The sequence below is a fragment of the Equus caballus genome, chromosome 10 (assembly GCF_041296265.1).
Source record: "Equus caballus isolate H_3958 breed thoroughbred chromosome 10, TB-T2T, whole genome shotgun sequence".
In the NCBI taxonomy this organism is placed as follows: domain Eukaryota; kingdom Metazoa; phylum Chordata; class Mammalia; order Perissodactyla; family Equidae; genus Equus; species Equus caballus.
In genome coordinates this window covers 14524936-14665371 of record NC_091693.1, presented here as the reverse complement: position 1 = coordinate 14665371, position 140436 = coordinate 14524936, and the positions used below count along the sequence as shown (strand labels likewise).

The 140436-nt window shown below is 48.1% G+C and overlaps 5 protein-coding genes and 5 long non-coding RNA genes across 13 annotated transcripts; 4 read left to right on the top strand and 6 right to left on the bottom strand.

Annotated features, from left to right (window-relative positions):
- Positions 1-19530: 19530 nt before the first annotated feature.
- TEX101 (testis expressed 101) lies at positions 19531-22810 on the bottom strand. Of its 3 annotated transcripts, none has more exons than XM_001499723.7 (6): positions 22677-22810; positions 21935-22043; positions 21669-21812; positions 21355-21537; positions 20083-20211; positions 19531-19922 (listed from the first exon to the last, which is right to left on the bottom strand). In XM_001499723.7, the coding sequence occupies exons 2-6, from the start codon at positions 21996-21998 to the stop codon at positions 19693-19695; spliced, it is 750 nt and encodes a 249-aa protein (XP_001499773.3). In that variant the 5' UTR covers positions 21999-22043; positions 22677-22810; the 3' UTR covers positions 19531-19692. The 3 variants fall into 3 exon arrangements, with proteins under 3 accessions (XP_001499773.3, XP_023505571.1, XP_070079084.1); XM_023649803.2 differs by having other exon boundaries at positions 22445-22744; XM_070222983.1 differs by having other exon boundaries at positions 21935-22045; positions 22597-22732.
- Positions 22811-43595: 20785 nt separating this feature from the next.
- On the bottom strand, positions 43596-50286 carry LOC102149794 (CD177 antigen). Its single transcript, XM_023649798.2, has 9 exons — positions 50201-50286; positions 49982-50125; positions 49526-49711; positions 49139-49258; positions 48821-48937; positions 45531-45671; positions 44653-44838; positions 44380-44514; positions 43596-44120 (listed from the first exon to the last, which is right to left on the bottom strand). Exons 1-9 carry the CDS (start codon positions 50250-50252, stop codon positions 43795-43797), a joined length of 1407 nt encoding a protein of 468 aa, XP_023505566.2. The 5' UTR covers positions 50253-50286; the 3' UTR covers positions 43596-43794.
- A 13688-nt stretch (positions 50287-63974) lies between these two features.
- On the bottom strand, positions 63975-67006 carry LOC138915932 (uncharacterized). The gene is made up of 2 exons (XR_011422435.1): positions 65448-67006; positions 63975-64600 (listed from the first exon to the last, which is right to left on the bottom strand). It is a non-coding gene; the product is annotated as an uncharacterized lncRNA (long non-coding RNA).
- An 8751-nt stretch (positions 67007-75757) lies between these two features.
- LOC138915929 (CD177 antigen-like) lies at positions 75758-83850 on the top strand. The gene is made up of 9 exons (XM_070224609.1): positions 75758-75846; positions 75920-76063; positions 76334-76519; positions 76788-76907; positions 77107-77223; positions 81431-81592; positions 82286-82471; positions 82609-82743; positions 82999-83850. Exons 1-9 carry the CDS (start codon positions 75795-75797, stop codon positions 83148-83150), a joined length of 1254 nt encoding a protein of 417 aa, XP_070080710.1. The 5' UTR covers positions 75758-75794; the 3' UTR covers positions 83151-83850.
- Positions 79402-85157, bottom strand: LOC138915933 (uncharacterized). 2 transcript variants are annotated; one of them, XR_011422436.1, is made up of 6 exons: positions 85009-85157; positions 82279-83114; positions 81770-81931; positions 81462-81576; positions 80230-81248; positions 79402-79577 (listed from the first exon to the last, which is right to left on the bottom strand). It is a non-coding gene; the product is annotated as an uncharacterized lncRNA (long non-coding RNA). The 2 variants fall into 2 exon arrangements; XR_011422437.1 differs by lacking the exon at positions 79402-79577 and having other exon boundaries at positions 81048-81248; positions 81462-81601.
- Positions 85158-101249: 16092 nt separating this feature from the next.
- LOC138915930 (CD177 antigen-like) lies at positions 101250-109326 on the top strand. Its single transcript, XM_070224610.1, has 9 exons — positions 101250-101326; positions 101400-101543; positions 101814-101999; positions 102267-102386; positions 102586-102702; positions 106924-107085; positions 107779-107964; positions 108098-108232; positions 108488-109326. The coding sequence occupies exons 1-9, from the start codon at positions 101275-101277 to the stop codon at positions 108637-108639; spliced, it is 1254 nt and encodes a 417-aa protein (XP_070080711.1). The 5' UTR covers positions 101250-101274; the 3' UTR covers positions 108640-109326.
- LOC138915934 (uncharacterized) lies at positions 103632-106244 on the top strand. The gene is made up of 2 exons (XR_011422438.1): positions 103632-103713; positions 106071-106244. It is a non-coding gene; the product is annotated as an uncharacterized lncRNA (long non-coding RNA).
- On the bottom strand, positions 108455-110670 carry LOC138915931 (uncharacterized). The gene is made up of 2 exons (XR_011422434.1): positions 110494-110670; positions 108455-108603 (listed from the first exon to the last, which is right to left on the bottom strand). It is a non-coding gene; the product is annotated as an uncharacterized lncRNA (long non-coding RNA).
- Positions 110671-126490: 15820 nt separating this feature from the next.
- LOC138915713 (CD177 antigen-like) lies at positions 126491-134844 on the top strand. The gene is made up of 9 exons (XM_070222982.1): positions 126491-126811; positions 126885-127028; positions 127299-127484; positions 127752-127871; positions 128071-128187; positions 132413-132574; positions 133268-133453; positions 133587-133721; positions 133977-134844. Exons 1-9 carry the CDS (start codon positions 126760-126762, stop codon positions 134126-134128), a joined length of 1254 nt encoding a protein of 417 aa, XP_070079083.1. The 5' UTR covers positions 126491-126759; the 3' UTR covers positions 134129-134844.
- Positions 133944-136159, bottom strand: LOC138915714 (uncharacterized). Its single transcript, XR_011421866.1, has 2 exons — positions 135983-136159; positions 133944-134092 (listed from the first exon to the last, which is right to left on the bottom strand). It is a non-coding gene; the product is annotated as an uncharacterized lncRNA (long non-coding RNA).
- Positions 136160-140436: the final 4277 nt, after the last annotated feature.

Here is a 140436-nt window from a genome sequence, read left to right as displayed (position 1 = left end):
ACTCATGGTGAGCTTGTGTTCACAGAACACCTATTGTGTATGGAGTCCACACAACAGCTTGAAGTTTCCAATATACATATGGCACTGTAAGGAAGGGATTATTATGCACATTTTGCAAGTGAGAAAATTGAAGCTCACAGCAAGGGTTTAGCATTTCATAATGAGTAAAGGAGATCCCCAGGCCTTTCTTCTCTCCTCTGGAAAACGGGCTGTGTGTCCAGTGTGTCTTGAGCTTTGAGCTAGAATGGAGAACCTGTTTGTGGGAGATTAATATGGTCAGGTGTGGCACGTGGCAGGGAAACTTCCACTCTGAAAGTATTCACTAGGCTAGGTGGGTTCAACAGCCGGTCTGCCCCAACTCACCCTGTGCCCTTAAGGAGTTCTCTGAGCCTGTTTCCTCCTCCTTTAAATGGTGACTTGCATGGCTGCCTCATCAGGTTGCTTTGAGGCTCCAACAGGAAGCTGGTTGAGCTTTGTGCCTGATGCTGAGTCTGTGGTCAGGAAATGAGATGGATGCTGTTGAACACCCATGAGAGAAAATGGTCTTTTTCTTCTCCCTTCACCCTCTTGCCTGGTAATGGAATACTGAAACTGAAAAAGATTTTACAAACATTTTTGCCTCATTTTTAATGTATTTTAACAATTGAGGCTCAGGGACATTAAATTGCTAGCCAATGTCCTGTGCATGCTACCTGAGAGATAAAATTGAGCTTCATGCTATAAAGCTTAAGAATGCACAAGCACTCTCCTGGTGAGGTTGATTCTCATCAGGCTGATGCTGTTTGGTGTAAGGGGTAACAGGGTATAGAAAATGGCAGTGACTTTGTTGATGTTGTCTGTCCAGGGAAGGCAATCTGCCATGGCACCACATTTGGGAATCTTTCTGATTTGGGCTGTTGCCTGTGTATTCTACAACTGGATCATTTCAATCGAGATGAGGGAGGGGAGATGGGCTGGAATTGGTGTGGAAGAACCTGCACCAGAAATGGATTGACGTGTAATGGAATGATTATAATAGTGGCACCATATATATCTGCCAATTCTTGGTATGCCTCAAGGACCAGACACTATTAAGGGCTTTACATTTTAAAAAATTTTCAAACAAACCTTTGAAATGTAAACCTAGTCAGTCTTACTCAAAAGCCCACAGTGTTATTGGCTAACAACCCTCATGACAGCTGTCTCATTCCTAAATAACCATTCCAATGTCCCAGATCTGGGCAGCCTATACACAGGGTTAGTCATATTGTTCAAAGGAAGAGTTTTTGATGTAAAGAGGGTTTAATGTTTGGACGAACAGAAGAGGTGTAATCTCAGGGAATGTCTTACAATTGTTGTGGTGTAGAGTCTCAGCTTTGTTATTGAATTCATGTGTGTCAGTATGATAGCAACGAGAAAGTATATGATTCTTACTCATCTTTTATGCTTAGCCCTCTAGTACACACTAGAGTGTTTCTATTCAGAAGAAGCAGGGATGTCAAAATGTGAAAAAACATTACAGTTTTGCTAACTGTAGTCTCTATTGTACAGTAGATCTCTAGAACTTACACTTAAAAATGTGTTGTGGGAAGATTTCGTGTCAAGTGTTCTTGCTACAATAAAAAATTATAAAATTATAGTCAGAAAAAAAAGAAAGCTAAAGATCCAGAGAAGGTCCTACTATTGAATGTATTCAGGTTGCCTTAATTTTGTTCTCACTCTTCCTCCATCCAATTACTCTACTCCTGAATTTCTTCCAGTTTGGCAGCTCCTTGAGACCTGCCCTTTTGCTGAAGTGAACCCAGGAAACTGATGTTGGAAAATAATGAAAACAAAACAGCAATATAAAATAAAACAAACTAATGTGTGTGGGGTGGTAACTTTGATTGGGTCTTCTGAGGTATTTTACATGCAAGAGCTAACTTCGCCCTCTCAGTAACGGGAGGAGGCAGATGCAGACATACCCCAGGCTGTATGTGAACAAAGGGCCCTCCATAGAGGTGATTACTCATCAAGGCCAAGCAGCCTGTAGATAGTGGGACTGGAATCTGAACTCAGGTCAGGGCTTCAGAGCAGGTGCCATATGCTGAGATAGACAGGGCCTCATTCCAACAAACAGTGTTCTAATAACGGAGCCTGTCCAAGAGGCATAAGGCAGGATTTGGTGGGGAAATAGTATTCAAATATAAACATGCACGTGAGTTGTAGAGAGTTGATACTTGTGTCCAGTAAATCCAGTGATGAGGCTAGGAGAATTCATCCAGGTCAAAGATGCCTCAGCCCAGGTCCACATAACCACAAAGCCCTCTGGCTTCTAGTAGTTTTCATCTTCGATCCATTCAAATGCCTAAGTCAGTGCACACCGAAACTATCTTAGATATACCATGATGTGGCTCAGATAGAAATCAAGCTTCCATATGATGTGAGGCAGAATATTAATGACAAGAACAAGAAATTGCTTGTGTTCACAGAGATAAAATCTCTTTAGACTTTTGTTGTTGAATGTGGGAAAACAGAAACTACAATTCTAGATGTGACAGGATAACAGGTGATAAAAATTATGATGCAAAATCAGGCTACTTTGTTGTCTGGCAAGCTCGTCCATTGCCTGGCGCTCCAACATCCATGAGAAATGACACTGGGTAAATAACATGTCACTGGAAGAACCTTCCTAGTCCCTGAGGGCAGAGACCACATCACAATTACCTTAAAAATTCCTGATCCTTAGTAAAGGGCTCTGTACATGGCAGGCCCTTGGTGGTGATGAGCTAGCTGGAACAGAAACTTTGCCAGAGTTACTGCAGAGATAATGATACCCTGAAGAGCTGATGAAGAGAAAGTCTTTGCTTTTTACAAGATAATAAATGTATTTTCCATTCACCCATGTAGGCAGTGGTATTTGGATTGCACTGATGATGATTTCCTATACTATTGGTGCCCTCTAACTGAAAATTATTTGGAGAGATGCAAGGATTGTACTGAGGAAGTTGTATATGCTGCTTTTCCTCATGTGAAGAGCATGTGGCTTCCAAGTTGAAGGGAGAACTTCCATAACTGCTCCCTAGATGGAAGTCTCAGGAGTTACCTTGTCTTGCTCCACTTGTTCCATTCATGTCCCTTTCTCTTGATAAGATAAAAAAAAAGTTTCCACCAAGAACATTCTTACCCATTCCTCCTACTTTTCAGACTACACCCAACGTGTCTTTCCCTTTCTCTATCATGGCCAAACATATGACAGTAGTACAACAGCTGGGAGTGTCCTTGGGATGTCTTTGTGCTCAGTCACTGCTAAGTATGACCCTGATGGAGCTGGGAAATATTTCCAGTAATAAAAGGCTAAGCGGCTGGGGAGGATGAAAAAAGAGAGGAGTGAGCAAAAAAGAAGTAGAGCTGGATAAAGAGATGAAGTAAGGTGACACAGAGAGGAGTGAGAAGGCAAGAGGAGACAGGTGGAGGGATGGGGTAAGGTAGAAAGGATGCAGGAGAAAGAGTGAGGAGTAGATATTTGTAGAGGAGAGAGAGAGAGGGAAAAGACAAGAATAGTTGGAAAGAGAGTAAGAAACAAAAGGCAAAACGCGGAAGATGCAAAGTCAGAAAGGAGGAAGAAAGAGAGTTTTCAGGGTTAACAACGCAACGATGAGTATCTGGGGAGGATTAGTGGCAAGAGAAGGTAGTGGGAAAGAAGGTGAGAGGGGAAAGAGAAAGCGCATTACAGTCTTTTAAGCAAGTGTGTAAGAGCAGGAGTAGAGATGGGGAAGAGCAGAGAGAGAGGAGAAAGAGGAAAAGAGAAATAGACCTTCACACTCCTATGACTGACAGGAAAAATAAACAGAACTCATTAACATTGACACCAACACCATGTTAAACTACTGTACAGTGAATCTACCCGTGGCCATGGAAGCAATCAAGTCTTTGAAACCTAAATGAAGAAAATCAAGCAATCTCAAGCATGAAGGTGATGACCTGTGTGACAGAGGTGAAATCCTTTCCCTGAAACTCCACCATGTTCCCAATGTGCATGGGTTCAATTGATAAACCACTTTCTCTGCAGGAGTTGTCTTGTTTTCCCTTCGTGAAAGGACCCCTCTTTCCAATGGGAGGGTCTTAGTGTGCCCAGTTTGATCACACAGGATCTTTATGTCCTGCCCCCTCCCCCTCCAGACCCTGATGGAACATCAAGACACATCAGAATTGCCTTTTCCGTGGACTTGATTGAATGGCAGTGTAATGTTGAGGTCACTGGGGTGAGGGTGGGAGGAAGATCCCAGAGGGTATGGAGGACTGGTCCCTATCATAAATGATTTGTCTTTCATAAGCATTTGACTTAAGTTAAGTCTTATTTCTTCCTGGAGATATTCTTCGACTCCCCAATATAAGGAGTCCTGATTATGTCCTTCTAGTTCATCCACTCTCTACTTTCAATTAAACTATCCATCTTCCCTGGGGGACTGGAATCTTTGGGAGGACAAGATGAACTGTGTCCTTTGCCCTGGCACCAAGTACTAAGTGCAGAACCTGGCACCTCCTTAGCCCTCAGACGTTTTTCAAAAGACCTACTACCCTTTTATTTAAAAAAAAAAAAAATCCAGATATTCTAGAAAAATAATATTTCAGTAAATAGCTGGGCTTGAATGAGTCAAAGTTAAATTCACATATGCCAGAAATTAAAAAGGACCTCGAAGGGTTGGCCAGGTGGCATAGTGGTTAAGTTCACGAACTCTGCTTTGGCTGCCCTAGGTTCATTGGCTTGGATCCTAGGTGTGGACCTACACACTGCTTATCAAGCCATGCTGTGGTAGCATCCAACACAGAAGAACTAGAGGGACTTACAACTAGGCTATACAGCTATGTACTGGGGTTTTGAGGAGGAAAAAAAAGAAAAAGATTGGCAACAGATGTTAGCTCAGGGCCAATTAAAAGCATAGCTTAAAAAAAAAAAGAAGACAAATTATAAATTCTTTTTTTTTTTTTCTTAAAAAAAAGACCTTGAAGGTAAAGCCTGAGCTTTCTTCTGGTGCATGAGCAGCCCAGAGAGATATGGAAAAGTGACTGTAGGACGTGGGGACGACTTTTTAGTCACAGTTCAAGGAGATCATCATTCGTGGCCTCTATGATGTTGGAGTTAGTAATTGAGATTAGAACTTAAAACCAGGTCAGTGTAAGGGCTGACCACTTAAGGAGACGGAAAGTCTTCTCTTGTGGTCCCGGAGAACTGGAAACAAATTTCTATTTTTGTCCCTCTGAATGGGTTATAGAGAGACCTTTATTCAAGAAAATGTACTAAATACCACTCAGAACATCAAGAGTCTGTGGGACTTTATGGTCCCCACTCAGCCTACCACCCAATCACAGTTCTGTGTGATGAAAGTAACGTTATGAGCAACACTATGAGATCAGGGAAAAGATAGACAGCACTGCTAGAATGACTGTCTTTCCAGGGTGACTGGGTGTATGCCCAAGGAGAGAAAATGGACATCACTGAAATAGTCCAGCCAAGTCACTAAACAAACAAACAACAAGCTCTGGGTAGTTAGTAATCATTGTTCAGAGATGGGTCAATATGTTATATGAAATGTCTAGGTTTCAATAAAGAAAATTGAGACATTCAATGATATAAGAAAGTATGACATACACAAAGTTGTAGGGTACAAAATAATTTTAAAAATCAATTGTATTTGGATACACAGGCAATGAATAATCCAAAAACAAAAAGAAGAAAACTATTTCATTAACAATAACACCCAAAATAATAAAATAGGAATAAACTTAACCAAACAAGCACAACAGTTATACTCATAAAAATGAGAAAATATTATTGAAAGAAGTTAAGGAAAGCCTGAATAATGGAAAGATTCCCTGTTTATGGATTGGAAAACTTAATATTGTCAAGATGGCAATACTCCTAAATTGATCTCCAGATGCAATTCAATCCTTATGAAAACTCCAGCTGTCTTCTGTGCAGAAAGCGACAAGCTGATCCTAAAATTTGTATGGAAATTCAAGGGACCCAGAATAACCTAAACAGTCTTGAAATGAAAGAACTAAATTGGAGGACGCACACTTCCCAACTTCAAAGCTTAGTGCAAAGCCACAGTAATCAAGACAGTGTGGTTCCGACGTTTGGATAGACCATAGAATCGAACTGAGAGACCAGAAAAAAATCTTCATACTTATGGTCAAATGATTTTTGACAAGTGTGCCAGTACTATTCAATGGGCAAGAGAAGAGACTTTCAATAGATGGTGCTGGGACAGCTGGCTATCTACATGCAAAATAATGAACTTAAAGCCCTGTGTTAATTTCCTAGGACTGGTATAACAAAGTACCACAAACAAATGGCTCAAAACAGCAGAGGTTCAGGGGGCCCGCCCCATGGCCAAGTGGTTAAGTTTATGCGCTCAGCTTCGGCAGCCCAGGGTTTCACCAGTTCGGATCCTTAGTGCGGACATGGTACCACTCGTCAGGCCATGCTGAGGTGGCGTCCCACAGCCACAGCTAAAAAGACCCACAACTAAAAAATATACAACTGTGTACTGGGGGGAATTTGGGGAGAAAAAGCAGGAAAAAAACCCCAGCAGAAGTTCATTCTCTCACATATTTGGAGGCTAGAAGTTTGAAATTAAGGTTTTAGCAGACCCATGCTCTCGCTGAGACTCTGGATAGAACCTTGCTTGCCTTTTCCTAGCTTCTAGTGGTGGCTGTTGATCCTTGGTGTTCCTAGATTTGCAGCTGTATCAGCGCAATCTTTGCCTCTGTCATCACAGGTGCTCTCCCCGTGTGTCCCTTTTTTTCTTGGAAGCACACCAGTCATATTGGATGAGGGCACACCCAACTGACTTCATACTAACTTGGTTACATCTGCAAAGAACCCATTTCCAGATTAGGTCTTTGTATTAAATAATATAAACATGTCTTGTTAATTATAGCCATTCTGACCAGAGTGAGGTGACAGCTCATTATAGTTTTGATTTGCATTTCCCTGATGGCTAATGATGTTGAGCATCTTTTCATATGCCTGTTGGCCATCCATATATCTTCTTTGGAGAAATCTCTGTTCAGATCTTTTGCCCATTTTCTAATCGGATTGTTGGTTTTTTGTTGTTGAGCTGTGTGAGTTCGTTGTATATTTTGGATATTAACCCCTTTTCTGATAAATGGTTTGCAAATATCTTCTCCCAATTGTTAGGTTGTCTTTTCATTTTGTTGATGGTTTCCTTTGCTGTGCAGAAGCTTTTTAGTTTGATGTAGTCCCATTTGCTCATTTTTTCTTTTGTTTCCCTTGCCCGGTCAGACATGGGACTTGAAAATATGCTCCTCAGACAGATGTCAAAGAGCGTACTGCCTATGTTTTCTTCTAGAAGTTTCATGGTTTTGGGTCTTAAATTCAAGTCTTTAATCCATTTTGAGTTGATTTTTGTGCATGGTGTAAGGGAATGGTCTACTTTCATTCTTTTGCATGTGGCTGTTCAGTTTTCCCAACACCATTTATCGAAGAGACTCTCCTTTCTCCATCGTATGCGCTTGGTTCCCTTGTCGAACATTAGCTGTCCATAAACGTGTGGGTTTACTTCTGGGCTCTCAATTCTGTTCCATTGATCTGTTTTTGTGCCAGTACCATGCTGTTTCGGTTACTATGGCTTCATAGTATATTTTGAAATCAGGGAGTGTGATACCTCCAGCTTTGTTCTTTTTTCTCAGGAATCCTTCGGCTATTCAGGGTCTTTTGATGTTCCATATAAATTTTAGGATTCTTTGTTCTATTTCTGTGAAAAATGTTGTTGGAACTTTGATAGGGATTGCGTTGAATCTATAGATTGCTTTAGGAAGTATGGACATTTTAACAATATTAATTCTTCCAATCCAAGAGCATGGAATATCTTTCCATTTCTTTGTGTCTTCTTGGATTTCTTTCAACAACGTTTTATAGTTTTCGGTGTACACTTCTTTCACCTCTTTGGTTAAGTTTATTCCTGGGTATTTTATTCTTTTTGTTGCAATTGTAAATTGGATTGTATTCTTAATTTCTCTTTCTGTGACTCCATTGTTAGTGTATAGAAAGGCAACCGATTTTTGCACATTGATTTTGCATCCCTTGACATGACTGTATTCCTTTATTGTTTCTAAAAGTTTTTTAGTGGAATCTTTAGGGTTTTCTAGATATAAAATCATGTCATGTGCAAAGAGTGACAGTTTCACTTCTTCTTTTCCAATGTGGATCCATTTTATTTCTTTTTCTTGCCTGATTGCTCTGGCTAGGACTTCCAATACTATGTTAAATAAGAGTGGTGACAGTGGGCATCCTTGTCTGGTTCCTGTTCTGAGAGGGATAGCTTTCAGTTTTTCTCCGTTGAGAATGATATTTGCTGTGGGTTTGTCATATATGGCCTTTATTATGTTGAGGTATTTTCCTTCTATACCCATTTTATTTAGAGTTTTTATCATAATTGATGCTATATCTTGTCAAATGCTTTCTCTGCATCTATTGAGATGATCATGTGATTTTTATTCTTCATTTTGTTAATGTGGTGTATCACGTTGATAGATTTGTGGATGTTGAACCATCCCTGCATCCCTGGAATGAAACCCACTTGATCATGATGTATGATCTTTTTAATGTATTGTTATATTCAATTTGCTGGTATTTTGTTGAGGATTTTTGCATCGATGTTCATCAGTGATATTGGCCTGTAATTTTCTTTTTTTGTGTTGTCCTTGTCTGACTTTGGAATCAGGATAATGTTGGCTACATAGAAGGAGTTAGGAAGCCTCCCCTCCTCTTCAATTTTTTGGAAGAGTTTGAGAAGGATAGATATTAAGTCTTCTTTGAATGTTTGGTAGAATTCACCAAGGAAGCCATCTGGTCCTGGACTTTATTTTTTGGGAGGTTTTTGATTGCTGTTTCGATCTCCTTACGGGTGATTGGTCTATTCAAATTTTCTATTTCTGCTTGGTCCAGTTTTGCAAGGTTGTATGTTTCTAAGAATTTATCCATTTCTTCTAGATTATCCAATTTGTTGGCATATAGCTTTTCACAGTATTCTTTTATTATCTTTTGTATTTCTGAGGTGTCTGTTGTAGTCTCTCCTCTTTCATTTCTGATTTTATTTTTTTGAGCCTTCTCTCTTTTTTGCTTGGTGAGTCTAGCTAAGGGTTTGTCAATTTTGTTTATCTTTTCAAAGAACCAGCTCTTGGTTTCATTAATTTTTTCTATTGTTTTTTTTTAGTCTCTATTTCATTTATTTCTGCTCTGATTTTTATTATTTCCTTCCTTCTGCTGATTTGGGGCTTTGTTTGTTGTTCTTTTTCCAGTACCTTTAGATGCAATTTTAGATTGTCTATTTGGGATTTTTCTTCTTTGTTGAGGTAGGCCTGAAATGCTATAAACTTCCCTCTTAGAACCGCTTTTGCTGTATCCCACAGATTTTGGCATGTCGTGTTTTCATTTTCATTTGTCTCCAGGAATTTTTTGATTTCTTCTTTGATTTCTTCATTGACCCAATCGTTGTTCAGTAGCATTTTGTTTAATCTCCACATTTTTGTGGCTTTTCTGGTTTTCTTCCTGTAGTTGATTTCCACTTTCATACCTTTGTGGTCAGAAAAGATGCATGGTATTATTTTGATCTTCTTAAATTTATTGAGACTTGTTTTGTGGCCTATTATGTGATCAATCCTGGAGAATGTTCCATGGGCATTTGAAAAAAATGTGTATTCTGTGGTTTTTTGACGGAATGTTCTGTATATATCTGTTAAGTCCATCTGGTCTAATGTGTCCTTTAAGGCCAGTGTTTCCTATTGATCTTCTGTTTGGATGATCTATCCATTGGTGTAAGTGGAGTGTTAAAGTCCCCTACTATGATTGTGTTACTGTCTATTTCTCCTTTTATGTCTGTTAATAATTCCTTTATATATTTAGGTGCTCCTATGTTGGGTGCCTAGATATTTACAAGTGTTATGTTTTCTTGTTGGATTGTTCCCTTTATCATTATGTAGTGCCCGTCTTTGTCTCTTGTTACAGTTTTGGTTTTAAAGTCTATTTTGTCTGATATAAGTATTGCTACCCCTGCTTTCTTTTCTTTGCCATTTGCATGGAATATCTTTTTCCATCCTTTCACTTTCAGTTTGTGAGTGTCTGTAGGTCTGAAGTGTGTCTCTTGTATGCAGCATATACATGGGTCTTGTTTTTTTATCCAGTTGGCCACCCTATGGCATTTGATTGGAGCATTTAGTCCATTGACATTTAAAGTAGCTATTGATAAGTATGTTTTTATTGCCATTTTGTCACTTTTTTTTCTGGGTGTTTAAGTAGTTCTTCTCTGTTCCTTTCTTTTTCTCTTGCTCTCTTCCCTTGTAGTTTGATGGCTATCTTTAGTAATATGTTTGATTTCTTTTATCTTACTTTTTTTCTTGCTTGTTATAGGTTTCTGATTTGTGATTATCATGAGGATCCTATCGAGTATACTATGCATATAACAGTCTATATTGAGTTGATAGACTCTTCAGCTTCACCTCTTTCTAAAGCTCTACTTTTTCACTCCCCTCCTTCTACATTATATGTTTTTCAAATCATATATAGTCTCTTGTTTAGTGTGTGTCTATCCATTACCCTCTTATCATTGAAATAGGTGATTTTAGTACATTTGTCTTTTAACCTTCATATTATCTTCACAGGTAGTTGATCTGCTACCTTACAAGTGATTTTATTGCCTGTTTGTTGTTGTTGTTGTTGTTTTGCTTTTTTGATAATTTTTTTAATCTCTATTTGTGGTCATTGTTTTCCCACTTACATAAGTCCCTCAGCATTTCTTGCAGAACTGATTTCTTGGTGGTAAACCCCTTTAATTTTTGCTTGTCTGGGAAGCTCTTTACCTTTCCTTCCATTATGAATGACAACCTTGATGGATAGAGTATTCTTGACTGTTGGTTTTTTCCTTTTAGCACTAAATATGTCATGCCATTCTCTTCTCGCCTGTAGGGTCTCAGCTGAGAAGTCCACTGATAGCCTGATGGGCTTCCCTTTATATGTCACTTGTGGCCTTTCTCTTGCTTCTTTTAGGATTCTCTCTTTGTCTTTAATTTTGGACATTTTGATTATAATATGTCTTGGTGTGGGCCTTTTGGGGCTTATCTTGTTTGGAGCTCTCTGTGCTTCCTGAACTTGGATGTCTTCCTCAGGTTAGGAAAATTTTCATCTATTATATCTACAAATACATCTGCCCCTTTGTCTCTCTCTTCTTCTTCTGGGACACCTATAATCCGAATGTTAACATGCTTGATATTGTCCCAGAGTTCCCTTAGACTGTTCTCATTCTGTCTACTTCGTTTTTCTCTTTTCTGTTCTGCTAGGGTGATTTCCTCTAGTCTTTCGTCTAGCACACTGATCCATTCTTCTGCTCCCTCTACTCCGCTATTGAGTCCCTCTAGTGAATTTCTCATTTTGAGTGTTGTATTGTTCATTTCTGATTTTTTTTAATGTCTTCCAGTTCTTTGCTGATGTGCTCACTGTGTTCATCCATTCTTCTCTGCATATCTGTGAGCATCCTCATGATATTTTGTTTGAACTCTTTGTCCAGCAGGTTGCTAGTTTCTGTTTCAGTTAGTCCTTTTTCTGGGGTTTTGAACTCTTCCCTTGTTTGAAAAGTATTCCTTTGCCTCCTCATTATGCCTCTTTCTCTGTGCTTATTTCTATGTATTAGGTGAATCAGCTATGTCTCCTGATCTTGGAGAAGTGGCCTTATGTATGAGATGCCTTATGAGGCCCAGCAGTGTGCTTCCCTCTTGTCACCAGTCCATAAGAAGCAGGAGTGACCTCTTTGTGGGCCACTTGTGTCCTTCTGCTGTGGCAGGGTTACTCCCACTGCAGGTACCCAGGGAGTCTAATCTTTCCTTCCCTGGCCAGCTGTTTGTAAATTCGGTTTGGGGAGCTTCAGCACTATTGGCTACAAAGTCTATCAGCATACTCCTATTGCAGTTTTCCTCTTAATTGGGTTGGTACCTAGTGTAGCTGGTTGCTAGGCTCAGGGGCATACAGTTGTGATAGGCCTCAGGCCTACAAGGCTGTTGTCAGTTCTCTTAGGAGTGCAGCTGAGTGGGGCTGGCCCTAAGCAGGGAGCACTCGATTGTTCCAGGCTTTGGAATGTGGGGCTGATCCTTTTTATGGTTATTTGTGAAGCACAGGTCTTCTGCTGCTGATAAGCCTCACCCCCCTCATGACCATAAACACCATCACCACAGTCCTGGTCCATGCACACTTCTCAACCACCTGGAGTGTACCCCGATGCCACACTGCAGAGGCCCCCACCTCTCCACAAATGCCCCCCACAGTTCACCTGGTCCTCACACAGGCCCTGCCCCACAGACGCAGACACCATTGCCTGCCTGTAGAGGATCAAGGCATCCAGTCAATGCGGGCTGAAAAGTAGCCTGAGGGCTTGCTGTTAGGTGGTGCGGGTCTCTAGGGCGGGTTGCCTGCCCTGGCTGAACTGGATTAAATCTGTTCTCTAGTGGGTGTGGCAGACCCCTGGGCTAACAGGCTAAGAGATGAACCTCAATGGCTCCCACTGGGGTCCATGTCAACACACCTGGACCAGCTCAGAACAACGGTCCCCACCAATGTGTCAGTCTCTGGAGAGGTCCCTCCTCTCACTAAGATGCCCCCAGAGCCCACCAGGTGAGTCTCGTTTCACCAAAGGACTGTCAGCCTTCTCTCTGGTGATTTTAGGTTGCTGCAATGAGTGAGTTTGTGTGTGGGCCCTTTAAGACCTGGGTCTTTTTGGCTTTCACCAATAGCTTTTCTGGGGGTATCCTTGCTGCAGTTAATAGCCAGCAAAGCCAGACAGTAAGACCTCTGTCTCAATTGGGCTGCGTCTGAAGGATGCTTATAGCAGTATCGGCCCCCGCTCAGGACCTCACTCCTCCAGGGAGGGCTGCGTACCTTAGGGTGGCTCCCACCTGGCCAGCTGAGAAGATCCACTGCTCCCAAAGGTGGCTTTTTTCCTCTCCAGCCAGAATTACTGCCTCTTCTGCCTTCGTCAGGACTGTCCCTTGTTGTGGGGGTTCTTTTTATCCAGTTTTCGGTTTTCAATCTGGGGCAATTGTTCCAAAAACTGTTGTAACCTGGTGTGTTCATGGGAGGAGACAAGGTCAATGTCTGCTCACACCACCATCTTGATGAGATCTTGTGATCCTTTTTAGTTATTTCCTACCCCAAACCCCATTCTAGATAAGCACACATCTGCTTTCTGTCACTTTAGATTTAACTTTCATTCTCTAAAGTTTATATAAATGCAATCATACAGTACAGACTCTTTGTTTTTGTGCAGAGTCTTTCATTCAGGATAATTATTTTGAGATTCATTGTGTTGCTGTAGGTATCAATAGTTCATTCCTTTTTTTTTTTTTTACTGATTAGTATTCCATTATAAAGACATATCATAATTTATTTATTCTTTCACTGTTGATGGGCATTTGAGTTGTTTCCAGCTTTTGGCTATTATAAATAAAGCTGTTATGAACATTTGTATAAAAATCTTTGTATGGGGGTTGGCCCCGTAGCCAAATGGTTGAGTTTGTGCATTCCACTGTGGTGGCGAAGGGTCTCACTGGTTCAGATCCTGGGTGCGGACATGGCACTGCTCATCAGCTCATGCTGAGGCGGGGTCCCACAAGCCACAACTAGAAAGACCCACAACTAAAATATGCAACTATGTATGGGGGGAGCTTTGGGGAGAAAAAGGAAAAATAAAATCTTTAAAAAACAATCTTTGTATGGACATATGTTTTTGTTTCTTTTTGAAAGGAATGGTTGAATCCTATGGTAAGTGTACGTTTAATTTTTTAAAAACTTCCTAAGATTGAGAACAAAGCAAAGTGTCCACTCTTATTAATTTTATTCATTGTACTAGAAGTTCTAGCCAGTGCAATAAGAAAAAAAAGAAATAAAAGACCTAAAAATTGGAAAGAAAAAAACCTGAACCTATTTGCAGATGACGTGATTGTCTACTTAGAAAACCCCATGAAGATCCAGCCCTGATGGCCTAGTGGTTAAAGTTCAGTGCCCTCCACTTTGGTGGCCTGGGTTCAGTTCTTGGGCATGGAACCACACCACACATTTATCAGTAGCCATGCTGTGGCAGGAGCTCACATAGAACTAGAAAGACAGAATATACGACTATGTACTGGGGCTTTGGGGAGGAAAAAAATGGAAAAAAAAAAGAGGAAGATTGGCAACAGATGTTACCTCAGGACGAATCTTTCCCAGCAAAATAAATAAATAAACAAACATCATTTAAATAGAAAAAAAGAAAATCCCACGAAATCTACAAAAGAACTCCAAAACTAATAAAGGAGTTCATCAGAGTGGCAGGATATAAGGCCAACACACAAAAATCAATTGCATTTATTCTGTATAGTAGCAATGAAAAATTGAAAAAATTAAATTTACAAGAACCATTTACAATAGCTTCCAAAAAGTGAAATAAGTATGAACTTAATGATATATGTTGTGGGATCTATATCCTGAAAACCACAAAAGTAGAATTCTCATATATTACTGGTGGGGAAAAAAAAGCACTGTGGAAAAGAGTTTCTCAATTTCTTGTGAAGTTGCACACACTCTTGCCATGTGATCCAGCAATCTTAGTCCTAAGTATTTACTCTAGAGAAATAACACTTTATGTTTGTATAGAAACATGTGCACAAATGTTCAAAGCAGTTTAATTCATAACTGCCCCAAACTAGAAACAACCCAAACATCCTCAATGGGTTAATGGATAAACAAATTGTGGTACATCTATACAGTAGAACAATATTTATCAATAAAAATGAATAAACTGTTGATATAAACAACAATATAGATGAATCTCAAAGGCATTATGCTAAATGAAAGTAGCTGGTCTCGAAATGTTCCATACTGTATGATTTCATTTCTATGACATTTTTGAAAAGGCAAATCTATAGTGATAGAGAACAGATCAGTGGTTGTCAAGGGAGGATGTGACTACAAAGGAGTAGAAAGAGAGCTTTTGGGGAGAAAAAACCTGGTATTCTGATTGTAGCATTGTTTACTAGACAAGTGATATTTTGCTCTCAGAGAAATTTCTTATTTTTTTTTTTAACATAGTGCTGGTTTAATGATGTGTTGCACATCCAAAAAATGTGTCTGTCACATTTTTCTTATCTGTTCCCCTAGTAATGATATTTAAGTTGCCTCAAACTCCCCACCAGAAACACACTGTGGGATTACACAAATTGTATTTCTAAAGTTCTGAGCATAGAGCCAGAAACAGATTAATTTCCCAATAAACGATAATTATTTTTATTAACATTAAATTATAATAAAAGGACCTAAACAATTAGTTTCCTAGCCCATGATCAAAGCTGACTCCCACTCTGATCTCACTGCCCCAAATCAGGATGTGCCCCCATGGCCACTATAACACCATTGAGGAAACAGAGGAATCTTCAAATTCTTACCTTTTTGCAATGCCCATTCTTCTTAAACTTCTGCCTCTCTTCTTCTTCTCTACCCTCTAGAACTTAGTGCCTTTTTTCTCCATATTAGCATCAAGTGTAAGGTAATTGGTTGCAGTTGGTGGTGGTTAGTTTAGTTGTTGGAGAGAGGTATGTGTGTGTAGGGGAAGTTTGGTTCACTTCAATAAGCAGTTCTGGAAGACCCCAAACATCAAGTTTCCAGTCATATCTTATGGGTGCTGTTAAGTTGTAAAGCTGTTGGAAACAAGGCCTGTCCCTGAGGCGCTGCTAACTTGTTGGAGGAGACAATACTTTGTGTAGGACACAGTAAAATATTGAAGCGAGGCAGGCAGATGTGCTGGGGCTATACTGAGGGAGATCAGTGAGTGCTGGAGAAGTCAGGAAAGGTCTGCTGGAGTTGGCAGTGAGGTGTCTAATGGGGCCCTCATGGGTGGCTAGGTGGGAAGGGGACATGGAAATTCAGGGAGAGAAAAACATGAACACAGCCCTGGAGGGAGCAATGAGTATCATTTGTGGCAACAGAGGCCAAGTTGAGATTGATGAAGGAGCAGATGTTTGGCAGGATTCTATTTTGCTATTACTGTTGTCTCCCTGCTCCCCAATTCTTTATCCTACTTCTCTTGCTCCTTATCCTCCCCACCCCGCAATTCAGTCAATAGGGCTATTACTACAGAAATGCAAAGAGCCAGAGTGAGTGATGTCAGCATCATGGCGGAATGACCTGTTTCCTTAGTCTCTCCTCACCTAAGTTACAACCAAACAGACATTCATTAACCAACAGAGGATTCCCTACAAAGCACAATAGGATGTCTGAGACATCCACACAGCCATACATTTGAGGGAGGGGTACTGGATCCCAGGGAAGCAGTGGAAGGAGGTGAGCAGGAATCCCCTCCCCCACCCCACAGCAGCAATCCAGGTGGCAGGTCCTCATGCAACAGCTGGTGTGCAACTGTAAGAGGGGGCAGGAGAACAGGCAGACCTGTACATGAATGCTTTCACTTTCAGAGTGGCAGCCCAGCCCGCAGGAACACTCTACATTGAGTGGTGTGGCTCAGCCAGTGTGTAGGTGCCCTCACAAAGAGCCACAGCTGAGGCAAACCACCCATGAGTGCAAAGTGGGCCCATGTGTGCATGAAAGAAAGCAGCACCCCACTTTATCTAGTAGACCAGCTCAGCTGGTCCCCAGCCAAGGCAGCGGTTCTGCACCAGAGCACCTGCAGGTGCGTGTGTGACCCACCAAGCAGCTGTGCCCAGTGGGCAAATTGCAGACGAGCCCTGTCAGCACAACTTCCCCGCAGATGTGGCAGGTTCAGAAAAAACAGCTCTTGCCCGCCCCCCAGTGGTGGCAAGTAGAATCTGCGACCTGATGCTACCCATTATGTGCTAGCAAAGGATTACACTTCATCAAACACTAGGAAGAACTACATTAACACTCCAGAGCATAAGGAAAATGAGAAGTCTCCAGAAATCAACCCTGAACTCACAGAAATTTACAATCTAAATGACAGAGAATTAAAAATAGTTGTCATAAAGAAAAGCAACGAGTTGCAAGAAAACTCAGAAAAACAGTTTAATGAAGCCAGGAATAAAATTAATGAGGAGAAGGAATTCTTCACAAAAAAGATTGGAACTCTAGAAAAAAACCCAAACAGGAATTCTAGAGATTAAGAACACAATTAATGAGATAAAAAAAAATCTAGAAACCTTAAAAAACAGAGCTGATTTATGGACAGAATTAGTCATTTAGAAGACAGAAATATAGAAATGCCTCAGGAGGAGGAGAGAGAACTAAGACTTAAAAAAAATGAAGAAATTCTCGAGAAATATCTAACTCAATTAGGAAATGCAACATAAGGATTATAGGTATTCAAGAGGGAAAAGACAGGGAGAAAGGAGCCAGAGAGCTTGTTCAAAGAAATAATAGTTGAGAACTTCCAAAACGTGAGGAGGTATCTGGACTTACAAGTACATGAAGCCAATAGAACTCCTAACTACATTAACACAAAAAGACCCTCTCCAAGGCATATAATAGTAAAACTGGCAAAAGTCAATGGCAAAGAAAAATATTAAGGGTAGAGAGGCAGAAGAAAATAATCTACAAAGGAACCCCTATCAGGCTTTCAGTGGATTTCTCAGCAGAAACCTTACAGGCTAGGAGAGAGTGGAATGATATACTCTATCTAGCAAAACTATCCTTCAGATATGATGGAGAACTAAAAGCTTTCCCAGATAAACAAAAGCTGAGGGAGTTCATCACCACTAGACCTCCCTTACAAGAAATGATCAAGGATGCCCTCATACCTGAATCAAAATGGCAAAGGTTTACAAATGCTTGAGCAAGGAAATAGACAAAATCAGAAAATTGCAGCTGTCAGAACAGGTTAGTAAACACTTAATTCTAACAGAGAAGATAAAGGGAAGGAAAGCATGAAAAACAATTATAAACATTTTATTTTAATTAAAAGCCCACAACACAAAACAGAATAACTTGTGACAACAAGAACTTCGATGGGGGAGAAGAACGGGATGGGACCTGCTTAGGCTAATAGAGATAAGAGGTTATTGGAAAATGGACTATCTCATCTACGAGATCTTTTATACAAAACTCATGGTAATCACTAAACAAAAAATCAGAGCAGAAACACAAATCATAAATAAAGAGAAAACTGAGAAAACCATCACAGAAAACCACCAAACTGAAATGGCAGTCAGAAATACAAGGGAAGAGAAACAAGGGAAATAGAGAACAACCAGAAAACAAGAGAGAAAATGGAAGTATTAAGCCCTCATATGTCAATAATCAGTCCAAATGTAAATGGATTGAATTCTCCAATCAAAAGAGACAAACTTATATGCCCCCTTATTAAAATTTGTTTGTGCTCCCTCTCCCTCTTTGGAGAGATTCAGGAAACTGACATGAGGGGGAAATGTATGACTAGGGACAAAGATAAAGTATTAGCTGGGGGGAGTGGTTAGCTCAAAGAGTTGGTTAGAACTAGAGAACTTTCCAGAAAGAACTTGACTGGAATATACCATGGCCAAGCTCCTCCATCCTGTCCTTTGTGGGAGGGGTCAATAGTTTGCAATAAGTCTCTCTGCCCACCCCCTGTGCAGTTTACCATATGTCAATTAAGCCCAATAAAACTGTTCTTAAAAAAAAAACCAAAAAACAAAAACTGTTCTTAAAAAATGAAAAAAAAATCTGTTCCCCCTTACCTTCTCTACTTTTACTTTGTTCTATACAACTTCTAGTTCATTGGAGTCTTTTACAATAAGATATATTTTGTGTGTCCTTGAGAAATAAGTAAACAAATAAGCAGAATCTAACCAAAACTTCCACCCAGGGGCTGGCCCAGTGGCATAGTTGTTACATTTGGTGTGCTCTGCTTTGTTGGTGCAGGTTTGGATCCCAGGCGTGGACCTACACCACTCATCAGCCATGCTGTGGTGGCAACCTATATACAAAATAGAGGAAGATTGGCCACAGATGTTAGCTCAGGGCGAATCTTCCTCATCAAAAACAAAAAACAAAAAGCTTTCCCCCAATAGTCCCAAGCCGCCATTCATCACAGCCTACTGAGCCCCAACTACCCTCCCGAGTCCTCTCTGCCCACTGAAGAAGTGTGAAGTAGGAAGCAGAGAAGGGAAGGAATGATGCAAAGTTGGCAAGAGACATACAGGACACAGGAAGATGGAGACCATTATAATGGAAGAATTGGGAGTCTGATTTTTCTCATTCTGCCATACCTCCCAGGGAAATATTATAACCGCAAAACCGTTGACTTTGTCCATAAGATTGGGCTGGGAGTGCTCTGGAGGAATCTAATGCTAGTCTCTCACCCAGCTAGCAAGAGAAGTTAGCCTATTAGAGTGAAAGGAAAACCAGACTTTAGGTCAAACTATCAAATTTCTGGTCTTGGCTCTGTTCATAGCTATGTAAATGTGAGAAACTTGCTAAAGTGTTCCAGATCTCCAATTTCCTTTCTGCAAAATGCGTGGGTTGGAGAAGACGAATTTTAAGGGCCCTTTCAGCACTAAAATTCCACTTCCAGTCTTAGGTCATACACAAATCACAGCAGAAACTTTATTAGAAATGTCAAATAAATCCACAGGAACACTCTGTTCTTCAAATCTGCACCCGCTCCTCAACTTGTTGATGACCAGCAGTCAGAAGGTTCCCAGTAAAAAGAGATCCTTTGACTCTGGACCAGAAGTGCCTCCTCAGGAACAATGGACAACTGATTGCAGTAACAGCAGCAGCAACAGCTCTAACCTCCAAACCGAAAAGAGAAGCCAGGTGGCCCCATTTTCAGCTTTTCGGGGCTGAATGAGAGACGGGTACTGACATACTTCCTTCACCCACATGGGTCCTACTGTAAAGACCCCAGCCATCAGCCTGCAACCAATCACGGATGTACAGCCTTTGACCTCCAAAGGTGAGTTGATGCCTCCTATGGAACAAGAAAGGATGGGGAGACACACAGATGCTTTAGGAAATCACAGAGGAATCTAGTCCTCCCTCCTTCCTGGAACCCTGAGTGTCAAAACCTCTTGGGATCCACTCAGACGTTTGGTTTTCAAGCCTCTGAAACCATCAACTGTTCAGTTTACCTCCAATGATCTGAAGTTTTCCTTGATAACATCGAGTCGTATCATTAGGACAGGGAAGAGAAGGAGCATTCAAACAGGTCCCCAAAGCCACACAGGTTGGGCAGTGGAGGTTTGCCGTCACCCTGGGAACTGGAGGGGGAAAGAGAGGGACATTTAAGGATATGTCCTGCCTCTGGAGTTGTCTCTCCTTGCTTCCTTCTCTTTCACAAGTATTTCCGGCTGACACCACTCTAAGCAAGGCCTATTACTGCAACCCCCTACCCTTCTCCAGTTGACTCTTCCCTGCTGTCAGAACCCCATTCAATATGACTCCCAAACTCTGTGCTTAGGTGTGGAGATACAGAGATGAAAAGGACACAATTTCTGTCATCTAGGATCATTGTCTAGAAGGAGAAAGACATGCAAGGAATTAAGTACAACTCAGTAGGCACTGTGTCCAAGATATAATGGAAAAGGCATGGAGGAGTACGTAACTACCTAAAAGAATTTGGTAACTACACAATATCGGGGCCTTGAAAGGGTGTAGGTTTGACCTCAGACTCCTGAGTCTGAGGGAGACAGGCCTAAAAGACCCCTAAAAGAATTTGCTATTCACACAGCGGATACCTGAGTTGAGATGGAGGATGAATAGAGGTTATTCACTGTGTGAAAATAGGGGTTGGATAGGGATAGCAAAGGAAACAGCAAGGACAATTGCCTGGAGATGTGAGCCAGCTTGGTGGATTCGAGGAATTGTGAGAAACTGCAGTACTGATATTCAGCTGGTAGGCACCGGTAGGGCTGGACTAGTTTTACAGCCAGCATCCATTCTGATTGGCCTGTCCCGTATCCATTGTTAAGTATTTTGAATACTTGCCCCCAGCTGGAACCCAATAAATGAGAGAGGGAAGAGAAGGAAACGAGTTGCAAAAATAGGGCCAGACTACTATAGGTCTTGAGGCCAAATGGAGGGAAGTGGGCTGTGGTTGTGCAGCAATGGGGAAGCAATAATAGTTACACCACACCCTGCTCAGAATCCTCCACTGACATGTTACTGTTTAGTAAACAGAAAACCCAATTTACACCCCACCTCTCAGTGATATCCCTCTGCTCTGAGCAGTGTTCAGACCCCAAGGTAACAATATAGAAAAAGAAAGACAAGCAGAAGTTCTGAGGTCCTTTTGTGTATGGCCCACTTGGGCCCAAGCCAAGAAAGAACACAAAGAAGGAAGACCTACTCTTCAGGGGTTTCTAGAGTTTCTCTTAGCACCCATCTCTCCCCTCCCAAGGTACCTTCGTTACGTTCTGGCTTCCATATCTGAAGTAAGTCCTCCATATCGTTGCAAAAGGACTCCTCACAGTAGTTACTGTAGGAGACTGTGACTATGCCGGGCGGTGGAGAGTGCTGGATAAACGTCATTGCCGGTGACCCTTCTGTGGTGCAGCCCTTAGAGGCCAAAACTGCTGTCTTGTTCCCTGTTATGAGACAAGAGGGAAAGAAAGTGGACGGCAGGCCTAATGCTTGGCCTGGGGCAGGGGGAATCTCATTTACATGGACACAATCACCCTTCCTCCCACCCAACCCAACTGCCCCTTTCTCTTTTTACCTGCTTTAATCAACAGCACAGATTCCTGGCAAAATGACCCATTGTCACAAGCCTCAACTTTCCCAGTGGTCCAGTTAAATGCATGTCTTGGATCATCTTCTATACTTATGTATACACCCTGGTGACAATACAAATTTTGTGCCACTGGGGAGACAATGAGAGAAGGATGAGCATTTGCCCTTCTCGGTGGGGCCCAAATCACTCTTTTTTCACCAGAAATCCATCCTCTTGACCCAGCTGCTCTTCCCCCCATCTCCCATACATACAGCTCAAGGGGGAGGCTCCCAGGAGAAAGAGCAACAGCCAACCCTGGAGAGGACGGGTTCCCATGGCTTCTTCTAGAGAGGCTTGGAAGAGCCGATCAGGATCTGTGATCTGAGGGAGAGGAAGAAACCTTTCAAACACACAGAATGAAATTAAATCTTCTTTCTGACAGGTACTGACTTCAGGGCAGAGTTTACTGTATATGAGACCATGACCTCTATAGTCAGTCCGTCCCTATCTAGCTTGTGAGTTTGAGCAAGTTAACGGGTTTACTGTGCCTCCGTTTCGACAGCTGTAACTCTCGGACCCAGCCACCTATTCACTTAAGACCCAGGAGTTCAACAATGTAATACCCTCCAACCTAGGGCCCCAAGAGTCTGGCCCAAAGGCCCGTCTCCCTCAGACTCGGGAGTCTGAGGTCAAACCTACACCCTTTCAAGGTCCCGGTATCTCAGCCCCCAGCCCCCAGCTCCATCAGAATCCGGAGTTCTGAGATCCCAGTCCCGGCCGACCTAGGGACCAGGAGTTCAGGTTCAGTCACCGTTTCCCACAGGACATGATTCTGGGACCCCAGCCCTCGACCCCGACAGATCCAGGAGGCCAGGCCCCCAGCCCTCGCCCCGCCTCAGACCCAAGAGTCCTGGCCCCCAGCCTTCTCTTTCCTCAGAACGCAGGAATCTGAGTCCCCAACCCCCTTTTTCTCTTCAACGGACAAAAATTCTCCAGGCTTCCAGAAGATCTCACAAGAATCTCACGGTGCTGAAGGCTCGACGTCGAACACCCCTCTCCACAACCTGGCTTGTCTTACGAGCTCCTCATAGCACGGAAGGCGGGACCAACCTCACTTATGGGTCACTCGAAGCCCCATTGGTCGACGCGGAAATGTCTGATGAGCTCATTGGATGAGCCTGGAGGAACGCCACGCCCCATTGGCCCAGGAAAAGCCTGTTCCTGGTAGTCTTGAAAGATGCGCATGCGCAGAATGGTGAGCAGCGAGCAGCGAGCTTGGGGAAGGAGAGCTGGGTTTTGAAGCGTTAGGCGTGCAGTGGCGGGCAGGGTCGCACATCCCGAAATGGATTTGCTTACCCTTCTCCCTCGGGTTATGGAGTCTCTGCTTGTCCAGCCACACTAGGAGGGCAACCCCTTGGCCGTAATCCCTGAACTTCCCTCCCTATCCAAATGGCCTCTCATGTTCCCAGCTGGGCCCCTGCCCCAGCACCCACCCAGTGGCTATAGCCGCTGGGAGTCGACTTGGCCTCCTCACTGTTCACTTGCTCTGGTTCCCGCTCAGCCCAGGCATCATCTTCTGATCGAATCATGGCCCCAGCCCCCTCCATGGTCTTCTGGAAGGCTGAATAGAGGAATGCCGACTTCAGTGTTATTTCCGGCGCTCCGAAAGTATAGATTTTTAGTACTCCGATTGAGTAGTAACTGTGTGTTGACACAGGTTGCCGTCATCTCTAACGCACTTGTCCGGGTCAGCGCCACAAGTAAGATGTGTCATTTAGATTACTTGTGCCTGGCTGGAAATTCTATTTCATGTATATATACGCATATACATATATATGCAAGCTTTTCAGATGCAACATGAAGTAAAGATGCCCTTTATGTGCTTTCAGACTTGGTACTGTTTCTGTGAGTTTTATGGTATAAACGAATATTTATTTTTAATAGCGAAAATACCACAATAGGAATGGTGTGGGTAAAGCCTTTAATTTTACGTAAAAATATATTAAGAACTTTCAAGTGGTAAAAAAAAAAAAAAACTATGGACAGTTAATACAAATATTAAGAGAAAGCAACTTAACTAGCTTAGAAAGAATAAGTCCTTCTAGAACCCCCAAAAAATGTTTTAAGAAATTTAATAATCAAGACAAAAGAGCTATAATTAGATTTTATTGTGGCCCTAATTATTTGATGGTCTAACATTCAAAACGCTAAGAATAAGCTTTGATTCATGGAAAGGATGGGAAATAATTAGGTATCAGATGCCCTTAGGTCCTGGGGCTACAGGACAGGATGAGTTGGGGTCATCAGGAGACAGGAAAGGATGAAACATCTCAGAAAAGGGCGATGGCCAATCCCAGCCTTGCACCAGCGACCAGGCCAGCGGCAGTGCCCACAGACTTCAGGGGAGGGGGTCTCTCTGTTTTGATGGTAGTGAGCATTGGTGATTCCATCATCACTGTCTGGCTGGCATATTCTGGAAGCTTTGGCAGTTCTTAGAATAACTGAAGGGACTGTCTTGACTGGTGCCATTTAACAAGGAGCAGACTTGTGGGCCGGACAGTCTTCAGTGCTCATGTCATTTTGATCTCACTTCCAGGAGCAAAGTTACAGGAAAGACAGCAAGAAATTCACCACTAATACTGGGTCTCTGATGCCCCTGGTCCTCTCATCAGTCAGGAACCTATGGATCCCTGTCCCTAGTTACCTCCTGCCTCAGGCTGGGGAGTCCAGGCCCTCAACTCCTCCTCCCTCAGAGCCAGGAGTCCAGGCCCTCAACTCCTCCTCCCTCAGGCCCAGGAGGTCAGGCCTTCATGATCTTCCTCCCCTAGTACCCAGGAGTCCAGGCCCCCAGCCTACTATCATCAGGACCCAGAAATCTAAGTCACTATCCCAAGTTCTTTCTTTCTTTTTTTTTGGTGAGGAAGATTGGCCCTGAGCTAACATCTGTTGCCAGTCTTCCTCCTTTTTTTTTTCTCCCCAAAGCCCCGGTACATAGCTGTGTGTCCTAGTTTTAGGTCATTCTAGTTCTTCTATGTGGGATGCCACCATAGCATGGCCCAATGAGTAATGTGTAGTCCTCGCCCAGGATCCAAACCGGCTAACTGTGGCAGCTGAAGCAGAGTGCATGAGCTTAACCACTTGACCACGGGGCTGCCTCCAACTCTTGGCATCTAGATGTAACATGAAATAAGGATACCCTTTGTGTACTTTCAGAATTGGTGCTGTTTCTGGGAGTTAAGCATAAATGAGTATTTTTTAATAGCAAAAATGCCACAATAAGAATGGTGTTGGTAAAAGCTCTTAATTTTGTGTAAAAATATATTAAGAACTTTCAATTGGGGACAGTTAATATTAATAATATGATTAATAATATAATATGATTATTAATATTATTATCAATATACGCATTAGGGACAAATATTGAGATAGTCCTGGTCCTGAAGACCCTGTCCCTTAGGACCCAGGAGTCTAAGCCGCCCTCTCTTCTTTTCAGGACTCAGGCATGAAAAGGACTCAAGACTCATCTCCTTCCATCTGTAACAGTATGCAGTTTTCTGGGGCACTGTATAACTACAGGCATGGGGCAGGGTCCTGGACCCTGGCCGCAATTGCCAGTGTAGGGCCAATGGGTTAGAGGAAACTGGAGGGCAGAGAAGGTGGTTGGGAGCTGCACAGCCACCTGCTTTGAGCACCAGAAACTTGTCTCTGGTCCCTCATCCCTCCCCATGTCTCTGCCTAGCACTTGCTTTTCCTCTTCAGTTCTGCAGCTGGCTTCTAGGACCTGTACTGAAGGTCATCTTTATTTTATTTTATTATTTTTATTGAGGTAATGTTGGTTTTAACATTATATAAATTTCAGGTTACATCACTGTATTTCAGTTTCTGGGTAGATTATATCATGTTCACCACCCAAAGACTAATTGCCATCCATCACCATACACATGTGCCTAGTCACCCCTTTCTCCCACCTGCCTCCCCCCTCCTCTCTGGTAACCATCAATCTAATCTCTGTATCTATGTGTTTGTGTGTTGTTGTTGTTGTTTTTGTCTTCTATTTATGAGTGAGATCATATGTTATTTGATTTTTTCCCTCTGACTTATTTCACTCAGCATAGTGTCTCAAGGTCCATCCATGTTGTCACAAATGGCAAGACTGCATCTTTTTTTAGGACTGAGTAGTATTCTGTTGTGTATATATACCACATCTTCTTTATCCATTTGTCCCTTAATGGGCACTTAGGTTGTTTCCAAGTCTTGGCTATTGTGAATAATGCCACGGTCAACATAGGGGTGCATATATATTGACGCATTCATGTTTTCATGTTCTTCAGATAAATACCAAACTGTGGAATAGCTGGATCGTGTGGTAGTTCTATTCTTAATTTTTCTAGGATACTCCATACTGCTTTCCATAGTGGCTGCACCAGTTTGCATTCCTACCAGCAGTGTATGAGAGTTCCCTTTTCTGCACACCCTCTCTAACACTTGTTATTTCTTGTCTTGTTAATTATAGCCATTCTGATGGGAGTGAGGTGATATCTCATTGTAGCTTTGATTTACATTTTCTTAATAATTAGTGATGCTGAACATGTTTTCATGTGCCTGTTGGTCATTTGTGTATCTTCTTTGGAGAAATGTCTGTTCAGATCTTTTGCCCACTTCTCAATTGGGTTGTTAGCTTGTTTTGTTGTTGAGATGAATGAGTTCTTTATATATTTAACCCCTTATCAGATATATGGTTTGAAAATATCTTCTCCCAACTGTTAGGTTGTCTTTTCATTTTGTTGATGGTTTCCTTTGCAGTGCAGAAGCTTTTTAGTTTGATGCAGTCCCATTTGTTTATTTTTTCTTTTGTGTCCCTTGCCTGAGTAGACATGGTATTTGAAAATACGCTGCTAAGACTGATGTTGAAGAGTGTACTGCCTATGTTTTCTTCTAGAAGTTTTATGGTTCCAGGTCTTACATTCAAGTCTTTAATCCATTTTGAGTTAATTTTTGTGTATGGTGTAATATAATGGTCTATTTTCATTCTTTTGCATGTGACTGTTCAGTTTTCTCCACATCATTTATTGAAGAGACTTTCCTTTCTTTATTGTATGTTTTTGGCCCCCTTGTTGAAAACTAGCTGTCCATAGATGTGTGGGTTTATTTCTGGGCTCTTGATTATCTTCCATTGATGTGTGTGTCTGTTTTTGTGCCAGTACCATGCTGTTTTGATTACTATGCCTTTGTAATATATTTTGAAATTGGGGAGTGTGATACCTCCAGCTTTGTTCTGTTTTCTAGGATTCCTTTTCTTTTCCACTTAAATAAGTTCCTTTAGCATTCTTGTAATGCTGGTTTCTTCGTGATAATCTCCTTTAGTTTTTGCTCGTATAGAAAACTCTTTCTCTCTCCTTCCATTCTGAATGATAAGCTTGCCAGGTAGAGTATTCCTGGCTGTAGGTTTTTTCCTTTTAGCACTTTAAATATATTATGCCACTCCCTTCTAGCCTGTAAAGTTTCTGCTGAGAAGTCAGCTGATAGCCTTATGGGGTTTCCTTTGTACTTAACTTGTTGCCTTTCTCTTGCAGCTTTTAGGATTCTCTCTTTATCTTTAATTCTTGACATTTTAATTATAATGTGTCTTGGTGTGGGCCTCTTTGGGTTTATCTTGTTTGGTACTCTCTGTGATTCCTGTACCTGGATGTCTGTTTCCTTCCTCAGGTTAGGAAAGTTTTCAGCTATTATTCCTTGAAATAGATTCTCTGCCCTTTGTCTCTCTCTTCTCCTTCTGGGACATCTATAATACAGATATTAGCGTGCTTGATGTTGTCCCAGAGGTTCCTTAGACTGTCCTTGTTCTTTTTAATTCTTTTTTCTTTTGTCTGTTCAGCTTGGGTGATTTTGTCTAGTCTTTCATCCAGCTCACTGATCCGTTCTTCTGAATCATCTACTCTGCTATTGAGTCCCTCTAGTGAATTTTTCATTTCCAGTATTATATTCTTCATCTCTGATAGGTTCTTTTTTATATTTTCCTCTTCTTTGCTGAAATTCTCACTGGGTTCACCCATTCCTCTCCCAAGATCTGTGAGCATCCTTATGACTAGATAGATTGTTTATCTCTGCTTCATTTAGTTCTTTTTCTGAGGATTTGTCCTTTTCCCTTATTTGGGGCATATTCCTTTGTCTCTTCATGTTACCTATTTCTCTGTGCTTATATCTATGTATTAGGGAGATCAGCTATGTCTCTTGATCTTGTAGAGATGGCTTTATATAAGAGATGCCTTATGAGGCCCAGCAGTGTGCTTCCCTCTGCTCGTTAGTTCCAAATGTTCCATGAGTGTACTTTATGTGGGCTATATGTATCCTTTTGTTTTGGCAGCATTGCTCTTGCTGAAGGTGCATGGGGAAGGTAGGCTGTGACCCTGGCTGGCTGGTTGTAATTCTCAACTGTGTAGCTGCTTTTGTCCCTTTGGTCATTTTATTGGGCATGGGGAGCCCCAGCACAGTTGGCTGCAAGGTCTAATAGCATGTTCTGGCTGCAGTTTTTCTGTTAAGTGAGTAGGATCCCAGCATGACTGGTTGCTAGGCTCAGGAGCATACAATTGTTGTAGGCTTCTGGCCTGCAAGGCTGTTGTCAGCTCTCTCAGGAGTGCAGCTGAGTGGAGTTGGCCCCAGGCGTGGCAACACACAATAGTCTCAGACATTGGAATGTGGGGTCAATCGCCTATGAGGCTGTTTCAGAAGCACAGGTCGTCTGCAGCTGACAAGCCCCACTACCTGCAGGCCCACACATCTCATCAACACAGTCCTGCCCTATGCACACACCTCAACCCACTGAAGAGGACCCACTCACTCCACGGCAGAGGTCCCACACACTCCGCCTATGGGGGCCCACAAGTTGCCCAAGGGCTTGCTCTTGGGTGGGGCCAGTCATTAGGGTGGGCTGTCTGCCCTGGCTGAGCTGGATTATTGCAGTGCTCTAGTGGCTGGGGCAGACCCCTGTGCTAACAGGCCAGGAGAATAACTCCAATGGAGTTCTGAACTAGCCCACAATAATGGCTGCTGCCAATGTCTCAGTCCCTGGGGAGGTGGTCCCAGTCTGGGGAGGTCTCACCTCTTGCAAGGTGCACCCAGAGCCTATCAAGTGAGTCTGTTTTCACCAAAGGACTGTGCACATTTCTTTCTGGTGATTTTAGGTTGCTTTCTGAAATGGGTGAATTTGTGCATGGGCCCTATAAAAGCCAGCTTTTCCTTTCCCTTATTTTCAATAGCTTTTCTGGCGATATTCCCCATTGTAGCTAATCGCCAGCAAAGCCAGATATTATGATACTCATCACAGTTGTGCTGAGTACGAAAGCTGCTTATTGTGGCAAAACCCTCCTGTTCAGATCTTGTGCTCCGCCAGGGAAGGCTTTGTACCTTTAGATTGCTCCTGGCCATGAAGCACAGAGGCTAGAATGTGGCTTTTTCCTCTCCAGAAAGGTATTTCTGCCTCTTCCACCTCAGTCAGCACTATCCCTTGTTGTGGGAGTTCTTTTTGTCCAGTTTCCATTTCTCTCTCAGGGGTAATTGTTCAAAGAGTAGTTGTGTCTGTGACAGGAGGTGAGTCAGAGTCTGCGTATGATGCCATCTTCCCAGCAATCACAAGGTCATCTTAAGTTGACTCTTGGCCTGTGTATTTGTTTGCTAGGGCTGCATTAACTGAGTACCACGGACTGGAAGGCTTAAACAACAGAAATGTATTGTCTCACAGTTCTGGAGGCTGGAAGCCCAAAATCAAGGTGTCAGCAGGGTTGGTTCCTCCTGAGGGTTCTTAGGGAAGAATCTGTCCCAGGTCTTTCTCCTTGGCTTGTAGATGGCTATCTTCTCTTGTGTCTTCATGTCATTTTCCCTCTATTCAAGTCCAAATTTTTGCTTTGTGTAAGGACATCAGACATATTGGATTAGAGCCTACCCTAATTACCTCATTTTAACCTGACTGTCTCTGTAAAGACCCTATGTCCAAATAAGGTCACTCTCTGTGGTAATGGGGGTTAGGACTTCAATGTATGAATTTGGGATGGGGGAGGGGACACAATTCCACTCCTAACAGACTGGTACAGAGATTTGTGTTCAGACTAAGTAGTGAGTATGGAATAGTGAATAGTGCTCCAGAGGCATCCCAGGACCATTTTGTAATTTCCTCTGTCTTAGTATCATTCCTGATGCAGCCTTTGCTTCTCATGGAGGCTGCCTTGATGGCTGGTGAGTGAGGATGTAAAGATGCAAGATGGAGGGGGTATCCCAAGAGTGAGTCAGGGGCCTGGAGGCTCACTGAGCAATTCCACAGGGGCAAGAGGAGTGAGTTGAATTCAGGGTCCCCTGTTCACACAAGGTATATACAGGGCATCCCAGTGAGTGTGTGGAGGGATCACCCCTTTCCACCCTAGCATACTCACCTGACTCTATTATGAGAAGACTAATGGAAGAGACCACCTGGGCACATAGGTCTGATTATTAGGGGACACTGTGGGATTTCGCTTGCCTTCAAGTTTGCCCCATCTTTGACGTATTTGAATGATTAAACATCAAAGGATCGGGGAGAAAGTACCCCCATTATCATCCCATGTCTGTCCCTTCAGGTTCCCAGCTTGAGAAAGTGATCAAGTTTTTAAGTCACACTCTGAGCGACCTGGCCACAGAGTCCCTCAATCTCAGATGTAGAAGGAACCTAAGCACCCCTCCTCTATCCTTCACCCCATTTCTGCTTATACATTTGTACAGATCTCCTCTCACCACCACCCCTTCTTGGAGAAGTGGCTCTGCCTTTTTTGGTGTAAGAGAAATCCATGGATCTTCCTTAGCCTGAGCTAATCTCTTTTCCTTTCTGAGCCTCAGTTTCCTCATCTGGAAAATGAGAATGTCTGAAGCAATGGTTGGCAAATTATTTATGAAATTACAGGGAGCATTTGTAAAACAAAAAAACCCAGAAATAATCTAATGGCTAACATAGTGAGGACACCTTTTTTAAAACACTTATGACACCATCATTTTTCACCTGGATTATTGCAATACACCCTGCCCTTGCCCCACTTCAATCCATTCCCCAACTGGTATCAGAGTGCTCTGTTAAACATAAGCCAGATTGCGTCCCTCTTTTGTTTAAAACTTTCTGATTGATTCCCATTTTACCCCAAGCAAGATTATAAGTCCTTAAAATGGCCTATAAGGTCCTCCATATCTGGTTTCCCCTACTTCTCTGTCCTCATGTCCTGCTCTGCTCTTGTTTGCTCATTCTGCTTCAGCCACACTAGCCTCCATGCTGTTCCCTGAATACATAGCAGACACACACACCTACCTCAGGGCCTTTGCATCTGCCTCCCTTACCGTGGAACCATCCTTTCCCCTATCCCACTTCATCACTTCATTCAAGTCCTTGTTCTGCCATCACTCTTTGCTGACTCTGTTATGTAGAAGAGCAGAACCTAAGTCGATCTCTGGCACCTTGCCCTGCTCAAATTTCTTCTTAGAACTTATCATGGCCTGATGTAGTATTTGTATGTTCAATGACTAAGTTTCCCTGACAAAAATGTAAACTCCAAGGCCGGGAATTTTTTGTTGTTCTGTTTGTTCCCTGGTGTATCCCCAGCATTTACCACAAAGCCTGGCAGTAGAAGGGGATCATTAAATAAGTATAGATCACATTAGTGAACAAGGCTCAATGAGGTGGTGACAATCAAAAGCTGGGACTAGAACACATCTTTCTGTTTGAGACACTAGGCTTTTAACTGCTGTGCTCTCTTGACTGTGCCAGCCCACCACTCTCACTGGGACCACCACCCAATTGCTTAGGGGGCTGTCAAGACTATTCACATTCCAGCCCTTCTGTTCTTCTTCAGCCTGAGCTCCTGCCATGGCTCATCTTGGGTAATCTTTCTCTTGCCCCCAGCCCTCTCCCACCCCCATGCCTTCATAGGCGCTGTTCTGCCACCCAAGAATGCCCTTCTCTCATCCACTTATTCCCTGAAATCTTATATCTAGCTTATGATGCCTGGTCTTGCTGATGCTCAAGAAATATTTGCTAAAGTGCTGATGTCCAAAGTCTCTTGTCTGTGCTTTTGTGTTAGGAATTTTTGCTTTGTTTTATAGTGGCTGTGTGTGTGCATGCATGTTTGTGTGTGCACATCTGTATGTGTGCGTGTCTATGTCTCTGTGTGCATATGTGTGTCTGTGGTGCATGTCTGTATGTATGTGCCTATCTGTGTCTATGTGTATGCTGTGTGTGCATGCATGGCTGTATGTGTAGACTGTGTCTGGGTGTATTTATGTGTCTGTTTGGTTCCTTCCAGCTAGGTCTGATCCATCTCTGTGTACCCAGTACATGATTACAGTGTAGGCATCCAGTAAATGCTTGCTGTTATATAAAACTCCTATGACCATTCATATACAAGCCCTTGTTTGAACATATATTTTTATTTTCATGGGTACATGTGAAACTGCTGGGGCATAGGGTAGGTGCATATTAGGTTTTATAAGGAACTTCCAGGCCTCCTTCCAAAGTGGTTGCACCATTTTACATTCTCATCGACAATGTATGAGAATTCCAGTTTCTCCACATCCTTGATAACCCTTGGTTTTGTCAGACTTTTAAATTTAACCATTCTAGTGGGTGTGTAATTGCATCTTATCATGCTTTTCATTTGCATTTCTCTGATAACTAAAAATGTTGAGCATCTTCTTATGTTGTCATCTTATTATTGCATTATAATAGTTCTTTGTGTTTTCTATATATCTACTGCGAATATTTTCTCTTAGTCTGTGACTCGTGTTTTTACCATTAAGAAAATGACATCTTTTGAAGAGCAGTTTTTCATTTTGAGAAAGTCCAGTTTATCAATTTTTTCTTTTATAATTCATGTTTTTTGTATTCAATATAAAAATCTTCATCTACCCTAAGGTCACAAAGATTTCCACTATGTTTTCTTCTAGAAGATTTATCATTCTACATTTGCGTTTAGGTTTATGATCCATTTTGAGGTCATTTTTGTGAATGGTGTGAGGTAAGGATTGAGGTCCATTCTCCCCTTAAATCCACTGGTTCCAGGACCCCTGTAGCAAAGATTGTCCTTTCCCATTAAATTAATTTAATTTCACACCTTGAATTGAAAATCAATTGACCATATGCATATGTATCTATTTCTGCACTCTATTCTGTTGTATTTGCCCTATATGTCTAGATGATACCCACGCTGTTTGATTGCTGTATTTTTATAGTAGACTTAAAATCAGATAGTATAAGTCCTCCAACTTCCTTATGCTTTTGTAAAATTGCCTTAGCTATTGTAGGTCTATTCTATATCATAAGTTTTAGAATCAACTTGTCCACTTCTACACAAGGAATGCTATACTTTTGATTGGGATTGAGATTTTATTTTGATTGATTGGGATTGCATTGAATCTGTACATCAATAAGGGAGAATTGATATCTTCACAATATTGAGTCTTCTAATCCATGAACGTGGTATATCTCTCCATTTATCTAACATTTCTTTAATTTCTGTTAGCTAGACTTACTAGCTTTCAGTGTACACATTTTCTACATATTTTGTCAAATTTATTATTTGGTATTTTATGCTTATAGGTACTATTGCAAATGGTAATTTTTAATGTTTCACTTTCCAGTTCATTGCTAATGTATAGAAATATTTAAAAATACATAATATAGAATAATATAAATATTTAAGTTTTGTTAGCATGGATATAAAGTAGACTTTATTCCGTGGCTGGTTTAGCCCTATTCCTAAGATGAAACTTTTCTGGGGTCTCTACTGAAGGTCCTATGTGTTCAACAAGATCCCTCTGCCTGGCTTATGGGAATTTGAATGTTCTCTTTCTGTGTGGGCTTTGGACATTTTTCCACATATAGCTCCCTGGAAGGTTTTTTTAAGTTTGTTTTTACAGAGTTCACAATTCACAAGCTTAAAGGGCTTTTTTTTTTTTTTTTTTTTTTTTTTTTTTGCCTATTCTACAGTACATTGCCTATAACTGCTCACTTAATCCTGGTCAAGGAAATGTGGCATTTTTATTTGTGTGCTTTAAATTTGTTTTTGGCTCTTTGAAGATGGCCCCAACCCACTTCTAAATAAAGTAATAGAAAAGCAGGCATTCAAAGTTAGTGTGGGTTTAAAATTTTATTTGTTGATGTGAATAAAGTAACAGTAAATCTTCCTTTAGTTTCAGTTTTTAGAGCCACCAAAAACTTAGTGAAAAGCCAGCCCTGATGGCCTAGTGGTTAAAGTTTGGTACACTTCACTTCCCAGGTTCCCACAGCCCAGGTTCAGTTCCTGGGCATGGAACCACACCACTCGTCTGTCAGTAGCAGTGCTGTGGTGGCAGCTCACATAGAAGAACCAGAAGGAGTTACAACTATACACAACTATGCACTGGGGCTCTGGGACGGGAATGGAAGGAAAAGGAGGAAGATTGGCAATAGATGTTAGCTTAGGGTGAACCTCCTTCTTAAAAAAAAATTAAAAAGGAAATAATTTGACACCAAAGGCTGTTGTGGGTGATTTTTCATAAGAAGCAACAAATACTTAAAAAAAAAAAACTCAGTGGAGATTCTTAAGAATTCACTATTAATAGTGAAAATGACAAACAGATGGAAAGGGAGTCAATGAATTCATTCACCTTTGTCTTCAGGTAATTCAGATCCCAAAGTGGTCAGAGGTTCTTTGACTGAATGAGAGGTTCTCAAGTCCCTGAAACTAAAGAAGCAAAGAAAATTCTACAGAGTGCCAGGCCTCTGTGTTGGGAGACAGCTGCAGAAAATAAAGCCACCTCCTCAACTAAAACATTTTATGTTGGTATATGGTGTAGATTGTTTAATGGCTACAGATTCCTCCCATCCCTATTCGCATATCCCTTTGCAATGTGTCTTTGCTGCTCTTCCCACCCAAAGTTGTAGTCCGTTTCTCCATCCCTTAAGGCTAGGTGTGGCCATGTGACTTACTTTGGCCAATGGTATCTTAGCAAACATGAAGCACTTGCACACTGGGGTTTCCCATATTTTACTGCCTGGAGGCCGTCACCTGAAGAAACCTAGGCTAAGCTTGAGCATGAGAAATCTTGTAAACAGAGAGGCCCAGCTCACAACCGGCACCACCTGTCAGACATGTGAGTGATCCATCTTAGACCATCCAGCCTCAATCAAATTATCAGACAAATGTAGCCACATGAGCATTTCCAGGTGCAACCAGCAGAAGAACCACACGTTGAGCCCAGTTCTATTTGGTGACCCATAGAATCGTGAACAGATAAAATAGCTTGTGTTTTAAGTGACTGGGATGGTTTGTTATGCATCAGTAGATAATTGATATAATGTAGTGTTGGAAAACCCAAATGACCATTTGTGGCTGGACCTGGGGAAAGTAGTGTTGAAGAAAAATCTTAGACATGACACGTGACCACTGAGTATTTTTATTTCTTTTTTTAAAAGATTGCCACCTGAGCTAACAACTGTTGCCAATCTTCCTTTTTTCCCTTCTTCTTCTCCCCAAAGCCCCCCAGTACATAGTTGTATATTCTAGTTGTGAGTGTCTCTGGTTGTGCTGTGTGGGACACTGCCTCAGCATGGCCTGATGAGCTGTGCCATGACCACGCCCAGGATCCGAACCAGCAAAACCCTGGGCCGCAAAGCAGAGTGCACGAACTTCACCACCCAGCCACAGGGCCGGCCTCCAGTGAGTGTTTTTCTTGTTAGCAAAAGAGAACTCTCTGACAGGTTGGCTAGAGCTCAACTAAAATGCTTTAACAGGAAGTACAACTATGAGCTTATATTCAATTTAAGCATAAGTTTGGGGTTGAAAAGTTACTGATTGGTTCTTGGCTGGGTTCATATATAAATCTGAGTATCCTTATTAATCTTTCTCATTGGAAGGTTTGTAAGAGTTAAAAAAAAGTCAGATGAAATATATGGCTCTGGTCACCCAAGTTTTGTAGTTGTCTCATCTGAGTGGTCACAGGCCAGTACAGAGCATAGAAAGAATTTTGTCTATTGTTTCTGATTTTTTGTCAGCTTTCAGTGGCCTGCGCCCGTTGCTTTCTCTTTTACCACCTTTCTTCTACCAGGAGAATCTAGCCTTCTTATGTCTTTGGAACTGTGGGTGGCTGCCCCTTGACCATGTTGGGTGGCTTCTCAAGCCATAATAGGGAGACCCACAGAGCCGATGGTCTCAGTGCTCACACACCACACACTTTGGCTATTGGAGTGCACATTTTTCTGGCAGTGACCACACTTGGTCCTTTACCCACCCACCCAGAGGTGAGGGTACCCTGATGGGTTCAGAGACAGAAGGGAGGCCAAGAATCAGTTTCAAAAGAATTGAGAGCTCAGAGGATCCTCAAGTGCTCTCAGGGCAGGGTATAGTCATGCCAACATGTGTACACTCACTGGCTCTCTCAAGGGGTGTGGGTAGTAGCGTGCTGGATCTGACTCCGACTGGTCCACGAGAGCCAATGTTTAAATTTTCAGGAATTTCACAAGCCAGTTGCTAAACCCACAGCCATTATTAAAAATTAAATTATAGGGGCCGGCCCAGTAGCACAGCAATTAAGCATGCACATTCTGCTGTGGCAGCCCGGGGTTCGCCGGTTTGGATCCTGGGTGTGGACATGGCACTGCTTGGCATGCTATGCTGTGGTAGGCATCACACATATAAAGTAGAGGAAGATGGGCATGGATGTTAGCTCAGGACCAGTCTTCCTCAGCCAAAAGAGGAGGATTGGCTGCAGTTAGCTCAGGGCTATTCTTCCTCAAAAAAAAAAAAAAAAATTATATGAACTTACAGCTAAATTGTATTAAAACGGGGCCTGCCTGGTGGCATAGCGGTTAAGTTCACACACTCCACCTCAGTGGCCTGGGGTTCAGTGGTTCAGATCCCGGGTGTGGACCTACTCACTGCTTATCAAAGCCATGCTGTGGCGGGCGTCCCACATGTGAAGTAGAGGAAGATGGGCACGGATGTTAGCTCAGGGCTAATCTTCCTCAAAAAACTAAATATATAAATTATATTATAAAATCTTTAAAAAAAAAAAAAGGGCTGGCCCCGTGACCGGGTGGTTAAGTTCGCGCGCTCTGCTGCAGGCGGCCCAGTGTTTCGTTGGTTCGAATCCTGGGCGCGGACATGGCACTGCTCATCAAACCACGCTGAGGCAGTGTCCCACATGCCGCAACTAGAAGGACCCACGATGAAGAATACACAACTATGTACCGGGGGGATTTGGGGAGAAAAAGGAAAAACTAAAGTCTTAAAAAATAAATAAATAAATAAATAAATAAATAAATAAATTATATTAAAACAAAGGTAACAAATACTCAAAAATCGTTCCTTCCTAATTATCTTCATACATTTTACTATTACCTGTGCTCTTGAGCTTATTAACATCTATCGTATCTGTATGGTCTCAATATTATATGATGGTTGCTCTTGGGCATTTCTTCCCAACTCCGTGTTCAGTGACATCATGGTAGCTTGAAATGAACCATGGTAAAAGTATTTACACCATGGAAATTGGCAAATGCTAAACAAATCAGAGCTTTTTTTTCTCCCCTTGGGGAACCATTTGTTAAATGTTTTACCAGCACACCATTAGTGTGTGTGGCACTCAGATGTGGATTTATGTAGAAAGGAGCCTTCTCCTCATTTCAGTATTGAACCTTTTTATACTGGTTATATAACTATGAAGTGCATGGCACCCGCCCTGGACACAGAGCCTTTGTGCAGTGCGCAACCTGACCTAGGTTCACAGTGGTCCTGACTCTCTGTTATGTATTGTCGCAACAAACTATATATTTAAAATACAGGATTACTCTCAACTCCTGCACCATCCTTTGTGCTGACTCTGGATCCAATGTTACATTTGTAAGCAGCAGTTCCTTTAATAAATTCTACTCAGATTACCCAATTTGTGTAGACTATTCATTTCCTGCTGGGACCCTGATCAATTCAATAATTAGGATCAGGAGTGACACCCAGAAACAGACCAATAAAATTGTATTCTGGGGTTAGGTTTCCACCACATAGGAGAAGCACAGACATAACCACCTTGATGGAGGAAGATGGGGCACAGGTGAGACAAGTCCTATGATAATTTCACAATTGCTCAGATTAACACTGGTGGTAGCAGTGAAAGAAATGCAAGGAGAAACTAGGTTTGGGGAGTTGAAGTGGCTGTGGCACTTTGTTACTACGGCAACCACAGTGACTATGTTGATTGCAGAGTCAGTTGGTTTCTTTGGATGATTAGAGTGCTAACCTGGAGAATAGGAGCAATTGAAAGATGAGAATGTCCAAATGGGAAAGTGATGGACAACCAGAAAGCTTCCTTGGCAGAGTATCCTTTGTCACCTGTAGTCCCAGGGCAGATATAGCTGAGGACCAAGCCCAAGCCTGAGAGAAAGGGTTGCAGAGTTTCACCTCCAGGTAAGCGTTCAACCCTGCCAGGTTGTGCTAAGGTGAAGGCACTGGTGGAGAATGCAATGTGACCCTCAGACATGGGATGGAGACCTGGAACAGACCAAATCCACCACACGTGGCTGCCAATGAAGAGCCCCCTATCTCCCATCTGAGGGAACCAGCCTTCCCCTGCATAAAAGCATGCCAGTCATGCTCCTGTGGCAGTTACCTCGCAAAAGAATGCTTGTTCTCCTCCTGACCCCCAACAAGAATGAGGTTCTACCACAGCCCAGATGAGCACAGGGCCTGGTCTGGGAAGAGCACGCCACACCCTGAGAGTGTTACAGGACCTCACCAACATGCACCGGCAGGAGCCCCAGAGCATAGGTGTGAATAGATTCTGTGCCAGTGATGCATTTATTGCCTCTCAGCTCCACATCCTCTCGCCATCGCCCTGCTGGATCTTGCAGGCATCTTTCATCATCTTCCTGGTGTGACTTCAGGCTTTGCCAGTAGAGGGCGCCAGAGGGACATGGCAGGAGGAAGGGCTTCTCTCCAGGCCCAGTTAGTGGTAGAGGTTGCTGGCTGTGTCTGCTATTCCCTTCTTCTTTAGAATTCCCTTCACCTTTCAGTAACAGATCCCTGTTAACTCTAATCCCCTGTTACTAGTTAACTATTCTTAATATTGAACATTCCTGTTAAAATTACCATGTGGCTTCTGACTCCTGCCTGGACCCTGACTGATAGAGATTCTAAGGGTGTGAGACCAAATAGGACCAAGAAGAAGGCTTGATGGGACTGATTCTTTCACATGGGATATAGGCTTTAAGCTGTTGGCTCAAGCATCTGGGAACATCATTACTAGTCTGCTAGGGTAGTGAGTTAACATCTGAAGTCTGTGCTAGAATTTCTCTGGCACGTTGGAGAGAAATAGAGTCCCAAGTTTGGGAACGCGCAAAAGGTGGAATGAGTCTGTCATGTGCAGCCTCCTCAGTCACCTCCTTACCATATCCCCTGGGAAGTCATTAAGAAATACAGGGAGGAGGGGACACATCAAGAGTTCTCTGGTGGCTCATCCCTGAGACAGAAGATGCTGATGGAAGATGCTGGAAAAAGAGGATCCCGGAGTGGCCAAGTGGTGACACTGAGCATGCAGAGACAAAGTGGCCCCAATCACTAAAACAAACCGCGGAGCAAAAAACCATCAAATTTTGACAGGCAGAGATGTGTGGTAAAGCTCAATGACCAGAGGGGCCCTAAAAGTGAAATCAATGGGAAGCCTACTAAGGTGCTGCTTGATAGCAGTGGAGATTTCTAGTTCTGATGGGAAGAAATATGACTTGAGTCACCATGGCGGGTATTGTTGACGTCTTTTCCAGTTCCCAGACTGAGCTGGTTCACAGTCCTGGAACCCCATGAATGAGAGGGGAGGGTGGGTCTGTTTGAGAAGGACCTGCAGCACAACCACACGTGTAGACAGTAAATCTTCCCCTACACTGGAGGGACCAGGCACCATGCACCTGGGGAGCTGGGCTCTGGTTAAGGGGAAATGCTCAGGCCTTGTAGAGATTATGTGGATGGTGACGCATGCTACTCCTCACCGTGAACCAGGTCAGGGCATAGATGGACTTTTGGCTCAAGTCTCTTTCCCAGTAGACCACATCCTCATCTTGTTATTTATATCATCCCAGAATGTGTAATAGGAATAGGTAAGTGGAAAAGCCCCCACGTAGGTTCCCTGACCCATGGTGTGAGGGCTATTATGGGAGGAAAGGCCAATTGATGCTTCTGATACTATCACTGCCAAGACAGTAAATTAGGACCAGTAATGCCCCCCTGGGGGAATTTCTGAGATAAGTGCTAACAAAGCTTGAGAGATGTGGGAGTTGAGATGGCTACCACATCTCCATTTACCTTGCCTGTTCAGTCACTGGAAAAGGCAGAAGGGATTGGAGAATGACAACAGGTTATGGCAAATGTAAGTGGCCATGACAAATTCAGCTGCCATTCCGGGTGTGGTTTCTTATAGACTCTGGATATGCAGTTACAGATCTAACAATTCATTTTTCCGTATTTATTCGCAGAGATCATCAGAAGCATTTACATTCATATTGGGAAGAAGAGTACCTCTTCACTTCTGGCCTCATGTTTTGGTCAGCTCTTCTGCTTTCTTCTACAATATAGTCCAGAGGGACCTTGAGCATCTGATTTTCTGCAGAACATCATGCTTGTTCGCTTCGTTGATGAATTTATGTTATTTAATCAGACACAGTGATCAAGAAATAGCAAGCATCCTTGATGATTCAGGGATACGACACATGTATGCCAGAGGGTGGGAGATAAACTGTGCAACATCCGGCCCTCCATCACACTGGTGTAAATCCTAGGGGCCTGTGGGTCTGGGGCTTGTTCCAATATTCCTTCTAAACTGATAGACAATTTGCTACACCTTGTATGGCTGCCTTAATCCAAAGAGATAGGTCCCTTAGACTTTGGGGGAGAAAATGTAGCACATTTGATACACTACTCCTACTCATTTGTGAGGGAACCCCTAAGTTGCCAGTTTTGAGTGGATCCTAGATCAAGAAAGGGCTCTGATGAAAGCTCATGCTGGAAACCCAGATGCCATGAACCTTGGACCATATGACCCAACAGACCTGATGTCATGGAAAGTTTCTGTGACATAAAGAGATCACAGGATAATCACAGTGCATAACCTCAGGGTTTTGGAGCAAAGGTATATCTCCTTCTACAAATAACTACCCTTCATTTGGAAAGCATTCCTGGCTTATTACTGGGTCCCAGTGGAGTCTCAATACTTGATGACTGGACACCAAGGGCATTGTGACCTGAACTGCACATGATGTATTGGGTGCTGTCCCAGCTACCAAACCATGACATTGGGCATGCACAGGAGCATGCAGCATCTGTTAAAAAGGTGTGTATGGGATCAGGCTCAAGCAGGAATGAAGAGCACAGGTGAAAGCCCCAGCAGGTGGCCCAGACGACCATGTCACCTGCTCCTCCTGCCCCTGCCTCCACTCACACTGTGGATTCGTGGGAATTCTCTGATCTGTTTACAGAGGAGGGAAAGTTCAGACTGGGCTTATGGGTGGATCTGCATGGTGAGCTGGCTCCGAACGGAAGTGGATGGCTGCTGCATTAGCACTCCGTAAATATGGCCCTAAGGTGTGATGTAGGGAAATCCTTCAGGTGGCAAAATTCCATGGGTCCACCTTGTGGGAGAAAGGGACGTACTTAGGTCAACTTCTGCATGGATCCATAGTGAGCCACCTGATCAAGGACTTGGAAAGAATAAAAGCATAAAATTAAGACAGGGAGGATATGTGGATGGTCCTCCGGGGATGGGCACAGAATGTGGAGAAGTTCACAACCCACATGAATGTGCATGAGACCCATGCACTGAGGAGGAAGCTCTTGGTATGTAGTGGACAGTGTCAATCAGCTGCTTTCCCCATCAGTGCTTGCTCACTGGGCCCATGCGCAAAATGGCCATGTGGGCAGGGGTGGAGGCTGTGCATGGTTACAACAAATGGGCTCACTCACCCGAAGGCTGACCTGGCTATGACTGTACTCAGTGTTCAGACAACAAAGGTAGAGGCCAACGCTAAGACCGTTAGGGCATCATTCTTTGCCAGGGCTACACAAGATATGCCCCATCATGGAGGGGACTGAGGTTTATCCCCACAGAGACAGACACAAACTGTGGTCTCTGATTTGCCCTCCTTGTACTCAATGCTTCTGTCAATACTGCCATTTGAGAACTTACAAAATGTGTTTTCTATTGCTATGGTACCCCATGAAGTATTGTTTCCAATGAGGGGATACATTTTAAGGCAAAGGAAGTGAGGCAATCAACTCAAAACCAAGAGCTTGCTCCACTACACAGAGACAGTTGGCCTTTCAGGATGTGGAATGGCCCATGATGGCTTAAGAGGGCACCAGGTGAGATACAGTACCCTGTCACCCAACAGGAAATGCTGTATTTCTTAAACCAGTGGCCAGGCTATCATGTCACTTCCCCCATAGCCAGAATGTAGGAGCCCATGAAACAAGGGGGGATAAGGGAGTGCCCCCTCCCTCTAGTACACCAACAGCCCACTTAAAGGACTTTTGCTTCTGCTCCCTGTGACTTTGGAGTTGGTGTGGGTGAGGAATCCCATCATAGTTCCAATCAATTGGAAGTCATGACTGCCCCCTGGCCATTTTGTGCTCCTCATGCTGCTCAAACAACAGGCAGCGAAGAGGGTCGCTGCGCTGATTGCCAGAGGGGACCTGACTACCAGAGGGAGGTTGGGCTGCTGGGTCAAGGAGGACTCTGGCAGCCAAGTGATATGTTCGTGCGTACATCTTCCTATTTCATTGGCAAGTGGCCCTGTTTAGTGGAAGACTGCAGAAACTCAATAAAGACAAGCCCATCAAACACTCTCTTCCCATCAGAATGAAGATTTGCATCACACAAGAGTTGTTTAAACTAGGTGTTGGCAGGTGGTAAGGACTGTGGAACGGGTGGTAGAGTAAGGCAGCTGATTACCACCAGGTCCACACCCAGGATGCTCGCAGCTTTGTTTTACAGGATTTTATTCTCCATCCTCCTCTCACTATGGTATTTGAAGAACTGTTCAGCTAACACTGTGGGAGTATGATTCATTGTCCTTAGCAAACCACGTTACAATGATTAGGTAACAGATGGGAATTGTGTGCCTTCAATATTGAGGACTCTGATTTTCATTTGGACAAAGGAAAAGGGTGGATACTGGGGAGGAAAAGGGTGGGCTGTGCTGGACACTTTCTGTTTCCTTCTCCAGATTCACTCTCTCCTCTTCTCCCCCCTGCCCTGCACTGTGGGTGGCAGAGCTATGAGAACTGCATCAATGGGCTCTCCTGGCTTCCTCCTGCGTTCAGTCAATGGGGAGCCCCAACAGGAGACCAGAGGGAGGACACTGAGTCAGGTTGGGGTATTAACTCCCTAGCTCCCCTCCTGTAGTGTCACTGTGGGCTGGACGGATTATTCAGCCTGAGATCAGAGCTCCTGTCAGGCAGGTCTCTCTAAACCTCTCCCATCCCTCCCTCCAGACTCTAGCAATGGTAATAACCTCTTCTCAGCCTTTCAGGCCTGGATGATAACAGACCCAAGGATATCAGCCTCAGGAAACTGTGCAAACCCACTTGTTTCTCTACTTCAAGCAAACCCTTATGTCAAGATATTCACGTGGGGTGAGCCCTCTGTTTGTGCTGGGTCCCTGAATGCTAAGTAGAAGCCCCATTGGGTGAAGTCCATCTTCACCTCCCAAGTCATGGTGATGTCCAAATAGCTTTGTTGGCCGCACCCTAAAGTCTCTGCTGCCACCCAAGCTGGAATGGAGACATGTACCAGACCAGTGAAGGATGGACCTGAGATGGGGAATCTCCCACAGATTCCTCTCCTCCCCTGTGCCAGATTTCTGGGTGTCCTGCCCTCCCCTCCCCTCACATAGAGAAACCCCAGCACTGGGGGAAAGGACGATGTCTTTATTATCAGACACATGTGGCCACTGCTTGAATGTCAACTCTCCCACAGGGCAAGTCCAGCTGCTCCCAGGCCCTTCCATATGTGTCATCAGGCCACAAAGTGTGTGTGGATGATAATTCATGGAGAGGATGGGAAAATAATCCAGTGTTGGGTTATGAGGTCAGAGGGAGGGTTGGGTTTAGGGGGTTAGGAGGGGCAAAGAATCAAGGGGAAATGGGGTCAGCAGGGAGGGCACCCCACACCAAAGGGCTAAGGATAGCCCCAGTGCCACCAAAGCCGTGTAGGAGGAAGGGGCAGCTCCAGCTTGGGGGGGAAACTGATGCTCCTTCTCATTCTGTTTCTCATTCTCATTATGTTTCTCATTCTCCTTCTCTTTCTCAGTCTCATTCTTATACCAAGAGGTCTCAAACACGGAGAAGACCCCAATATTGCGGACATGGTTCAACAGATATCCGGAAGGTTGGGCCATGCAACCCTGAAGCTTGAATGAGGAGGACAGCTCACCTAGAGAATGAAGATTAAGTCAGAGAACTCAAAGCACAGCCCACTGAAATTCCTAAGACCCAGGAATCCCAGATGCGCCCTCTCCCTGGTCAGACCAGGAGATCAGCCTCTTAGTTCCCTCCTCCCCTAGACCTGGACATCGGGGTCCCCAGTCCCCTCCACCCCCAAACCCGTGAGTCAGGAACTCAGGCCACCTCCAACCTCAGGACCAGTGAATCCAGATCCTAATCCCGTCATCCTTGAGACCATCAGCACTCACCTCCCCTGAGATCAATGGAACCACGGTAACAACCAATGGTGCCCTTGGGGCAGGTAACATTTTCTGAGTTTTGTGAGCAGGATCCAAACAACTCAACACAGGCAGGACACTGCAGGTCTCCTGGGACAGGGGGAGCTGGAGAGCAAAGAGAAGGTTGGGGTGCACAGCTCTGCTCCTCCCTGAAGCCACCTTCTTTGAGCCGCGGAGCCTCTTGTCACTGGGGCCCCATCTATGCGTGTCCCTGGTCCCACCCAGCATGCTGGGATCCCACACCTGGACGGGGGATGGCATCCAACAGGGCACTGCTGTTGTTGGCCCCGTTGCACCCGCTGGAGGAGCAGAACCGGGCGTAGGAGGCGACGAGCATTCCGGGGGGCCCCGAGTGGACGGTGACAGTCGGGGATTCATGTGTCCTGATCTGGGTGCAGCCCTTGCTCCCCACTATGAGTGATCTGTGTCCTGAGGGGTGAGACAGTGAGAGCCGGGCTGAGGGAGGGAGGCTCCGAGGGAGGCAGGAGCTCAGCAGGCAGAGGGTGAGTGCAGGTTCCCTGAGCAAAAACAAGAGCACAGGTCATCTGGAATGTGGGGAAGACGGTGGAGGGCCCAGAGGCTGGGTCCTCCTCCAGCGCTGCCAGCTCTCAGTTCTTGTGCCAACGTCACCTTCGCAGCAGAACCTCCCCTGAGCACCCATTTTCACGTTGCAATCTTCCCCTCAGTTTCGCTCTCTCCTTTCCTTGCAGGATTTCTCTCCACAGCTCTTATCTCCACACCCATATCTTGCTCTTTGTTGTTGTTTTTTTTTCTGTTTCACCCGCCTTAAAGCTGCACAAAGGCAGGTGCAGTGGGATCTAGGGTGCCTGGCACACAGCAGATGCTCAATAAATCTTGAATGAAGCCATTGGGTCCCCCTGTGCCAGCTCTGCTCTCAGCCCTTGGCACGGACTATCAAGCTAGGCTCACGACCACCCAGCAAGGTAGGTATTATTATTGCCCCCAGTTTTCAGAAAGGGAAAGCAAGGCACAGAAAGAAGAAGAGTTGGGTTTAGAGTTCCAGGTGTAAGGGGAACCGGGCAGGAAAGCAGGGACAGAATCCAGGGCAGGGAGGCCCGGGACCCAGCGCAGGGGCCGTACCTCTTGTGCAGCCCACGCACCTACGTCTACCAGCAGAAGCGTCTCCTGACACATATCTCCAGCATCGCACGTCTGGTACCCCCTCGAGGTCCATTTGATGGGTGTCTGAGTTGAGTTTGGCCTTATCTCCACTATGGCTCCCCGTTGACAGGTCAGAAGAGCTAGAGAGAAGGAATTACCAGGGTCTGGGAAGGCTAGGGAAACAGCCATGTCTGTCCCTCCAGGTCTCAGGCTTGGAGGTGATCACATTCTTGAGTCGCACTCTAGATGACCTGGCCATAGAGTCCTTCAATCTCAGATTTAGAAGGAACCCTGGGAGTCTGAGTCCTACCTCCTTTCCTACCTTGTTTTTGCTCAAACACCTGCAGGGACCTCTCCCAAGCCTCTGGAAAAAGGCTGCTCCTCCCTTGGGAGTGAGAGAGATGGAGGGCTCCTCCTCAGCCTGAGCCAATCTCTACTTCCCTCTCAGGATCTCAAGGTCCTCATCCAGGTAATGAGGAGGGCAGAGTGACACCATACGTTTCTTTTCACTGTTGAACCACATGTTCTAAACAAAAAGATTCAAAGGCCTGGTGTGCACTGAGCATTTACTACGAGCCTGGCTGTCCTGACTGCTTTCCGTGGATTAGCCCCCTGACACCAGCCGAGGAGTTTACGATCTGGATCACCTTACTTCTCCACGGAAATCCCCAAAGCAGGTGGTGTTATCATCATCATCCCATTTCAAGATGGGAAACAGAGGCAGAGGAGTTGTTAAGTAGCTTGCTCGAGGGCCCACCACCAGTCAGGGGCCGAACTGGGCTCAGAACTCAGGCATTCTGTCTCCTGGGCTGAGTGATGGGGAAGAGAGGGATCAATGACCGTCCTTGGCTAGCTTGGCCCCTGTGGCCATCAGGAGTCTAGTGTGAAAACCACGAGCCCAGATCTTCTCTCAAGGCCATCACATGGTCAGCCGAGATGCATTCCCTGGGGCAGAAACTCGTGGGCTGATGACGCAGCATCCATAAACATAGGTAACATTCATGACAGTCCTACAAAGGGGGACCGCTCATTCCCCACATCACAGATGACAAAATCATGGCTCCTGCTGCCCTCCTTCTAGCCTGGCCCCTGCTCTCCCCACCCTCATCTTTCCCCACCATGGTCCGTGGCGGCTCCTTTCAGCAGTTGCTCAAGTCATTCCTGACACTCCCCTTTCTCTGACACCCTGTGTTGCGCCCATCAGGAAATCCTGTTGGCTTAAGCTACAAGATACCCCCAGAACCTGACCACGTCTCACCACCTCTACTGCTTCCAAGAGGCCCCTGGCTCTCACCTGCTTCCTCCTGGGTCTTCCTGGCAGTCCCTTCCCTGACTCCCACCTCCCCCTCACTCTATCCTCCACTCAGCAGCCAGATAGATCCCCATAAAGATAAGACGACTCATGTCATTCCACTGCTCAGCGCCTCCATAGGTCCCCATCCCACTCAGAAAAGAATTCTAAGTCCTTAAATCGGCCCCAAAGGCTCTAAGTGATCTGGCCTCCCCCTCCCTCTCTGTCTCCGTATCCTCCTCTTATCTCCCTTGATCACGCTGCTGGAGCCACACTGGCCCCTAGGCTCCACCTTGAACACACAGCAGGCATATGACCACCTCAGGGCCTTTCCATACACTCCCTTGCTCCCGACTGTCTGGAATTGTCTCCTCCTTCCTGAATTGCTTGAAAGAGGCTCAAAGAGGTGGTGATCCTCAACAGCTGGTTCAGTGGCAAAGCCCTGTTGACGAAAATAATCCATAACCAATCTATAAATGAAAATTTGGGTGAGTTTATTCTGAGCTAAAATCTGAGGACCGTGGCCCAGGGCTTTTCTTCCCAAAGGAACAAAGGGCACCGAAGAAGTGAGGTGTACAGAGTGGTTATATACCCCCATACAGGACTTTTCACATATGATTGAAATGTCCCTCCCACAATAGTCACAAGATTGCCCTGTCGCACAGGGCTTGATGGACACAGCAGGTAGTGGGTCTGCTATCTCGGAGGGCGCAGCAGGAAGCAAGTCTTGTCCTGAGCCGGGTGGTCACAGGTGAGTGCAGCAATCAGTTCCTAGCCTAAGAAAAGATGCTTAATCCTTAAGGAAATGCCAACGTTGGGAGGGGGAGGGAAGTTGCACCTTTATCTCAAGGGCCTTTGTTCTTGTCATAGGGAATATCTAAAGCAGATACACAATGCATGCTCAATAGCCACGGTCAGGCCATTTTGGAGGTCAGGCCGAATTAGGTTTACACCAAATGGCTTCCTCATATACTCCAATATATCTTATTGCTTGCCATTTTTATTTGTCAGCCCAGATGGGGAGCCAACATCTCTCTGATTCAGACATTAAGGTCTTCACTGCTGTGCTCTCCTGATTGTGCCACCCCGCGCTTTCCCTGGGACCACCGCCCAGTTGCTTAGGGGAGGTCAAGGCCCTTCACTTTCCAACCCTTTCGTTCTTCCTCAGCTTGGGGTCCTGCTGTGGCCCATCTTGGGCAGCCTGTGCTCTTGGCCCAGCCCTCTGCCACCCCCATGCCTTCTCAGGGGCTGTTCTGGCTCCGGGAATGCCCTTCTCTCCTCCACATATTCCCTGACCTCTTGTCATACCCAGCTTCTGATGCCTGGTCTTGCTGATGGTCAGGAAATACTTGCTAAACTGCTGAACTGAACACAACCAGGGAAGCCAAACACGTTCCAAGATCTGGCTCCAATGTCAAAAGCTAACCAAACATGGATTGTGATAGGAATATTCATTTGTGGCATAAAAGCTGTGTTTCATGTGGCATGTGTGTGGTGTGTGTAGTGTACATGTATGGTATGTGTGCAGAGGTGTAGTATTTGTGTGGGGTGTATGGAGTTTGTGATATGTGTATGGCATGTTTGTATGGTGTATGTAGTGTTTGTGTGTGGTACATGATGTGTGGTATGTGTGTGTACTGATACGGTGTGTGTGTGATGTATGTGGTATGTGTTTGTTGTGAGGGTGTGGCATGGTGTGTGTTCTGTGTGTCTGTGTTTTGTTTGCGTGTGATGTGTGGTGTATGGTGTGTATGGCGGGTGGACTTAGTGGTGTATGAGGTTTGTGGAGTGTGTGGTACACAGCTGGACACCTCTTACTGGCACCCTCACTGAAGTGCCTACCAGGAGAATGCCTCCCTGAGTGAGCAATAAACTCCTAAATTACTCGCGGGCGCTGGCTTTGGTGGGATGTGTTCGGGTGTCCCACTTTCACAAGGGTCACCGTGCCCCAAGGCTGCAGTGCAGGGCACGGCCTCGTCTCCCGCACGAGGGACTCACCTTCAGGGTTGCAGTTCTCGTGCACAGTCAGGGCCCCAATTTTTTGAGTGTTATTAAGCAGGTTGCAGCCTGCTTGAGACGCGCACCCCTGCAATCTCAGATTGGTGGCGATGTCCACTGTGGAAAGGAAGAGAGAGGGAGAGAGGGAGATGCTCCCAGTGGGACCATGCAACCTTCAGGGGAGGCGCAGCTCCACGAAGCCAGGCCCACCCTCCTCCAGGTCCCAGCCCTCAGCTACCCTCCCTCCCAGAGACCCAGATCCCGGCCCTCAGACCTCCCTGTTCCGTGTCCCCCAGGGACCCCGATGTCCCACCTCACCTCCCCTGATCACGAGGACCCCGTTGTAGCAATGTGTGTCCCCAGAAGGGCAGGTCAGCTCTGTTGCAGACAGACAGCCTTCTGCGGACAAGCAGACTGGGCACCGCACGGACCCCGGGACTGGGAGGTGAGAGACGGAGAGAGAGGAAGAGAGGGCTCTCCCTTCAGATCAGGGGTTTTCTCTCCACCGCGCTTTTGCTTGCCCCAGAAATCAACCTCCCCAGTCTCCCCCAAAACGTGCCCTCCTCGGGCTCCTGTCATGCAGGCCTGGGGTGCAGGGAATTAGGTACTGTCCCTCTGTGCTAACCTCACCCCCTCAGCCCTGCCCCTTCCCTCCTCCCCGCACTCACTTTTCCCTCCTCCTCCTCCCCCTCCTCCCTCAGGCACCTGTTGGGGATAATGAGTCCCAGACAGGGGGCGTGATGGAGACATTGTTGCATAAGTCCCTATTGCGGCACACGTGGGTGTAGGAGACGATGGAGAGGCTGGGGCCTGTCCTGTGCTGGGTGACACGGGCCTTGTGATCTGCCTCCGGGGTGCAGCCCTTGTTGAGCACCAGTTTCACTTGGGGTCCTGGACCAAGAGAGGGAGGGAGGCTGTGGTGGGGTCAGGACTCTGGGTCTTAGAGAGATGGTCTATATCGTGGCCTGGGGTGGGAGACTGGACAGATGGTGACTGGGCACCCAAGACTTTGCCCCAGCTGGGGAGGGGACAGCTCCTGGTACGACGGGAGGGGTCCTCTGAGTTCCCATACAGAATGCAGGGAGGGCTGGGTGCAGGGAGGGATGTCTCTACACAGGAGAGGGTGGGAGCCAGGCTTGGGGCCTACGGGGCTTTTCTCACCGTTCTTAATGAGCAGCAGCGTGTCTTGGCAACCCCAGCCATCCTCACAGACTTGCTGGTCCTTCACATCCCAGAGGTACGGCATATCTGCTGCGTTGTTCACATCCTCAACTGTCGTGAACTGACAGGTCAGGGCCTGCACTCCTGAAATGGGAAGAGCAAATCCATCTCAGCCCATCCTCCAGGGAAGTCCCCCCCAAGGTTGGGATCCTCACTCACGGGGCAGCATGAGGGTGATGCCCTGGAGGGCCAGCAGCAGGGCAGGGCTCATGATCAGGGCAGCTGGACTCTCTCGCTCCTGCTCTTTCTCTCAGGAAACCGAGACCTTTTATATCTCACCCCATCCCAGGCAGTTCAGGAAAGGGGTGGGGAGGGGAGGGCCTTGCGAACGAGTTAGGAAGCTTCCCCTCCTTTTCAATTTTTTGGAAGAGTTTGAGAAGGATAGGTACTAAGTCTTCTTTGAATGTTTGGTAGAATTCACCAGGGAAGCCGTCTGGTCCTGGACTTTTATTTTGGTGGAGGTTTTTGCTTACTATTTCCATCTGCTTACTGGTGATTGGTCTATTCAAAGTCTCTATTTCTTCTTGATTCAGTTTTGGAAGATTGTATGATTCTAAGAATTTATCCATTTCTTCTGCATTATCCAATTTGTTAGCATATAGCTTTTCACAGTATTCTCTTATAATTTTTGTATTTCTGAATGTCCGTTGTAATTTCTCCTCTTTCATTTCTGATTTTATTTCTTGAAGCCTTCTCTCTTTTTTCTGTGGTGTGTCTAGCTAAAGGTTTGTCATGCTTGTTTATCTTTTCAAAGTAACAGCTCTTCTTGGTTTCGTTGATTTTTTCTTTTTTCTTTTTTTTAGTTTCTATTTCACTTGTTCTTGCTCTGATTTTTATTATTTCCTTCCTTCTACTGATTTGGAGCTTTGTTTGTTCTTCTTTTTTCAATTCTTTTAGGTGCACTGCTAGATTGTTTTTGAGATTTTTCTTGTTTGTTGAGGTAGGCCTAAATTGCTATAAACTTCCCTCTTAGAACTGCTTTTGCTGTATCTCATACATTTTGGCATGTTGTGTTTTCATTTTTGTTTGTCTCCAGGTATTTCCTGATTTCTCGTTTGATTTCTTCATTGACCCAATCATTCTTCAGTAGCATTTTGTTTAATCTCCACCTTTGTGGCTTTTCTGATTTTCTTCCTGTAGTTGATTTCTAGTTTCATACCTTTGTGGTCTGAAAAGATGCCTGGTATTTCAATCGTCTGAAATTTGTTGAGACTTGTTTTGTGTCCTAATATGTGATCAATCCTGGAGAATGTTTCATGAACATTTGAAAAGAATGTGTATTATGCAGTTTTTGAATGGAATATTCTGTATGTATCTACTAAGTCGATTTGGTCTAATGTGTCCCTTAAGGCCAATGTTTCCTTATTGATCTTCTGTTTGGATGATCTATCCATTGGTGTAAGTGGAGTGCTAAAGTCCCCTACTATTATTGTGTCACCTTCTATTTCTCCTTTTATGTCTGTTAATAATTGCTTTACATATTTAGATGCTACTATGTTGGGTACATAGATATTTATAAGTCTTATGTTGTCTTGTGGGATTGTTCCCTTTCTCATTATGTAGTGACTTTCCTTGTGGCAGGCATCTTGAACTGAATTGAGTGCTTGGGGTTTTAAGGAACTCAGCTGAGATTTTTTTTCCTGGAACCCAACTCAGTAAATAAGTGACCTACAGTCAGAGGAATGTAACACAATGGAGGGAGAGGGAGGGACAATAAATATCGAAATGGGAGAAAGCTGTGATGCCTCCCACATCCACCCTTTGCTGTCAGTCAGACATCTTTGAGGAAGTGTCACTCCTTAAACTGTGAGTCCTGCAGAGCAGCCCTTTTCTAATCCACTCCCTGCCCAAATGATACATACATAGGTGAGTCAGGTCCCCTATAAGCTGAACACTTTACTCCCTTCTCTGCTCCCTCCACCCACATAGCTCAGTGCTGGGTGCTCTGGTTTGGTCCCAGGCCCAGGCCTCTAGTTGGTCTGAGAAAACAAGGCCAGGAGGGGCAGGCTGAGAAGGAAGTCAGATGCCAACAGGCATGGAAAGAGACAGATGGGGCTGACATTTTTCCAAGGCCACAAACTCTGGGTGTGTCTTATGACTGTGTCTGTGTTTGGAATCTCATCCTCTTTGTGCCCATTGCAGGGAATCTCCCTCCTACTGCTTCTTTCTCATTACACTTTCTTTCCCTAGTGCACCCCTTTTATGGCCAGAGAATGGCTGTGCAAATAGCTGACAATACAGTGAACATCATTCTGAAAGGTGGATTTTGTTCAGGAGACCTCAGAAATCTTAGGGTGTCCTCTGCCCAGATTAAATTATTAACACTTATTTGAGTGAGAGATGAGGTATAATTATGGAGTTGTGTGATGTTAGGTAAATTATTTAACTTCTCTGACTCAGTTTTTTTAATCTGTAAAAACAGGTATGATATCACTTATGGGATTTTTTGGTGAAGACTAGCTAAATATAAAGCCCCTAGGATTCTGCCTGGTACATAGTGAGCAGTGAGTAAGTGTGAGCTACTAGAATTCTGGGACTAGGCAAAGGTGCCACCCTGGTCATCTAGAGTAGGGAGGCATTTTCTAGCTGGTGTCCTGGCAGGCCAGCCGGAGTTGAAGATGATAGGGGAGGCTTAACTTCCAGGAGTTGAAGGATTGGGTAGCAGTAACTTAGGAACAACATTCTGGAAAATGTCTTAATCCAAGGCAGAAATATTCAGAGAATATGTGGCTTCTGTCACGGTTATTGTCCCTGGGGGTCTGGAAATGTTTCTAGAGTTAAATGGTTTTGCTGAAAGCCAAGCCTAGAAATAAGCTTCAGGGGATGTCTTGCAAATAGCATTCATCTTGCTAAAGGAATTTGATGTTGTGGCCTGGGCATTGTTTTTGTCTTTGTACTGTCTTTATTTATAAGATGTAAAGAGAAAGACTGAAGAAGGATGAAATGAGGAAATGAACGTATAATATAGCAGGGCAGAATTAGGACTGGCATATCTAAGTTACAAGGAAGTATATGTAAGTTTTAAGTGACCATAAAAGGACTTCTTTAAAAAAACAAAACAAAACAGAACTCTCCTTATAAATGTCCATTGAAGCAGAATCACAGAGATGGGTAATATGGCCTCTTTGCTAAATAGTTAGACTGAGGTTAGACTAAGCCACTGAAGAGAAGGGAGATGAAGGAGAAAATGGGCCAGGGTGAGAGAAAATGGGATGGCAAAAGGAAAGGATTGAAAGGAATGTTTACTGAGGGCTCAACACATACCAGGCACTGTGTTTACTGCCTTATGTATCTTAACTTACTCTTTTACTGTCATTTCCTAAGGCAGTTAAGAGTTAATCTATGTTACAGATGAGAAAAAAGAAGCTGAGGGAGGTGAAGGGACTGGTCCAGGGACATCCAGGCACTTAATGGCAGAGCTAGGGTGTTTCACTTCAGAGCTTGTGCTCTTGTCTCTGTCTCAGAAGAAAAGTGAAAGAGGAGGAAGGCAAAGCAAATTTTTGTTGTGGGTACAGTTTAGAAAAGGTAGTTGTGGCAGGCAGAATAATGGCCTCCTCATAACATCCACATCCTGATCCCTGGAACCTGTGAATGTTACTTGATATGGCAGCAGGGACTTTGCAGATGGGATGATGTTAAGGATCTTGAGATGGTAAGAGTATCCCGGATGATCCCAGGGAGCCCAATGTAATCACAAGGGCCCTTATAAGTGAAAGAGGGAGGCAGGAGAGTCAGGGTCAGAATGATGCTGCATGAGAAAGACTCCACCAGCCCTCGCGGGCTTTGAAGATGGGAGGGGAAGGGGAGATATGAACTAAGGAGTGCGGGTAGCCTCTAGAAACTGGATCAGGTAAGGAAGCAATTTGCTCCTTGGACCTCCAGAAGGCATACCATTAGGCTGACACCTTGATTTTAGCCCAGTGAGGCCAATTTTGGACATCTGACCTCCAGAACTGTGAAAACTGGAGAAAAAAAAAAGTATGTAGTTTTTTCATTCCAGGAGGTTACAGTCTGCTACCCCAGAAAAGAGACTGGAAGAAATATGCTGAACGTGAAACAACGATAGGTCTAGATTATAGGTGGAAAATGGAATATGTGTGATATTTTCTTTTTCGTACTTTATCTTAAATTTCAAAAATGGAAAATTAAATATTACCTCATGATGTTATAAATACAGGTATGTCCAATGTACTGAGCACAGAGAGGGAACCATTCACTTGCCTTTGGGAGCCCCTTCAAGAGCTCTGGGAGAGCATGCCATTTGAGTTTGCTAAGGGCAAGGGCAGGCGAAGGAAGAGTGTTACAGATAGAGGAACAGCTTGTGCAAGGGCAGGAAGGGAGAAATGATAGACTTTGTCTTGAGGGGAGGCATGAGACTTTGTCTTTAAATCTAAGAGGTCCATCGCTTCAGTGGATCAAACCCAAAGGAATGCATCTCTAGGCATCAAGGAATATGGTCAGAGACCTTTTATGGGGGGAACCAAGACATTCTGGCAGCTCAGAAACATATCAAGTAGCTTTGGACTTGGTAGCTGAGGAGAATGTGCTTGCTGTGAAATATTTGTTGTCTAAGTCTCTGGCTTTTCTGCTTTCCCCTCCTCTTTTTTCTTGCAGTGGGCAGGGCCTCAGTCCCCAAATAGGTCCCCTGTATTTTGCAGGAGGGTTTGTTTCCTTTGTTGAGGGGTGGATGTGTAGCTTGGAGGTTTTTGTTTTTCCTTTCACCAGCAATTAGGGAAAGGATAGTGTGGCTCCTTTCTCTACTAATCATCTCATAATGGAACCATCTAAATCTCATCTTGATTCCTCCACCCTCTAGGGACCCAGACCTTTTCCTGGTCCTCCTTGATCCTGGGGGACTCAGAGGCCGTGCAGAACACTATGCGAGGAAAAAAAGCCCAATAACAACAAAAAACAAAAACCAGGGGTGAGTAGAAACTGTTGTAATTGCCTCTATTTTCTTAAAGTGTGTGTTACTTTTCTCCCTTCCCCCTGGTGATATCGGCTCAACACAAGGTTGACATAAGGGAAGCCATATTGTAGAGAAGAAACCATATTGTCACTTTGAATGATTAACTAACCCAGACATACTCAGTAGACTTTACAGCCCCTCCCAACTGCTATAAAATGATAATTTTGTTCATTAGGAATGTGATGATTCCCCAAGCAGAAAGTCTATGCTGATAGTCGTCAATGACAACTGAAAGATCAGCATGTAGGATGCTGCTCCAGTCTCTGATGCATATCCAGTGGAACAGAAGACTATGGGGAACTAAGACTAGATGTCTGTCCCATTCTGGAGATCAGATGTAGACCCCACTGGGATTAGGTCTATTTTTCAGGGACTGTTAAAATTTGGGTTGTCTATACTTCTTATCCTTCTGGTCTGATACTTGATTATAAAATGGGCCTTTAGATGTTGTTCTGAAACTGTTGAGCAAGGTACAAAATTCTAATAATACAAAATGTCAACGTGACACTGGGAACAAGAGAATATTTCCAAATGAGTACTAAACAGTTTCATTCCTCTAACCCAGATCTACGCCCTGGTTCAGCAGGAAGGAGCTAGATCAGTTGTAGCCCTGAGTCCTCCAAGAATGAGGAATGACCAAGGAATAGAAGGGACTGAAACAGGCAAACAGGTAGCCATTGATGATTAAGTAGCTAGGAACTCAAGAATTTTTCCTTTTTGCAATTACTGATTATACCTTTTAGCGGTTTAACCTGCCCATCGTTAACTGTGCTGTTTAGGCAATATGCCATCTGACTCCCACTAGGTTCCTAGAGATAACATCTCCCCGGAGCCTGGGTCACCATGATAATGGGTGTTTGAGCTCTTCTTCAGGAATTAGAACCCTTTGTCCACTCCAGGCAGGTTGAGCCACCAACTCATCAACTGGGCCCATGCAGATGTCCAATAGGTGACCTTTTGACATCGAGAAGCTAAAAGCTCCACCCTCAGATCATGCTAATGCTGCCATTTTGTGAGCATGCATCCTATGAAGAGGCATGAAGTCTGACTACACTTGTGCAGATCGTCAATTACCCCCACTCCCCTCGCCTCCAATCACCTATCTGCCTCCACATTTCAGACGACCTTGCCTACCTTTCCTATAAATATCCCTGAACCCCTATTTTCAGGAAAGCAGATTTGAGACTCATGTTCTTGCTTCCTCACATGGCTGCCTTGTGATTAAAACCCTCTCTCTGTTGCAATCTCATTGTTTCAGTGTTTGGTTTTCTGGGCGACAGGCAAAAACAACCCTGGTGCGGTAACACTGGTATTGTAGGGCCGAGTCCTGATCTCTGGGCAAAAAATTGCTATGGTTTGGTTCCATCCACCAAGACAATGGGCCCATATTTTTCTATAGTCAAAGGCCCTTGTGTTTGGCCCCAGGAGTTTCACCTTGAACTTGTGCCAATGCTCAAGACTTCCTGTTCTGTTCCTTCCAAGTCATCTTGGAATCTTCAAGCTTGTGGATGGAGTCGGGGGTCCTGAGTTGTGAGGAGGGAAAGGGGAAAGTTGTGGGAATCCAAGACAGTTGTGCTTGGGAGAGTCTTCTAGGCCTGTCAGTAGAAGAAACAGGATTGTGGAACAGGACACCTGGGTCCTAGTGCTGGTGACTAAACATTGACCTTGAAGAGTAGATTTGCTTCTCTAGGGCTTAGTTTTGCCTGCTGCACAATGAGGAGATTTGACTAGATGAACTCAAACCCTACAACTTGAATGCCCTGGCCATGCATTGCCTTTCCTCTTCCTCATTCAAATTTGTATCATCCCTTCATGGCCCAAGGATCCGGCATCAGATACGACAAGTTGGGCTAATGTTTGTATGAGTGGGGACCAACTGCCAGGTATCATGTACCCAGTTGACTGACCTTTAGGCTAGAGTGGAATGGGTGGATATTTTCGGCCTGGTATTATTTCGGGTTCTCTTTGGTAGCAGGAGGGGTGGGGTCCTACCAAACTGTGAAAGTCTTGACGGCCAGCCTGAGTCTGGACTCTTGTGAGTGGGGATCTACCAGAGGCTTTAAGTGAGAAGTGACCTGGTCAGATCTGAGTTTTGGGACATGCACCCTGACAGCTGATTTGTTGGGAGAACTGTGGCTGTGGAGAGTCCACATGAGAGTCTGAGATCTGAACTTGGAGGTCAGAGGGCATAGAGAGCAGGGGACAGAAGAGTCACTTGAAGAACTGGCAGGCCTTGGTGAGTGACCAGAGAGAAGGGGGTGGTGAGGAGGAGGCTTGAAGATCATTCAGAGCTGCGTTTAGTTTGGGCTTTTGGGTGGATCAGACGTCATTAGCCCTGAGATAAGGATGAGGGATTGGTTGGCTAGGGACTGAGATGCTAAACTCAGCTTGGGATAGGTTTAGATATGATGCCTGTGGACTCTCCAGGTGGAAATAGTGTGTGGGCATTGGGGAGAAGCTCTAGAAGGAGGCTGGGGCTGGTGCGAGTGAGTGGTGGAGGCCGAGATGGAGAAGAGGAGTGAGCCCAGAGTCTGTGCCTGTAGGGTACTGCTCGGCCTGGTCCCATCACAAGCCACAGGGCTGAGTTCTACTCTTCTGCAACATTTTCTCTGTTGATCAGAGTGACTTTTCAGGGTTTTGGCCCAGACAGATATTCTTAGCCTGGGGGTCACTTATTAATTGCCTAAAGGAAAGGAAGGGCTTTTGGAGAAAGTAATAGAGAAAAGCAGGCAATCAAAACACGTCCTATAAAACACTTTAACACTCATTGTAAAACATAGAAACACAATGTAAATTTAAAGTTTTGTTGAAAACACCATGTCCACAGGGCGGAAAGGGAGAGGGTGAGTCGAAGAGGGCAACAGGGAAGAAGTAACTTAGAAGCATTAAGCTAATAGCAAGGCTCCTAGGTCTAGAAATCTCCTTGGCAGGCTCCCTGTAGCTTAAAAGTTACTTGCCCTGTCAATTTCTTGGAAGAAATGAGTTTTATATGTACACATTGCAATGTAAAATACTAACAACCAAAAGGCATGGTGTGCTTACTAATTATCGTACAACTGACAACTAGTGCAACTAAGTGTGTACTAATAGAACAAGTTATAGCCAACAAATACTGTGTGCTTACTGCATGCCAGGCAGTGTGCTAAACACTTTAAATAACTAGATTACCTCATTTGATCCTCACAACAGCACACGTGGTGGGTGCTTTTATTACCCCTATGTTACAGATGAGGGGGCAAGTTGTAGTCATTTGCCCAGGGCCTTGCAGCTCGTGTGTTAGAGCCAGAATTTGCAGCCAGGCTGCCTGGGGGACTCCATAGCAGGTGCTCTTAACCTCTCAGCAGTCCAGTGGGGAAGTGATAAGGTAAGACTTCTCGTAGCGTGGTTCTCAGACCATCTGTATCAGAATTATCTGGGATGTTTGTCAAAAATTGAGATCTAGGAGCCAGCCTGGTTGAGTAGTGGTTAAGTTTGCGTGCTCCACTTTGGCAGCCCAGGACTCACCAGTTCGGATCCTGGGTGTGGACCTACACATGGTTCATCAAACCATGCTGTGGCAGCATCCCACATACAAAATAGAGGAAGATTAGCACAGAAGTTAGCTCAGGGACAATCTGCCTTGCAAAAAAGAAAAAAAAAAAAAAAGAAAAGAAAATTGAGATCTACAGGTCTCACCTTGGACCAACCCAAAGCAGAATTTCTCAAACACTAGTATTTGAGACTTACTGAGTTGGGGCTGGGTGTCTGGGTTCTGGAAGGCAATGGAATCTTGTCTTCTCTAGTCACCTGCAGTTTGGGTATTATCCTTCTGTGAAGTTGGCAATGTAGTCTATGCTGCTTTCTTTGGACTATTGGAGGGGTGCATTCCGTTCTGAGAGTGGGCAAAATCATGCTGACGTTAATGCTGGAGGAGGCATTTTGACACAGTGTCTTGTATTCACATTTTCCTTTCACCTTTCATTTGCTTCTCTCCCCTCTATACCCTCTCCCTGACCACTGCCCCTCACTTCTCGGCCTGTGCCCTGAGTATCTTACCACCTGGGAGGGACAGAGACAGGGGAGGGCAGGGGAACATGGCGCTCAGTGGGGGACGCACCCTGGGAGAGGAGCGGTTGATCTGTGGTTCCTCTCAAGCCCAGCCAGGCTCTCACGTGGAGGGGGAGCTTTCCATGAAGTTTAGCTGCATCATGCTGAGAGTGTGATGGGGAGAGTGGAGTTGCAGCCTGGGGTACGAAGTGGAAATCCTGTCACCCACAGTGGTGGTCTGCACATGTCCACGTCTTTTCTGAAATGAAGGGTTAATCTCCCTAAGAGCTCGGAGCCAGGTGATGCCGATAAACAGGAGGAAATGTGAATCTTTCTTTCATCCACTGGCAAGTTTGCAGGGCTGATCCTCTTACACTCTCTGCCTTGAGTGAGCACAACAGTGAGTTTTATACAGCTCACTTTTTGGGCTTTTCACACACCATGGCCTTGGGGAGGTCCAGAGGTGTGGGGAGGGCCCTGGGCTGGGAGTGAGGAGAGCTGGTTCTGTGTCAGCTAAGCTACCAGTTTCCTTCGTTACCTTGGGAAAGTCACTCACTCACTCTACGCTTGAGTTTTCTCATCTGAAAATTGTTGGATTTGGGTGAGACAATCGTGCGTGTTCCTTCTTGCTCTCAAGTTCTGCTTCTGTGATTAGCAGCAGGGAGGCGGGAGCAGGTGTGGCAGAGCCCTGGATGCTTCTCTTTATTTCTGTCTCATGTGCCTGCCTTCCCCCAAATGAGCAGGTAGTGAGTTCCGTTTGTGTCTCCTCTTGCACAGCTTTGTGTTTCAGAGGCCTGAAGATGCCCACTGTGGGTGTGGTGAGGAGAGTCTCTGGAGCCTGGGGCCCCCTGGGCCCTGGGGAAGGACGGCCTGCTTGGTAGGTTTCCTGCCATCGCACAGACTTCTCATGTTTTAGTTTGATGGGACTTCCCTCCCTGTTCTCCCCCCTCCTCCACAACCTACCCCTGAGCATCACATTCAGTTTCTGGAGTGGATTATGAGTGTTTGATAACTTTCCTGGCTGTTTCCTGCCTGTGGGTCCCTGAAACAAACAGCAGGAAACTCTCATAGACTTCGGGGTCTCTACTTCATGTTTTCCTCTTTCCCCATAGAGCCTGAGAGAACACACAGGGCTCCAGTTCCAGAGAGACACATGTACATGCTCTAGCTCCCAGCATTCCCATATAGTGAAGGGTGGGGTGGGGTTATATTCTTAATTGTCTTGGAGTCAGCATAACACATATGTGAACCTGTGCGGTGTCCTAATGTCCTGTATGTTGTTGCCACTTAAGAGTTTAGAGTGGGTGCTATGTATGTGTTGAGTGTATTACCTGTGCCTGGGTGTGTGCATGTGGGTCAGAGCGTGCGGTCAATTGCAGTTGATGCTGAGAGGAAGTAATTCAGGGGCTGGGGTTGCTCTCTTTATGTTTCTTCTTTTGCACAATGCGCTAGTAACAACTTGTGTTGTCAGAGGGCTGATTGAAAAGATGTTAGAAATTCCCTTAATCCAGTCTGAAATTCACCTTGTTTTATTCTTGGGTGTGTAATATGTGAGGGTGTGAGCAGGTGGAGGATGAAACACCAGACCTTCCTGAACAGTCTGAGGTCAGTTCTCAGAAATTAGCTGTTGACTGTTTGGCCATCACCACCTTGGGATTTGTGAGTAGGACCCAGAGGATGTGAGAGCTTCTGTGGCAGAGATATTCTCCTGTTCTGAGAAGATTAGAGACACATTGACAAGCTGGAAACAGGTCAAATTTGTGGCTTGTTTCTATCCAATATTTAGGCATTCTGACCTTTAAAAGCAATTTAATTTCACTGATATTGTCATCTAGGTACCAAGTGCCAGGTGGTGAGTTTTCAAAGATAAATGAAATTCAATCCTTATCCTCAGGAGCTAATAGTTGGTCTTTTCTTGAACAAGATTTTCTGGGCCTAATTCCCTCCATGGCCAACTCTGTCTCACTGGCAGTCTTCGGGACTCTCAGAACCACACAGGTGAGGTGAGATGCTGGAGTGGCTGATGGAAGAGAGTAGGGCAGGGGTCCAGCCCTTGCACTTTCTGACTCTCCTTTTCAGGTGCACAGTGACCATGGGAAGTAGGAAACTGGGCTCCTTAAGGAATGCTGTGGTAAGTAGTGTGGTGAGGATGGCAGCTCTGATGGTCCCTCAGCTCATCTCTCAGCTCCTCAGGCTACGAGAGCATGCCCTCCAGCACTCCCAGAGATGGAGATTGAGTATATTTCCTTGAGGGACTGGAAACAGGATTTGTTAGCTACTCTTAACAACATTAGCAGTGAGAGAGCAGGGCAATTCGAGGCCTTGTGGAATTGTCTCTGGGGAACTGCAGTTACTTCAGTCCATTCAGAGGAGGAGATTGGGCAGTAGCTAAGGGTGGGACAGAGAAACAGATGTTCAAAAATGCTCTGTGCAAGTTTTTTCTAGGGCTCCCATACTCAGCTCGTATCTCCTCCCCAATATGGCATCCCCTCCACCATGCCTAAGTCAACTGGGGTGTGACTCCCCCTCTCTCTTGAAAACCCATTCTGCTAAGACTTTGTGATGCCCTTTTGTGCCTACTTTCCCCCTTCAATATTGCCTTTGATATTCCTTTTAGCTCCAATGTCACTTCAGTAAAATGCCTTGGGGGAGGGGAAGGGATATTTTTCCAGAACCCCATTCTTAGGGTTGACTCTGGGCCCTGCACATTTCTACTTCTCCAGGATAACCCTGGGAACTTACTTCTAACCTGGGTTCTATTGTAGCTCTTTACCAGCCCAGCTGCACCCTAAGTACAGCTTAGGGAGAGAGACAAACAGAGACAGAGAGAGGCTTCAAGCATTGGGATGTGTCAGGTGTCCATGTGCCTTTGCAGTCAAGTAGAGCAGACCTGGATTGAGATCCTCACTTTGTCTTTTATTAACTGTGTGATCTTGGCAAGTGATGTAAGCTCTCTAAGACTCAGTTCCTCCATCTGTAAAATGGAGATGATGTCCACATCATAGTTAGAATAATAGCAACATGTATTGAGCACTTTACACTTATTATTTCACTCAATCCTCATACATTTCTAGGAATTAGGCACTATTGCAGTTGTCATGTTTCAGATGAGGAAACTGAGGCACAGAGAAGTTATTTAGCAGGCCCAAGTTAATGTAATTTGTAAGTGGTGGAGCTGGGATTCTGAACTTGGACAGTCTGACCTCAGAGCCTGTGCCCTTAACTACTGCACTAGACTGTGTAGTTCACAGAATGTTAACAGGAATTAATTGAGATAAACATTTGAAGCACCAGCTATAGTGCTTGGCACACAGTAGGCACTGAGTAAATGGTAGCTGTTACCACCAGAGCTGAGAAGCCTGCTTCCATGTGGGCATGAGGAAGATGTGGCCCTGGGTCAGGATGAGGCAGAGAGATGGGTCCTCTTGCTGACATGGGGGTTTGCACAGAGTCAGGGCTTCTTCCACCCTCACTCTGTAGGACAGGGCTTGTTGGCAAAGTCTTGTCCCTGCCATCCCAAAGTTGCCTGACAGGCCCTGAAAGGAAAACACAGGAGCTGAAACTGGGTGGCCATAGGGAGGGGCTCCCTCCCAGCCAGCTAATTGTTCAAGAATCCTTTTTTGACTCTGCTTCAGAGGAATCTGGCTGTTCATTTCCTGATGTCTTGCCCATTTGGTCAGGGCTCCCTGATAATCTACCTGTGGAACAGAGTGGGGCTGCTGCTTAAATTGGCACAGGGTAAAGGGTTAATGCCAGGAAGCTAAGGAGACCTTGCAAGGGCCCAGGGAAATCCAGATGTGGGCTTCAGAGGAGGGAGTATCAGGCTGGCTCTGTTTTCCTGTCATGTATACCTTGGCTCTCCACCGGGCCCTGGGAACGGCTCGGTCAGCAGTCAGCAGTTCCGGCACACCTGCGCCACGCCAGGCGCTGGCTGGGCTAGAGGCAGCGTGGCTCATGGCTGAAGGCTTTTGGAGGCTGAGGGACCTGGATTCCCAGGATGGCTCAGCCACTGTTTAGTTGTGTGACCTTGGATATTTATTCATCTTCTCTGAGCCTCAGTTTTCTCATCTGTGAGAAAATTGTGAGGATCAAGTGCAATAACACACATGAAGCCCCTAGAGCAGCAACTTACATGCTGTAGGTGCTCAGTAAATGTTGTGAGCCACGGTGGGTGCAGTGGGGGATGTGGAGAAATAGAAAATACAGTCCCTAATCTTTAAGGAGCTTATAGTCTGGGTAGGGGGAGAAGCAGTAAGACAGGTAAACATAGATCACAGCATCAGGACCGCATGCTCTATAACACAGGTCAGCAGGTGTAATGGGCAGTGAGAGCTTTGGGAGTTCAGAGGTCGGAGAGCTGCCCTGTGGGCTAAGCTGGTCACAGAAGGCTTCCTGAACAGGTGCCCCTTGAGAATGTGCAACGGTTGGAGAGGAAGTTGGAGGGGCATTCAGAAAAGCGTCTGAGATGAGGCCAAGCAGCATAAGTTCAGGGGATGGAGAAGAAAACTGTTGGACTGGAACCAGGGGTTTGTGGGGCAGACTAGAGGGAGATGAGGTTCAATAGGTAGGTTGGGGCTGTTGTGAGGGCTTTGAATGCCACCCTAAGGATTTTGGGGTTTATCTGAAGATTTTTGAGGAGGGAAATGGCATTAATATTATGACCTTGATTCAGTCACTTATTCTTTTAACCTCTCTGGATCTTAGATCCCTCATCTTTAAAGTAAGGAGTTTGGACCATAAAGGAGTTTCTGTAGCTAAGGAGTCTGTGATTCTGTGATAGAGGAGATTATTTTGATGAGAAAGTGCAGAATTGGTTGGAAGGGAGAAATAGAGGCAGAGGGAGTATTTAGGTAGCCAGTGCAATGTCAGGCATTGTTACCGAACCTGAAGTGAGTTCGCTCACCCGTTGCACAGCAAGCCAATCTCTGACACCAGGGGTGGTGGAAGAAAGTAGGAACTTTATTTTTGCACAGCGCTGAGCAAGGAGAGAAGGCAGCTAACGCTGAAATCCCAAACTCCCCGAAAAAGCTAAAAGGAAGGGTTTTTATTTAGGGCTTTAGGTAGGAGAGGGGGAGCATATGGCCTTGCTGGTCGGAGCTTTCCCACCAGCCTGTCTCTGGCCTTGAGACACTTGCAGACAGGAGGGAGTTCATGACCTTGCTGGTCAGAAGCTTTCCCACCAGTCTGTATCTCTTTGTGGGGAGGAGATGGTCCAGGTGCTTGTCCTTGACAGTGTCTGTCTCCATGGAGGATAGTGGATTCTGGAGCCAGGAAGCCAGAGAGTAAGCAGGGAATGAGTGTTTTGCTTTTAACCCCATATATGCTGGGTTTAATGTGGGGAAACTGATATCAGGGTCGATATCAACTCCCCCCTATTTTATGTCTGTCCCTCAATCTTGAGGGATTTGGGGTGGCGACCGATCTAGCTACTTCCTGCTGAAATGGGGCGTAGGTTGTTTCATCTCATTGAACCAGTCTTTTAATAAGGCGGTGATGCTGGTGGGCTCCTGAAGTTAGGCCTGTATCATGTAAGTAAGTAACCAGGTATTTAATAAGAAGTTTTTCTGGAGAAACAAAAAGAGAAAAACACAGTTAATGATTGGAGCAAATTATAAACCAGTTTCTGAGCCCACGGGGCAGCCAATCAAGATTCCTAGAAGTCAGGGTCGAAGCATCTTTTGCAGTTTGAAATGTCTCTGATGGTGTCATCTGGCACTCAGGTAGCTTTCTGAGTGGCTTACACAGCAGTAGACATGAATCTCTCTTAAGTTTATATTGGGTCTTCCAGCTTCAGTTTGTAAGGCTTTAGGAAAAAGGTAAGATTTAGTTTTCAATGACTCTAAATGAAAATAATTGGGGGAAAAAAAAACCCCTGAAAATGCTAGTTTGTAAGTTTTTAGCCAGATATTTCAGGAGACGAAGAATTCAAGATCCAGTCCAGTTAACAGGAGTAAAATAAAAATTTCAAAGACAATTGAAAAAAATTAAAATCTAATATCTATAAGCATGTATTACAGTTTCTATTCAAACATAATCTTCCTCCCTAAAATCACCCTCAATTTCACTAGACATAGCCAAATTAAAACTAACTGGTTTGCAAAATAAGTCTAGTTTTAATAAATTTGGCATAATTATTTACATAAGTACAGCAAGAATAGTAATTGATCATCTAGGCTCTTTTAAATCTGCTTTGCTGGAACCTTATAAGGAATCTCAGGTTGACCTTTAAAGGCCTCTCAAGGAAAGCCAAGCAAAGGACCCATTATCAGATTCTGCCTGCAGTACCTACGGATTTCCGTGAATCCCTCTCTTCGTGAGGTTCCCCAAAATATTGAGGTTCCTTGTACCTGCCAGAGGGAGCGACATTCTTTGCTCAACCTTACCAGGTTACAGAACCCATAAATACAGTACCAGGCCAATATTTCCAAGTGGCTTTATTCCAGAATGTCAACCTTCATTCCTCAAAAGCTGTCTTGTCATATCCAAGGCTGTATGTTTTTTTTAAATATGATATTCCAGTCAAAGTCTTGGTAATATAACCAGTGTTTCCAACTGTGTCCTGTTAAAAGAAGAACAGATTCTTATTGCACTTATGCAAACAGCTATATTGCCATAAGAATAAGAATACTTACTTATCAGAAGTTTTTGCGTTTTGGGGGGCTCAAATAGGGAGGAAAAGACAAATGTTTCAATTTTGTTTATAAATTGCTGCAAGTCATTGTTCTTTAAGAGAATAGAGAAAAAGGTTTTCTTAACTCTGAAAAAAAGCAAAACATTAAAAACAGTAATATCTCAGTTAAAAAGTCATAAAAATTATAATCATCTCTATCAGTTTATTCTGTCCTGTGTAATTGGCTCTTGATTTTAATCTTCTGTCAGCAGTTTGTGAGGTCATCAGTTTCTCTGTTGGAGTTCTGTAATTTTTACCCAGTTTAGTTTTACAATCTGAACATTTATTAGAAACCTGTATTCTAGAGTGCCAGAGTCCTTTCCATGAATTTCTCTGAAGATGAAACATCTTTGCAAAAACATCAAAGTAAAATAGCCACTGTTCATAAACAACAAAACATTTAAAAATGGTAATTGACCATCAAAAAGGGCATTTGACCATCTCTGTGATATACAACATTTTGAGATAATAACCAGGATTATAGCTGACAATCAGAACAGATCAGATAATTTTTAAAATATTTATATCAGTAACATTTATATAATATCATTTAAGAAAGTTTATCATTACTTATCTGACAATGCTTCTCATGTAATTTAACATACAAAATAAGCCTTATTAGTTTAGCTTTCTTTTCTTATAGGAAGAGAGCAAATTTCTCCGAGAAGTCCCAGGGGCCCTCTGAAAATCCCCAGAGAAACCTTCTCTCCTCTTCCAGGTCAAAAGAAAGCTTTTATTCAATACTTGAATATTTGTGTCAGGGGGGAAGGAAGCTTGTCAAAAATATTAAAAGCTTTAAAACATTTGTTCAGATAGGAAACAGAGTTCACTTGTAAAACCATGTTCAGGTATCTATTCAAAGTGACAACAGAAAGAGTCAAGGGGAAACAGTGTTAAAATAGTCAAAAAAAGCCTTTTTATAATCTTTTTATAAAAAGCAGATTAAAAATTTAGGAAAATTATCCTTTTAAGAAAGAGGAAACCAAGTTTTAATTTTGTACCAGTTTATTTTTGACATATAAGTTTATGTACTTAATTGGATTTACTTTAATCCTGGACAACTTGACCATATATAAATCTCTTTAGGGTTTTACTTTTACAAAGCTTTGGTTACTTCTTTTATGTTCAGAATTTGTTCCAGCATTTTAGGACAAATTTATTTTTCTCAACTCAAGAAACAAAAATATTTCCATTTTTTATATCTTTTTATTAAAAAACATATATTTTATTTTCTTTGTATACAGACCTTTTAGAAATATATGTTTTCTCAGCATACATAAAACATGTTTATTAATAAACCTAAGCACTTTTTAGTCTCTTTGATATAAGAAACCAAAGGCAGACAAATATATGCTTAGTAGTTAACCTTTAATATTTTATCTTATGTGGAAATGACCTAGATACCCAATAAACTGTTATTATTTAACTTAACTTAGTAAAGTTATAAAATTTAAGTTTCCCAAAAGATTTTGGAAGCTGTTTTTTAAGTATTCAGATTATAAAACATAATTATTGTACTTAAAACTCTTACCCAGTTTTAACAATTACTCTTAAAAACTTCATGTGACATTACCCCAGTTAACTATTGTCCTCAGTTGTTTTAAGTACATATATCATAATATAATTATTATACATATAATTATACATATAATTATTGTTAAAAAGTTTTTCCAAAAACTTTTATTTTTTATATTTATTTAGTTTACCTGTTCTTAATAATTATATTTAGATTGTCTACAAAAACTCCATGAGACATTAAACAAAATTAGCTATTATACTGAGTTATGAGTTTTGCTGATAAATTTTGTAACAGAGATGACATGAGCTCATTTGACCAGTAAACCCAGGCTGTATGTCTGCATTGTAGCCAATGCTCATAACTTTGAGGACATGTTCATTTTAAATGAAGCCAGCAAACTTAAACAGGCTTTTATTCATCAAAGGTCATTTTATATCATGTTAAATAACTTTGTCTCTTAGAAGTTTTTGCATATTCATTAAAGACTGCATTCCATTATGAGAGATTTTGAATCCTCTTCTGAAACAGGTTTTCATAATGATCGTTACAATTCCCAATTATCTCAAAAGTTTGCTTATTTTTACTTGTTCAATTTTAGATCAGAAATTTTGGGGGAGTTGAAGCGAAGCTCAGCTTGCTGGGAAGCTCAGCAAGAGAGTAGACAACAGCAGCAGATTTGGGTTGGCTGGCTGCTGGCATGTTTAATTATTTAATTATTTTCTTAAAGAGGCAGTAAAGTATTTCTAATTTTATTTAGAAGCCTCAAAAGATTAAAACAGGCTCCCCATTGTTGCAGCTGGCTTTTCCAATTGCATACATTAGTTTGGGTTAACTGTAATTGGCCCGTTTAAGTGTATCAGTTTTTACAAAACTTTATCTTAGTTTTACTAACCCTTATACTTTTAATTATAACTTACATTAGAATTCTATTAACAAGTTTTGGTATTACAATATTGTTCAGCAGAAGCATTCCCAGTTAGACATAACATTTATTCCCAAAGAAAACATCCAGGCAAAGATGACATAACCTCTTCATATAATATTAGCTTAAACACCTTAATCTTTATAGTCTTATTAATCTTAGTAGCCTAACTGTTGCCCCAAACAATTGTTGGTCAGGTTTTTCACTCTGATTTTTGCCTCCTGACCTTTTACATTTTTCAAGCTGGGGTAAATAGAACAGATTTGTCTGATGTCCTTTAATGTTGGGGAGCCAATAGAGGGGTCCCTTTAGCCCATCCAACCTTAGGCAGTGTTTCATTAAAACCTTTGTTTTAACTTCATTTATATCTGTTCCATTCATCCCATTGGGATGAGTCCTGTGACTCTTCCCTTTCTGATTTCTCTTTGTTAACATTTTCTTTAGCATCTGTAAGACTATGAGAAGCTGAGACCCCAAGTTTGATTAAGTTCTTAAGACTAGTCATTATAGTTTCCTCTTAATTTGGTCTTTTCATAGTACCAATAAAACAGTTGTTGATCATAAGAGCTATCTAAAAAGTTTCCCAACTTGAGGATCCATCTTTTGGCCATTTTTTTCTCTCCAGAGTCTAAAGAATATTGTGGCCACGTGGTGTTACAAAAGAAAATCATCCCTCTTTAGACATTGCCTTATAGCTATAGGTCGACCATCATCCAAAGTTTTTCCCAAGGGGCTCTTAGGTGGAATAAATGCAGCATCTCCCATGTTAACACTTTTAAAAGGACAGACAAACAGACAACAACAACAAACACCAAACACGCGTGCATTCCCAAAAACCCTCGGCCACAAACGGAAGCCAAAACAAAGACCAAAACCAAAAACCAAAGTGCTTCCAGCCCCACCTTAGTCCGTGTCCTACACTCGGGGGCGCCCAACAAATGAGGATCCGCCATCCAGATCTTCCCAAGTGAGCAAGGACAAGGGACCTCGGTTGTGCACACCCGGGGGACTCACCAAAACCTGGCCGGGGCGTTGCGGCAACTTCAAAACAAATGGAGCCCAGAGGGCTGCCAAGGTACTCATTATTTCCAGCCGGTCCTGTTGGAAAAGGTTAACACAAAGACAAAGACAAAAACTACCAGCTACTTACAAGAGACGTCTTCCTAAGTCCTAAACCTGGTTTCTTCCACCAACAAAGCAAAAGCGCCGTGGGCCAACGACGTCTGGCTAGCAGCCAGCTGCTTGGGGCTGTCCCTGAGACAAGGGGCTCAGGCAGCTGCAGGACAGCTTCCAAGAGAGGCCTTTAGCCAGAGGCCAGTGTGCCACAGGCGAGACGTCCACCTGGGACATTGTCCCATCTGGGTTGCCAAATTTTTACCGAACCTGAAGTGAGTTCGCTCACCCGTTGCGCAGCAAGCCAATCTCTGACACCGGGGGTGGTGGAAGAAAGTAGGAACTTTATTTTTGCACAGCGCTGAGCAAGGAGAGAGGGCAGCTAACGCTGAAATCCAAAACTCCCGGAAAAGCTAAAAGGAAGGGTTTTTATTTGGGGCTTTAGGTAGGGGAGGGGGAGCATATGGCCTTGCTGGTCGGAGCTTTCCCACCAGCCTGTCTTTGGCCTTGAGACACTTGCAGACAGGAGGGAGTTCATGACCTTGCTGGTCAGCAGCTTTCCCACCAGCCCGTATCTCTTTGCGAGAGGAGATAGTCCAGGTGCTTGTCCTTGATGGTGTCTGTCTCCATGAAGAATAGTGGATTCTGGAGCCAGGAAGCCAGAGAGCAAGCAGGGAATGGGTGTTTTGCTTTTAACCCCATATATGCTGGGTTTCATGTGGGGAAACTGATATCAGGGTCAGTATCAAGCTAACATCTGCTGCCAATCCTCCTCTTTATGCTGAGGAAGATTGGCCCTGAGCTGACATCTGTGCCCACATTCCTCTACTTAATATGTGGGACTCCTGCTACAGCATGGCTTGACAAGCAGTGCATGGGTCTGCATCCGGGATCCAAACCGGCCAACCCTGGGCCGCCAAAGTGGAATGTACAAACTTAACTGCTGCACCACCAGGCCGGCCCCACTCCCTTCCCATTCCTCCTTCCCCTCCCCAACTCCATTTTCACGGGACTCATATCAAGGACCCAGAAACCCTCATTCTTATTCTAAGGTCTCTCTCTGATCCCCACTACTCCCTTTTCTCTCACTTCTACCCCTGGCCGCCATATTTACCATGTGTTGCTAAAAACACCATAGATATTGGTAAAAGCTTAACTGGTGTACCTTTCAAAGTTTCATCATGAAAACAGAAACCCCTCTAGGTATTTCTATCAGAAAGGTCTTTAACATAGGGAATTAGGTGCTTTTAAAACAATTGAAAGGTTGGAGAAATGGAGGTTAGGGAGTTGTCACTGACGTCTGATTTCAAGGTCACACTGCCACAGCCCCCACCCAGAAGTAAAGAAACACCTGCCTCTTCCCATAAAGTGTGTGTCTGCCACACATCAGCCAATCCAATAGCAGAAATAGTAGCTTCCATCTCCCTTCCACCTTCTGAATCTCACACAAGTGTGTCTCAGAATTTAAATTAGATGTGGAAAGCCATTTGTTTGGAGGTAAAAAAAAAAATGGTAGTATTTGGCCTTTCGGTTCTTCTGATATGGGGGGGAATATAGATGCCAAGTGCCAACTGACAACGTATTGCATGACTGGGTCCAAATCCCAGCTCTCCCATTTGCAGCTTGTGTGACTCTGGGCAAGTGACCCCACCTCACAAAGCCTCAGTTTCCTCATGTGATTTCATAGAAAGATGTTTGGTCTTTGTCTTTGTTCCTGGCACAGGGCTCCTAAAACCCTTAGAATTTTCTGATTGATAAGGGTGATAGGAGTGTCTTTTGTTCTAATGAGGTAAGTGTTGATGGGCTTACCATGGGGGCTGGTCACCAGAAAGACCAAGTCTTGATTGGATCCTTGGAACTTTCAGCCCCACCTCTCAGCCTCTGGGGAAGGGAGAGTGGCTAGAGATTGAATTAATCACCAATGGCCAGTGATTTAGCCAATCAAGCCTAGGTAACGAGACTTCTAGAGAAACCCCTAACTGACAGGGTTCACAGAGCTTCCATGTTGGGAAACACATCAAGGTGCTGGGAGGGTGGCATGCCTGGGGGGAGGGGGCACCATGGAAGCTCCATGCCCCTTCTCCTGTACTGTGCCCCATGCCTCTCTTCCATTTGGCTCTTCCTGAGTTGTGTCCTCACAGTAAACCAGTCTTAGTAAGTAAAACCCTTTCCTGAGTTCTGTGAGTCATTCGAGAGAATGATAAAACCTGAGGGGGACTGTGGGAACCCCCTAATTTGTAGTCAGCCAGGCAGACATGTGGGTGGCCTGGGCGCCCCATTTGTAACTGGCATTTGAAGTATGAAACTGAAGGAGCAGTCTTGCAGGACTGAGCCTTCAACCTGGAGGTCTGCATCGACTCCAGGTAGCTAGTGTCAGAACTGAATTAAATTGTCAGACACCCAGTTGGAGAATTGGTTGCTGATGGAAGAAAAAACCCTTTCATCTCATGTGAAACATGACCAGGCAGGTGTGATGCTAGAAGTGATTATGATAATGTGCGTGATCTGCACATAGCAGGTGCTCAGGGAGTTTCAGAAGACTTTGTTTCCACTCTCCTCTCTCCTAAGACCTCTCACACCTTGACAGGTACCCTTCACCCCGTCTCCTTCTCTCTGTTCTCAGAGAGATAGGTCTTAGGCAGTGATTCTCATCCCAGGAGCAGCGGAGGGACCAGCCTGTAGATCTATACATATCACCCATGCAATTTTACGTTTACCTCAATTTAGTTCCACAAGCACACACAGCATGAATACTCGATGGAGATCCTGATGTGATTTACCAAAAAAATGGGTTTATCAGGGTCCCGGAGTCATGGTAATTTTGTGTGTCTCTGTATTTTCTTAGTCAGTAAGAGATATTGTGTATGGGGTATCCATGAAACACTCTGATTGTCCATGCCTTGTTCATTTGTTGATTCCCAAAAAGTGTAATGGGTACCAGGTGCTGTCCTGGGCCTAGAGGCACAGCCATGAACCAGAGAGACAAAACGGACTTGACTGCTGACATCCAACTATGACTTCACAGCTGATATCCAAAAGGCATTTCAAGATGCCCTCAGATTCTTGATCCCAAGCCAAATTTCTGATCTCAGTTTGCTGCCCCAGACTCTTTGCCCATCTCGGGAGGGGCCACCTTGGAGTTTTCCCAGCTCCACTCTTGTTCTCACACCCCACAACCAACCCTTCAGCAAATCCTCTGGACTCCACTTTCAGAACAGATCCAGAGACTGATTCCTTCCCACATGGTCGGGCCACTGCCACCTCTCACTTGGATTACTGCAGTCACCTCCTCACCGGGCTCCCTGCGCTCAACCCAGCAACCACAGGCATCCTGACAGAACATGCATCACTCACGTCCCTCCTCTGCTCTGAACCCTCAGTGGCTGCCCAGCTCACTCAGAATAAAGCCACAGTCCTGGCCACAAGGACGGGAGGCCCTCACCATCCAGCCCCTCTCTCTCTGACTTCATCTGCTCTCATCTCTCCCTCTCTCTGCTCCAGCTGGGCCTCCTCCTTGCTGCTCAGATGCCCACAGAGACGCAGAGCTAGTTCCTTTACTTCCTTGATGGCTTTGCTTAAATGTTGCCTCTTCAGTGAGGATTTCCCTGAACACCATCTTTTAAAGAAAAAGGAGGAAAAAAGGCCACTCCAAGCATGCCTTATTTCATTCTAACATATCATTGTTGTTGTTGTTTGCTTTATTGTGTGACTACCCCCTAGCACATCAGGTCTACGAGGACTCGGAGTCTTGCATGTGGCTCCAAGGTCACCTTGGACTCAACATAGATGGAGGAAGGAGAAGGCACTCCTGCTTCTCAACCACTCAGGCTCAGAAGTGACACCAGTCATTTCTGCCTGCATTTCATTGGTGGGAATTAGTCATCTGGTCCAACAAGAGGCAAGGGGGTGCTGGGAAATGTAGTCCCTGGTTGGGCAGTTTCCACCCACTTTCCAGGTGTGAGCTAGTCACATGGTTCACCTAGAGGCAAGGGTTGCTGGGAAATGTAGTCGCTGGCTGGGCAGTCTCCCCTTGTAACATCTCTACACCCTGAAGGGAGCATGGATCTTTGGTGGGCAGTCATCTCTGCCACATTGTGTGACCTTGGGCAAGTTACTTAACTCCTCTGGGGCTCAGTTTCTTTACCGAAAATATAGGACTATGAATAGGACCTCCCTCATAGTTGTGGTCATGATTTAGTGAGTTGAAACATACACAGTGCTTAGACTAGGGCTTGGAACAGAGTGGGGGCTCATCATATTCATGATTTTTATTGTTTGTTGAGAATCGACTTTGGGTTATATCCCTCAATCCTTACCACGACCACAGGGTGCACATATCCATCACACCTACTTTACAGAGGAGGACGATGAAGGTTGGAGAGGGGACGTCAGTGACCCAAGGCTACACAATCAGGAAGCAGCAGAATCAGCCTGGTAGCAGACAGTGTGTCACACCGGGGACTATCAGACTTGTTGCTAAACAGTCCCACCCCTAGCCTCTGCATTTCCCTCTTGTAAGATGCAGGGCCCCCAGCAAGGTTGCCTTAATATCCTGACTTAGTCTTGCATTGCTGGCCCTGCCAGCCTTTCCAATCTCATCTCCTATCACTCTCCATCTCCCCCACCACGACCCAGCCACCTGCTATCTCTCTAATCCTCACATAAGCCACGCACGGTCCCACCTCAGGGCCTTTGCACCTGCTCTTCCCTCTGCCTGGAATGCTCTTTCTGCGTGTCTTTCCATGGGTGGCTCTTTCTTCTCATTCTGCTCTTGCCTCAAATGTCACCTCCTCAGGGAGGCCCTCCCTGAGCCCAGCTCAGTCACTTCTTTTCGCATTACCTAGTTTCCCCTCTCTGCAGAGAAGCCAGAACCATCTAACATTTTACTGTGTTCATGTATTTGTTAGGGTCTGTCTCCCTCACTAAGCTGCAAGCTCAACACAAGGATTAGCCTCATTCTTTTTGCTCTTCCTATATCCCCAGTAACTGGAACTGTGCCTGGCATGAAGTCCAGCCTCGGAAAAGTAAGACTAACACAAGACATTTAACTGACAACCTATGACCCTATGTACCTCTTTGCCCACGCTTCTTTCCCTACTTCCTCCAGGGACACTGTTTGAGGGCACACACAACTCCAAAGGGCACCACTCCGGACGGCATCAATGTGCCCTGTTGGGAAAGGACGGTGTTTGTACAGTGCACAACCTATACAAACGTAGTGATGCTTCTGTTGCCATATTTCCCTCTCCATTCATTCGTTCAGTAAATATTTATTAAGTACATACGGTCTACCACAGTAGTGGTGTAGATGCAGTGGGAGATGAGAGAAACATGTTTCCGCCTAGGTGGCAAAGTTTAAACTTGCAAACACAAATAAAACAGAACACGTCAAAGTGTCAAAACTAAATATGCAACTGGGAAGCACAAAGTCATTGCTCTTACTTCTCTATATTTTTCTCATCCTCTCCTTTCTCCCTTTCCTCTCTCCTTATCAGATACCCACATTGAGGCTCTGCAGTCACCGACAGATACTCCTCATTCTTTCCTGTCTCTCTCCTACCCAGTGTGCTAGAGCTGGTTGGCACAGGCTCGCAAAAGCCAATTGTTAAATATTTAGGAATGTTGGGAGCTGGTTGTCAAACCGTTGGTAGCTTAAAATCAGATGTGTTAGAAGCGATTACACCACAGAAATGGGCCAACAGTGTAAGGCAGGGTATGTTGAGGCTGTTTTTCTGACCAGCTGGTTTTCCAGCACACCACTGCTCCCATCTGTTTCTGGCAAAGAAACTTGGCTTTGTCAAAGAATACCTAATTCCTTCATAGATATTCAGTCTCCACCACCAGCCCCGCCCCCTGGCATACTTCAGCTCCCTCCCGGGTGGCGAGAAGTGGAAAATCTATGGGCCATGTTGTGCTGGAGGAGAGAGAACAGAAGAAGAAGAAAAGCATGAGGAAAGCTTATGAAAAAGGGAATAGAAAGGAAAGCAATGTAGGAAGGAAAGAGAAAGAAAAGAGAAGTAGGAATCCATGGGGGCAGAGGTTAGGATAGAGAAAACGTGGGGACCCACCAATACCCACCACACAATGTCCTCACAGGCAGTTGGGCCATTTCCCCACCTGGGACCTGAAGTTGGCCAGGTTGCCATGAAAGATGAAGAAACTGCAACCCAAACTACCCTGAAACACGGTCGGGGTGGGGACACAGATAGCTGGGCTCAGGAGGGAAGAGCTGGATCAGTGGTCCTGGGGGCCAGGATGCCTCAGATTCTAACTGTTGAGGGGGTTGGGGGCCTGTATCCTGGGTGTGAGGGAGGAGGGGGCTGGAGGCCTGGACTCCTGGATCTGAGGGAGGAGGGAGGACCCAGATTTCTCAGCCTTTAAGCCATTGCGATTCAGAGGGTGGGCCCAGGCCTCCTTAAGCAAGAGCCTCCCCTCCCCACCCCTTTCCTGAACTGCCTGGGATGGGGTGAGATATAAAAGGTCTCGGTTTCCTGAGAGAAGGAGCAGGAACGAGAGAGTCCAGCTGCCCTGATCATGAACCCTGCCCTGCTGCTGGCCCTCCTGGGCATGGCCCTCATGCTGCCCCGTGAGTGAGGACCCCAACCTGGGGGGACTTCCCTGGAGGATGGGCTGAGATGGATTTACTCTTCCCATTTCAGGAGTGCAGGCCCTGACCTGTCAGTTAGGGACAGGTGAGGCTGTGGTGAATCATTCGGACATGCCCCTCCAGTGGACGGTGACGAATCAGCAAGTCTGTGAGGATGGCTGGGGTTGCCAAGACACGCTGCTGCTCACTGAGAATGGTGAGAAAAGCCCCGTAGGCCCCAAGCCTGGCTCCCACCCTCTCCTGTGTAGAGACATCCCTCCCCGCACCCAGCCCTCCCTGCATTCCCTATGGGAACTCAGAGGACCCCTCCCCTCCTAATAGGAGCTGTCCCCTCCCCAGCAGGGGCAAAGTCTTGGGTGCCCAGTCACCATCTGTCCAGTCTCCCACCCCTGGCCACGATATAGACCGTCTCTCTAAGACCCGGAGTCCTGACCCCACCACAGCCTCCCTCCCTCTCTTGGTCCAGGACCCCAAGTGAACCTGGTGCTCAGCAAGGGCTGCACCCCAGAGGCAGATCACGAGCCCCGTGTCACCCAGCACAGGGCAGGCCCCGGCCTCTCCATCGTCTCCTACACCCACGTGTGCCGCAACGAGGACTTATGCAACAATGTCCCCAACACCCTCCCTCTCTGGGACTCGTTGCCCCCAACAGGTGCCTGAGGGAGGAGGGGGAGGATGAGGAGGGAAAAGTGAGTGTGGGGAGGAGGGGAGCGACAGGGCTGAGGGGGGTGAGGTTAGCACAGAGGGACAGTCCCTAATTCCCTGCACCCCAGGCCTGCATGACAGGAGCCCGAGGAGGGCACGTTTTGGGGGAGACTGGGGAGGTTGATTTCTGGGGCAAGCAAAAGCGCGGTGGAGAGAAAACCCCTGATCTGAAGGCAGAACGCTCTCTTCCTCTCTCTCCGGCTCTCACCTCCCAGTCCCGGGGTCCGTGCGGTGCCCAGTCTGCTTGTCCACAGAAGGCTGTGCATCTGCAACAGAGCTGACCTGCCCTGCTGGGGACACACATTGCTACAACGGGATCCTCCTGATCAGCGGAGGTGAGGCGGGACATCGGGGTCCCTGGGGGCACTGAAGGGGAGGTCTGAGGGCCGGGATCTGGGTCTCTGGGAGGGAGAGTAGCTGAGGGCTGGGACCTGGAGGAGGGTGGGCCTGGCTTCGTGGAGCTGCGCCTCCCCTGAAGGTTGCGTGGTCCCACTGGGAGCATCTCCCTCTCTCCCTCTCTCCTCCTTTCCACAGGGGGCATCTTCACCAGTCTGAGAGTGCAGGGGTGCACGTCTCAAGCAGGCTGCAACCTGCTTAATAACATTGAAAAAATTGGGGCCCTGACTGTGCGTGAGTACTGCATCCATGAAGGTGAGTCCCTCGTGCGGGAGACGAGGCCGTGCCCTGCACTGCAGTCTTGGGGCACGGTGACACTAGTGAAAGTGGGACACCCGAACACATCTCACCAAAGCCAGCACCCGCGAGTAACTTAGGAGTTTGCTCCTCACTCAGGGTGTGCAAAGGGAGGCATTCTCCTGGTAGGCACTTCGATGGGGGTGCCACTAAGAGGTGTCCGGTTGCAGGGGAGAGAGAGGGCACATGGTCCAGGCGACAGATATTCAGGGCTGGAACCCACCGCTGGATGTTTTAATTGATGATCAGGTTTGGGCCGACTAAGTTAGGGTGGCCTGTCCAGGTGGGAGGGGAACCCCAGAGCAGAGTGGAAGGTCAGAGGGGTGGAGAGGGTGGCTGCTGTGCATTCCACTTTCTCCATCAAGTGCGGGAGGGCAGGAGCGCCCACTGGTTTTCATGCTGGGAGTGACTCACTGCTTCCAATTCCATTCTCCACACCCCTGGCCTAGGGTAACCCTGGGTCTCCCACTTCTCCTCGATCACCTCACCCCACTCACACCCACCCCACCCATGGTCCTGGAGCACCCCAGCAGCCCTGCTGCCTAGGGAAGAAGACCAGAGAACACTGAGGGTGCTCCCAGTGTGACAGGGCAAGCAAGAGCCAAATGGGGACACTGGGGGGGGTCCCAACGTCCTCACGGAAACCACTCAAGGGGCAGACTGAAAGTGGCCTGGAGTGTCTCCATGGGAATGGCCGCTGCATGCAGGGAGGGGTCAAGGGACTTCAGAGAGGGAAGAAGTGCCGTCCCGGTCTGAGCCTCAGTTTCCTTGTCTGCCCATGGCACTCTGACCCTACAACTTTAAGAAAAGAGCTGAGTGAGTTCAGCAAACTTTCCTCTTTGTGCTTCGATGCCTCTGGCTGGACTGGGGGCCTGAGGACAGGGCCTGGACGTCACTGACCGGAGAGTTCCAGACGTGGACAGCACAAGAGCTAGCTCAGGATGGGTGCCCGGGATTTATTTGCAAGTGAGTTCATGCAGGATTCAAGGTCTCCCATGCAGATCCCCGAGGACTCAGACCCCATCCCTGCTCAGGACTAGGAAGGGAGACGTCACGGAGCAGATGGTCACAGGGCTGTGTGGGAGGGGGTCTGGGGAGCTCAGAGGAGGGAAAATACTTATCTCCTGGGGGTGGGTATCAAGGAGGCCTGCACAGAGGAGGTGATCTGTGAGCTGTGTTTTAAAGATGAGCTCTAACTTATTTGAAGAAGAGGAAAAGGACAGGAGCAGGCAGAGGGAAGAGCATGTGCTAAGGCCTGGAGGTGGGCTGAGCCTTCTGCTTTCAGGAAGTCATCCTTGGCTCTGCCTGAGATGGCTCATCAAGAGGACGGGTTACAGCCGGGCCTCGGGTGATTACAAGTTTTCCAGGTAGACGAGGTGGGTGTGGGAGATGAAGGGAGAGCCATTCCAAGCAGAAGGAAGAGCTCAGGCAAGGCCAGGGAGCCAGGAAATGACCTGGCGTATCTTGAGAATTGATATTGGCGGGGGACCAGAGAGGTGGGTGGGGCCTCGTGATGTCCCCACAAGGCCAGGCTGAGGAGTTGGCTTTTCTCCTGAGGGCAGGGGAGCCACGGAAGGGGGCTGAGCAGGGAGGGGCAGAGTCTGAGTCTCTCCTTCTGATTAATGCTGGTTTAGTTTTCCGGCCCTCATCGCTGGGACCAGCTGACATTCGTAATCCAGAAGGTGTTTCAGAAACAGTTCAGACAGAACGCACGCTACACACACACACACACACACCACACAATACACACACACACCATGCCACATACACACCACACATCCCATACCACACACACATCTCCTTACACCTCACATGTACCACACACACCACAAACCTTATACACTATACAGACCACCCACCACACACGCAATACACCACACGTCACACACAAAGAAAACACACATAGAACACACACCATGCCACTCCCTCACGACAAACACATACCACATACATCACACGCACAGTGTCACTACACACACACAACCCCCAAACATCATGTACCATACACACACACTACACTCACCATACAAACATGCCATACACATATAACACACTGCAGACAACCCCTACACACCACACACATACTACACCCCCATACACATACCTTACACGTACACTACACACACCACACACATGTCACATGAAACACAGCTTTTATGCCACGAATGAATGTTCCTATCACAATCCATGCTTGGTTAGCTTTCGACGTTGGAGCCAGATCTCTTGGAGGATGTGTTTGGCTTCCCTGGTTCTGTTCAGTTCAGCAGTTTAGCAAGCATTTCCTGACCATCGGCAAGACCAGGCATCAGAAACTGGGTACGACAAGAGGTCAGGGAATATATGGAGCAGAGAAGGGCATGCCTGGAGCCAAAACAGCCCCTGCGAAGGCATGTGGGTGGCAGAGGGCTGGGGCAAGAGCACAGGCTGCCCAAGATGGGCCAAAGCAGGACCCCAAGCTGAGGAAGAACAAAAGGCTTGGAACACGAAGGGCCTTCACCTCCCCTAAGCAACTGGGCGGTGCTCCCAGGGAGAAGGGTGGGGCGGCCCAGTCAGGAGAGCACAGCAGTTAAAGAGCTTAATGTCTGAATCAGAGAGATGTTGGCTCCCTGTCTGGGCTCTGCCACTGAACCAGCTATTGAGGGTCAACACCTCTTTGAGCCTTTTTCAAGCAATTCAGGAAGGAGGAGACAATTCCAGAGAGCCAGGAGCAAGGGAGTATATGCAAAGGCCCTGGGGTGGCCAAATGCCTGCTGTGTGTTCAAGGAGGAGCCTAGAGGCCAGTGTGGCTCCAACAATGTGATCAAGGCAGAGCAGAGCAGGACAGAGAGACAGAGAGAGGGGGGGAGGCCAGATCACCTAGAGCCTTTGGGGTCAATTTAAGGACTTGGAATTCGATTCTGACTCGGATGGGATTCAGACCACCTATGGAGGGTCTGAGCAGAGGAGAGACAGGAATCAACTTACCTTAATGGGGATCCTTCTGGTTGTTGTGTGGAGAATAGAGTGAGGGATATGTGGGAGTGGGGGAGGGGACCCCCATGGACACCCAGGAGGAAGCAGGTGAGAGCCAGGGGCGTCTTGGAAGCTGTAGAGGTGGCAAGACCTGGTCAGGTTCTGGGGGTATCTTGCAGCTTAAGACAACAGGATTTCCTGATGGGCGCAACACAGGGTGTCAGAGGGAGGGGATTGTCAGGAATGACTTGAGCAACTGCTGGAAGGAACCGCCGTTGACCAAGGTGGGGCAGATGGGGGTGGGGAGAGCAGAGCAAGGCTGGGAGGAAGGCAGCAGAAGCCGCGATTTTGTCATCTGTGATGAAATGAGTGGTCCTCCTTCATGGGGCTGTCCTGAAGATTACCTATGTTTATGGATGCTGCGTCATCAGCCCAGGAGTTTCTGCCTCAAGGGACAACTCACTGTGATGGCCTTGAGAGAAGATCTGGGCTCAGGGTTTTCACACTAGACTCCTGAGGGCCACAGGATCCGAGGTAGCCAAGCACGGTCATTGATTCCTGTCTTCCCCATCGCTCACCCCAAGGGGCCAGAACGCCTGAGTTCTGAGTCCCCTGACTGGTGGTGGGCCCTCGAGCAAGCTACTGAACAACTCCTCTGCCTCTGTTTCCCATCTTGAAATGGGGTGATGATGATAACACCACCTACTTTGGGGGTTGCTGTGGGGAAATAAAATGATCAAAACACATATCTTCGTCAGCTAGTGTCAGGGGGCTAATCCAGGGAGCAATCAGGACAGCCAGGCTCGTAGTAAATGCTCAGTGCACGGCAGGCCTTTGCATCTTTTTGTTTAGAACATGTGGCTTCTCAGTGAAAAGAAATACATGGTGTCACACTATGCTCCTCATTATCCGGACGAGGACCTTGAGGCCGAGAGAGGACAGTGGAAATTGGCTCAGGCTGAGGGGGAGCCCTCCATCTCCCTCACTCCCAAGGGAGGAGTTGCCTTTCTCCAGGAGCTTGGGAGAGGTCCCTGCAGGTGTTTGAGCAAAAACAAGACAAAGAAAGGAGGTAGGGCTCAGACTTCCAAGGTCCCTTCAAAATCTGATATTGAAGGACTCTGGCCAGGTCACCTGGAGTGTGACTCAGGAATGTGATCACCTCCAAGCCTGGGACCTGGAGGGACAGACACGGCTGTTTCCCTGGCTTTCCCAGACCCTGCTTCATCCAACCAAGATGTCCTGACCTGTCAACGGGGAGTCATGGTGAAGTTGCAGACAAACTCGGCTCAGACACCCGTCGAATGGACCGCGAGTGGGTCCCAGACGTGTGAGGCTGGAGAGATGTGTCAGGAGACGCTTCTGCTGGTAGACGTAGGTGCGTGGGCTGTGCAAGAGGTATGGCCCCTGCGTTGGGGCCCAGGCTTCCCCACCCTGGATTCTGTCCCTGCTTTCCTGCCCAGGTCCCTTCACACCTGGAGCTCTAAACCCAACTCTTCTTCTTTCTGTGCCTTGTTTTCCCCTTCTGAAAACTGGGAGCAATAATACTACCTACCTTGCTGGGTGGTCGTGTGGATAGACTCGATAGTCGCTGCAAAGGGCTGAGAGTAGAGCTGGCACAGGGGGACCCATAGGCTTCATTCAAGGTTTATGGAGCATCTGCTGTGTGCCAGGCACCCTAGATCCCACTGCACCTGCCTTTGTGCAGCTTTATGAGCTGTGGGAAACAGAAACATGGCCAAAACAGAGAGCAAGATATGGTGTGGAGATAAGAGGTGTGGCGCGAAATCCCCCAGAGAAAGGAGAGAGAGAGAGTGAGGGGAAGGTTGCACGGTGATAATGGGTACTCAGGGCAGCCTCTGCTGCGAAGGTGACGTTGGCACAAGAACTGAGAGCTGGCAGCGCTGGAGGAGGACCCAGCCTCTGGCCCCCCCACTGTCTTCCCCACATTCCAGGTGACCCGTGCTTTTGTTTGTGCTCAGGGAACCTGCACCCACCCTCTGTCTCCTGAGCTCCTGCCTCCCTCGGAGCTTCCCTCCCTCAGCCCGGCTCTCACTGTCTCACCCCTCAGGACACAGATCACTCATAGTGGGGAGCAAGGGCTGCAGCAAGATCGGGACACATGAATCCCCGACTGTCACCGTCCACTCGGGGCCCCCCGGAATGCTCGTCGCCTCCTACGCCCGGTTCTGCTCCTCCAGCGGGTGCAACAGGGCCGACAGCAGCAGTGTCCTGTTGGACGCCATCCCCCGTCCAGGTGTGGGATCCCAGCATGCTGGGTGGGACCAGGGACACTTAGAGATGGGGCCCAGAGACAAGGGGCTCCGGGTCACAAAGAAGGTGGCTGCAGGGAGGAGCAGAGCTGTGCACCCCAACCTTCTCTCTGCTCCCCAGCTCCCCCTGTCCCCGGAGACCTGCAGTGTCCTGCCTGTGTTGAGTTGTTTGGATCCTGCTCAGAGAACTCTGATATTGTTACCTGCCCCAAGGGCACCATTCGTTGTTACCGTGGTTCCATAAATCTCAGGGGAGGTGAGTACTGATGGTCTCAAGGATGAAGGGATCAGGTTCTGGATTCACTGGTCCTGAGGTTGGAGGTGGCCTGAGTTCCTGACTCATGGGTTTGGGGGTGGGAGGTTGAGGATCCCGATGTCCGGTCTAAGGGAGGAGGGACGAAGGGGCTGATCTCCTGCTCTGACCAGGGAGAGGGTGCATCGGGGATTCCTGGGTCTTAGGAATTTCAGCGGGCTGTGCTTTGAGTTCTCTGATTTAATCTTCATCCTCTAGGTGGGCTGTCCTCCTCATTGGACCTGCAGGGCTGCATGGCCCAACCTTCCAGATATCTGTTGAACCATAGCCACAATATTGGGGTCTTCTTCGTGATCGAAAACCTCTCCACACGGCTACAAGACAAAAAAGACAGTTTTATTACTGAATGAGCATTAAACCAGAATGTGACGTGCACCACAGGCAATCCGCTAGGGAACCGCAAAGACAGAAGGACAGCTCACCCCTTATCTACCCAGGCAGATACTGCCCCTCACACACGTGTTCTCAAGGTAAACAATACGAGTCCTCATGTAGGAGGACTTGATGGGGCCATTGGTCACACTGAGTTCATTCTAAATTCATCTGGTAATTGGGGCCACCATCTGTGTTAGTTAACTGACTTTATCCAAACGAAGAATAACCTGCTCATCCCTTTACGACTGGAGGTCATTTTGCCCCAGGAGTGAGGTGTCCACCTCAGTTAGGCTCCTGCCCTCCCCAGAAGCTGGGAGACAGGGTGCTGTCTTCCCTGCTGATTGCATTTCAAAGAGATGGCTTTCCTGTACTTGAGAAAGACATCCCTGGGTTGTAAGGCTGGCGAGGGGCTTATTTACATTTTTTAAAGATTTCCATACATCTCAAAGGGACAGAGAAAGAATTTATAATTATACATTTTCTGAAGAAAGTGGGCTGTCTTTCCCTTTTTGCTCCACGGAAAAGATAAATTTTTTTGCTTTTTCAATTTGTATTGACCCTTACAGGGGTTCTTGCAAGAGAAAAGTGGTGCATTGCGTCAAATGCTGTAAATCTAGCCTGAGGGACGCCTGGCAGGTTTAGCAATAAAAGTCTGCAAATACAAAAAGAAATCTCAATTCCAGTGCTTTTTTCTTCTGGAGTAGCCAACAGTTGGTATTTTTGCAATGGATCAGTCGCTTGCAATGGATTTTAGACTCTTGTAACCTGGTTTCGCCAATACAATTGGGCAAAAACCTTCCTTGCTGTAAGAGGAACTCAGACTTGACCAACCCTCACACTGGCTCTGAAGAAGCAAATCCTGTGCTGATAAATGCGGATACATTTTAATACCAAATAGGGGCAACCGGAAAAGACAGGTCATGTGGGAAAGAGCCATAAATCATAAAAAGGACGAACCATGGAAACCACAAAAAATTATACTAGAAATTAACCCTAGCCTCCTCCCTCCAAAATATTCCACTTGGAAACGCTAAAATATTCTTCTAAATAACTCCTAGGTGATTATATTTAGATATTAACATTGATGTTTCCAACCGAGCACATTTTGTATGGAACATCTTATAAGCTCCAGTAAGAGAACCACAGTGCAGAACTCCAGGTTTTGGAGAAAATCCATCGTTCTTTCTGCACGTAGCACTCCAACATTTGGAAAGCTCTCCAGGCTTGTCACTGGGCCCCAGTGGAATCTGATGCCTGGTGCACTGGGCTGAATATTTGTGTTCCCCCAGAATTTGTATGTTGACACCCTAACCCCAGTGTGGAGGTTTTTGGAGCTGGGAACTTTGGGAGGTAATTAGGTCCTGAGGGTGGAGCCATGAGAATGGGGTTAGTGCCCAGTCTTAGCCAGAGTTCTCCAGAGAAACAGAACCAACAGGATATGTAGAGGTGCGTGGAAAGATTTATTATGAGGAATTGGTTCATGCAATTATGGAGGCTAAGAGGTGCCAGGATCTGCTGTCAGGGAAGCTGGTGGTGGAGTGCCAGTCCAAAGCTCAGGCCTGAAACCAGGGGAGCCAATCGTGAGACTCTCAGTCCGTGTTTGAAGGCCGGAGAACAAGAGGGTCGGTGTCCAAGGGCAGGAGAACATGGAAGTCCCAGCCCAAGCAGAGAGCAAATTCCTCCTTCCTCCACCTTTTTGCTCTGTTCAGGCCCTCTATGGATTGGAAGCAGCCCATTCCCACGGGTGAGGGCCGTCTTTACTCAGTCCACTGAGTCAAATGCCATTCTCTTCCGGAAACGCCCTCCCAGAAACACTCAGAAGTAGCGTCTTACCAGCTGTCTGGGCATCCCTTAGCATAAAGTTGAATGTAAAATTAGCCATCCCAGCATCCTTACAGGTAGAAGCCAGAGCTAGTTAGCTCTCTTTCAGCCATGTGAAGCTACAGTGAGACGTCTGCCATATGCAGCCCCGAGGAGGGCCCTCACTGCAAGCTAAAGACACCTGGCTGCAAACACAAAGGGCATTGTGACCTAAACTGCACATCACCTACTGGGTGTAGTCAAGCTTCCAAACAACAACGGTGGGCATGCACAGCAGCATCTGTCGTCTACTAAAAAGCTGTGTGTGGGATCAGGCTCAAGCAGGCATGCAGGGCACAGGTGAAAGCCCCAGTAGGTGGCTCCGACGCCCACGGCAGCTGTTCTTCCTGCCTCTTTCTCCACCCAAACTCTGGGCTCATGGGAATTCCCTGTGATCTGTTTACAGAGGAGAGAAAGCACAGATCAGATTTGGAATGGGTCTGCAACTGTCCCCAAGGCCCACCTGGCTGTTGACTGTTCTCAGTGCCCAAAGCAACAGAGGTAAAGACCAACACTAATCTGTTGTGGCATCATGCTATGGCAGGGCTACAAAGGACACGCTCCATCATGGAGGGCACTGAGCTTTCTCCTCACAGGGGTAGACACAAACTGTGGTCTCTGATTTGGCCTCCTGGTACTCAATGCTTCTGTCAACTCTGCCATTCAGGAACTTTGAAAATGTCTTTTCTTTGGCTGTGATATGCTACGAAGTACTGTTGCCTATGGGGTCATACATTTTAAAGCAAAGGAAGGGAGGCAATGAGCTCACACCCGTGGAGCTCACTGATCTTCCCAGGTGCCCCACTACACAGAGAAGTCACTGAGTGAGTTCAGCAGTCTTTCCTCTTTGAGCTTGGATGCCTCTGGCTGGACTGGGAGCCTGAGGACAGGGCCTGGATGTCACTGACCCGAGGTTTCCAGACGTGGACAGCACAAGAGCTAGCTCAGGATGGGTGCCCGGGATTTATTTGCTGAAGTGAGTTCATACAGGATTCCAAGGTCTCCTGTGGAGACCCCAGAGGACTCAGACCCTGTTCCTGCCCAAAGGGCCTCCAGGACTAAGAGGGGAGACATCACAGAGCAGGTGGTCACAGCAGATGGTCACAGGGATGAGGGATCTGGGGAGCTCAGAGGAGGGAAAATACTTATCTCCTGGGGGTTGGTATCAAGGAGGCCTGCACAGAGGAGGTGACCTGTGAGCTGTGTTTTAAAGATGAGCTGTAGTTTATTTGTAGAAGAGGAAAAGGTCAGGAGCAGGCAGAGGGAACAGCATGTGCAAAGGTCTGGAGGTGGGCTGAGCCTGCTGTTTTCAGGAAGGCATCCTTGGCTCTGCCTGAGATGGCTCATCAAGAGGACGGGATATAGCCGGGCCTCGGGTGATTACAAGTTTTCCGGGTGGACGTGGTGGGTGTGGGCAATGAAGGGAAAACCATTTCAAGCAGAAGGAAGAGCTCGGGCAAGGCCAAGGAGCCAAGAAATGAACTGTCGTATCTTGGGAATGGATATTGGTGGGGGACCAGAGAGGTGGGTGGGGGCCTGGTGATGTCCCCACAAGGCCAGGCTGAGGAGTTGGCCTTTCTCCTGAGGGCAGGGGAGCCACGGAAGGGGGCTGAGCAGGGAGGGGCAGAGTCTGAGTCTCTCCTTCTGATTAATGCTGGTTTAGTTGTCCAACACTCATTGCTGGGACCAGCTGACATTCGTAATCCAGAAGGTGTTTCAGAAACAGTTCAGACAGAACGCACGCTACACACACACACACACAACACACAATACACACACACACCATGCCACATACACACCACACATCCCATACCACACACACATCTCCTTACACCTCACATGTACCACACACACCACAAACCTTACACACTATACAGACCGCCCACCTCACACGCAATACACCACATACCACATACAAACAAAACACAGACACACAGAACACACAGCATGCCACTCCCTCACAACAAACACATACCACATACATCACACACACAGTATCACTACACACACACATACCCCACACATCCCTAACACTCCATACGCACACACTACCCACTCCATACAAACATGACATATGCATATCACAAACCCCATACACACCACACAAATACTACACCTCTGCACACATACCGTACATGTACACTACACACACCACACACATGTCACATGAAACACAGCTTTTATGCCACAAATGAATATTCCTATCACAATCCATGTTTGGTTAGCTTTCGACATTGGAACCAGATCTTGGAGGATGTGTTTGGCTTCCCTGGATCTGCTCAGCTCAGCAGTTTAGCAAGTATTTCCTGACCATCGGCAAGACCAGGCATCAGAAGCTGGGTACGACAAGAGGTCAGGGAATATGTGGAGGAGAGAAGGGCACTCCTGGAGCCAGAGCAGCCCCTGAGAAGGCATAGGGTTGCAGAGGGCTGGGACAAGTGCACAGGCTGCCCAAGATGGGCCACAGCAGGACCCCAAGCTGAGGAAGAATGAAAGGGCTGGAACATGAAGCTCCTTGACCACCCCTAAACAATTGGGCAGTGGTCCCAGGGAGAAGAGTGGGGCAGCACAGTCAGGAAAGCACAACAGTTAAGAGCTTAAAGTCTGAATTAGAGGGACGTGGGCTCCCATCTGAGCTCTGCCGCTGAACCAGCTGTTGAGGATCACCACCTCTTTGAGCCTCTTTCAAGCAATTCAGGAGGGAGGAGACAATTCCAGAGAGTCAGGAGCAAGGGAGTGTATGCAAAGGCCCTGGGTGGGCATATGCCTGCTGTGTGTTCAAGGAGGAGCCTAGAGGCCAACGTGGCTCCAACAATGTGATCAACGGAGAACAGAGCAGGACAGAGAGACAGAGAGGGAGGGGGAGGCCAGATCACCTAGAGCCCTTGGGGCCAATTTAAGGACTTAGAATTCGATTCTAGTGGGATGGGGACCTATTGGAGGCTTCTGAGAAGAGAAGTGACATGAATCAACTTACCTTTATGGGGATCCTTCTGGCTGTTGGGTGGAGAATGGAGTGAGGGGGAGGTAGGAGTGGAGGAGGGGACCCCCATGGAGACCCAGGAGGAAGCAGGTGAGAGCCAGGGGCGTCATGGAAGTAGCAGAGGTGGCGAGACCTGGTCAGGTTCAGGGGGTATCTTGCAGTTTAAGACAACAGGATTTCCTGATGGGTCCAACACAGGGTGTCAGAGAGAGGGGATGGTCAGGAATGACCTGAAAACTGTTGAAGGAGCTGCCATTGAGCAAGGTGGGGAAGATGGGGATGGGGAGAGCAGAGTAAGGCTGGGAGGAGGGTAGCAGGAGCCGTAATTCTGTCGTCTGTGATGTGAGGAAATGAGCGGTCCCCCTTCGTAGGGCTGTCCTGAATGTTACCTATGTTTATGGATGCTGAGTTTCTGCCTCAGTGGATGCATCTCAGCAGACCATGTGATGGCCTTGAGAGAAGATCTGGGCTTGTGGTTTTCACGCAGACTCCTGAGGGCCACAGGGTCTGAGGTAGGCAAGGACGGTCATTGATCTCTCTCTTCCCCATCACTCACCCCAAGGGGCCAGAACACCTGAGATCTGAGCCCAGTTCGGACCCTGACTGGTGGTGGGACATCGAGCAAGCTACTTAACAACTCCTCTGCCTCTGTTTCCTGTCTTGAAATGGGGTGGTGATGATAACACGACCTCCTTTGGGGGTTGCTGTGGGGAAATAAAGTGATCGAGGCACAAAAGCTCCTTGAGAGGTGTCAAGGGGCTAATCCAGGGAGCAATCAGGACAGCCAGGCTCGTAGTAAATGCTCAGTGCACGGCAGGCCTTTGCATCTTTTTGTTTAGAACATGTGGTTCCTCAGGGAAAAGAAATACATGGTGTCACGCTACCCTCCTCATTACCTGGATGAGGGCCTTGAGGCCCAGCGAGGACAGTGGAAATTGGCTCAGGCTGAGAAGGAGCCCTCCATCTCTCTCACTCCCAAGGGAGGAGTTGCCTTCCTCCAGGAGATTGGGAGAGGTCCCTGCAGATGTTTGAGCAAAAACAAGACAAAGAAAGGAGGTAGGGCTCAGACTTCCAAGATCCCTTCTAAATCTGACATTGAAGGACTCTACGGCCAGGTCATCTAGAGTGCGACTCAAGAACGTGATCACCTCCAAGCCTGGGACCTGGAGGGACAGACACCGCTGTTTCCCCGGCTTTTCCAGACCCTGGTGATTGCTTCTCTCCAGCTAATCTGATCTGTCAACAGGGAGTCATGGTGAGGATGCAGCCAAACTCGGCTCAGACACCCGTCGAATGGATCGCAGGTGGATACAGGAAGTGCGATGCTGGAGAGAACTGTCAGGAGACGCTTCTGCTGGTAGACGTATGTGTGTGGGCTGCAAAAGAAGTACGGCCCCTGCGCTGGGTCCCAGGCTTCCCCACCCTGGATTCTGTCCCTGCTTTCCTGCCCAGGTCCCTTCACACCTGGAACTCTAAAGCCAGCTCTTCTTCTTTCTGTGCCTTGTTTTCCCCGTCTGGAAATTGTGGGCAATAATACTACATACCTTGCTGGGTGGTCGTGTGGATAGACTCGATAGTCCATGCAAAGGGCTGAGAGCAGAGCTGGCACAGGGGGACCCAAGGGCTTCATTTGAGGTTTATGGAGCATCTGCTGTGTGCCAGGCACCCTAGATCCCACTGCACCTGTCTTTGTGCAGCTTTATAAGCCAGGGGGAAACAGAAACATGGCCAAAAACAGAGAGCAAGATATGGTGTGCAGATAAGAGCTATGGAGCTAAATCCCACAGGGAAAGGAGAGAGGGAGAGTGAGGGGAAGGTTGCAAGGTGATAATGGGTATTCAGGGGAGGCTCTGGTGAGAATTGACGTTGGCACAAGAACTGAGAGCTGGCAGCGCTAGGGGAGGGCCAAGCCTCTGGCCCCCCCCACCGTCTTCCCCACATTCCAGGGGACCTGTGCTCTTGTTTGTGCTCAGGGAACCTTCACTCACCCTCTGTCTGCTGAGCTCCTGCCTCCCTCGGAGCCTCCCTCCCGCAGCCCGGCTCTCACTGTCTCACCCCTCAGGACACAGATCACTCATAGTGGGGAGCAAGGGCTGCAGCAAGATCGGGACACATGAATCCCCGACTGTCACCGTCCACTCGGGGCCCCCCGGAATGCTCGTCGCCTCCTCTGCCCGGTTCTGCTCCTCCAGCGGGTGCAACAGGGTCGACAGCAGCAGTGTCCTGTTGGATGCCATCCTCCATCCAGGTGTGGGATCCCAACGGGCTGCGTGGGACCAGGGACACGCATAGATGGGGCCCCAGTGACAAGAGGTTCCGCGGCTCAAAGAAGGTGGCTGCAGGGAGGAGCAGAGCTGTGCACCCCAACCTTCTCTCTGCTCTCAATTGCCCCCTGTCCCAGGAGACCTGCAGTGTCCTGCCTATGTGAGTTGTTTGGATCCTGCTCACAAAACTCTGAAACTGTTACCTGCCCTAAGGGCTCCATTCGTTGTTACCGTGGTTCCCTTGATCTCAGGGGAGGTGAGTGCTGATGGTCTCAAGGATGAAGGGGTTAGGGGCCTGGAGGCCCTGACTTACAGGTTTGGGGGTGGAGGGGGCTGGGGACCCAGATGTCTAGGTCTAGGGGAGGAGCGAGGAAGAGGCTGAGCTCCTGGTCTGAGTGGGGAGAGGGTGTGTCTGGGATTCCTGGGTCTTCGGAATTTCATTGGGCTGTGCTTTGAGTTCTCTGACTTAATCTTCATTCTCTAGGTGGGCTGTCCTCTTCACTGGACCTTCAGGGCTGCATGGCCAACCTTTCCAGATATTTGTGGCACCACGCACCCTATATTGGGGTCTTTACCGTGATGGAGAACTCTAGCAATGGGAATTGGCCTCTCTCCCAAGCTGGAGCTGCCCCTACCTCCTACATGGTTTTGGTCGTGGTGCTAGAGCTACCCTTAGCCCTTTGGTATGGCGTGCTCTCCCTGATGACCCCATTTCCCCTTGATTCTTAGCCCCTCCTAACCCCCTAAACCCAACCCTCCCTCTAATCTCATAACCGAGCACTGAATTATTTTCCCATCCTCTCCATGAATTATCATCCACACATACTTATGGCCTGATGACATTATAGGGAAGGGCCTGGGAACAGCTGAACTTGCCCTATGGGAGAGTTGACATTCAAGCAGTGGCCACACGTGCCTGATAATAAAGGTATCGTCCTTTCCCCCAGTGTTTGGGTTTCCCTATGTGAGGGGAGGGCAAGACACCCTGAAATCTGGCACAGGGGAGGAGAGGAATCTGTGAGAGATTCCCCATCTCAGGTCCGTCCTTCACTGGTCTGGTGCATCTCCATTCCAGCTTGGGTGTGTGTCTTAAACAAGTGGCCAGGCTATCATGTCGCTTCCCCCCACAGCCAGAATGCAGGGGCCATGAAACAAGGGGGTGATAAGGGAATGCCCCCTCACTCTAGTACACCTAAGTGCCCACTGAAAGGACTTTTGCTTCTGCTCCCTGTGACTTTGGAGTTGATGTGGGTGAGGAATCCCATCATAGTTCCAATCAATTGGAAGTCATGACTGCCCCCTGGCCATTTTGTGCTCCTCATGCTGCTCAAACAACAGGCAGCAAAGAAGGCCACTGAGCTGATTGCCAGAGGGGACCTGACTACCAGAGGGAGGTTGGGCTGCTGGGTCAAGGAGGACTCTGGCAGCCAAGTGATATGTTCGTGCGTACATCTTCCTATTTCCATTGGCAAGTGGCCCTGTTCAGAGGAAGACTGTAGAAACTCAATAAAGACAAGCCCATCAAACACTCTCTTCCCATCAGAATGAAGATTTGCATCACACAACAATTGTTTAAACTAGGTGTTGGCAGGTGGTAAGGACTGTGGAACGGGTGGTAGAATAAGGCAGCTCTGATTACCACCAGCTCCACAGCCAGGACCCTCGCAGCTTTGTTTTATAGGATTTCCTCCTCCATCCTCCTCTCACTGTGGTATATGAAGAACTGGTCGTCTAACACTCTGGGGGTCTGACTCATTGTCCATAGCACATTACAGTGATTAGGTAACAGACGGGAATTCTGTGTCTTCTGGATAGAGGACTCTGATTTTCATCTGGACAAAGGAAAAGGGTGGATTCTGAGGGAGAAAAGGGTGGACTGTGCTGAACACTTTCTGCTTCCTTGTCCAGATTCAGTCTCTCCCCTTCTCCCTGTGGCTCTGCACTGTGGGTGGCAGAGCTAGGAGAACTATGTCAATGGAATCTCCTGGCTTCCAGCTGGGTCCAGTCAAAGGAGACCAAAGAGAGGACATTGAGTGAGGTTGGGGTGTTAATTCCCCAGCTCCCTCCTTACAGGGTCACTGTGGGGCTGGGCAGATTATTCAGCCTGAGTTCAGTTCCTCTCTGACAGCCCTCTCCAGATAGTGTTCTCTCTCTGTCTCTGTCTCTGTCTCTCTTCTGTGATGCAATGTCCCCATGTTCCAGCAGGATGGTAACAAAAACCCAGTGCTATCGGCACCAGAGAACTGCTCTAACCCTTGTGTTTCCTCAACAGGCTCATACTTTTGTCAATTATCTCGTTTTCAATCGCTTCTCAAGTTACTCAGGTGGGATGAGTCTGCTTTTGTGCTGGGTCCTGACTGCTAAGTAGAAGCCTCTTTGGTGGAAGTCCACCTTCACCTCCAAGGTCATGGTGATGCCCACCCTGAAGGCTCTGCTACCATCCATTGCTCCATCCAATGGAGACATGCACTAGATCAGTGAAGGATGCGCCTGCAATGGGGAATCTCTCTCTGGTTTCCTTTCCTCCTGATGCCAGATCTCTAGGTTCCTGCCCTCCCATCACATAGAGAAATCCTCTCATTGCAGAAAAAGATAGTGTCATTATCATCGGACGTATGTGACCACTGCCTGAAAGTTTCTTCTTCTAAAGGGTGAGTTCAGCTGCTCTTGAATCTTCTCATGTAGTGTTATGAAGTGATAAACTGTGTGTGAGATTTGGAAGGGATGGGAAATACTTAGGATCAAAGGCCATTAGGTCACATGCTCATAAAGAAGGTTGGACTTGGGGATATTAATGGGAGGTTGGGAATTAGAGGTCATGCTATCAGTAGGCCAAAGGCCAGGGCAGCCATGTGGGAAAGTTCCAGTTGCTCTTCCTCGACATCTGATGTTGTCAGTTCCTTTGTTTTTAGCCATCTTAGTTTGCTTTCCTCACACTTTTGTTTAAAGTCTTTCCATTCTCCTGGGGGCCGAGACATTTGAATCACAAAAGCCAAGAGCGGACACCCTTTTCTCTGTTAATACCATATATCCCTTCTCTGAGAGAATAAGCGTTCTAGGGGATGAGCTCTGGGTCCCTGATGACATCATCACTGTGGGAATGGAGATCTAGCTTTCTGAGGGGAGGGGACTGTTACGGGATGAATTGTGCCCCCCAAAATTTGTATGTTGAAGCTCTTCCCCCGAGTGAGAGCCTCAGAATGTAACTGTATTTGTGGGCCTTTACAGAGGCGATTGGGTTAAAATGAAGCCTTTCGGATGGTCCCTAATCCAGTCTGACTGGTGTCCTTATAAGAAGAGGAGATCTGAACACACAGAGAGACACCAGGGATTTGTGGGCACAGAGGAAAAACCACGTGAGGACACAGGGAGAAGGCAGCCACCTGCAAGCCAAAGAGAGAGGCCTCGAGAGAAACCAAACGCACTGACCCCTTGATCGTGGACTTCCATCCTCCAGAACTGTGGGAGAATAAACATCTTATGGTTTAAGCTGCCCGGCTTCTGGTACTGTTACTGCAGCTCCAGCATGCTAACACAGGGACCATGGGTGTTGAGATGCCAGTGGGGACAGATGACACCAAGCACCAAATTCCACTCCTGCCCCCACCCCAACACTATTACACAGCCCCTGAGTGACAAGACAGGACTTCAAACTCAGGTCTGCTGGCCTGGTGAGAGGCACTCTATACACACTATTTCTAAACCTCATCACTTGACTTCCCTGCAAGGCAAGAATTGTCACCATTTTTAAATATGGACACTGAGACTTATAAAGGTGAAGTCATTTCCTGAAGGATAGGAGATAATATGTAGTGGCCCTTGGGCCAGCTCTGCAGCCTCAAGATCGCAGACTTGAGAATCAACCTAGGGGTCCTTTCTTCCTCAGCACCTGGGGAAGGCTCTTCTTTAACTTAACTTTCATTTTCAAGATGAAGATTAGCCCTGAGCTAACATCTGCCACCAATCCTCCTCTTTTTGTGAGGATATTGGCCCTAAGCTAACACCCGTACCCATCTTCCTCTATTTTATATGTGGGATGCCTGCCACAGCGTGGCTTCCACACCAGGGATCTGAACCAGTGGAGCCCGGGCTACGGGGGCAGATCATGTGCACTTAACTGCTGCACTACCAGCTGGCCCTCTTCTTTAATTTTAGAAGACCTCCCAGACAGGTAGTCCCAGTGGGTTCTAAAACAGAACTTTTATGAGGAGGAATGCAATATGATTAGGGGACCACTCTTCCAGGGCTGTGCCTTTTCTGTCCAGAGCTCTAGGCAGAAGAATCTCCAGATAGACCCCCACCTCTCTATCCCTACCTTCCCCCTTTTTTTTGAGGAGGATTAGCCCTGAGCTAACATCTGCTGCCAATCCTCCTCTTTATGCTGAGGAAGATTGGCCCTGAGCTGACATCTGTGCTCACATTCCTATACTTAATATGTGGGACTCCTGCTACAGCATGGCTTGACAAGCGGTGCATGGGTCTGCATCCGGGATCCAAACCGGCCAACCCTGGGCCGCCAAAGTGGAATGTACAAACTTAACTGCTGCACCACCAGGCTGGCCCCACTCCCTTCCCATTCCTCCTTCCCCTCCCCAACTCCATTTTCACGGGACTCATATCAAGGACCCAGGAACCCTCATTCTTATTCTAAGGTCTCTCTCTGATCCCCACTACTCCCTTTTCTCTCACTTCTACCCCTGGCCGCCATATTTACCATGTGTTGCTAAAAACACCATAGATATTGGTAAAAGCTTAACTGGTGTACCTTTCAAAGTTTCATCATGAAAACAGAAACCCCTCTAGGTATTTCTATCAGAAAGGTCTTTAACATAGGGAATTAGGTGCTTTTAAAACAATTGAAAGGCTGGAGAAATGGAGGTTAGGGAGTTGTCACTGACGTCTGATTTCAAGGTCACACTGCCACAGCCCCCACCCAGAAGTAAAGAAACACCTGCGTCTTCCCATAAAGCTTGTGTCTGCCACACATCAGCCAATCCAATAGCAGAAATAGTGGCTTCTGTCTCCCTTCCACATTCTGAATCTCACACAAATGTGTCTCAGAATTTAAATTAGATGTGGAAACTCATTTGTTAGGAGGTGAAAAAAAGGTAGTATTGGCCTTTCGGTTCTTCTGATATGGGGGGAATATAGATGCCAAGTGCCAACTGACAACATATTGCATGACTGGGTCCAAATCCCAGCTCTCCCATTTGCAGCTTGTGTGACTCCGGGCAAGTGACCCCACCTCACGAAGCCTCAGTTTCCTGATGTGATTTCATAGAAAGATATTTGGTCTTTGTCCTTCTTCCTGGCTCAGAGCTTCTAAAACCCTTGGAATTTTCTGACTGGTAAGGGTGATAGGAGTGTCTTTTGTTCTAATGAGGTAAGTGTTGATGGGCCTACAATGGGGGCTGGTCACCAGAAAGACCAAGTCTTGATTGGATCCTGGGAACTTTCAGCCCCACCTCTCAGCCTCTGGGGAAGGGAGAGTGGCTACAGATTGAATTAATCACCAATGGCCAGTGATTTAGCCAATCAAGCCTAGGTAACGAGACTTCTAGAGAAACCCCTAACTGACAGGGTTCACAGAGCTTCCATGTTGGGAAACACATCAAGGTGCTGGGAGGGTGGCATGCCTGGGGGGAGGGGGCGCCATGGAAGCTCCATGCCCCTTCTCCTGTACTGTGCCCCATGCCTCTCTTCCATTTGGCTCTTCCTGAGTTGTGTCCTCACAATAAACCAGTCATAGTAAGTAAAACCCTTTCCTGAGTTCTGTGAGTCATTCGAGAGAATGATAAAATCTGAGTGGGGCTGTGGGAACCCCCTAATTTATAGTCAACCAGGCAGACATGTGGGTGGCCTGGGCACCCCGTTTGTAATTGGCATTTGAAGTGGAGCAGTCTTGCAGGACTGAGCCTTCAACCTGGGGGTCTGCACCGACAGAACTGAATTGAATTCTCGGACACCCAGTTGGAGAATTGGTTGTTGATGGAAGAAAAAACCCTTTCATCTCATGTGAAACATGACCAGGCAGGTGTGATGCTAGAAGTGATTATGATAATGTGCGTGATCTGCATATAGCAGGTGCTCAGGGAGTTTCAGAAGACTTTGTTTCCACTCTCCTCTCTCCCTAAGACCTCTCACACCTTGACAGGTACCCTTCACCCCGTCTCCTTCTCTCTGTTCTCAGAGAGATAGGCCTTAGGCAGTGATTCTCATCCCAGGAGCAGTGGAGGGACCAGCCTGTAAATCTATACATATCACCCAGGCAATTTTACGTTTAACTCAATTTACTTCCACAAGCACACACAGTGTGAGTACTCGATGGAGATCCTGATGTGATTTACCAAAAAAATGGGTTTATCAGGGTCCCGGAGTCATGGTAATTTTGTGTGTCTCTGTATTTTCTTAGTCAGTAAGAGATATTGTGTATGGGGTGATGAGAATTTTAGGCTGGTTGTTTTTAAAACTACAGATGAGAAGCAGGCTCTGAGGACTGGAATTTTGCTTGCCCTTTTGAGAGACATTTGCATTTGTGAAGGAAGGGGGGGATGAGCTTGCAGGGACCTGAAATTGGCCACCCCAAGATATGACTCTTTGGCATCGGGATTGTTTTGGACTAATTGCTTTCGATAAAATGGGACAGGGAAGGGGGCTCTGGGGAATGGAACTTGCCCTTGTTGGGACACATTTACATTTGTAAGGTAAATCTCTATCTGTAAAAGGTGCCTCCCTCTCTGTACCAGGAAGAAGAGGAGAGATGACCTTATCCCTAGAAACTCTTAATGGGGAAGGCAAGAACTTAAGTTGGTTGCTGTCTGGCAATCTCATGTAACTGGTTTAGGGTGGTGGCCTCTATCCTTTCTAACCTTTACTTAATCCCATTTGATTCTTATCTAAAAGTTGTGGGACCACCCAATGGCCAGAGCCCACCTGCACTGATACCATTTTAATTTTTTTCCATGTTCTTTCCTTTGTCTTGGTAAACAGATGACTTACATACCTATGCCTTAAAATTAGCACTAACCCTCAACTCGAAGCGGCAGCAGGAGCTCTGACTGCCCGTGGGTCCTGTCCCCATGCCAGCGGGGGCAGCAGCAGCAGCTCTACCTGCCCATGGGCCCTGTCCCCATGCCAGCGGGGGGCAGCAGAAGCGGCGGCAGCAGAAGCTCTGCCCATGGGTCCTGTCCCCATGCTACACTATTCTCTAAATAAAAGAGTGCTACTGCCAGATCTTAAGAGTCTAAGAAATCTTTCTTTCAACTCCTCGGCTCACCGACCCCGCATCATGGAGTGTCCAGGAAACACTCTGATTGTCCATGCCTTGTTCATTTGTTGATTCCCAAAAAGCGTAATGGGTACAAGGCGCTGTCCTGGGCCTGGAGGCACTGCAGTGAACCAGAGGGACAAAACGGACTTGACTGCTGACATCCAACTATGACTTGACAGCTGATATCCAAAAGGCATTTCAAGATGCCCTCAGATTCTTGATCCCAAGCCAAATTTCTGATCTCAGTTTGCTGCCCCAGACTCTTTGCCCATCTCGGGAGGGGCCACCTTGGAGTTTTCCCAGCTCCTCTCTTGTTCTCACACCCCACAACCAACCCTTCAGCAAATCCTCTGGACTCCACTTTCAGAACAGATCCAGAAACTGATTCCTTCCCACATGGTCGGGCCACTGCCACCTCTCACTTGGATTACTGCAGTCACCTCCTCACCGGGCTCTCTGCTCTCAACCCAGCAACCACAGGCATCCTGACAGAACACGCATCACTCACGTCCCTCCTCTGCTCTGAACCCTCAGTGGCTGCCCAGCTCACTCAGAATAAAGCCACAGTCCTGGCCACAAGGCCCGGGAGGCCCTCACCATCCAGCCCCTCTCTCTCTGACTTCATCTGCTCTCATCTCTCCCTCTCTCTGCTCCAGCTGGGCCTCCTCCTTGCTGCTCAGATGCCCACAGAGACCCAGAGCTAGTTCCTTCACTTCCTTGATGGCTTTGCTTAAATGTTGCCTTTTCAGAGAGGATTTCCCTGAACACCATCTTTTAAAGAAAAAGGAAGAAAAAAGGCCACTCCAAGCATGCCTTATTTCATTCTAACATATCATTGTTGTTGTTGTTTGCTTTATTGTGTGACTACCCCCTAGCACATCAGGTCTACGAGGACTCGGAGTCTTGCATGTGGCTCCAAGGTCACCTTGGACTCAACATAGATGGAGGAAGGAGAAGGCACTCCTGCTTCTCAACCACTCAGGCTCAGAAGTGACAGCAGTCATTTCTGCCTGCATTTCATTGGTGGGAATTAGTCATCTGGTCCAACAAGAGGCAAGGGGGTGCTGGGAAATGTAGTCCCTAGTTGGGCAGTTTCCACCCACTTTGCAGGTGGGAGCTAGTCACATGGTTCACCTAGAGGCAAGGGTTGCTGGGAAATGTAGTCGCTGGCTGGGCAGTCTCCCCTTGTAACATCTCTACACCCTGAAGGGAGCATGGATCTCTGGTGGGCAGTCATCTCTGCCACATTGTGTGACCTTGGGCAAGTTACTTAACTCCTCTGGGGCTCAGTTTCTTTACCGAAAATATAGGACTATGAATAGGACCTCCCTCATAGTTGTGGTCATGATTTAGTGAGTTGAAACACACACAGTGCTTAGACTAGGGCTTGGAACAGAGTGGGGGCTCATCATATTCATGATTTTTATTGTTTGTTGAGAATCGACTTTGGGTTATATCCCTCATTCCTTACCACGACCACAGGGTGCACATATCCATCACACCTACTTTACAGAGGAGGACGATGAAGCTTGGAGAGGGGACGTCAGTGACCCAAGGCTACACAATCAGGAAGCAGCAGAATCAGCCTGGTAGCAGACAGTGTGTCACACCGGGGACTATCAGACTTGTTGCTAAACAGTCCCACCCCTAGCCTCTGCATTTCCCTCTTGCAAGATGCAGGACCCCCAGGAAGGTTGCCTTAATGTCCTGACTTAGTCTTGCATTGCTGGCCCTGCCAGCCTTTCCAATCTCATCTCCTATCACTCTCCATCTCCCCCACCATCGCCTAGCCACCTGCTATCTCTCTAATCCTCACATAAGCCACGCACGGTCCCACCTCAGGGCCTTTGCACCTGCTCTTCCCTCTGCCTGGAATGCTCTTTCTGCATGTCTTTCCATGGGTGGCTCTTTCTTCTCAGTCTGCTCTTGCCTCAAATGTCACCTCCTCAGGGAGGCCCTCCCTGAGCCCAGCTCAGTCACTTCTTTTCGCATTACCTAGTTTCCCCTCTCTGCAGAGAAGCCAGAACCATCTAACATTTTACTGTGTTCATGTATTTGTTAGGGTCTGTCTCCCTCACTAAGCTGCAAGCTCAACACAAGGAATAGCCTCATTCTTTTTGCTCTTCCTATATCCCCAGTAACTGGAACTGTGCCTGGCATGAAGTCCAGCCTCGGAAAAGTAAGACTAACACAAGACATTTAACTGACTACCTATGACTCTATGTACCTCTTTGCCCACCCTTCTTTCCCTACTTCCTCCAGGGACACTGTTTGAGGGCACACACAACTCCAAAGGGCACCACTCCGGACGGCATCAATGTGCCCTGTTGGGAAAGGACGGTGTTTGTACAGTGCACAACCTATACAAACGTAGTGATGCTTCTGTTGCCATATTTCCCTCTCCATTCATTCGTTCAGTAAATATTTATTAAGTACATACGGTCTACCACAGTAGTGGTGTAGATGCAGTGGGAGATGAGAGAAACATGTTTCCGCCTAGGTGGCAAAGTTTAAACTTGCAAACACAAATAAAACAGAACACATCAAAGTGTCAAAACTAAATATGCAACTGGGAAGCACATAGTCATTGCTCTTTCTTCTCTATATTTTTCTCATCCTCTCCTTTCTCCCTTTCCTCTCTCCTTATCAGATACCCACATTGAGGCTCTGCAGTCACCGACAGATACTCCTCATTCTTTCCTGTCTCTCTCCTACCCAGTGTGCTAGAGCTGGTTGGCACAGGCTCGCAAAAGCCAATTGTTAAATATTTAGGAATGTTGGGAGCTGGTGGTCAAACCGTTGGTAGCTTAAAATCAGATGTGTTAGAAGCGATTACACCACAGAAATGGGCCAACACTATAAGGCGGGGTGTGTTGAGGCTGTTTTTCTGACCAGCTGGTTTTCCAGCACACCACTGCTCCCATCTGTTTCTGGCAAAGAAACTTGGCTTTGTCAAAGAATACCTAATTCCTTCACAGATATTCAGTCTCCACCACCAGCCCCGCCCCCTGGCATACTTCAGCTCCCTCCCGGGTGGTGGGAAGTGTAAACTCTATGGGCCATGTTGTGCTGGAGGAGAGAGAACAGAAGAAGAAGAAAAGCATGAGGAAAGCTTATGAAAAAGGGAATAGAAAGGAAAGCAATGTAGGAAGGAAAGAGAAAGAAAAGAGAAGTAGGAATCCATGAGGGCAGAGGTTAGGATAGAGAAAATGTGGGGACCTGCCAATACCCACCACACAATGTCCTCACAGGCAGTTGGGCCATTTCCCCACCTGGGACCTGAAGTTGGCCAGGTTGCCATGAAGATGAAGAAACCGCAACACAAACTACCCTGAAACACGGTGGGGGTGGGGACACAGATAGCTGGGCTCAGGAGGGCTGGATCAGTGGTCCTGGGGGCCAGGATGCCTCAGATTCTAACTGTTGAGGGGGTTGGGGGCCTGTATCCTGGGTATGAGGGAGGAGGGGGCTGGGGGCCTGGACCCCTGATCTGAGGGAGGAGGGACAACCCAGATTTCTCAGTCCCTGATCTGAGGGAGGAGGGAGGACACAGATTTCTCAGCCTTTAAGCCATTGAGATTCAGAGGGTGGGCCCAGGCCTCCTTTAGCAAGGCCCTCCCCTCCCCACCCCTTTCCTGAACTGCCTGGGATGGGGTGAGATATAAAAAGTGTCGGTTTCCTGATAGAAAGAGCAGGAGCAAGAGAGTCCAGCTGCCCTGATCATGAGCCCTGCCCTGCTGCTGGCCCTCCTGGGCATCGCCCTCATGCTGCCCCGTGAGTGAGGACCCCAACCTGGGGGGACTTCCCTGGAGGATGGGCTGAGATGGATTTGCTCTTCCCATTTCAGGAGTGCAGGCCCTGACCTGTCAGTTAGGGACAGGTGAGGCTGTGAAGAATGTATCGGACATGCCCCTCCACTGGACGGTGACGAATCAGCAAGTCTGTGAGGATGGCTGGGGTTGCCAAGACACACTGCTGCTCACTGAGAATGGTGAGAAAAGCCCCGTAGGCCCCAAGCCTGGCTCCCACCCTCTCCTGTGTAGAGACATCCCTCCCCGCACCCAGCCCTCCCTGCATTCCCTATGGGAACTCAGAGGACCCATCCCCTCCTAATAGGAGCTGTCCCCTCCCCAGCAGGGGCAAAGTCTTGGGTGCCCAGTTACCATCTGTCCAGTCTGCCACCCCAGGCCACGATATAGACCGTCTCTCTAAGACCCGGAGTCCTGACCCCACCACGGCCTCCCTCCCTCTCTTGGTCCAGGACCCCATGTGAACCTGGTGGTCAGCAAGGGCTGCACCCCGGAGGCAGATCACGAGGCCCGTGTCACCCAGCACAGGGCAGGGCCCGGCCTCTCCATCGTCTCCTACACCCACGTGTGCCGCAACAAGGACTTATGCAACAATGTCCCCAACACCTTCCCTGTCTGGGACTCATTGCCCCCAACAGGTGCCTGAGGGAGGAGGGGGAGGAGGAGGAGGGAAAAGTGAGTGTGGGGAGGAGGGGAGCGACAGGGCTGAGGGGGTGAGGTTAGCACAGAGGGACAGTCCCTAATTCCCTGCACCCCAGGCCTGCATGACAGGAGCCCGAGGAGGGCACGTTTTGGGGGAGACTGGGGAGATTGATTTCTGGGGCAAGCAAAAGCAGGGTGGAGACAAAACCCCTGATCTGAAGGCAGAACTCTCTCTTCCTCTCTCTCCGTCTCTCACCTCCCAGTCCCGGGGTCCGTGCGGTGCCCAGTCTGCTTGTCCACAGAAGGCTGTGCATCTGCAACAGAGCTGACCTGCCCTGCTGGGGACACACATTGCTACAACGGGATCCTCCTGATCAGGGGAGGTGAGGCGGGACATCGGGGTCCCTGGGGGCACTGAAGGGGAGGTCTGAGGGCCGGGATCTGGGTCTCTGGGAGGGAGGGTAGCTGAGGTCTGGGACCTGGAGGAGGGTGGGCCTAGCTTCGTGGAGCTGCGCCTCCCCTGAAGGTTGCATGCTCCCACTGGGAACATCTGCCTCTCTCCCTCTCTCCTCCTTTCCACAGGGGGCATCTTCACCAATCTGAGAGTGCAGGGGTGCACGTCTCAAGCAGGCTGCAACCTGCTTAATAACATTGAAAAAATTGGGGCCCTGACTGTGCGTGAGTACTGCATCCATGAAGGTGAGTCCCTCGTGCGGGAGACGAGGCCGTGCCCTGCACTGCAGCCTTGGGGCACTGTGACCCTTGTGAAAGTGGGACACCTGAACACATCCCACCAAAGCCAGTGCCCACGAGTAATTTAGGAGTTTGCTCCTCACTCAGGGTGTGCAAACGGAGGGATTCTCCTGGTAGGCACTTCGATGGGGGTGCCACTAAGAGGTGTCCCGTTGCAGGGGAGAGAGAGGGCACATGGTCCAGGCGACAGATATTCAGGGCTGGAACCCACCGCTGGATGTTTTAATTGATGATCAGGTTTAGGCCGACTAAGTCAGGGTGGCCTGTCCAGGCAGGAGGGGAACCCCAGAGCAGAGAGGGTGGTCAGAGGGGCGGAGAGGGTGGCTGCTGTGCATTCCACTTTCTCCATCAAGTGCGGAAGTGAGGGCAGGAGCGCCCACTGGTTTTCATGCTGGGAGTGACTCACTGCTTCCAATTCCATTCTCCACACCCCTGGCCTAGGGTAACCCTGGGTCTCCCACTTCTCCCCGATCACCTCACCCCACTCACACCCACCCCACCCATGGTCCTGGAGCACCCCAGCAGCCCTGCTGCCTAGGGAAGAAGACCAGAGAACACTGAGGGTGCTCCCAGTGTGACAGGGCAAGCAAGAGCCAAATGGGGACACTGGGGGGGTCCCCACTTCCTCACGGAAACCACTCAAGGGGCAGACTGAAAGTGGCCTGGAGTGTCTCCATGGGAATGGCCGCTGCATGCAGGGAGGGGTCAAGGGACTTCAGAGAGGGAAGAAGTGCCGTCCCGGTCTGAGCCTCAGTTTCCTTGTCTGCCCATGGCACCCTGACCCTACAACTTTAAGAAAAGAGCTGAGTGAGTTCAGCAAACTTTCCTCTTTGTGCTTCGATGCCTCTGGCTGGACTGGGGGCCTGAGGACAGGGCCTGGACGTCACTGACCGGAGAGTTCCAGACGTGGACAGCACAAGAGCTAGCTCAGGATGGGTGCCCGGGATTTATTTGCAAGTGAGTTCATGCAGGATTCAAGGTCTCCCATGCAGATCCCAGAGGACTCAGACCCCATCCCTGCTCAGGACTAGGAAGGGAGACGTCACGGAGCAGATGGTCACAGGGCTGTGTGGGAGGGGGTCTGGGGAGCTCAGAGGAGGGAAAATACTTATCTCCTGGGGGTGGGTATCAAGGAGGCCTGCACAGAGGAGGTGATCTGTGAGCTGTGTTTTAAAGATGAGCTCTAACTTATTTGAAGAAGAGGAAAAGGACAGGAGCAGGCAGAGGGAAGAGCATGTGCAAAGGCCTGGAGGTGGGCTGAGGCTGCAGTTTTCAGGAAGGCGTCCTTGGCTGTGCCTGAGATGGCTCATCAAGAGGACGGGGTACAGCCAGGCCACGGGTGATTACAAGTTTTCCAGGTAGACGAGGTGGGTGTGGGCGATGAAGGGAGAGCCATTCCAAGCAGAAGGAAGAGCTCGGGCAAAGCCAGGGAGCCAGGAAACGACCTGGAGTATCTTGGGAATGGATATTGGTGGGGGACCAGAGAGGTGGGTGGGGGCCTGGTGATGTCCCCACAAGGCCAGGCTGAGGAGTTGGCTTTTCTCCTGAGGGCAGGGGAGCCACGGAAGGGGGCTGAGCAGGGAGGGGCAGAGTCTGAGTCTCTCCTTCTGATTAATGCTGGTTTAGTTGTCCGGCCCTCATCGCTGGGACCTGCTGACATTCGTAATCCAGAAGGTGTTTCAGAAACAGTTCAGACAGAATGCACGCTACACACACACACACAACACACAATACACACACACATGAGGCCACATACACACCACACATCCCATACCACACACACATCTCCTTACACCTCACATGTACCACACACACCACAAACCTTATACACTATACAGACCACCCACCTCACCCGTTACATACAAACAAAACACAGACACATAGAACACACACCATGCCACTCCCTCACAACAAACACATACCACATACATCACACGCACAGTGTCACTACACACACACACACACCAAACATCATGTACCATACACACACACTACACTCACCATACAAACATGCCATACACATATAACACACTGCAGACAACCCCTACACACCACACACATACTACACCCCCACACACATACCATACACGTGTACTACACACACCACACACATGCCACATGAAACACAGCTTTTATGCCACGAATGAATGTTCCTATCACAATCCATGCTTGGTTAGCTTTCGACATTGGAGCCAGATCTCTTGGAGGATGTGTTTGGCTTCCCTGGTTCTGTTCAGTTCAGCAGTTTAGCAAGCATTTCCTGACCATCGGCAAGACCAGGCATCAGAAGCTAGGTACGACAAGAGGTCAGGGAATATATGGAGGACAGAAGGGCATTCCTGGAGCCAGAGCAGCCCCTGAGAAGGCATGGGGGTGGCAGAGGGCTGGCACAAGAGCACAGGCTGCCCAAGATGGGCCACAGCAGGACCCCAAGCTGAGGAAGAACAAAAGGGTTGGAACATGAAGGGCCTTGACCTCCCCTAAGCAACTGGGCGGTGCTCCCAGGGAGAAGGGTGGGTCGGCCCAGCCAGGAGAGCACAGCAGTTAAAGAGCTTGATGTCTGAATCAGAGACATGTTGGCTCCCTGTCTGGGCTCTGCCACTGAACCAGCTATTGAGGGTCAACACCTCTTTGAGCCTTTTTCAAGCAATTCAGGAAGGAGGAGACAATTCCAGAGAGTCAGGAGCAAGAGAGTATATGCAAAGGCCCTGGGGTGGCCATATGCCTGCTGTGTGTTCAAGGAGGAGCCTAGAGGCCAGTGTGGCTCCAACAATGTGATCAAGGCAGAGCAGAGCAGGACAGAGAGACGGGGGGGGGGGGGGGGGGTGGGGGGAGGCCAGATAACCAAGACCCTTTGGGGCCAATTTAAGGACTTAGAATTCGATTCTGACTCGGATGGGATTCAGACCACCTATGGAGGGTCTGAGCAGAGGAGAGACAGGAATCAACTTACCTTTATGGGGATCCTTCTGGTTGTTGTGTGGAGAACAGAGTGAGGGATAGGTGGGAGTTTAGCAAGTATTTTGGAGACCCCCATGGAGACGTAGGAGCAAACAGGTGAGAGCCAGGGGCATCTTGGAAGCTGTTGAGGTGGCAAGACCTAGTCAGGTTCTGGGGGTATCTTGCAGCTTAAGACAACAGGATTTCCTGATGGGCGCAACACAGGGTGTCAGAGGGAGGGGATTGTCAGGAATGTCTTGAGCAACTGCTGGAAGGAGCTGCCATTGAGCAAGGTGGGGCAGATGGGGATGGGGAGAGCAGAGAAGGCTGGGAGGAAAGCAGCAGAAGCTGTGATTTTGTCGTCTGTGATGTAGGGAAATGAGTGGTCCTCCGTCATGGGGCTGTCCTGAAGATTACCTATGTTTATGGATGCTGCGTCATCAGCCCGGGAGTTTCTGCCTCAAGGGACAACTCACTGTGATGGCCTTGAGAGAAGATCTGGGCTCAGGGTTTTCACACTAGACTCCTGAGGGCCACAGGAGCCGAGGTAGCCAAGCACGGTCATTGATTCCTGTCTTCCCCATCGCTCACCCCAAGGGGCCACAACGCCTGAGTTCTGAGTCCCCTGACTGGTGGTGGGCCCTCGAGCAAGCTACTGAACAACTCCTCTGCCTCTGTTTCCCATCTTGAAATGGGGTGATGATGATAACACCACCTACTTTGGGGTTGCTGTGGGGAAATAAAGTGATCAAAACACATAAGCTCCTCGGCTCGTGTCAGGGGGCTGATCCAAGGAGCAATCAGGACAGCCAGGCTCGTAGTAAATGCTCAGTGCACGGCAGTCCTTTGCGTCTTTTTGTTTAGAACATGTGGCTCCTCAGGGAAAAGAAATACATGGTGTCACGCTACCCTCCTCATTACCCGGATGACGGCCTTGAGGCCCAGCGAGGACAGTGGAAATTGGCTCACGCTGAGGAGGAGCCCTCTATCTCCCTCACTCCCAAGGGAGGAGTTGCCTTTCTCCAGGAGCTTGGGAGAGGTCCCTGCAGGTGTTTGAGCAAAAACAAGACAAAGAAAGGAGGTAGGGCTCAGACTTCCAAGGTCCCTTCAAAGTCTGATATTGAAGGACTCTGTGGCCAGGTCACCTGGAGTGTGACTCAGGAATGTGATCACCTCCAAGCCTGGGACCTGGAGGGACAGACACGGCTGTTTCCATGGCTTTCCCAGACCCTGCTTCATCCAACCAAGCTGTCCTGACCTGTCAACGGGGAGTCATGGTGAAGTTGCAGACAAACTCGGCTCAGACACCCGTCGAATGGACCGCGAGAGGGTCCCAGACGTGTGAGGCTGGAGAGATGTGTCAGGAGACGCTTCTGTTGGTAGACGTAGGTGCGTGGGCTGTGCAAGAGGTATGGCCCCTGCGCTGGGGCCCAGGCTTCCCCACCCTGGATTCTGTCCCTGCTTTCCTGCCCAGGTCCCTTCACACCTGGAGCTCTAAACCCAACTCTTCTTCTTTCTGTGCCTTGTTTTCCCCTTCTGAAAACTGGGAGCAATAATACTACCTACCTTGCTGGGTGGTCGTGTGGATAGACTCGATAGTCCATGCAAAGGGCTGAGAGTAGAGCTGGCACAGGGGGACCCATAGGCTTCATTCAAGGTTTATGGAGCATCTGCTGTGTGCCAGGCACCCTAGATCCCACTGCACCTGCCTTTGTGCAGCTTTATGAGCCGGGGGAAACAGAAACATGGCCAAAACAGAGAGCAAGATATGGTGTGGAGATAAGAGGTGTGGCGCGAAATCCCCCAGAGAAAGGAGAGAGAGAGAGTGAGGGGAAGGTTGCACGGTGATAATGGGTACTCAGGGCAGCCTCTGCTGCAAAGGTGACGTTGGCACAAGAACTGAGAGCTGGCAGCGCTGGAGGAGGACCCAGCCTCTGGCCCCCCCACTGTCTTCCCCACATTCCAGGTGACCCGTGCTCTTGTTTGTGCTCAGGGAACCTGCACCCACCCTCTGTCTCCTGAGCTCCTGCCTCCCTCGGAGCTTCCCTCCCTCAGCCCGGCTCTCACTGTCTCACCCCTCAGGACACAGATCACTCATAGTGGGGAGCAAGGGCTGCAGCAAGATCAGGACACATGAATCCCCGACTGTCACCGTCCACTCGGGGCCCCCCGGAATGCTCGTCGCCTCCTACGCCCGGTTCTGCTCCGCCAGTGGGTGCAACAGGGCCGACAGCAGCAGTGTCCTGTTGGACGCCATCCCCCGTCCAGGTGTGGGATCCCAGCATGCTGGGTGGGACCAGGGACAGAGATGGGGCCCAGAGACAAGGGGCTCCGGGTCACAAAGAAGGTGGCTGCCGGGAGGAGCAGAGCTGTGCACCCCAACCTTCTCTCTGCTCCCCAGCTCCCCCTGTCCCTGGAGACCTGCAGTGTCCTGCCTGTGTTGAGTTGTTTGGATCCTGCTCAGAGAACTCTGATATTGTTACCTGCCCCAAGGGCACCATTCGTTGTTACCGTGGTTCCATAAATCTCAGGGGAGGTGAGTACTGATGGTCTCAAGGATGACGGGATTAGGATCTGGATTCACTGGTCCTGAGGTTGGAGGTGGCCTGAGTTCCTGACTCATGGGTTTGGGGGTGGGAGGTTGAGGACCCCGATGTCCGGTCTAAGGGAGGAGGGACGAAGAGGCTGATCTCCTGCTCTGACCAGGGAGAGGGCGCATCTGGGATTCCTGGGTCTTAGGAATTTCAGTGGTCTGTGCTTTGAGTTCTCTGATTTAATCTTCATCCTCTAGGTGGGCTGTCCTCCTCATTGGACCTGCAGGGCTGCATGGCCCAACCTTCCAGATATCTGTTGAACCATATCCGCAATATTGGGGTCTTCTCCGTGATCGAAAACCTCTCCACACGGCTACAAGACAAAAAAGACAGTTTTATTACTGAATGAGCATTAAACCAGAATGTGACGTGCACCACAGGCAATCCGCTAGGGAACCGCAAAGACAGAAGGACAGCTCACCCCTTATCTACCCAGGCAGATACTGCCCCTCACACACGTGTTCTCAAGGTAAACAATACGAGTCCTCATGTAGGAGGACTTGATGGGGCCATTGGTCACACTGAGTTCATTCTAAATTCATCTGGTAATTGGGGCCACCATCTGTGTTAGTTAACTGACTTTATCCAAACGAAGAATAACCTGCTCATCCCTTTACGACTGGAGGTCATTTTGCACCAGGAGTGAGGTGTCCACCTCAGTTAGGCTCCTGCCCTCCCCAGAAGCTGGGAGACAGGGTGCTGTCTTCCCTGCTGATTGCATTTCAAAGAGATGGCTTTCCTGTACTTGAGAAAGACATCCCTGGGTTGTAAGGCTGGCGAGGGGCTTATTTACATTTTTTAAAGATTTCCATACATCTCAAAGGGACAGAGAAAGAATTTATAATTATACATTTTCTGAAGAAAGTGGGCTGTCTTTCCCTTTTTGCTCCACGGAAAAGATAAATTTTTTTGCTTTTTCAATTTGTATTGACCCTTACAGGGGTTATTGCAAGAGAAAAGTGGTGCATTGCATCAAATGCTGTAAATCTAGCCTGAGGGACGCCAGGCAGGTTTAGCAATAAAAGTCTGCAAATACAAAAAGAAATCTCAATTCCAGTGCTTTTTTCTTCTGGAGTAGCCAACAGTTGGTATTTTTGCAATGGATCAGTCGCTTGCAATGGATTTTAGACTCTTGTAACCTGGTTTCGCCAATACAATTGGGCAAAAACCTTCCTTGCTGTAAGAGGAACTCAGACTTGACCAACCCTCACACTGGCTCTGAAGAAGCAAATCCTGTGCTGATAAATGCGGATACATTTTAATGCCAAATAGGGGCAACCGGAAAAGACAGGTCATGTGGGAAAGAGCCATAAATCAGAAAAAGGACGAACCATGGAAATCACAAAAAATTATACTAGAAATTAACCCTAGCCTCCTCCCACCAAAATAGTCCACTTGGAAACACTAAAATATTCTTCTAAATAACTCCTAGGTGATTATATTTAGATATTAACATTGATGTTTCCAACCGAGCACATTTGGTATGAAACATCTTATAAGCTCCAGTAAGAGAACCACAGTGCAGAACTCCAGGTTTTGGAGAAAATCCATGGTTCTTTCTGCACGTAGCACTCCAACATTTGGAAAGCTCTCCAGGCTTGTCACTGGGCCCCAGTGGAATCTGATGCCTGGTGCACTGGGCTGAATATTTGTGTTCCCCCAGAATTCGTATGTTGACACCCTAACCCCAGTGTGGAGGTTTTTGGAGCTGGGAACTTTGGGAGGTAATTAGGTTCCGAGGGTGGAGCCTTGAGAATAGGGTTAGTGCCCTGTCTTAGAGTTCTCCAGAGAAACCGAACCAACAGGATATATAGAGGTGTGTGGAAAGATTTATTATGAGGAATTGGTTCATGCAATTATGGAGGCTAAGAGGTGCCAGGATCTGCTGTCAGGGAAGCTGGTGGTGGAGTGCCAGTCCAAAGCTCAGGCCTGAAACCAGGGGAGCCAATGATGAGACTCTCAGTCCGTGTTTGAAGGCCGGAGAACAAGAGGGTCGGTGTCCAAGGGCAGGAGAACATGGAAGTCCCAGCCCAAGCAGAGAGCAAATTCCTCCTTCCTCCACCTTTTTGCTCTGTTCAGGCCCTCTATGGATTGGAAGCAGCCCATTCCCACGGGTGAGGGCCGTCTTTACTCAGTCCACTGAGTCAAATGCCATTCTCTTCCGGAAACGCCCTCCCAGAAACACCCGGAAGTAATGTCTTACCAGCTGTCTGGGCATCCCTTAGCATAAAGTTGAACGTAAAATTAGCCATCACAGCATCCTTACAGGTAGAAGCCAGAGGTAGCTAGCTCTCTTTCAGCCATGTGAAGTTACAGTGAGACGTCTGCCATATGCAGCCCTGAGGAGGGCCCTCACTGCAAGCTAAAGGCACCCGGCTGCAAACACAAAGGGCATTGTGACCTAAACTGCACATCACCTACTGGGTGTAGTCAAGCTTCCAAACAACAACGGTGGGCATGCACAGCAGCATCTGTCGTCTACTAAAAAGCTGTGTGTGGGATCAGGCTCAAGCAGGCATGCAGGGCACAGGTGAAAGCCCCAGTAGGTGGCTCCGACGCCCACGGCAGCTGTTCTTCCTGCCTCTTTCTCCACCCAAACTCTGGGCTCATGGGAATTCCCTGTGATCTGTTTACAGAGGAGAGAAAGCACAGACCAGATTTGGAATGGGTCTGCAACTCTCCCCAAGGCCCACCTGGCTGTTGACTGTTCTCAGTGCCCAAAGCAACAGAGGTAAAGACCAACACTAATCTGTTATGGCATCATGCTATGGCAGTGCTACAAAGGACACGCTCCAGCATGGAGGGCACTGAGCTTTGTCCTCACAGGGGTAGATACAAACTGTGGTCTCTGATTCGGCCTCCTGGTACTCAATGCTTCTGTCAACTCTGCCATTCAGCAACTTTGAAAATGTCTCTTCTTTGGCTGTGATATGCTACGAAGTACTGTTGCCTATGGGGTCATACATTTTAAAGCAAAGGAAGGGAGGCAATGAGCTCACACCCGTGGAGCTCACTGATCTTCCCAGGTGCCCCACTACACAGAGAAGTCACTGAGTGAGTTCAGCAGTCTTTCCTCTTTGTGCTTGGATGCCTCTGGCTGGACTGGAGGCCTGAGGACAGGGCCTGGACGTCACTGACCCGAGGTTTCCAGACGTGGACAGCACAAGAGCTAGCTCAGGATGGGTGCCCGGGATTTATTTGCTGAAGTGAGTTCATACAGGATTCCAAGGTCTCCTGTGGAGACCCCAGAGGACTCAGACCCTGTTCCTGCCCAAAGGGCCTCCAGGACTAAGAGGGGAGACATCACAGAGCAGGTGGTCACAGCAGATGGTCACAGGGATGAGGGATCTGGGGAGCTCAGAGGAGGGAAAATACTTATCTCCTGGGGGTTGGTATCAAGGAGGCCTGCACAGAGGAGGTGACCTGTGAGCTGTGTTTTAAAGATGAGCTGTAGTTTATTTGTAGAAGAGGAAAAGGTCAGGAGCAGGCAGAGGGAACAGCATGTGCAAAGGTCTGGAGGTGGGCTGAGCCTGCTGTTTTCAGGAAGGCATCCTTGGCTCTGCCTGAGATGGCTCATCAAGAGGACGGGATATAGCCGGGCCTCGGGTGATTACAAGTTTTCCGGGTGGACGTGGTGGGTGTGGGCAATGAAGGGAAAACCATTTCAAGCAGAAGGAAGAGCTCGGGCAAGGCCAAGGAGCCAAGAAATGAACTGTTGTATCTTGGGAATGGATATTGGTGGGGGACCAGAGAGGTGGGTGGGGGCCTGGTGATGTCCCCACAAGGCCAGGCTGAGGAGTTGGCCTTTCTCCTGAGGGCAGGGGAGCCACGGAAGGGGGCTGAGCAGGGAGGGGCAGAGTCTGAGTCTCTCCTTCTGATTAATGCTGGTTTAGTTGTCCAACACTCATTGCTGGGACCAGCTGACATTCGTAATCCAGAAGGTGTTTCAGAAACAGTTCAGACAGAACGCACGCTACACACACACACACACAACACACAATACACACACACACCATGCCACATACACACCACACATCCCTTACCACACACACATCTCCTTACACCTCACATGTACCACACACACCACAAACCTTACACACTATACAGACCGCCCACCTCACACGCAATACACCACATACCACATACAAACAAAACACAGACACACAGAACACACAGCATGCCACTCCCTCACAACAAACACATACCACATACATCACACACACAGTATCACTACACACACACATACCCCACACATCCCTAACACTCCATACGCACACACTACCCACTCCATACAAACATGACATATGCATATCACAAACCCCATACACACCACACAAATACTACACCTCTGCACACATTCCGTACATGTACACTACACACACCACACACATGTCACATGAAACACAGCTTTTATGCCACAAATGAATATTCCTATCACAATCCATGTTTGGTTAGCTTTCGACATTGGAACCAGATCTTGGAGGATGTGTTTGGCTTCCCTGGATCTGCTCAGCTCAGCAGTTTAGCAAGTATTTCCTGACCATCGGCAAGACCAGGCATCAGAAGCTGGGTACGACAAGAGGTCAGGGAATATGTGGAGGAGAGAAGGGCACTCCTGGAGCCAGAGCAGCCCCTGAGAAGGCATAGGGTTGCAGAGGGCTGGGACAAGTGCACAGGCTGCCCAAGATGGGCCACAGCAGGACCCCAAGCTGAGGAAGAATGAAAGGGCTGGAACATGAAGCTCCTTGACCACCCCTAAACAATTGGGCAGTGGTCCCAGGGAGAAGAGTGGGGCAGCACAGTCAGGAAAGCACAACAGTTAAGAGCTTAAAGTCTGAATTAGAGGGACGTGGGCTCCCATCTGAGCTCTGCCGCTGAACCAGCTGTTGAGGATCACCACCTCTTTGAGCCTCTTTCAAGCAATTCAGGAGGGAGGAGACAATTCCAGAGAGTCAGGAGCAAGGGAGTGTATGCAAAGGCCCTGGGTGGGCATATGCCTGCTGTGTGTTCAAGGAGGAGCCTAGAGGCCAACGTGGCTCCAACAATGTGATCAACGGAGAACAGAGCAGGACAGAGAGACAGAGAGGGAGGGGGAGGCCAGATCACCTAGAGCCCTTGGGGCCAATTTAAGGACTTAGAATTCGATTCTAGTGGGATGGGGACCTATTGGAGGCTTCTGAGAAGAGAAGTGACATGAATCAACTTACCTTTATGGGGATCCTTCTGGCTGTTGGGTGGAGAATGGAGTGAGGGGGAGGTAGGAGTGGAGGAGGGGACCCCCATGGAGACCCAGGAGGAAGCAGGTGAGAGCCAGGGGCGTCATGGAAGTAGCAGAGGTGGCGAGACCTGGTCAGGTTCAGGGGGTATCTTGCAGTTTAAGACAACAGGATTTCCTGATGGGTCCAACACAGGGTGTCAGAGAGAGGGGATGGTCAGGAATGACCTGAAAACTGTTGAAGGAGCTGCCATTGAGCAAGGTGGGGAAGATGGGGATGGGGAGAGCAGAGTAAGGCTGGGAGGAGGGTAGCAGGAGCCGTAATTCTGTCGTCTGTGATGTGAGGAAATGAGCGGTCCCCCTTCGTAGGGCTGTCCTGAATGTTACCTATGTTTATGGATGCTGAGTTTCTGCCTCAGTGGATGCATCTCAGCAGACCATGTGATGGCCTTGAGAGAAGATCTGGGCTTGTGGTTTTCACGCAGACTCCTGAGGGCCACAGGGTCTGAGGTAGGCAAGGACGGTCATTGATCTCTCTCTTCCCCATCACTCACCCCAAGGGGCCAGAACACCTGAGATCTGAGCCCAGTTCGGACCCTGACTGGTGGTGGGACATCGAGCAAGCTACTTAACAACTCCTCTGCCTCTGTTTCCTGTCTTGAAATGGGGTGGTGATGATAACACGACCTCCTTTGGGGGTTGCTGTGGGGAAATAAAGTGATCGAGGCACAAAAGCTCCTTGAGAGGTGTCAAGGGGCTAATCCAGGGAGCAATCAGGACAGCCAGGCTCGTAGTAAATGCTCAGTGCACAGCAGGCCTTTGCATCTTTTTGTTTAGAACATGTGGTTCCTCAGGGAAAAGAAATACATGGTGTCACGCTACCCTCCTCATTACCTGGATGAGGGCCTTGAGGCCCAGCGAGGACAGTGGAAATTGGCTCAGGCTGAGAAGGAGCCCTCCATCTCTCTCACTCCCAAGGGAGGAGTTGCCTTCCTCCAGGAGATTGGGAGAGGTCCCTGCAGATGTTTGAGCAAAAACAAGACAAAGAAAGGAGGTAGGGCTCAGACTTCCAAGATCCCTTCTAAATCTGACATTGAAGGACTCTACGGCCAGGTCATCTAGAGTGCGACTCAAGAACGTGATCACCTCCAAGCCTGGGACCTGGAGGGACAGACACCGCTGTTTCCCCGGCTTTTCCAGACCCTGGTGATTGCTTCTCTCCAGCTAATCTGATCTGTCAACAGGGAGTCATGGTGAGGATGCAGCCAAACTCGGCTCAGACACCCGTCGAATGGATCGCAGGTGGATACAGGAAGTGCGATGCTGGAGAGAACTGTCAGGAGACGCTTCTGCTGGTAGACGTATGTGTGTGGGCTGCAAAAGAAGTACGGCCCCTGCGCTGGGTCCCAGGCTTCCCCACCCTGGATTCTGTCCCTGCTTTCCTGCCCAGGTCCCTTCACACCTGGAACTCTAAAGCCAGCTCTTCTTCTTTCTGTGCCTTGTTTTCCCCGTCTGGAAATTGTGGGCAATAATACTACATACCTTGCTGGGTGGTCGTGTGGATAGACTCGATAGTCCATGCAAAGGGCTGAGAGCAGAGCTGGCACAGGGGGACCCAAGGGCTTCATTTGAGGTTTATGGAGCATCTGCTGTGTGCCAGGCACCCTAGATCCCACTGCACCTGTCTTTGTGCAGCTTTATAAGCCAGGGGGAAACAGAAACATGGCCAAAAACAGAGAGCAAGATATGGTGTGCAGATAAGAGCTATGGAGCTAAATCCCACAGGGAAAGGAGAGAGGGAGAGTGAGGGGAAGGTTGCAAGGTGATAATGGGTATTCAGGGGAGGCTCTGGTGAGAATTGACGTTGGCACAAGAACTGAGAGCTGGCAGCGCTAGGGGAGGGCCAAGCCTCTGGCCCCCCCCACCGTCTTCCCCACATTCCAGGGGACCTGTGCTCTTGTTTGTGCTCAGGGAACCTTCACTCACCCTCTGTCTGCTGAGCTCCTGCCTCCCTCGGAGCCTCCCTCCCGCAGCCCGGCTCTCACTGTCTCACCCCTCAGGACACAGATCACTCATAGTGGGGAGCAAGGGCTGCAGCAAGATCGGGACACATGAATCCCCGACTGTCACCGTCCACTCGGGGCCCCCCGGAATGCTCGTCGCCTCCTCTGCCCGGTTCTGCTCCTCCAGCGGGTGCAACAGGGTCGACAGCAGCAGTGTCCTGTTGGATGCCATCCTCCATCCAGGTGTGGGATCCCAACGGGCTGCGTGGGACCAGGGACACGCATAGATGGGGCCCCAGTGACAAGAGGTTCCGCGGCTCAAAGAAGGTGGCTGCAGGGAGGAGCAGAGCTGTGCACCCCAACCTTCTCTCTGCTCTCAATTGCCCCCTGTCCCAGGAGACCTGCAGTGTCCTGCCTATGTGAGTTGTTTGGATCCTGCTCACAAAACTCTGAAACTGTTACCTGCCCTAAGGGCTCCATTCGTTGTTACCGTGGTTCCCTTGATCTCAGGGGAGGTGAGTGCTGATGGTCTCAAGGATGAAGGGGTTAGGGGCCTGGAGGCCCTGACTTACAGGTTTGGGGGTGGAGGGGGCTGGGGACCCAGATGTCTAGGTCTAGGGGAGGAGCGAGGAAGAGGCTGAGCTCCTGGTCTGAGTGGGGAGAGGGTGTGTCTGGGATTCCTGGGTCTTCGGAATTTCATTGGGCTGTGCTTTGAGTTCTCTGACTTAATTTTCATTCTCTAGGTGGGCTGTCCTCCTCACTGGACCTTCAGGGCTGCATGGCCAACCTTTCCAGATATTTGTGGCACCACGCACCCTATATTGGGGTCTTTACCGTGATGGAGAACTCTAGCAATGGGAATTGGCCTCTCTCCCAAGCTGGAGCTGCCCCTACCTCCTACATGGTTTTGGTCGTGGTGCTAGAGCTACCCTTAGCCCTTTGGTATGGCGTGCTCTCCCTGATGACCCCATTTCCCCTTGATTCTTAGCCCCTCCTAACCCCCTAAACCCAACCCTCCCTCTAATCTCATAACCGAGCACTGAATTATTTTCCCATCCTCTCCATGAATTATCATCCACACATACTTATGGCCTGATGACATTATAGGGAAGGGCCTGGGAACAGCTGAACTTGCCCTATGGGAGAGTTGACATTCAAGCAGTGGCCACACGTGCCTGATAATAAAGGTATCGTCCTTTCCCCCAGTGTTTGGGTTTCCCTATGTGAGGGGAGGGCAAGACACCCTGAAATCTGGCACAGGGGAGGAGAGGAATCTGTGAGAGATTCCCCATCTCAGGTCCGTCCTTCACTGGTCTGGTGCATCTCCATTCCAGCTTGGGTGTGTGTCTTAAACAAGTGGCCAGGCTATCATGTCGCTTCCCCCCACAGCCAGAATGCAGGGGCCATGAAACAAGGGGGTGATAAGGGAATGCCCCCTCACTCTAGTACACCTAAGTGCCCACTGAAAGGACTTTTGCTTCTGCTCCCTGTGACTTTGGAGTTGATGTGGGTGAGGAATCCCATCATAGTTCCAATCAATTGGAAGTCATGACTGCCCCCTGGCCATTTTGTGCTCCTCATGCTGCTCAAACAACAGGCAGCAAAGAAGGCCACTGAGCTGATTGCCAGAGGGGACCTGACTACCAGAGGGAGGTTGGGCTGCTGGGTCAAGGAGGACTCTGGCAGCCAAGTGATATGTTCGTGCGTACATCTTCCTATTTCCATTGGCAAGTGGCCCTGTTCAGAGGAAGACTGTAGAAACTCAATAAAGACAAGCCCATCAAACACTCTCTTCCCATCAGAATGAAGATTTGCATCACACAACAATTGTTTAAACTAGGTGTTGGCAGGTGGTAAGGACTGTGGAACGGGTGGTAGAATAAGGCAGCTCTGATTACCACCAGCTCCACAGCCAGGACCCTCGCAGCTTTGTTTTATAGGATTTCCTCCTCCATCCTCCTCTCACTGTGGTATATGAAGAACTGGTCGTCTAACACTCTGGGGGTCTGACTCATTGTCCATAGCACATTACAGTGATTAGGTAACAGACGGGAATTCTGTGTCTTCTGGATAGAGGACTCTGATTTTCATCTGGACAAAGGAAAAGGGTGGATTCTGAGGGAGAAAAGGGTGGACTGTGCTGAACACTTTCTGCTTCCTTGTCCAGATTCAGTCTCTCCCCTTCTCCCTGTGGCTCTGCACTGTGGGTGGCAGAGCTAGGAGAACTATGTCAATGGAATCTCCTGGCTTCCAGCTGGGTCCAGTCAAAGGAGACCAAAGAGAGGACATTGAGTGAGGTTGGGGTGTTAATTCCCCAGCTCCCTCCTTACAGGGTCACTGTGGGGCTGGGCAGATTATTCAGCCTGAGTTCAGTTCCTCTCTGACAGCCCTCTCCAGATAGTGTTCTCTCTCTGTCTCTGTCTCTGTCTCTCTTCTGTGATGCAATGTCCCCATGTTCCAGCAGGATGGTAACAAAAACCCAGTGCTATCGGCACCAGAGAACTGCTCTAACCCTTGTGTTTCCTCAACAGGCTCATACTTTTGTCAATTATCTCGTTTTCAATCGCTTCTCAAGTTACTCAGGTGGGATGAGTCTGCTTTTGTGCTGGGTCCTGACTGCTAAGTAGAAGCCTCTTTGGTGGAAGTCCACCTTCACCTCCAAGGTCATGGTGATGCCCACCCTGAAGGCTCTGCTACCATCCATTGCTCCATCCAATGGAGACATGCACTAGATCAGTGAAGGATGCGCCTGCAATGGGGAATCTCTCTCTGGTTTCCTTTCCTCCTGATGCCAGATCTCTAGGTTCCTGCCCTCCCATCACATAGAGAAATCCTCTCATTGCAGAAAAAGATAGTGTCATTATCATCAGACGTATGTGACCACTGCCTGAAAGTTTCTTCTTCTAAAGGGTGAGTTCAGCTGCTCTTGAATCTTCTCATGTAGTGTTATGAAGTGATAAACTGTGTGTGAGATTTGGAAGGGATGGGAAATACTTAGGATCAAAGGCCATTAGGTCACATGCTCATAAAGAAGGTTGGACTTGGGGATATTAATGGGAGGTTGGGAATTAGAGGTCATGCTATCAGTAGGCCAAAGGCCAGGGCAGCCATGTGGGAAAGTTCCAGTTGCTCTTCCTCGACATCTGATGTTGTCAGTTCCTTTGTTTTTAGCCATCTTAGTTTGCTTTCCTCACACTTTTGTTTAAAGTCTTTCCATTCTCCTGGGGGCCGAGACATTTGAATCACAAAAGCCAAGAGCGGACACCCTTTTCTCTGTTAATACCATATATCCCTTCTCTGAGAGAATAAGCGTTCTAGGGGATGAGCTCTGGGTCCCTGATGACATCATCACTGTGGGAATGGAGATCTAGCTTTCTGAGGGGAGGGGACTGTTACGGGATGAATTGTGCCCCCCAAAATTTGTATGTTGAAGCTCTTCCCCCGAGTGAGAGCCTCAGAATGTAACTGTATTTGTGGGCCTTTACAGAGGCGATTGGGTTAAAATGAAGCCTTTCGGATGGTCCCTAATCCAGTCTGACTGGTGTCCTTATAAGAAGAGGAGATCTGAACACACAGAGAGACACCAGGGATTTGTGGGCACAGAGGAAAAACCACGTGAGGACACAGGGAGAAGGCAGCCACCTGCAAGCCAAAGAGAGAGGCCTCGAGAGAAACCAAACGCACTGACCCCTTGATCGTGGACTTCCATCCTCCAGAACTGTGGGAGAATAAACATCTTATGGTTTAAGCTGCCCGGTTTCTGGTACTGTTACTGCAGCTCCAGCATGCTAACACAGGGACCATGGGTGTTGAGATGCCAGTGGGGACAGATGACACCAAGCACCAAATTCCACTCCTGCCCCCACCCCAACACTATTACACAGCCCCTGAGTGACAAGACAGGACTTCAAACTCAGGTCTGCTGGCCTGGTGAGAGGCACTCTATACACACTATTTCTAAACCTCATCACTTGACTTCCCTGCAAGGCAAGAATTGTCACCATTTTTAAATATGGACACTGAGACTTATAAAGGTGAAGTCATTTCCTGAAGGATAGGAGATAATATGTAGTGGCCCTTGGGCCAGCTCTGCAGCCTCAAGATCGCAGACTTGAGAATCAACCTAGGGGTCCTTTCTTCCTCAGCACCTGGGGAAGGCTCTTCTTTAACTTAACTTTCATTTTCAAGATGAAGATTAGCCCTGAGCTAACATCTGCCACCAATCCTCCTCTTTTTGTGAGGATATTGGCCCTAAGCTAACACCCGTACCCATCTTCCTCTATTTTATATGTGGGATGCCTGCCACAGCGTGGCTTCCACACCAGGGATCTGAACCAGTGGAGCCCGGGCTACGGGGGCAGATCATGTGCACTTAACTGCTGCACTACCAGCTGGCCCTCTTCTTTAATTTTAGAAGACCTCCCAGACAGGTAGTCCCAGTGGGTTCTAAAACAGAACTTTTATGAGGAGGAATGCAATATGATTAGGGGACCACTCTTCCAGGGCTGTGCCTTTTCTGTCCAGAGCTCTAGGCAGGAGAATCTCCAGATAGACCCCCACCTCTCTATCCCTACCTTCCCCCTTTTTTTTGAGGAGGATTAGCCCTGAGCTAACATCTGCTGCCAATCCTCCTCTTTATGCTGAGGAAGATTGGCCCTGAGCTGACATCTGTGCTCACATTCCTATACTTAATATGTGGGACTCCTGCTACAGCATGGCTTGACAAGCGGTGCATGGGTCTGCATCCGGGATCCAAACCGGCCAACCCTGGGCCGCCAAAGTGGAATGTACAAACTTAACTGCTGCACCACCAGGCTGGCCCCACTCCCTTCCCATTCCTCCTTCCCCTCCCCAACTCCATTTTCACGGGACTCATATCAAGGACCCAGGAACCCTCATTCTTATTCTAAGGTCTCTCTCTGATCCCCACTACTCCCTTTTCTCTCACTTCTACCCCTGGCCGCCATATTTACCATGTGTTGCTAAAAACACCATAGATATTGGTAAAAGCTTAACTGGTGTACCTTTCAAAGTTTCATCATGAAAACAGAAACCCCTCTAGGTATTTCTATCAGAAAGGTCTTTAACATAGGGAATTAGGTGCTTTTAAAACAATTGAAAGGCTGGAGAAATGGAGGTTAGGGAGTTGTCACTGACGTCTGATTTCAAGGTCACACTGCCACAGCCCCCACCCAGAAGTAAAGAAACACCTGCGTCTTCCCATAAAGCTTGTGTCTGCCACACATCAGCCAATCCAATAGCAGAAATAGTGGCTTCTGTCTCCCTTCCACATTCTGAATCTCACACAAATGTGTCTCAGAATTTAAATTAGATGTGGAAACTCATTTGTTAGGAGGTGAAAAAAAGGTAGTATTGGCCTTTCGGTTCTTCTGATATGGGGGGAATATAGATGCCAAGTGCCAACTGACAACATATTGCATGACTGGGTCCAAATCCCAGCTCTCCCATTTGCAGCTTGTGTGACTCCGGGCAAGTGACCCCACCTCACGAAGCCTCAGTTTCCTGATGTGATTTCATAGAAAGATATTTGGTCTTTGTCCTTCTTCCTGGCTCAGAGCTTCTAAAACCCTTGGAATTTTCTGACTGGTAAGGGTGATAGGAGTGTCTTTTGTTCTAATGAGGTAAGTGTTGATGGGCCTACAATGGGGGCTGGTCACCAGAAAGACCAAGTCTTGATTGGATCCTGGGAACTTTCAGCCCCACCTCTCAGCCTCTGGGGAAGGGAGAGTGGCTACAGATTGAATTAATCACCAATGGCCAGTGATTTAGCCAATCAAGCCTAGGTAACGAGACTTCTAGAGAAACCCCTAACTGACAGGGTTCACAGAGCTTCCATGTTGGGAAACACATCAAGGTGCTGGGAGGGTGGCATGCCTGGGGGGAGGGGGCGCCATGGAAGCTCCATGCCCCTTCTCCTGTACTGTGCCCCATGCCTCTCTTCCATTTGGCTCTTCCTGAGTTGTGTCCTCACAATAAACCAGTCATAGTAAGTAAAACCCTTTCCTGAGTTCTGTGAGTCATTCGAGAGAATGATAAAATCTGAGTGGGGCTGTGGGAACCCCCTAATTTATAGTCAACCAGGCAGACATGTGGGTGGCCTGGGCACCCCGTTTGTAATTGGCATTTGAAGTGGAGCAGTCTTGCAGGACTGAGCCTTCAACCTGGGGGTCTGCACCGACAGAACTGAATTGAATTCTCGGACACCCAGTTGGAGAATTGGTTGTTGATGGAAGAAAAAACCCTTTCATCTCATGTGAAACATGACCAGGCAGGTGTGATGCTAGAAGTGATTATGATAATGTGCGTGATCTGCATATAGCAGGTGCTCAGGGAGTTTCAGAAGACTTTGTTTCCACTCTCCTCTCTCCCTAAGACCTCTCACACCTTGACAGGTACCCTTCACCCCGTCTCCTTCTCTCTGTTCTCAGAGAGATAGGCCTTAGGCAGTGATTCTCATCCCAGGAGCAGTGGAGGGACCAGCCTGTAAATCTATACATATCACCCAGGCAATTTTACGTTTAACTCAATTTACTTCCACAAGCACACACAGTGTGAGTACTCGATGGAGATCCTGATGTGATTTACCAAAAAAATGGGTTTATCAGGGTCCCGGAGTCATGGTAATTTTGTGTGTCTCTGTATTTTCTTAGTCAGTAAGAGATATTGTGTATGGGGTGATGAGAATTTTAGGCTGGTTGTTTTTAAAACTACAGATGAGAAGCAGGCTCTGAGGACTGGAATTTTGCTTGCCCTTTTGAGAGACATTTGCATTTGTGAAGGAAGGGGGGGATGAGCTTGCAGGGACCTGAAATTGGCCACCCCAAGATATGACTCTTTGGCATCGGGATTGTTTTGGACTAATTGCTTTCGATAAAATGGGACAGGGAAGGGGGCTCTGGGGAATGGAACTTGCCCTTGTTGGGACACATTTACATTTGTAAGGTAAATCTCTATCTGTAAAAGGTGCCTCCCTCTCTGTACCAGGAAGAAGAGGAGAGATGACCTTATCCCTAGAAACTCTTAATGGGGAAGGCAAGAACTTAAGTTGGTTGCTGTCTGGCAATCTCATGTAACTGGTTTAGGGTGGTGGCCTCTATCCTTTCTAACCTTTACTTAATCCCATTTGATTCTTATCTAAAAGTTGTGGGACCACCCAATGGCCAGAGCCCACCTGCACTGATACCATTTTAATTTTTTTCCATGTTCTTTCCTTTGTCTTGGTAAACAGATGACTTACATACCTATGCCTTAAAATTAGCACTAACCCTCAACTCGAAGCGGCAGCAGGAGCTCTGACTGCCCGTGGGTCCTGTCCCCATGCCAGCGGGGGCAGCAGCAGCAGCTCTACCTGCCCATGGGCCCTGTCCCCATGCCAGCGGGGGGCAGCAGAAGCGGCGGCAGCAGAAGCTCTGCCCATGGGTCCTGTCCCCATGCTACACTATTCTCTAAATAAAAGAGTGCTACTGCCAGATCTTAAGAGTCTAAGAAATCTTTCTTTCAACTCCTCGGCTCACCGACCCCGCATCATGGAGTGTCCAGGAAACACTCTGATTGTCCATGCCTTGTTCATTTGTTGATTCCCAAAAAGTGTAATGGGTACAAGGCGCTGTCCTGGGCCTGGAGGCACTGCAGTGAACCAGAGGGACAAAACGGACTTGACTGCTGACATCCAACTATGACTTGACAGCTGATATCCAAAAGGCATTTCAAGATGCCCTCAGATTCTTGATCCCAAGCCAAATTTCTGATCTCAGTTTGCTGCCCCAGACTCTTTGCCCATCTCGGGAGGGGCCACCTTGGAGTTTTCCCAGCTCCTCTCTTGTTCTCACACCCCACAACCAACCCTTCAGCAAATCCTCTGGACTCCACTTTCAGAACAGATCCAGAAACTGATTCCTTCCCACATGGTCGGGCCACTGCCATCTCTCACTTGGATTACTGCAGTCACCTCCTCACCGGGCTCTCTGCTCTCAACCCAGCAACCACAGGCATCCTGACAGAACACGCATCACTCACGTCCCTCCTCTGCTCTGAACCCTCAGTGGCTGCCCAGCTCACTCAGAATAAAGCCACAGTCCTGGCCACAAGGCCCGGGAGGCCCTCACCATCCAGCCCCTCTCTCTCTGACTTCATCTGCTCTCATCTCTCCCTCTCTCTGCTCCAGCTGGGCCTCCTCCTTGCTGCTCAGATGCCCACAGAGACCCAGAGCTAGTTCCTTCACTTCCTTGATGGCTTTGCTTAAATGTTGCCTTTTCAGAGAGGATTTCCCTGAACACCATCTTTTAAAGAAAAAGGAAGAAAAAAGGCCACTCCAAGCATGCCTTATTTCATTCTAACATATCATTGTTGTTGTTGTTTGCTTTATTGTGTGACTACCCCCTAGCACATCAGGTCTACGAGGACTCGGAGTCTTGCATGTGGCTCCAAGGTCACCTTGGACTCAACATAGATGGAGGAAGGAGAAGGCACTCCTGCTTCTCAACCACTCAGGCTCAGAAGTGACAGCAGTCATTTCTGCCTGCATTTCATTGGTGGGAATTAGTCATCTGGTCCAACAAGAGGCAAGGGGGTGCTGGGAAATGTAGTCCCTAGTTGGGCAGTTTCCACCCACTTTGCAGGTGGGAGCTAGTCACATGGTTCACCTAGAGGCAAGGGTTGCTGGGAAATGTAGTCGCTGGCTGGGCAGTCTCCCCTTGTAACATCTCTACACCCTGAAGGGAGCATGGATCTCTGGTGGGCAGTCATCTCTGCCACATTGTGTGACCTTGGGCAAGTTACTTAACTCCTCTGGGGCTCAGTTTCTTTACCGAAAATATAGGACTATGAATAGGACCTCCCTCATAGTTGTGGTCATGATTTAGTGAGTTGAAACACACACAGTGCTTAGACTAGGGCTTGGAACAGAGTGGGGGCTCATCATATTCATGATTTTTATTGTTTGTTGAGAATCGACTTTGGGTTATATCCCTCATTCCTTACCACGACCACAGGGTGCACATATCCATCACACCTACTTTACAGAGGAGGACGATGAAGCTTGGAGAGGGGACGTCAGTGACCCAAGGCTACACAATCAGGAAGCAGCAGAATCAGCCTGGTAGCAGACAGTGTGTCACACCGGGGACTATCAGACTTGTTGCTAAACAGTCCCACCCCTAGCCTCTGCATTTCCCTCTTGCAAGATGCAGGACCCCCAGGAAGGTTGCCTTAATGTCCTGACTTAGTCTTGCATTGCTGGCCCTGCCAGCCTTTCCAATCTCATCTCCTATCACTCTCCATCTCCCCCACCATCGCCTAGCCACCTGCTATCTCTCTAATCCTCACATAAGCCACGCACGGTCCCACCTCAGGGCCTTTGCACCTGCTCTTCCCTCTGCCTGGAATGCTCTTTCTGCGTGTCTTTCCATGGGTGGCTCTTTCTTCTCAGTCTGCTCTTGCCTCAAATGTCACCTCCTCAGGGAGGCCCTCCCTGAGCCCAGCTCAGTCACTTCTTTTCGCATTACCTAGTTTCCCCTCTCTGCAGAGAAGCCAGAACCATCTAACATTTTACTGTGTTCATGTATTTGTTAGGGTCTGTCTCCCTCACTAAGCTGCAAGCTCAACACAAGGAATAGCCTCATTCTTTTTGCTCTTCCTATATCCCCAGTAACTGGAACTGTGCCTGGCATGAAGTCCAGCCTCGGAAAAGTAAGACTAACACAAGACATTTAACTGACTACCTATGACTCTATGTACCTCTTTGCCCACCCTTCTTTCCCTACTTCCTCCAGGGACACTGTTTGAGGGCACACACAACTCCAAAGGGCACCACTCCGGACGGCATCAATGTGCCCTGTTGGGAAAGGACGGTGTTTGTACAGTGCACAACCTATACAAATGTAGTGATGCTTCTGTTGCCATATTTCCCTCTCCATTCATTCGTTCAGTAAATATTTATTAAGTACATACGGTCTACCACAGTAGTGGTGTAGATGCAGTGGGAGATGAGAGAAACATGTTTCCGCCTAGGTGGCAAAGTTTAAACTTGCAAACACAAATAAAACAGAACACATCAAAGTGTCAAAACTAAATATGCAACTGGGAAGCACATAGTCATTGCTCTTTCTTCTCTATATTTTTCTCATCCTCTCCTTTCTCCCTTTCCTCTCTCCTTATCAGATACCCACATTGAGGCTCTGCAGTCACCGACAGATACTCCTCATTCTTTCCTGTCTCTCTCCTACCCAGTGTGCTAGAGCTGGTTGGCACAGGCTCGCAAAAGCCAATTGTTAAATATTTAGGAATGTTGGGAGCTGGTGGTCAAACCGTTGGTAGCTTAAAATCAGATGTGTTAGAAGCGATTACACCACAGAAATGGGCCAACACTATAAGGCGGGGTGTGTTGAGGCTGTTTTTCTGACCAGCTGGTTTTCCAGCACACCACTGCTCCCATCTGTTTCTGGCAAAGAAACTTGGCTTTGTCAAAGAATACCTAATTCCTTCACAGATATTCAGTCTCCACCACCAGCCCCGCCCCCTGGCATACTTCAGCTCCCTCCCGGGTGGTGGGAAGTGTAAACTCTATGGGCCATGTTGTGCTGGAGGAGAGAGAACAGAAGAAGAAGAAAAGCATGAGGAAAGCTTATGAAAAAGGGAATAGAAAGGAAAGCAATGTAGGAAGGAAAGAGAAAGAAAAGAGAAGTAGGAATCCATGAGGGCAGAGGTTAGGATAGAGAAAATGTGGGGACCTGCCAATACCCACCACACAATGTCCTCACAGGCAGTTGGGCCATTTCCCCACCTGGGACCTGAAGTTGGCCAGGTTGCCATGAAGATGAAGAAACCGCAACACAAACTACCCTGAAACACGGTGGGGGTGGGGACACAGATAGCTGGGCTCAGGAGGGCTGGATCAGTGGTCCTGGGGGCCAGGATGCCTCAGATTCTAACTGTTGAGGGGGTTGGGGGCCTGTATCCTGGGTATGAGGGAGGAGGGGGCTGGGGGCCTGGACCCCTGATCTGAGGGAGGAGGGACAACCCAGATTTCTCAGTCCCTGATCTGAGGGAGGAGGGAGGACACAGATTTCTCAGCCTTTAAGCCATTGAGATTCAGAGGGTGGGCCCAGGCCTCCTTTAGCAAGGCCCTCCCCTCCCCACCCCTTTCCTGAACTGCCTGGGATGGGGTGAGATATAAAAAGTGTCGGTTTCCTGATAGAAAGAGCAGGAGCAAGAGAGTCCAGCTGCCCTGATCATGAGCCCTGCCCTGCTGCTGGCCCTCCTGGGCATCGCCCTCATGCTGCCCCGTGAGTGAGGACCCCAACCTGGGGGGACTTCCCTGGAGGATGGGCTGAGATGGATTTGCTCTTCCCATTTCAGGAGTGCAGGCCCTGACCTGTCAGTTAGGGACAGGTGAGGCTGTGAAGAATGTATCGGACATGCCCCTCCACTGGACGGTGACGAATCAGCAAGTCTGTGAGGATGGCTGGGGTTGCCAAGACACACTGCTGCTCACTGAGAATGGTGAGAAAAGCCCCGTAGGCCCCAAGCCTGGCTCCCACCCTCTCCTGTGTAGAGACATCCCTCCCCGCACCCAGCCCTCCCTGCATTCCCTATGGGAACTCAGAGGACCCATCCCCTCCTAATAGGAGCTGTCCCCTCCCCAGCAGGGGCAAAGTCTTGGGTGCCCAGTTACCATCTGTCCAGTCTGCCACCCCAGGCCACGATATAGACCGTCTCTCTAAGACCCGGAGTCCTGACCCCACCACGGCCTCCCTCCCTCTCTTGGTCCAGGACCCCATGTGAACCTGGTGGTCAGCAAGGGCTGCACCCCGGAGGCAGATCACGAGGCCCGTGTCACCCAGCACAGGGCAGGGCCCGGCCTCTCCATCGTCTCCTACACCCACGTGTGCCGCAACAAGGACTTATGCAACAATGTCCCCAACACCTTCCCTGTCTGGGACTCATTGCCCCCAACAGGTGCCTGAGGGAGGAGGGGGAGGAGGAGGAGGGAAAAGTGAGTGTGGGGAGGAGGGGAGCGACAGGGCTGAGGGGGTGAGGTTAGCACAGAGGGACAGTCCCTAATTCCCTGCACCCCAGGCCTGCATGACAGGAGCCCGAGGAGGGCACGTTTTGGGGGAGACTGGGGAGATTGATTTCTGGGGCAAGCAAAAGCAGGGTGGAGACAAAACCCCTGATCTGAAGGCAGAACTCTCTCTTCCTCTCTCTCCGTCTCTCACCTCCCAGTCCCGGGGTCCGTGCGGTGCCCAGTCTGCTTGTCCACAGAAGGCTGTGCATCTGCAACAGAGCTGACCTGCCCTGCTGGGGACACACATTGCTACAACGGGATCCTCCTGATCAGGGGAGGTGAGGCGGGACATCGGGGTCCCTGGGGGCACTGAAGGGGAGGTCTGAGGGCCGGGATCTGGGTCTCTGGGAGGGAGGGTAGCTGAGGTCTGGGACCTGGAGGAGGGTGGGCCTAGCTTCGTGGAGCTGCGCCTCCCCTGAAGGTTGCATGCTCCCACTGGGAACATCTGCCTCTCTCCCTCTCTCCTCCTTTCCACAGGGGGCATCTTCACCAATCTGAGAGTGCAGGGGTGCACGTCTCAAGCAGGCTGCAACCTGCTTAATAACATTGAAAAAATTGGGGCCCTGACTGTGCGTGAGCACTGCATCCATGAAGGTGAGTCCCTCGTGCGGGAGACGAGGCCGTGCCCTGCACTGCAGCCTTGGGGCACTGTGACCCTTGTGAAAGTGGGACACCTGAACACATCCCACCAAAGCCAGTGCCCGCGAGTAATTTAGGAGTTTGCTCCTCACTCAGGGTGTGCAAACGGAGGGATTCTCCTGGTAGGCACTTCGATGGGGGTGCCACTAAGAGGTGTCCCGTTGCAGGGGAGAGAGAGGGCACATGGTCCAGGCGACAGATATTCAGGGCTGGAACCCACCGCTGGATGTTTTAATTGATGATCAGGTTTAGGCCGACTAAGTCAGGGTGGCCTGTCCAGGCGGGAGGGGAACCCCAGAGCAGAGAGGGTGGTCAGAGGGGCGGAGAGGGTGGCTGCTGTGCATTCCACTTTCTCCATCAAGTGCGGAAGTGAGGGCAGGAGCGCCCACTGGTTTTCATGCTGGGAGTGACTCACTGCTTCCAATTCCATTCTCCACACCCCTGGCCTAGGGTAACCCTGGGTCTCCCACTTCTCCCCGATCACCTCACCCCACTCACACCCACCCCACCCATGGTCCTGGAGCACCCCAGCAGCCCTGCTGCCTAGGGAAGAAGACCAGAGAACACTGAGGGTGCTCCCAGTGTGACAGGGCAAGCAAGAGCCAAATGGGGACACTGGGGGGGTCCCCACTTCCTCACGGAAACCACTCAAGGGGCAGACTGAAAGTGGCCTGGAGTGTCTCCATGGGAATGGCCGCTGCATGCAGGGAGGGGTCAAGGGACTTCAGAGAGGGAAGAAGTGCCGTCCCGGTCTGAGCCTCAGTTTCCTTGTCTGCCCATGGCACCCTGACCCTACAACTTTAAGAAAAGAGCTGAGTGAGTTCAGCAAACTTTCCTCTTTGTGCTTCGATGCCTCTGGCTGGACTGGGGGCCTGAGGACAGGGCCTGGACGTCACTGACCGGAGAGTTCCAGACGTGGACAGCACAAGAGCTAGCTCAGGATGGGTGCCCGGGATTTATTTGCAAGTGAGTTCATGCAGGATTCAAGGTCTCCCATGCAGATCCCAGAGGACTCAGACCCCATCCCTGCTCAGGACTAGGAAGGGAGACGTCACGGAGCAGATGGTCACAGGGCTGTGTGGGAGGGGGTCTGGGGAGCTCAGAGGAGGGAAAATACTTATCTCCTGGGGGTGGGTATCAAGGAGGCCTGCACAGAGGAGGTGATCTGTGAGCTGTGTTTTAAAGATGAGCTCTAACTTATTTGAAGAAGAGGAAAAGGACAGGAGCAGGCAGAGGGAAGAGCATGTGCAAAGGCCTGGAGGTGGGCTGAGGCTGCAGTTTTCAGGAAGGCGTCCTTGGCTGTGCCTGAGATGGCTCATCAAGAGGACGGGGTACAGCCAGGCCACGGGTGATTACAAGTTTTCCAGGTAGACGAGGTGGGTGTGGGCGATGAAGGGAGAGCCATTCCAAGCAGAAGGAAGAGCTCGGGCAAAGCCAGGGAGCCAGGAAACGACCTGGAGTATCTTGGGAATGGATATTGGTGGGGGACCAGAGAGGTGGGTGGGGGCCTGGTGATGTCCCCACAAGGCCAGGCTGAGGAGTTGGCTTTTCTCCTGAGGGCAGGGGAGCCACGGAAGGGGGCTGAGCAGGGAGGGGCAGAGTCTGAGTCTCTCCTTCTGATTAATGCTGGTTTAGTTGTCCGGCCCTCATCGCTGGGACCTGCTGACATTCGTAATCCAGAAGGTGTTTCAGAAACAGTTCAGACAGAATGCACGCTACACACACACACACAACACACAATACACACACACATGAGGCCACATACACACCACACATCCCATACCACACACACATCTCCTTACACCTCACATGTACCACACACACCACAAACCTTATACACTATACAGACCACCCACCTCACCCGTTACATACAAACAAAACACAGACACATAGAACACACACCATGCCACTCCCTCACAACAAACACATACCACATACATCACACGCACAGTGTCACTACACACACACACACACCAAACATCATGTACCATACACACACACTACACTCACCATACAAACATGCCATACACATATAACACACTGCAGACAACCCCTACACACCACACACATACTACACCCCCACACACATACCATACACGTGTACTACACACACCACACACATGCCACATGAAACACAGCTTTTATGCCACGAATGAATGTTCCTATCACAATCCATGCTTGGTTAGCTTTCGACATTGGAGCCAGATCTCTTGGAGGATGTGTTTGGCTTCCCTGGTTCTGTTCAGTTCAGCAGTTTAGCAAGCATTTCCTGACCATCGGCAAGACCAGGCATCAGAAGCTAGGTACGACAAGAGGTCAGGGAATATATGGAGGACAGAAGGGCATTCCTGGAGCCAGAGCAGCCCCTGAGAAGGCATGGGGGTGGCAGAGGGCTGGCACAAGAGCACAGGCTGCCCAAGATGGGCCACAGCAGGACCCCAAGCTGAGGAAGAACAAAAGGGTTGGAACATGAAGGGCCTTGACCTCCCCTAAGCAACTGGGCGGTGCTCCCAGGGAGAAGGGTGGGTCGGCCCAGCCAGGAGAGCACAGCAGTTAAAGAGCTTGATGTCTGAATCAGAGACATGTTGGCTCCCTGTCTGGGCTCTGCCACTGAACCAGCTATTGAGGGTCAACACCTCTTTGAGCCTTTTTCAAGCAATTCAGGAAGGAGGAGACAATTCCAGAGAGTCAGGAGCAAGAGAGTATATGCAAAGGCCCTGGGGTGGCCATATGCCTGCTGTGTGTTCAAGGAGGAGCCTAGAGGCCAGTGTGGCTCCAACAATGTGATCAAGGCAGAGCAGAGCAGGACAGAGAGACGGGGGGGGGGGGGGGGGGGGGGGGGGGGGAGGCCAGATCACCTAGACCCTTTGGGGCCAATTTAAGGACTTAGAATTCGATTCTGACTCGGATGGGATTCAGACCACCTATGGAGGGTCTGAGCAGAGGAGAGACAGGAATCAACTTACCTTTATGGGGATCCTTCTGGTTGTTGTGTGGAGAACAGAGTGAGGGATAGGTGGGAGTTTAGCAAGTATTTTGGAGACCCCCATGGAGACGTAGGAGCAAACAGGTGAGAGCCAGGGGCATCTTGGAAGCTGTTGAGGTGGCAAGACCTAGTCAGGTTCTGGGGGTATCTTGCAGCTTAGGACAACAGGATTTCCTGATGGGCGCAACACAGGGTGTCAGAGGGAGGGGATTGTCAGGAATGTCTTGAGCAACTGCTGGAAGGAGCTGCCATTGAGCAAGGTGGGGCAGATGGGGATGGGGAGAGCAGAGAAGGCTGGGAGGAAAGCAGCAGAAGCTGTGATTTTGTCGTCTGTGATGTAGGGAAATGAGTGGTCCTCCGTCATGGGGCTGTCCTGAAGATTACCTATGTTTATGGATGCTGCGTCATCAGCCCGGGAGTTTCTGCCTCAAGGGACAACTCACTGTGATGGCCTTGAGAGAAGATCTGGGCTCAGGGTTTTCACACTAGACTCCTGAGGGCCACAGGAGCCGAGGTAGCCAAGCACGGTCATTGATTCCTGTCTTCCCCATCGCTCACCCCAAGGGGCCACAACGCCTGAGTTCTGAGTCCCCTGACTGGTGGTGGGCCCTCGAGCAAGCTACTGAACAACTCCTCTGCCTCTGTTTCCCATCTTGAAATGGGGTGATGATGATAACACCACCTACTTTGGGGTTGCTGTGGGGAAATAAAGTGATCAAAACACATAAGCTCCTCGGCTCGTGTCAGGGGGCTGATCCAAGGAGCAATCAGGACAGCCAGGCTCGTAGTAAATGCTCAGTGCACGGCAGTCCTTTGCGTCTTTTTGTTTAGAACATGTGGCTCCTCAGGGAAAAGAAATACATGGTGTCACGCTACCCTCCTCATTACCCGGATGACGGCCTTGAGGCCCAGCGAGGACAGTGGAAATTGGCTCACGCTGAGGAGGAGCCCTCTATCTCCCTCACTCCCAAGGGAGGAGTTGCCTTTCTCCAGGAGCTTGGGAGAGGTCCCTGCAGGTGTTTGAGCAAAAACAAGACAAAGAAAGGAGGTAGGGCTCAGACTTCCAAGGTCCCTTCAAAGTCTGATATTGAAGGACTCTGTGGCCAGGTCACCTGGAGTGTGACTCAGGAATGTGATCACCTCCAAGCCTGGGACCTGGAGGGACAGACACGGCTGTTTCCATGGCTTTCCCAGACCCTGCTTCATCCAACCAAGCTGTCCTGACCTGTCAACGGGGAGTCATGGTGAAGTTGCAGACAAACTCGGCTCAGACACCCGTCGAATGGACCGCGAGAGGGTCCCAGACGTGTGAGGCTGGAGAGATGTGTCAGGAGACGCTTCTGTTGGTAGACGTAGGTGCGTGGGCTGTGCAAGAGGTATGGCCCCTGCGCTGGGGCCCAGGCTTCCCCACCCTGGATTCTGTCCCTGCTTTCCTGCCCAGGTCCCTTCACACCTGGAGCTCTAAACCCAACTCTTCTTCTTTCTGTGCCTTGTTTTCCCCTTCTGAAAACTGGGAGCAATAATACTACCTACCTTGCTGGGTGGTCGTGTGGATAGACTCGATAGTCCATGCAAAGGGCTGAGAGTAGAGCTGGCACAGGGGGACCCATAGGCTTCATTCAAGGTTTATGGAGCATCTGCTGTGTGCCAGGCACCCTAGATCCCACTGCACCTGCCTTTGTGCAGCTTTATGAGCCGGGGGAAACAGAAACATGGCCAAAACAGAGAGCAAGATATGGTGTGGAGATAAGAGGTGTGGCGCGAAATCCCCCAGAGAAAGGAGAGAGAGAGAGTGAGGGGAAGGTTGCACGGTGATAATGGGTACTCAGGGCAGCCTCTGCTGCAAAGGTGACGTTGGCACAAGAACTGAGAGCTGGCAGCGCTGGAGGAGGACCCAGCCTCTGGCCCCCCCACTGTCTTCCCCACATTCCAGGTGACCCGTGCTCTTGTTTGTGCTCAGGGAACCTGCACCCACCCTCTGTCTCCTGAGCTCCTGCCTCCCTCGGAGCTTCCCTCCCTCAGCCCGGCTCTCACTGTCTCACCCCTCAGGACACAGATCACTCATAGTGGGGAGCAAGGGCTGCAGCAAGATCAGGACACATGAATCCCCGACTGTCACCGTCCACTCGGGGCCCCCCGGAATGCTCGTCGCCTCCTACGCCCGGTTCTGCTCCGCCAGTGGGTGCAACAGGGCCGACAGCAGCAGTGTCCTGTTGGACGCCATCCCCCGTCCAGGTGTGGGATCCCAGCATGCTGGGTGGGACCAGGGACAGAGATGGGGCCCAGAGACAAGGGGCTCCGGGTCACAAAGAAGGTGGCTGCCGGGAGGAGCAGAGCTGTGCACCCCAACCTTCTCTCTGCTCCCCAGCTCCCCCTGTCCCTGGAGACCTGCAGTGTCCTGCCTGTGTTGAGTTGTTTGGATCCTGCTCAGAGAACTCTGATATTGTTACCTGCCCCAAGGGCACCATTCGTTGTTACCGTGGTTCCATAAATCTCAGGGGAGGTGAGTACTGATGGTCTCAAGGATGACGGGATTAGGATCTGGATTCACTGGTCCTGAGGTTGGAGGTGGCCTGAGTTCCTGACTCATGGGTTTGGGGGTGGGAGGTTGAGGACCCCGATGTCCGGTCTAAGGGAGGAGGGACGAAGAGGCTGATCTCCTGCTCTGACCAGGGAGAGGGCGCATCTGGGATTCCTGGGTCTTAGGAATTTCAGTGGTCTGTGCTTTGAGTTCTCTGATTTAATCTTCATCCTCTAGGTGGGCTGTCCTCCTCATTGGACCTGCAGGGCTGCATGGCCCAACCTTCCAGATATCTGTTGAACCATATCCGCAATATTGGGGTCTTCTCCGTGATCGAAAACCTCTCCACACGGCTACAAGACAAAAAAGACAGTTTTATTACTGAATGAGCATTAAACCAGAATGTGACGTGCACCACAGGCAATCCGCTAGGGAACCGCAAAGACAGAAGGACAGCTCACCCCTTATCTACCCAGGCAGATACTGCCCCTCACACACGTGTTCTCAAGGTAAACAATACGAGTCCTCATGTAGGAGGACTTGATGGGGCCATTGGTCACACTGAGTTCATTCTAAATTCATCTGGTAATTGGGGCCACCATCTGTGTTAGTTAACTGACTTTATCCAAACGAAGAATAACCTGCTCATCCCTTTACGACTGGAGGTCATTTTGCACCAGGAGTGAGGTGTCCACCTCAGTTAGGCTCCTGCCCTCCCCAGAAGCTGGGAGACAGGGTGCTGTCTTCCCTGCTGATTGCATTTCAAAGAGATGGCTTTCCTGTACTTGAGAAAGACATCCCTGGGTTGTAAGGCTGGCGAGGGGCTTATTTACATTTTTTAAAGATTTCCATACATCTCAAAGGGACAGAGAAAGAATTTATAATTATACATTTTCTGAAGAAAGTGGGCTGTCTTTCCCTTTTTGCTCCACGGAAAAGATAAATTTTTTTGCTTTTTCAATTTGTATTGACCCTTACAGGGGTTATTGCAAGAGAAAAGTGGTGCATTGCATCAAATGCTGTAAATCTAGCCTGAGGGACGCCAGGCAGGTTTAGCAATAAAAGTCTGCAAATACAAAAAGAAATCTCAATTCCAGTGCTTTTTTCTTCTGGAGTAGCCAACAGTTGGTATTTTTGCAATGGATCAGTCGCTTGCAATGGATTTTAGACTCTTGTAACCTGGTTTCGCCAATACAATTGGGCAAAAACCTTCCTTGCTGTAAGAGGAACTCAGACTTGACCAACCCTCACACTGGCTCTGAAGAAGCAAATCCTGTGCTGATAAATGCGGATACATTTTAATGCCAAATAGGGGCAACCGGAAAAGACAGGTCATGTGGGAAAGAGCCATAAATCAGAAAAAGGACGAACCATGGAAATCACAAAAAATTATACTAGAAATTAACCCTAGCCTCCTCCCACCAAAATAGTCCACTTGGAAACACTAAAATATTCTTCTAAATAACTCCTAGGTGATTATATTTAGATATTAACATTGATGTTTCCAACCGAGCACATTTGGTATGAAACATCTTATAAGCTCCAGTAAGAGAACCACAGTGCAGAACTCCAGGTTTTGGAGAAAATCCATGGTTCTTTCTGCACGTAGCACTCCAACATTTGGAAAGCTCTCCAGGCTTGTCACTGGGCCCCAGTGGAATCTGATGCCTGGTGCACTGGGCTGAATATTTGTGTTCCCCCAGAATTCGTATGTTGACACCCTAACCCCAGTGTGGAGGTTTTTGGAGCTGGGAACTTTGGGAGGTAATTAGGTTCCGAGGGTGGAGCCTTGAGAATAGGGTTAGTGCCCTGTCTTAGAGTTCTCCAGAGAAACCGAACCAACAGGATATATAGAGGTGTGTGGAAAGATTTATTATGAGGAATTGGTTCATGCAATTATGGAGGCTAAGAGGTGCCAGGATCTGCTGTCAGGGAAGCTGGTGGTGGAGTGCCAGTCCAAAGCTCAGGCCTGAAACCAGGGGAGCCAATGATGAGACTCTCAGTCCGTGTTTGAAGGCCGGAGAACAAGAGGGTCGGTGTCCAAGGGCAGGAGAACATGGAAGTCCCAGCCCAAGCAGAGAGCAAATTCCTCCTTCCTCCACCTTTTTGCTCTGTTCAGGCCCTCTATGGATTGGAAGCAGCCCATTCCCACGGGTGAGGGCCGTCTTTACTCAGTCCACTGAGTCAAATGCCATTCTCTTCCGGAAACGCCCTCCCAGAAACACCCGGAAGTAATGTCTTACCAGCTGTCTGGGCATCCCTTAGCATAAAGTTGAACGTAAAATTAGCCATCACAGCATCCTTACAGGTAGAAGCCAGAGGTAGCTAGCTCTCTTTCAGCCATGTGAAGTTACAGTGAGACGTCTGCCATATGCAGCCCTGAGGAGGGCCCTCACTGCAAGCTAAAGGCACCCGGCTGCAAACACAAAGGGCATTGTGACCTAAACTGCACATCACCTACTGGGTGTAGTCAAGCTTCCAAACAACAACGGTGGGCATGCACAGCAGCATCTGTCGTCTACTAAAAAGCTGTGTGTGGGATCAGGCTCAAGCAGGCATGCAGGGCACAGGTGAAAGCCCCAGTAGGTGGCTCCGACGCCCACGGCAGCTGTTCTTCCTGCCTCTTTCTCCACCCAAACTCTGGGCTCATGGGAATTCCCTGTGATCTGTTTACAGAGGAGAGAAAGCACAGACCAGATTTGGAATGGGTCTGCAACTCTCCCCAAGGCCCACCTGGCTGTTGACTGTTCTCAGTGCCCAAAGCAACAGAGGTAAAGACCAACACTAATCTGTTATGGCATCATGCTATGGCAGTGCTACAAAGGACACGCTCCAGCATGGAGGGCACTGAGCTTTGTCCTCACAGGGGTAGATACAAACTGTGGTCTCTGATTCGGCCTCCTGGTACTCAATGCTTCTGTCAACTCTGCCATTCAGCAACTTTGAAAATGTCTCTTCTTTGGCTGTGATATGCTACGAAGTACTGTTGCCTATGGGGTCATACATTTTAAAGCAAAGGAAGGGAGGCAATGAGCTCACACCCGTGGAGCTCACTGATCTTCCCAGGTGCCCCACTACACAGAGAAGTCACTGAGTGAGTTCAGCAGTCTTTCCTCTTTGTGCTTGGATGCCTCTGGCTGGACTGGAGGCCTGAGGACAGGGCCTGGACGTCACTGACCCGAGGTTTCCAGACGTGGACAGCACAAGAGCTAGCTCAGGATGGGTGCCCGGGATTTATTTGCTGAAGTGAGTTCATACAGGATTCCAAGGTCTCCTGTGGAGACCCCAGAGGACTCAGACCCTGTTCCTGCCCAAAGGGCCTCCAGGACTAAGAGGGGAGACATCACAGAGCAGGTGGTCACAGCAGATGGTCACAGGGATGAGGGATCTGGGGAGCTCAGAGGAGGGAAAATACTTATCTCCTGGGGGTTGGTATCAAGGAGGCCTGCACAGAGGAGGTGACCTGTGAGCTGTGTTTTAAAGATGAGCTGTAGTTTATTTGTAGAAGAGGAAAAGGTCAGGAGCAGGCAGAGGGAACAGCATGTGCAAAGGTCTGGAGGTGGGCTGAGCCTGCTGTTTTCAGGAAGGCATCCTTGGCTCTGCCTGAGATGGCTCATCAAGAGGACGGGATATAGCCGGGCCTCGGGTGATTACAAGTTTTCCGGGTGGACGTGGTGGGTGTGGGCAATGAAGGGAAAACCATTTCAAGCAGAAGGAAGAGCTCGGGCAAGGCCAAGGAGCCAAGAAATGAACTGTTGTATCTTGGGAATGGATATTGGTGGGGGACCAGAGAGGTGGGTGGGGGCCTGGTGATGTCCCCACAAGGCCAGGCTGAGGAGTTGGCCTTTCTCCTGAGGGCAGGGGAGCCACGGAAGGGGGCTGAGCAGGGAGGGGCAGAGTCTGAGTCTCTCCTTCTGATTAATGCTGGTTTAGTTGTCCAACACTCATTGCTGGGACCAGCTGACATTCGTAATCCAGAAGGTGTTTCAGAAACAGTTCAGACAGAACGCACGCTACACACACACACACACAACACACAATACACACACACACCATGCCACATACACACCACACATCCCTTACCACACACACATCTCCTTACACCTCACATGTACCACACACACCACAAACCTTACACACTATACAGACCGCCCACCTCACACGCAATACACCACATACCACATACAAACAAAACACAGACACACAGAACACACAGCATGCCACTCCCTCACAACAAACACATACCACATACATCACACACACAGTATCACTACACACACACATACCCCACACATCCCTAACACTCCATACGCACACACTACCCACTCCATACAAACATGACATATGCATATCACAAACCCCATACACACCACACAAATACTACACCTCTGCACACATACCGTACATGTACACTACACACACCACACACATGTCACATGAAACACAGCTTTTATGCCACAAATGAATATTCCTATCACAATCCATGTTTGGTTAGCTTTCGACATTGGAACCAGATCTTGGAGGATGTGTTTGGCTTCCCTGGATCTGCTCAGCTCAGCAGTTTAGCAAGTATTTCCTGACCATCGGCAAGACCAGGCATCAGAAGCTGGGTACGACAAGAGGTCAGGGAATATGTGGAGGAGAGAAGGGCACTCCTGGAGCCAGAGCAGCCCCTGAGAAGGCATAGGGTTGCAGAGGGCTGGGACAAGTGCACAGGCTGCCCAAGATGGGCCACAGCAGGACCCCAAGCTGAGGAAGAATGAAAGGGCTGGAACATGAAGCTCCTTGACCACCCCTAAACAATTGGGCAGTGGTCCCAGGGAGAAGAGTGGGGCAGCACAGTCAGGAAAGCACAACAGTTAAGAGCTTAAAGTCTGAATTAGAGGGACGTGGGCTCCCATCTGAGCTCTGCCGCTGAACCAGCTGTTGAGGATCACCACCTCTTTGAGCCTCTTTCAAGCAATTCAGGAGGGAGGAGACAATTCCAGAGAGTCAGGAGCAAGGGAGTGTATGCAAAGGCCCTGGGTGGGCATATGCCTGCTGTGTGTTCAAGGAGGAGCCTAGAGGCCAACGTGGCTCCAACAATGTGATCAACGGAGAACAGAGCAGGACAGAGAGACAGAGAGGGAGGGGGAGGCCAGATCACCTAGAGCCCTTGGGGCCAATTTAAGGACTTAGAATTCGATTCTAGTGGGATGGGGACCTATTGGAGGCTTCTGAGAAGAGAAGTGACATGAATCAACTTACCTTTATGGGGATCCTTCTGGCTGTTGGGTGGAGAATGGAGTGAGGGGGAGGTAGGAGTGGAGGAGGGGACCCCCATGGAGACCCAGGAGGAAGCAGGTGAGAGCCAGGGGCGTCATGGAAGTAGCAGAGGTGGCGAGACCTGGTCAGGTTCAGGGGGTATCTTGCAGTTTAAGACAACAGGATTTCCTGATGGGTCCAACACAGGGTGTCAGAGAGAGGGGATGGTCAGGAATGACCTGAAAACTGTTGAAGGAGCTGCCATTGAGCAAGGTGGGGAAGATGGGGATGGGGAGAGCAGAGTAAGGCTGGGAGGAGGGTAGCAGGAGCCGTAATTCTGTCGTCTGTGATGTGAGGAAATGAGCGGTCCCCCTTCGTAGGGCTGTCCTGAATGTTACCTATGTTTATGGATGCTGAGTTTCTGCCTCAGTGGATGCATCTCAGCAGACCATGTGATGGCCTTGAGAGAAGATCTGGGCTTGTGGTTTTCACGCAGACTCCTGAGGGCCACAGGGTCTGAGGTAGGCAAGGACGGTCATTGATCTCTCTCTTCCCCATCACTCACCCCAAGGGGCCAGAACACCTGAGATCTGAGCCCAGTTCGGACCCTGACTGGTGGTGGGACATCGAGCAAGCTACTTAACAACTCCTCTGCCTCTGTTTCCTGTCTTGAAATGGGGTGGTGATGATAACACGACCTCCTTTGGGGGTTGCTGTGGGGAAATAAAGTGATCGAGGCACAAAAGCTCCTTGAGAGGTGTCAAGGGGCTAATCCAGGGAGCAATCAGGACAGCCAGGCTCGTAGTAAATGCTCAGTGCACGGCAGGCCTTTGCATCTTTTTGTTTAGAACATGTGGTTCCTCAGGGAAAAGAAATACATGGTGTCACGCTACCCTCCTCATTACCTGGATGAGGGCCTTGAGGCCCAGCGAGGACAGTGGAAATTGGCTCAGGCTGAGAAGGAGCCCTCCATCTCTCTCACTCCCAAGGGAGGAGTTGCCTTCCTCCAGGAGATTGGGAGAGGTCCCTGCAGATGTTTGAGCAAAAACAAGACAAAGAAAGGAGGTAGGGCTCAGACTTCCAAGATCCCTTCTAAATCTGACATTGAAGGACTCTACGGCCAGGTCATCTAGAGTGCGACTCAAGAACGTGATCACCTCCAAGCCTGGGACCTGGAGGGACAGACACCGCTGTTTCCCCGGCTTTTCCAGACCCTGGTGATTGCTTCTCTCCAGCTAATCTGATCTGTCAACAGGGAGTCATGGTGAGGATGCAGCCAAACTCGGCTCAGACACCCGTCGAATGGATCGCAGGTGGATACAGGAAGTGCGATGCTGGAGAGAACTGTCAGGAGACGCTTCTGCTGGTAGACGTATGTGTGTGGGCTGCAAAAGAAGTACGGCCCCTGCGCTGGGTCCCAGGCTTCCCCACCCTGGATTCTGTCCCTGCTTTC

What these genes read in the sequence shown, in the direction of transcription:
- TEX101 (XM_001499723.7), bottom strand. Translation starts at nt 21,998, where the DNA reads ATGGGAACCCGTCCTCTCCAGGGTTGGCTGTTGCTCTTTCTCCTGGGA. An exon ending in GGGAGCCTCCCCCTTGAGCT is followed by an intron (nt 21,813 to 21,934) that starts GTATGTATGGGA and finishes TTGTCTCCCCAG; the next exon opens with TGGCACAAAATTTGTATTGT. An exon ending in AAAACTTCAGATCATTGGAG is followed by an intron (nt 19,923 to 20,082) that starts GTAAACTGAACA and finishes CTTGTTCCATAG; the next exon opens with GAGGCATCAACTCACCTTTG.
- LOC102149794 (XM_023649798.2), bottom strand. Translation starts at nt 50,252, where the DNA reads ATGAGCCCTGCCCTGCTGCTGGCCCTCCAGGGCATCACCCTCATGCTG. An exon ending in CGAGAACTGCAACCCTGAAG is followed by an intron (nt 45,672 to 48,820) that starts GTGAGTCCCTCG and finishes CCTTCTCTCTAG; the next exon opens with CTCTTCTGACCTGTCAACGG. An exon ending in TTCCATTGATCTCAGGGGAG is followed by an intron (nt 44,121 to 44,379) that starts GTGAGTGCTGAT and finishes TTCATTCTCTAG; the next exon opens with GTGAGCTGTCCTCCTCATTC.
- LOC138915929 (XM_070224609.1), top strand. Translation starts at nt 75,795, where the DNA reads ATGAACCCTGCCCTGCTGCTGGCCCTCCTGGGCATGGCCCTCATGCTG. An exon ending in CATGGCCCTCATGCTGCCCC is followed by an intron (nt 75,847 to 75,919) that starts GTGAGTGAGGAC and finishes TTCCCATTTCAG; the next exon opens with GAGTGCAGGCCCTGACCTGT. An exon ending in TGAGTACTGCATCCATGAAG is followed by an intron (nt 77,224 to 81,430) that starts GTGAGTCCCTCG and finishes TGGCTTTCCCAG; the next exon opens with ACCCTGCTTCATCCAACCAA.
- LOC138915930 (XM_070224610.1), top strand. Translation starts at nt 101,275, where the DNA reads ATGAGCCCTGCCCTGCTGCTGGCCCTCCTGGGCATCGCCCTCATGCTG. An exon ending in CATCGCCCTCATGCTGCCCC is followed by an intron (nt 101,327 to 101,399) that starts GTGAGTGAGGAC and finishes TTCCCATTTCAG; the next exon opens with GAGTGCAGGCCCTGACCTGT. An exon ending in GGACGCCATCCCCCGTCCAG is followed by an intron (nt 107,965 to 108,097) that starts GTGTGGGATCCC and finishes TCTGCTCCCCAG; the next exon opens with CTCCCCCTGTCCCTGGAGAC.
- LOC138915713 (XM_070222982.1), top strand. Translation starts at nt 126,760, where the DNA reads ATGAGCCCTGCCCTGCTGCTGGCCCTCCTGGGCATCGCCCTCATGCTG. An exon ending in ACTGCTGCTCACTGAGAATG is followed by an intron (nt 127,029 to 127,298) that starts GTGAGAAAAGCC and finishes CTCTTGGTCCAG; the next exon opens with GACCCCATGTGAACCTGGTG. An exon ending in TGAGCACTGCATCCATGAAG is followed by an intron (nt 128,188 to 132,412) that starts GTGAGTCCCTCG and finishes TGGCTTTCCCAG; the next exon opens with ACCCTGCTTCATCCAACCAA.